Raw genomic sequence first — 144,179 nt, forward strand, 5'->3', positions numbered from 1 at the left:
CAGAATTACCATACAATTCCATAATCACCAAAATATCAAAATAATACTCAAACGTATATTGCACCCACAAACGCTATGCTGTCATGCTGTGTAAATGTGTCTCGTCTTCATGAAGGGCGTATGCTCTGGTGATCAGACAGGCTAAAGGACCTTCTATTTAAATCTGCAACACAAATCGTGTGTAGTTGTAACACACCTTTCTTTTGTGTTTTGTTATACATTTGCTGCTATAAATGAAGAGATCCTGTTTGCTAACCCCTCCCAGATGATCCTTCTGTTTAGCTCAATTTTTAAAGGGCAAAGTCATTGAAGCAAAATCTCATGCACTTTACAAAAAGACAAGATCAGCAGAGCATTAAACACTAATGAGTGCTGGACTTTTGGTGATAAAGTCTTGTCGAGGGTATATTCCTGACTAGTATAATGACACTAGAAATCTGATTTCACACACTGACAAAATGGATGACACTGTCAAGAACACTGCAAAGATAAATGAAAGCTTAAAATTACATTTAAAGAGGTTGCCTGGCAAAGTCACTTAGAATCCATGCGAGCATTTCACATCTGTGGGTTCTAAGGCTTCTTTGAATGGAAATGAGCATTGCACATCGCTAGTAGGAAATGCACATAGATCCACGGTTCATCCCCAAACCTTAGGTTAGTAGAGACTGTGATTAAAAAGGAGCAGAAGGGAAACAGAGAAAAATTCTAATAAAGATCATTTGAATGTACCATGTAGTCTATACCATTTTCTTGCAGCAACCAGTGTTCTTTTCTCTATAATACAGTGCGGGCTTCTCTTTAGCTAGAAAAAGATGAGTGCTTGTTTTAAATTGAGTCTTGAAACCGCCTGCTCACTCCCATGAGTTTCTGAATATGCCAGAACTTTGGAGTCTGAAATTATGTTCCAAACTAGAACTTCCCCCTGTTTCCAGACATCCAGATTTGGCCAGTTGAAAAAGATTTGGCCTGCAATTGCAAATCAGGGCTTTTGATTTGGGCCTGTCTCTGTTTTAGAATGCAGGAACAAAGGTTCGTGAACCAGAAAAACAATTGGGCACGTTCACAAAATCTTGTATCTCCTCAAGGTTAGTCTGTCCCTACTAAGAATCCATCAAGGTTTGTCCCAAGTTGAGCTCTTTCCCATTTTCATGCCAAATCAAAGATAAACATATCAGCTGCTCAGAATTACAAGGATATCTGGGTATATCTCACTTAATCATTTTCCTGTCTCGGGCACAGGTGCACCTCGGTCCCTCCCATTCTCTGCATGTGGCACATAATCATCTAGCCTTCTGTGGGCTGTAATATTTTGGTCTAATTTCAGCTATTGGGGTTAGTGTGTAGGTGCTGGCTGGTGTTGGTGGCCTGTAGTATACAGGAGATCAGACAAGAACACCTGGTGGTCCCATCTGGCCTTAAACTCTATGATGCTACAACAATATTCTCAGTGCTGCTGTAACCCACGAGAGAAAATCTAGGACAAGCACCTCAGGCAAGACTGATTTTCATGCCGGGCTTTTATTCTCTCTACCGATTGAAGAATGGATAATCAAGCCTGTTTTGGCAGGTTGGTATTTACCAGGAATATTAATGATGTTTAACATCTCAAGAATGATTTGGTGCAGCGTGGGTGTTTCAAACACACCTGAGTTAGGTTGATAAGTCCCACTGAAAGTCGACTGGACTTGTTCTAACTTCCCTAGGCACTTTTGAAACCCCACCCTTAAACTGTGCAGCTCCTGTTAGAGGTGCGGTTAAAACAATCCGGAGGCCACTCCCAGGATCAGAAATATGGGCTCTTGTCCACTAGGTCCAGAGTTCAGTCTATGAGGTTGTGACTCATCTTCCCTCTACTCAAAAAATGTAATAGGGAGGGCAGTTTTTAGATCTGCAGGCTGAGTTTGGTGAGATTCTTCAGGGAATATGGCCACAGCCAGCGTGCACATTACTTGCTGCCATTCAGGTTATTTTTGCAGCGCTCTTAATCAGCTGGAAGCAGCTTCTAACGATGCTGGCATGGCTGCGACACATCCTGCTACTGTATTATCTCTGCCTATCCCTGGGGTAAGGCCCAGCTGCAGGCCTGGTGACATTCTGTCTACCAACACTGTTTGTTAACATCAATGGGAGTTCCATGGTAGCTAAATTTCCATGTTCTGTGCTGATTGCTGAAATTACAGAATTATTTTTGTCTGTATTCATTTTTTTCCTAGGCATTCGAGGCGAAAAGACTGATCAACTACAGGAATAGAATTCTCGTCCATGAAATGATATAGACAGACAAACAGCAGGTATCCTGCTTGGATCCTGACCTGCAACTTCTGCAGTCTGGACTTAAACAGGTCTCTTTTATGAGAGCAAATAATATCTTACTGTCAGTTATTTCTGGGTGCAATTTAGCTCCTTTAGACATTAAATTACCTGCTTTGGTAGCATAAATTATTTAAATTGTTCATGCAGCCAGAATTATTTGCAACTCGAAGGCCCAGTTAGGCTGAAAATTTGGTTCATTAGGCTCATTTCTGATCTAAACCAGACAGGTATCCATTACTGTGTGACTTGAAAATAATGATTTAAATGCAAACTTCTTTGAAGCTATATGTATTACAGACCTCACGGAAAAGCTATGAAGATTAATTATTCAGGGTTTTCAAAAGCACCTTCCAGAGTTCAGCACTCAGCTACCCATTGAAAGTCCTTATATTTCTATTGGCTAATGGGGATTTGCTTTTCTTTTCTTTTTTTGAATTGGGCCTGATCTCTCTTAGCTGCTTTTAAAAATCTCTCCCCTAATGTTTGTACATCATTTTGAAACTATAAAGCATTGTTATAGAAAGTTTCTTCAAGTCTTCCAATACTTTTTTTTAAACTTTCATAAAATATTTTCTTACCTATAATGGTCACACTTTATATTAAGGTTACCTTTATAAATAGTTAATAACGGGTTAATGAACGATGAATGGATATTTCAATAAATGACTGATCAATTGTTAAATACTGTTACATAATCCAACAGGGCAATAGCTTGCTTATCACTTTGGCTTATAACCATCCATAACATTTTCTACTGATGTCTAACACATATTGCTCATGTTTGTAACACGCTTATAATATCTGTTGATTATTCATAAACCATTTATAAATGAAACCTTCATGTAAAGTGAAACCACCCTACCTTTTGGTTTTTCTAGGTAAATTTAATAAGTAGTGCTCCTAACTAGATGGAAGCCCACTGTATGTACAATAAAGATGCTCATTTAGAAGTAATTTTTGCACGGCTTCTGGGATTAGCATGGGAATCGAATAAAAAAAGAACGCAAAACAGAGCAGCGCTCACATTTTGGCAAAGTCAAATGAAACTAAACCCAGAAAAATTTCCATTCTAAACTTAGAACCCTTGATTTTCAAGTGGATTTGTATAGCTATAATTTAATAGCCTTTTGATAGCTATGACTTGAAGCTGTGCACGCATTAACTCTGTCACCTAAAGCATATGGGACCTAATCCACAGGACACTAGTTCTGTACTAGAAAAATTCAGTGGTGGTCAGACTGACCTTTATCAATCCGGTGGGAAGTTTAATTGGGAAAGGGAGACTAATTTTCAGGAAACCTTTTGGTTCTGTAAAGTTAAAATGGTAAGCCTCTTTCATGTAACAATTAATATTGCAATCAACTGGCTAGTATATCTATGGGTGTACCTCTGCCATTTACTCAGTGGAGTCAGGGCTGTTCAGCTGTGTCTCATAGCCCCTACACTGCTATGAGCTATTGGAGATTCTATTTTATTTCACAGGATAGGGGATTCTGCTTTTGAAGCAGAGGGACATAAGTTCTGTCCTCACTGCCACAGGAAATTCTGAGTGGCCATGGTGTGCCAGCATAGCAGCACCTGTTACCACCAAGAAATAATAGTTTCTAAGTGACACTGGACTAGTTCAAGAATTAACTTTGCTTGGAATACCAGACAGTCAGCCTCTCTTTTTCTAATATGATGTGACCCTCTCGTTTTTAAGAACAAATCTGCAATTTACTTCCTTCTTATAGCCCATTCAACCCAACACAATTAATCTAAGCATCACTTAATGACGATCAAAACTTTAGCAAATTGCACTGATTTTCCTAAGATTTAACTTTGTCTGACTGGAATTATTGGTCTGCTTGTCAGGTTTCTGATATAACCATTTGCCCAGGAGACATGATAGCCACACGTGGCAATGTAAGTGAATTTGGCTATGTGCAGGTGGGCCTGGACAGTATTGTGTTAACTTGTGCATAGGTATATACTAGAATATGATGTGGCTGATCACAAGAGCTTGCCACAAGTTGCCCAAACCCTTGTGCTTGTTCCATTTCACTCAGCTCACCCGTCTAATAGCAGAGTTACTCCTTTAGCTTATTACGTGGGGCCTGTGTTTTTGGTGTATTTTGTTGCATTAGATGGTTTGCTGGTAGAGATGGGAGCATTAATTCAAACCCTAAAGCTACACAGCCCGTTCGGATAAAAGGTTCACAAATCCGAATCTAGGGTTAGATCTGATCCAAGTCCCACTTTTCCTCTGACCATAGCTTTGGTTTGCTGCCTGCATGCAGCCATGCTTGAATACATATTACCCCTCAACAGCTGGGCTGAATGCCTGTATTAAGCATTCATTTAACAAAGAGGATTTATGCCACAAATTGGTTTGTATGTACACACCTCCTGTCAGAACATGACTGACTAACAGAGCCAGTCACCTCCTGAGCACTTCTTTGTGGCCAGAGGTCACTCTCTGATGTCTGGCTACCAACTTCTCCCCTATTCAGGCCCGTTAATAACTCACCATCGACAGGTAATTACAGCATTCCCCTTCTGGGGTCCCATTTATTGAGTTCTTACATATTGGACCTTCTGGTCCCAACATTAATTCAGTCACACTCTGCTAGTCAGGGTCTCTAGTAGGAACTAAGCCTCATACTCCCAGGCTTTACCTGACTGAACCTCAGCCCTCTGGTTCTGGCTTCCAGGTCCAAACCCTTCTCTCAATCAGGATCCCTATTAGGAGCCTCCGGATTACTGCTTCTCCTCTCTGTCACAGCTCTCTTAGATTCAGAATCTTCCTTGCAGAAACCTTTCACTCACTGCCATTCCCTCCACTCCTACTCCTCTTTCTACTTCATTTTGCCCTCTTGCTGCTCTTTATAGGGCAGTCACCCTAATCTCTGCCAGGAGTGGCTCATTCTGTAATCAGTGTTGGCTAGCTCCAGCCCTTAAGAGGCAAACCATCCTATTACACTGGCCTATTCAGACCCAACCATTCTCTCTGCTGCCCTCTAGTCTGGTTTTGGAACTGGGAATCCTGAATTTAAATAATCTTGTTTTCTGTTAATTCTTCAGTTGTGTTATCTGCGGCTAGAGATTGGTAAAGACACCAGTTAAAAAATGACAGGAAATACAGATCATTCAGTCACAGAATAAGCAAATTGCACTAGAGTCTTTTGTGGCCCTTGTACCTTGGACTTGAGCTTGCCCTTTGGGATATCAGCAACCTCTCTAATAAAACAGCTGCAAATTGAGGAAAAACTGGAATAACAGTGGCTAAGAAATCAATCAATTATCTGTGGCCTGCAGAATTCATGCAGGTTGCTCTATGCCTCTCCTTCATCCATTAGCAGCCCTCACTCATCATGGTCCAGGCATTTGCTCACCTCTTGATATGGCTCAACTAACTTTTTACCTTTTTTCAGTGGTAAAAATGGGATTTGGCTATGAAGCTAAATGTAAGATTGCCCTCTTATTTGTTTTTAACAATAAGATTTGCCTCGATTTTAGCATTCTAGCCTTTGTCATTATTATTATTATTATTATTTATTATTTTACGTATTTGTGTGATGACCTTGCTGAAAGGACTCAATAGGTATCGAGGCCCCATTGTGCTGGGCATTATACACACACCTAACAAAAAGATGATCCTTGTCCCTTGCTGTAGCTCACGAAAGCTTATGCTCAAATAAATTGGTTAGTCTCTAAGGTGCCACAAGTACTCCTTTTCTTTTTGCGAATACAGACTAACACGGCTGTTACTCTGAAACATGTCCCCTAAGAGCACTGAACAGTGTTTTCCAAGGTGCCATCCTAATCTAGGTAAGGCATTATCGTTATTTTGTTATTTAATATAGGGACACCAAATTGGGTCTCCTGGACACCCTGGTCTAATTAATCAGAATTCAGAATGAGTTCTATAAATAGCCACCTTGCTCCCTGAGTGCTATATTCCCTATTGATTCCATTATTTTCATTCCTCTTTCTTTTATCACCTCTTGGATTACTACTCCCCCCTCAAAAAATATCCCTTTTCACTCAAAACTGCCTTGCTCCTCATTAACGTCTCAGCTCAGTGCCACCAAGAGAAACGATGTTGAGCTCTTCAACTTTAGCATGGCATCTCTGCATGGAGAAAAGGACGAAGCACAATATGAGTTGCCTAAGCTTGACATTTATAGGCTGAAGAAGTGCTGTGGCTTCCCAGGTTACACTGCATCTGAATCTATGCCGTACCGAAGTTACAAAAATGCGTAGACATTATTCACAAGAGGCAAGGCTGATGCTTTAAAATAACCCCAAAGTTACTGGCAGAATGAAGCCTATTTGTTCCAACAAAAATGAGACTGCTAAACACATTTGTGTTATGGTGAATTTAGAGACCATGCGTTAAGGTCGCAGAGGTCTCTCTCATGTCCTAAATCCATGCTGAAACACATTCTCCCTTCCTTTGACTTCATTCGGGTCTCAGTATGTTGTTTCCCTAGTGACTTGGCTGGAAAACGTATGGTTGCTAGAAATGCTGTTGGACTTCCTGGTGAAGCTGGGTCTCTTTTTCTTCTTCCTCCATGGCAGGCACAGGAATATGAGCGTGGAGAGGAAGATCTGGCGGAAGTTTGCAGACACCAGGTTGTAGAGGATGGGATTGATGGCAGAACTGACGTAGAAGAGGACATTTGTCAACATGTAGAAATAGTGGTAGAAGTTATAAAGGAACCTGATGGAACAGAACAAGAAGAGAGGAAATTTGAGTGCGGGAGGAGAGTATGAATAACTTACAATTGCAGGGTTAGAGAAAATGGAAGCCAGATTTTCAGCGGATGGGGATTACCATACTGGATATCACCTGTGGGCCATCTAGTCCAACCGTGGCCAGCACCAAATACTTCAGAGGAACATTAAAATCCATCAAAAATCCTAACAGTAGATAGATGTGGGATAATCACCCCCTCACAAACATCTCAACCTAATCCCCTAATACTTAGAAATTGTTTTAAACCTTGAAGCATGTGATTTTTATATCCCACCACGATTTGCCTTGTCTATAGACACACCTGAAATTAAAAAGGCTAGACTGAAACGTTGCCCTACATGATGCACAAATATATGCATGTTTACCACAAAGGCTGCTTAAGTGGGGTTGTCTACACTGCAGTATCTATGGCAGAGCTAAGACATCATAATATATGCTGTCACCTCCTCTCTCAAGCCAGTGAGAACTGCATCGATGCATTGAATCAGTCTCTGTGGTAGAACGAATATATATTTTGAGGAGATACCCATTTTATGGTTGACAATAACAGGATTTTTCAGTGAATTCTGGACATGAAAGATACAAAATAGAGTTTGAGGGTTACAAAATAGAGCTGGTTGAAATTTTTCAGTCCCAAGTGTTTTTTCAATGAAAAATGGCCTTTTTTGGAAACAAACATTTTTGTGTGTCATTAGAAGATTTCCAGATTTTCAGTGAAAGGCTCCAAATCTTTCAGCTTTCAAAACTGAAGAAATGTTTGCTTTTTGCTTGTTTTCAGTTTTCAACTACTGGAAAATATTCAGTTTTTGATTGTTTTCAGATTTTGAAAACCAGAACATTTTTAGTTTTTCCACTGAAAAGCTAGAAAATTTCCATGAGTGTTTTTTTGGGGGTGGGACGGGAGGAGGAGGGGAGAGTTTTGTTTCTTTCAAAAAATGTTTGCGGAAAATATTTAGTGTTTTCTGTCCACCTCTGTTAAAACAAAGTTCTACATAAGGGGCCTGATTCAAAGCCCATTGACGTCAACAGAATTATTCCTATTGACTTCAATGGACTTTGGATGTGGTTCTTGGGAACAACTTTGCTATCTGATGAGGAGCTTGTATCACTGTGATAACATATCTAGTGTTGGTCAATATTTTTTGCACAATTTGTTCATTTTTTTTAATGGCCTTTTTCTGAAAATGAAACTTTTTGCTGAAAAATTGACATAGAATTTTTTTTTAATTTTTCCTCAGCATTTCTCATCAATATCCTCACAGACTTTTTTTAACAAATTATTTTCAAAATCATTCTTGAAAAATTTCATTGACCAAACCCCCACTTTTCAGTCCCAGAGTAGGAAAGACAAGGTAATATCTTTTGAGGGAGTAACTTCTGTTGGTGGAAGAGACAAGCTTTCCAGCTGCACAGACCTGAAGATGAGCTCTGTGCAGCTTGAAAGCTTGTCACTTTCACCAACAGACGGTATGTTAAAAGAGATTACCTCAGCAAACTTCTTAGTGAAATTGTCGACCTGTTTTTCAACCAGGTCTAACTATAACCCATACAGGAGTTCCATCCTGTTCCCATTTTAGTCAACTGCAAAACTTCCATTGCTTATAGGTATGTAGGAACCAGACTATGGCCAGGAACTCATCAGCTTGATAATAAACAGGTGGTTTTAGTGTGATGTGCAAACACTGCAAGGGTAGAAGGCACGGGAATGTCTACAGACTGAAGAACTGTGTATAAGATACTGCACTGCCTTCTCTAATTACTTATGAGAGTTGTCATAGGTATATGCCAAACTTTGTAAAGTCAGGACAGTTATTTTTAGTGGCCTGAGAGGTTGTGCACCATTCTAAGGCTGTCAACATGATAGCATGAATCCTGATTATAGGGTTTTGCTCTGTGCAAAAGGTTTTTAAGGGTTACGACACACAGACCTCCAGAGAAAACCACAGTCTATTGCAGAACCCACATCAGTGTCTCTGATTTAATGGCTACAAAGTGCTAGGATATGGTGGCAGCTGAAGGCAGCCAGAGGTGCACTTGTTTGGGAACGTGCACATCTTCCAGACTGAAAGAGCTTGTCACTTAGTTCCTGATGGTGTTAATAATTATAAAGAAAATGTGAAATTTGAGTAGCTTGCAGTGCTGGTGCCCTTTGTTCTGGCCAAAGGAAGTACTGTGAAAGTAAGTATCCTTTCAAGCAGTTCCTTTCTAAAGATCAACAAATGTTAACTTTGGTCTATTCAGTCCTCTTAACACACTTTAATAGTTTCTTTACTGTGGTTTATCCCTACAGAAATATACAAGATTTCTGACTCATACACACAGAAAATCTTCACAGGTTCCTCTTCACTAAGGCCACAATTTTCAAGTGACTAGCGATTTTAGGTGCCTTAATTTTTGACTGCCCAACCTGAGACATCGTAAAGGGACTGTCTCAAGGCAGGTACCCACAACCAAGTCTCTTCTGGAAAAATCTTGGTCTCTAAAATCATGAATGCTGTCCAGGATCATACTTCATATTGATTCCCTTTATAAAGAGATTAATAAATGATGAATAGATGTTTTAACAAATGGATAATCAATGGTTATAGATTGCCATAGAGTCCAGCAGGACAATACGTTGCTTATAACCCTCTATAACAAATACTACTCATGTCTATAATTTGCTTATCATTTATTAACCAGTTATAAACAGCAATTTAATATGAAGTGAGAGTCTCTGCTTTGTTTTTGTTTCCGTAAACATTAACTGAAAAAGGACCCTGGTTCATCTCAGACTAGGTTCCTCTTTAGAGCTGGTTTCAGGCTGCTATGGGAAAAAGGATGGATGTATTTAGACAAGCACCATTCGATCATTCCCACAATAAACTGAATAGCAAGATCATCTGAATTAAAGGCACAATCATCGTGCTGGGAGGATGCCGCCAGGGTGCAAGCCAGGTTAGAAGAATGCTGGGTGGTGTGTTCTGACAGGGTGGAGTGATTCTTGTGGAGCAGGGGAATAAGCTGATGAGAGACAGCATTTTCAGTAGGAAGGGTCCAGCCACTGGACTAAAATCCCTGGATTACTAGGTGTGAGCAGGTAGAATTCATAGGCATAAATGGCTACGTCACACTACGAGCGAGGGGGGTGAGCCCCTTGCTCATGTACACGTTTGCACAAGCTCAGTGAGATCTAGGGTGGGTGTAAATAGCTGCGTAGCTCAGCAGAGCGAGCACATACCTCCCAGGTTCAGAAGGGTTTGTACTCAGCACAGCTCCCTCGCGCCTCTGCTGTCACAACCAGGGCCACCGCAGCTACGCTGCTATTTATACTCACGCTAGCTCTCAGCGAGGTAGCATGAGCAGGGGAACCAAACCCCTAGCTCATAGTGTAGGTGTAGTCTAGGTAGTAGGGTACTCATTTGCAGAGGTACAGAGAGCTCCACTGATCTTAATGGGCAGTACAGATGCTCAGCATGCTTGAAAATCAGACCTTGTGCTCTTCTGCCTGATCACAGATAGACCTGTGATGTTTTAGCAACCCCAAAACACAGACCTTAAACCCTGTGTGGTAAGAATTGGTGGCCCATTCCAATCATTACAAATACATCGTTGGTCTGTAGCTATGAGGTATTAATTCAAAAGAACAAGATTTCTCTTGTTCAGACATGGGCATATTTGTGAATGAACTGATGTCAAACCACCATAAGCAATTAATTAATCAGCAATATTGGTAGCTCACCATTCATAATATATCTGTAATTGCAGGACTTCCTTAAAATTAATCATCTCTTTTAAAAAATGTTAAACTGCAAATGGAACACATCAATCTATGTTAACTGCAGACAAAGTTGTCTATTCCTTTTGCTCAGAGCAAATGTTATTGTTACATAACTGCTTGCTGCTTTAAGTGCTTTTCTTATAGTAAAGTAAACAAGAAATAACAGTTTGCTCCAATGCATGCCTACGAGTCTATTTTCTCTGTTAAATCTAAAATCCGGTTGTTACCATGGTAGGATATACAATTTGTTTTGGTGGACTGCTCTACTGGAAATCACTGTTTCTTGTGCTTGGAATTTATGATATTTTAATAATATCTTAGTTTAGCTGCATTTTAGCATTGTAGAAATATCCTCCGCTCCCCTCCTCTCCTATTCACTGCGGGAAACAGAACTCTTTTCAGAGAAGGAGGATGTAATATTGTAAAAGAACTATCTGAGTAATGGTTAGATCCTTCGCTGAACACATCTCCTGTCATCTTCACCTCAAGGAATCTGGGGCTAGATTTTCAAAAACTTTAGGTGCACAATTGCATGTGCAAAACGTATGCTCTATTATGTACCTGTTCTGCACATGCAGTTGCCATGACTATGGAAAAAATTGGATAATTGCATGAGCATATAGCTAATAGGATGTATTTGCATGTGCTATTGTCATCTTTTATGTGAGCAACATCAATACATGTGCATATAAACTAGGTGTGCAATTACAAGCATAACTGCCCACCTAAACTGTCTGAAAATCAGGCCACTGGCCCCTGCAAATGGATGATGATTCCTATATGTTAATTCTGGTCTTTCACTGCTAAACTTAGCAATTAACCTACTCCACTCTTCTCATAGACTTTAAGGCTAGCGGGGACCATCTGGATCATCTAGTCTGACCTCCTGCACACTGCAGGCCACAGAACCTCACCCACCCACTCCTGGAGTAGGCCTATAACCTTTCGCTAAGTTACCAAAGTCCTCAAATAATGATTTAAAGACTTCAAGTTACAGAGAATCCACCGCTTACACTCATTAAAACCAGCAAATGATTCGTGCCCCACGCTGCAGAGGAAGGTGAAACACCCCTATGATTTCTTCCAATCTGACCTAGGGGAAATTACCTTCCCAACACCAAATATGGCAATCAGTTAGACCCTGAGCATGTGGGCAAGACCCAGCAGCTGAACACCTGGGAAATAATTCTCTATAGTAACTTAGAACCCTCCCCTCTAGTGTCCCATCTCCAGCTATTTGCTAATATTTGCTAATAGCAGTCACAGATTGCCTATAATGGCCTGTGACCCATCTCATCAAAACATTTCCTCCATAAACTTATCAAGCTTAGTCTTAAAACAAGTAATGTTTTTTGCGTCCTTTACTTCTCTTGGAAGGCTGTTACAGAATTATGCTCCTCTGATGGTTAGAAGCCTTTGTCTAATGTCAAGCCTAAATTTATTGATGGCTAATTATATCCATTTGTTCTTGTGCCAACATTGGCCCTTAAATAACTATTCTCCCTTCTGGGTGTTTATCCCTCTGAGGTATTTATAGAGAGCTATCCTGTCTTCCCATAGCCTTCATTTTGTTAGGCCTAACAAGCCAAGCTCATTGAGTCTCCTCTCATAAGGTACGTTTTCTATTCCTCTAATCATCTTTAGTAGTCCTTCTCTGCACCTATTGCAGTTTCAGTTCATCTTTCTTAAACATGGGAAACCAGAATTGCACGAAGTATTCCAGATGAGGTTTCTCCTTGTATAATGGTAATAACGCTTCCTTATCTCTATAGGAACTACCTTACGTGATGCATCCTAAAATAGCATTAGCCTTTTTCACAGCTGCATTGCACTGTCAGCTCATAGTTATGCTGTGATTGACCAATACACTCAGGTCTTTCCTCTTCTCTGTGGCTTCCAAATTCTTGTTGTTAGTCCCTAAGTACATGACCTTGAATTTTGCACTGTTAAATTTCAGCCCATTTCTATTACTTCCGTTTCCAAGGTCATCCAAATTTACTTGTATGATATTCCAGTCCTCCTCCGTATTGCAATACGTTGCAATTTTGTGTTATCTGCAAATTTTATTCGCATACTCCCACTTTTTTGCACCAACTTCATAAATGGAAATGTTAAATAAGATTGGTCCCAAGACCATTCCTTGAGGAATTCCACCAGTAACCTCCCTCCAGCCCAACATTTTACCTTTCAGCATGACCCATTGTAGTCTCCCCTTTAACCAGTTCCTTACTCACCTTTCAATTGTCATATTAATCCCCATCTTCTCCAATTTAACTAATAATTTCCATGTGGAACTGTGTCATGCTTTACTGAAATCCAGGTAGATTAGATCTACTGCATTTCCTTTATTTAGAAAATTGGTTATCTTCTCAAAGAAAGAGATCAGGTTGGTACCTTTTCTAAAACCAAGATGCATTTGTATGTTGAAATGATGCAGCTATTTTTCTGTCTGTGGATTCTCTCCTATCACCTGGAAAATGTAGCTTTTTGGAACTAAATTGTGTTATGACATGAGATGCTCCACCTTACACCTAATGTCTCTGGGTCTTAGATGCATACCAACAATCCACTTAGGATGGATAAAAAATGATCCAACCAAGGATTTTTTAGGGACTGGCAGAGGTGAAAACTGGTCACTGTACTAGTAACAGGTGGTAATTTTGTGATTGCCAACATGAGATAATCGGATGCTGTTTGAATGCAAGCTAATGTTTCCCAGCACATACATCTTTGGGATCCAGCTGTTAAAACCTGTAATAAAAAAATCAAGCTGAAGACAATTTTGAGACCTTCTTAAGTTCTTATTTTCCCTGTAAAACTTCAGGGCCAGATTCTGATCTCCTTATTAAATATCACCATACCCACTACTGACCCCAAAGGTGCTAGTAATTGAATAACACGGTACTCAGGTGAAGTAAGGGGAGCACAGTCTGGCCCCTAGACCTCTGCAGTGACATGGTACAATAGCATTCTACTTCAAAATAATGACTCACTCTGTCCAGTGATCTGCTGGAACATAGCAAAACATGAGACGCCGAACATGATAAGGAAGCCAGCAGACCACGAAGGCAATCACAACAGCACCTGCAAGGTACAAACATTTCCATTATTTTTTTATTGGAAATAAAAAAGCGATCAGTTTTTGTGCACATTTAACACTGTTTTCGTTTAAAAGCACCAGAATGGTCCTATGTGCCATTGTGCTATTAACAGCCCCAGAGGGATAACCGTGGCTTTTATCTTTTATGATGGAACAAGGGTAATGGAAATAATGGAAATTGGTTACAACCCATGGGGGAGTAGCAGGGTATAAATAGAAGAAAAGAGGTCTAATGCATGAGAAGGCAGTAAAGGAAGCCTCACATTGTCTAGTTCAGACTCTACATCAAGCAAAATCTGTCTCCACGTTGACTGTATTTATATTTTATCTAACAGAAATAACCCATAGCACTTTTTTCATCCAGCGGCACATAGAATAAGGAATACCACAACCTCAGTAGTGCATAGCACATACCTGTGTCCCATGTGTATAAAGCCATTGAATTATCAGGAGTCCCATTGTGTTACTGATCATCAAATGATTTCTAAGGATGATTTAGCTCTTTGGGGCAGGACCCATCTTTTTGTTCTGGTTGGACAGCACCTAGGGGTCCTGGTGCATGACCACAATCCAAATAATACATAATAATACTACTGATAAAATCAATAATCAGGTGTATCTCTCAATGGTAATGTTTTATTCCTGAGGGACACCTTTTCAGCAGGAGTTTGCAATACACCAGTCACCACACACTCCATTAGATTTGTCAAAGTAGAAACGGTGACAGTTCTGCTGGAAACCTTGTGACATGAATGCAGTGGCATAGGTGGAGTCTCTTTCTGATGAGCACAAAAGTCCATTTTAAGATGTGATCTTTCAATATGTTATTGTAGCAGGAATAAAATTTTTATTCCAGATCCACTGATTGACTGAGGGAGTTCTATGGGTGTAACCCTAACAGCATCCTAATGCAAGAGGCTCATTGGTATCTGGTAGGGAGTTTCAGCTGGCCTGACCAGTTCAGTGTACCTCAATTAATTAATGTCAAACTGTATCTGGTGTGTCATATAAATGACCATTGGAAAACTAATCACACCAATCACTAATATGTACGTAAATGCCCAAGGGACCATACAAAGGAAGGAAGGAAATGTGGAACTAAAACATGTTTATTAGACAAGTCTGGGGAGTGGGGAAACAGGTTTCTCCCAGACAAAGGACAAGCCTATGCCTCCAGCCAGGTGTCATCAGAGTCAATTAACAATCACATGGCAAGTGGCCATTTATTTGCATCTATAGGGCAGGAACAGATCAATTTACATTTTAGCAAACACCAGCATGGAAAGAAACCAGCACAGAACTTCCTTCCCCACCAGACTCCATGTCTCCTTCCTCATAGCTGGAATGACGTTTATTTTGGGTGGGAACCTTCAGAAGAATTTATTTCAAAGGTTCACTGAACTATACAAGAGAGAGAGACAAAGAACCCCAAGTTATCCTTCACCTTGGAAGACAAGGGGAACCAGCACCCTGTACTTCTGTGGAAGGTCCTAATTGAGACACTGTCAGCCAGGCTGGACAAAGAGTGATTGGTGAGAGAAACCATCGTAAATAAAGGCTAGATTGCTAGATTAAGTTTTAGATTTTGATGCATGTTCTTCACTTTTATTTGCTTGTAACCACCTCAACCTTTATTTCTTTTACTTGGCATCACTTAACCTATGTCCTGTTGTTAATAAACTTGCTTTGTTTTAATTGAAACTAATCCAGTGCTGTATTTGAATTGAAGTGATTATTAATCCAGTTAATGAGGCAAGCTGCTGGGTACTGACTCTTTAAAAAGCAAACAAATTATTATTCCTTTGAATGGCTCAAGAATGGGCTGGACATTGCAGAGCACACAGTTTGGGGGAACTCTGGGTTTGGGGTTTTATTGGAGTCACTTGGCTAGTAGTAACCATTGCTGGTAGATACCAGAGTGGGGCTGGGGTGTAACAAGCAGGCTGCAGGAATAAGAGCACTGAGTCAGAGCTGCTAAACACACAAACACTCAGTGCTCACTTATTTTCTGGCTGTCAGCATCCAGGCTGTGAGCCACAGCAGCAGAACATTTAAGGCACCCAGAGTCACGGGGCAGGCAGTGACACAACTTCTCACTGGTCTGGATCGCACCCAAAATGCGACAACAGTATATTACATTTGTCTGATATTCAAGAAAATGCCTCTAGCTAAAAGGGAAATCCTAACATGGAGTTTAGAACCTCTCTAGCAACATCTCTACTGATGAGAATGAAAGTATGTGTGAAAAGCCGGGGGCTCTCTACAATCAGAATGCATTTCATTATACGGTGATCTAGGGACAATTTCCAGACAAACCAAAAAAATTTTCATCAAGAGACACAATTAAGGCTACAAAGTACTTTAAAAACAAGTTTAATAGCATTTTAGGGCCTAGGTCTCCCCTCACTTTAACTGAATTACTCCTGATTTACACTGGTAAGTGGGACTAGAATCATGTCCTTGGAAGTTTTCCAAAATAAAGCAATCAGACCTTCCTGAAATTCATGAAAATTGCAATTCAGATTCCACCAGTAGCCCTGACTGTGTTCCCCAAGTCAGTTAAAAATGCTTCCATTTAGACCTGATCCAAATCCCACTGAAATCAATGGGAGTCTTTTAATTGACTTTGATGGGGTTTGGATCAAGCCCTTTATCACATGTCTGAAATTATTTCTTGACATCAGCCCAGGACCTTGGTAACTTGGTATTTTGTTTTATGAGGCACAGAGTTATGGCTGTTAGTCAGTCAGTCCGTGTTGACTGCACAAGTGCTGAAAATGACACATTTCCTATCAGTCCCCAAAAACGTTCTTTCTTCCTACAACTTGTTTCAAGCATATGACAGGAAAAATAAACGGAGAAACTCCTTCATGCCAGGAGGATGCAGCAGTGACTAATTCCTTTGGTCTAGCACAGTTAGTTCTCCTGCTGCTTTGAAGAGTCTTCCAAAGTGGAGTTGGCCTGTCTGCAAGATGCTAATAAAGTTCTAAGGTTAACCGGCTCAGTTTTGATTCATTTGGTTGTAGTCAGAGAACCATGATCATTCTAGTGAGTCTAACCTATAAACCAGGGTAACATAAGTGTAGCTTGTGACACCCAAAAGCTTATGCCTAAATAAATTTTTTAGTCTCTAAGGTGCCACAAGTACTCCTCAGGTTTTTTTGCTGATACAGACTAACATGGCTACCACTCTGATAAGTGTAGCTGTTAACTGAGCAACTTTTATATACTGAACAATAGGCTCTCACAGAGTGAATAGATAGAGCTGCAGGAGGGACCAGGAAACCAAAGTGGCTGGGACTGCTGGAATTCTTGAGGGTATTTCCTCCTTGAACCAACATTCTCTCTTCTAGGAGCTGAGACGGCTCCAATGGAAGCCAATGGGGAAACCCATTGACTCATCCAGAGTAGCATCAGGCCCACAAGAGCTATGGCTCAGATGTCGTTGCAGTTGTATCTGGGCTATCTACAGTTCTGTCAGAAATACAGCTTATGTCTGAGGTTTTTTTCGAAGATACCTTATGGATTTAAATGCTCAACTCTCATTCATTTTAATCTCAGGCTAAATGTCAATCGTTAGGCTCTACAGTCATGACATGGCGGTGAGGGAGGCACCTACCTTTAAATGTTCTGAGCAATTGATTCAACACAATTTAACCACTTCCAAACATCACCCTCTCCAGGCATTGAGACTTCCACAGTAGCTTCTCCTCCCCTCCCTGGTGCCAGCAATTCTCTCCAGTACTCCTCCCAGCCTCAAATCCTCAGACAGCTTTGGAGTGGAATAAGAATCACATTGCATTCCACACCTAGGAGATAACCTCTGTAATGACCAATGATAATCTTTCCCCACCAACTGCTGAGGGATAATTCAGAGGGCCTGATCCTGTCACGTGATGGGTGCCCTCCATACACCTTTTTGAGGAACCTCATCAGATGAGACACAAAAGTCAGAGGCGGAAGCTGGTAGAGCAGATGCAGAAGCAGCTGTAGCAGGGACTGATGGATGCTGATGATTGACTGGAAATTGTCTCCCCTCTGCTGTGTGCTCCAACCCCCCTCCTTCCCAGTCTCCTCACCTCCGCCTCATTCCACACCTGCCTCTCTTATCCTCTTTCTTCCTGCCTTGGCCCTGCCACCTCCCTCTCTTCAATGCTTCCATCCCTTCCTTTGTCTTTCCATCTACTAATCCCCAGCCCCCCGAATCATGGTACATGACATCTCTCAGTTCACTCTGCTTGTGTGTTCTTCCCCCTCTCCCCTTAATGTCTGTCCTGCCTATTTAGATTGTAAGCTCTTCAGGGCAGGGATTGATTCCTACTCTGTGTTGGGGCAGTGCCTGTCACAATGGGACCCCAATGTTGGTTATGCTCTAGTCACTAGCATAATAAACATGATTAATAATTTTAAAAAGTGAGCAGGGAAAGAGCTTTTTTTCCTTTTGAGGTTTTAGCTAAGACACAATGGAAAATAACATGCAACATTAACGAATCATGGACGATAAAGCCCAGTTGGTGGGTGGCTTTGTTAATCTAGATTATTTTAAAATCAGGGAATCAAGGGAAAGATTCTTTTCTTACAATGCATATTTCCAGCGCTGTAAGAAATGATAGGTGTCTGGCAGAATCCCAGCAGGAAACCTCAGTCAAAACAGCATAAAATAACAGCCATGGAGAAAAATCAGAGCTAAATATAGCCATCATATTGCTTTTCATCCCAAATGTGCTTTACAGATGGTAAGGGCCAAATTGTTCCTGGCCTTTATGTGGGCTCCTATGGGGATGGTAGACAGGAAAGATCCCTTTGAGGCCTATATAACAGCCAACTGCAGTCTGCAGCCTCTGTATTCAGGGAGGCACCCCTTTTCCCTGGGTGTGAACAGTGCCCCCAAAGAGTGGGGACTTGTCCCCAACCCTTTCCTCTTCACCAACAGGGCTGGTGCACAGAGGGGAATATGATGTGCCTTATGAGGGGGCATAGCAGCAGCGATGTTCCTCCTAGAGCAGTGGTTCCCAAAGTAGGGGCGCTGCTTGCTCAGGGAAAGCCCCTGGCGGGCCGGGCCGGTTTGCTTACCTGCTGTGTCCACAGGTTTGGCCGATCGCAGCTCCCAGTGGTCGTGGTTCACCGTTCTAGGCCAATGGGGGCTGCGGGAAGCGGCGTGGGCTGAGCCCTGGAGCACCCATGGAGTCGGTGCCTATGGCTTGAGCTGGGGATAAGTTGGCCCTCAAGTATCTTCTCAGTGTATGCGCAACGGGCCTCAGGTGGCACATGACCAGGATTCATCACCGAATTTGGATCATTCGCTTCCCCAGCCCAGGACAGGTACTGACGGGGAAAACGACGTGAACGCCGATCCCCTCCCCCCCCCACTCCCACTCTTGACTATGAGCTGGCATCAAGGCTCAGAGGAGATGATGTGCGTTGGTTGCAGGCATGTGATTTTCTTAATTAAAAGTACAGCTACACGATGCACTGAGGCTGGAAGAGGGGTACATTTGCAGAGGCTAGCTGTATTCCCCTGGGGCATTTGAAGCCCTTTCACGGATGCTGCAAAAGCCATTAATTTTGATAAGGTTTTTGGGAAAGGTAGGGTGTATGTTCCTGAGAGAAAGCTAGAGGATCTGTTATTGCTCTTTTGGCTGAATGAATTCATTATTTTGATGTGATTATTTTTTGGCTGCTGTGTGGTCACTGTTTGCAATTGTAGCTCTAATGAACTTTTATGGCACCTAGAGCTTTGTGACTTAAATCTAAAGAAATAACAAAATTAATAAATCCAATAAGGGCCTGATCCTGCCTTACTGGATCCTGACCATAGGAGCTTTGCCATTTACTTTGGTTGCTGCAGGCACAGACCTCAAATGAGACAAGGTGAGGGAGAAATGGGGCACTCTAGCATCTTTTTAAAACCATCTTCAAAGTCTTGAAGAGGGTGTGAAGTCATTTCTTCACAGTGGGAGGCAACAGGTGTCAGTTCCTCTCAGCCATCCTGCAGCACACACAAGAAAAGGATGTTTGAATAGTTGCAAAGTTCGGAGTGACATTGATAACTCCCAGGGAATTCATAGGCGGACTGAGACCCCATCTTCAATTCCTGCTGTGGTAAGAGTTAAAAAAAAATCCAGTAAACACAGATATTTCTGGTTTCAGAGTAGCAGCCGTGTTAGTCTCTAAGGTGCCACAAGTCCTCCTTTTCTTTTTGCGAAAACAGACTAACATATTTATTTGAGCATAAGCTTTTGTGAGCTACAGCTCACTTCATTGGATGTAGCTCACGAAAGCTTATGCTCAAATAAATTTGTTAGTCGCTAAGGTGCCACAAGTCCTCCTTTTCTTTTTGCAGATATTTCTGTGAGTGAAAAGCAACACACATCAGCCAGACCTGCTTTCTCCTGTAGAGCTGGGGCTATTTCCCTCAGCTGTGCCTTTTCCTTTACTTAGCAAAATTCACTAAAGCATGAATCACAGTTACTGCTATGCTCCTTCAAGTTTCCCAGTCATTCTGGATGGTAGCATTCAGCCAGCAGCAGCTGTCCAGGACCAGCTGTATTGTGGACTGCCATTCACAGAGCAGAGAGAGAATTAGACAACAGGTGTCCTCAAGGCTCATAACAAGAAGGACCGAAATTCTGTAGCAAAGTGTCTGGATTCCACAACACTCTAGTGTAGCAGACTGGACGTTTTGTGACAGCTCCTCTGAATTAAAAAAATGGAGCATTTTTACTGCATTTGAAAATAAATGATTTGCTCATTTATGTATCGTCTGTGCGATTCATTTTGATATTAAATCTAATGTATTTATGCTGCCCCCATGTATACTAACACTATATATAACACCATTGTAGAAGCTGCCAGGAAGAAAACAGAAGTTTTGTAAAGGGCCTCCAAAAGGTGTTACTTGTATGTATGCATGTTTTTACATACACACACAGTTTTCAGGTGCTAACACAGGGGTGGGCAAACTATGGCCCGCAGGCTGCATCTGGCCTGCGGGACCGTCCTGCCCGGCCCCTGAGCTCCTGGCCCAGGAGGCTCACCCCCAGCTCCTCCCTTGCTGTCCCCCCTCCCCTGTAGCTATGCCGCCGCGCGGACAGCGGGGCTGCGAGCTCCTGCCGCTCTGAGAGGCATGGTAAGGGGGTGGTGGCAGTGAACAAGTTGGGTAGGTGGTCCCGGGGGGCAGTCAGGGGACAGGGAGCGGTTGGATGGGGCTTGGGAGTCCCGGGGGGCCTATCTGGGGGTGGGGGAGGGATGGATAGGAGGCGGGGCAGTCAGATGACAGGGAGCAGGGGGGGTTTGGATGGGTGGGAGGTTCTGAGGGGTCAGTCAGGGGGTGGGAAGTGGGCGGGGGCCAGGCTGTTTGGGGAGGCACAGTCTTCCCTACCTGACCCTCCATACAGTTTCGCACCCCGATGTGGCTCTTGGGCCAAAATGTTTGCCCACCCCTGTGCTAACAAGTGCTTTAAAAATGGTCCCCAATAGATGCTTTTGGAGCAAGGTTTAACACTTGTGCACACACTGGTTTTATCCTTATTAAGATATTCTTATGGTTTGATTTTAAATACCAGATATGCAGCATCTCAAAAAAAAATGTTTTTCTACTGTGCTATTTATGATGTGTGGCATTGTGCATCTCAGCTGAGAAGGCCCTGCCCTGTATTTGTCACCCTTAATACTTATGTTTCAACTTTATTATCAACTGGATCAAGAATACATAGGGTGGCAAGCCAGCCCATCTCCAGCCACTCCCTGGGGTCCAATTCCAAACAGGGGCACATGTCAATTTTCATCTAAAAAACATTGAGTAAAAAACCTCCCCTTTTATCCCCTTCTCTTTCAGAAACCTAATGCCCCTTCTCTTTTCTCACACCTTGTTGAGCTAGGTGCTTACCAGGGAAAAGAGATGGGTTGTAAAAGGAATGCTGGATAAAGTAGATATTTAAACAATTTCTGTTGGATCAAAGACAATCATTTTGGTTCATTCAGGGATTTCTTCTAGAGGAGGCAGAGACTGTTGATTACATGTCACAGTTCAGCTTGGGTGAGCCCCCACCGTGCTGTGTTCTCAAAGAGAAATAGATGCGGTTGAGAGAGTTCATTTAATATCACAGCAGAGTAACAAGTGCTAAAGCAGAGCACACAGGATGACAGTGCCCTGGGGACTGACTCAACAGGAAACATTATCTTCTGCACCATGGTGCTGATCTGAAGCCCATTAAAGTTATTGGGCACCCTTCCACCAACTTCTGTGGGCTTTGGATCGGACCCCCTGGGTGCCTGCATAGGGTACACTCAGGAATAAAAGGTGGGCAGGTTTCACAGTCTTGTGGGGAAGGTGGATTACAACAACATTGAATCAGCCTGTGGGTGACCCGCAGGAATGGTGTTCACGGGCCTGGAAATGGATTTTCTCTCTCTGTCATTTTTATGTTTTTAAAGACGGTCTGTCCTTTATTCCCCAAATTGCTATTTCCTTATTGAAAGAGACCGGGCCCATTATCTCTGCCCCTGAAGCAAAGGTGCTCCCAGCTGAGTCACACCGACACAGCGAATGCCCATTTATCACATCAAAACAAGCACCAGTCTTGTTCCTAGTGAACTCAAGGGCTGCTTTTAAATTGAGTTTGATAGGGACAGGATCGGGCCCATAAATGCAGCTATTTCCACATATGAAGACAATATGCTTCAACATCTGTAAGCAGAGCCACGGTGAACCAGAGCGGGGAGAAGCCAGACACAATCCCCTCGGAACTGAGAACGCCTGGCTTTGGCTTTTTATTTTCTTTCTACCCCATTTCTACATCTAACTTATTATTGAAAATCAGTTCAGTCCTTAAATGATTGCATCCGGGGTTTTCTGTTCTTTCTTAAACTAATTACAGCTTTATTTTTCCATCTGTTTAAAATGAATTACAAGAGTTCAGTGCTACGGCTGCTGCAATATTAGCTTTTAGCCATATTTTGCCTCTAATACTTTGGCTGATTTTTTAAAATTAAATCTGCAATTTTGAAAGTGACCTCAGGGGGATTTAGATGGCCAATTCCTATTAACATTAATTACACCCCAATCCCTTAGGCAGTTTTAAAAATCACAGTCTAGAAGTTTATTAAACCCTTTAAGCAAACTATGAGATGAACACATAAAGCATCCATACAAATCTGCATTTGACAGTCAGACTGAAGGTCTAGTAGAGTATTGTCTGATAAATATTCAGTGAATGAATGTATACAGAATGTAGCAAACCTTTGTTCTGCGTTGTGAAATCTAAACTGTTTTGAGACACAGTTATACATTCTATTCTTCATTAGAATTTTAACTTTGTAGTAGGGATGCCCAACAAAATAAAAGGCAAATATATACAGTACTAACTCACGTATCAGTTATTCTATTGAAACATATCCTACTAGGCAGTGGAAAGACAAAATAAATGTTTAGAGGAAGAAAGCGGCAGACAAACAAAAGAAAGCATAGGTTGTTTAGTGTGCAGGAAGCCCTGCAGAGGAAGCTATGAATTTTGATGGATTTTTTTTTTATTTTGTAAAAGAAGATTTAAAAGATGCCAGTCTTGATTTTCTCAATAACATGCTAAACTAGAAATGAGGTTAATTTAGGGAGATAATTGTATTCGCTTACACACAGTATTTTATCTTAGCCTGTTTATCCTGCAGTGACAGGGAGATGGTCTAATGACCTAGCAGGGTTTTTCCATGTCTAACTTCTATGGGTACTCACAGTGTGTTAGTATAAACCTGGGAAAATGAATGGTCTCTAGAAAGGCACTGACCGACATGCAATGGCCTCCATTCTCAGTCCGTGTGCTGAGGGCAGGAATTATAGGAGGCACTTTAAACCACCTTTGTGCTCCACGTATTCTGGGGACATTTGGGAGCTTGTGTGGCTCCCAGCACTTGTTAAAGCAGTCTTGGGGGTGCACTAACTGATGCTCTGAACCTAAAAGGTTCACTATTGGCCCTGGGAAGCAGAGAGTTGTTGGAGAGGAGTGTGTTTGGCTGGAGTTCCTCCATAACTCACCCTGCCACTCTCAGCTCAATTTGCCCCCAAACTTTCTGCATTGGGGGCCACAACTCTACAACCTGCTTGTGCCAGGGCTTGTTTCTGTGCTTTGACTGGCCCTTTGTGCCACCACCGCGGTATAGAGAGGCCTTAATGGACTAGAGATCCTGCCCCTAGAATTTTGTTTATTACTCTCCATTGCTGCTAATGCCTTTGCAGGAGCTCAATGCTAGTTTTCTTTACTGATTCTGTTCAGCTGATGTTGGCAAACCCTGAGTATTTTCTCCCGATCTTTTTGAGCAGAGCGCTGAAATGAATGTGGCTGGGGGACAGTTGAGCAAAGGCAGAAGCACTTTGGCTACACAGCCATTTTTCCCAGCCTTATCTGAACTAAACATCTCAGCCTCTGGAGGGTTAGCCCGTCCGTAGCCATCCATCTCCAACACCTCTCAAGGAACGTGTACTCTGCTAGGCAATGACATCTCAGGGGCTTACATTAGGGATTTGCTTCAATGCTGATTTCTGGAGAGGCGGCTTTTATGTATACCCGTTTTATATGCTCATTTAGCTGATGCCTATGGAAAGTGTGTGTTACAGGTCCCCCACTGTGCCGGGGCTCGTTAACTCAAGCTGTAGCAATGCATGCTTTTAGTTCTGGAGGTCCCCAGTGTGTCAGCCAAGACGGTGGCCACCATGCCATGACAAGAGAAGATGTCACACAAAGAACAACAAACGGTACCATGTTATTTGAGATAAAAGACAGTTGTAAGGATTAGTGCCAGCAGTGGCTAGGAGGTCACTGAATACCCCAATAATTCTTGTAGAAGAGGTCGCGCTAACTTTGTGCAGTACATTACAGGCTTTGTGTAATATTTACACAATTATATTAATGTCTGTATGGGCATGATGCCAGGAGGAGCTGAGACTAGCAGCAGGTGTCAAGAGCTCTCAGCTCCCTTTGAAGTCAGTTGGAATTGAAGACCCATGGCATTTTACAAGAGACAACCTTCTGAAGCTGCTATAGAGGATGGCTCACTGGAGTCAGCATGAGGTTTGAAACCTCTAAGTACTCTGGAGCTGCTGATTTCAATTCCAGCAGGGTTGGCTCATTCCTTCACCCTTCCAAAGTAGATAAACTGAGATAATTGTTTTGGTGTCTTTTAGAGAAGACCTTAGAATCCAAGGGCCCAAACCTCCTCAACCAAGGAGTGCCACTGATTTCACTGGGACTGCTGGGATGGGTAAGCTTTTGCTGGAATTGGGCTCCAAGTTGCCGTGTGGGATTATGTCACACCAAAGGACCACCTGTTCTCCCTAGCATCCTTAAATTCAGTGTCTCATCTCTTCACTGTTGTGCACTATGGGCCTGATCCAAACCCTGATGAAGTCAATAGAAAGACTCCTTCTGACATCAGTGGGCTTGGCATCAGGCCCTGTATCAATGATCTGTGTGGCTGTGGCCCATCACCGCAGAGGTAGCTGCACTTCAGTGGGGGAAATGATCCCTATACATATGCAGCTTACAAAAGAAATAATAAGTAATAATAATAATAATTAATAACCACCACTCATTGTGACACAGAGGCCCATTGGTGGTTCACTACTCTGTGTCAGCAACTTTTGTCAGACCTAACATACTCAGTACACCTAACACTCTGTTGTCATCATATATACCCAAAAGGTGGCATGTAATATATCACTGGAATACTAATAACTCACTGATCATTAATATTCTTGTGTGATGTATATACAAGGTTTGTGCAAAGAATTGTGGATAGGTGCTAGAATTATATCCTTATAATGTGTTTGGCAAGCAAAGCATAAGCACAGTTTGTCTTAGAAAAAGGAGTGTGTATTTGCTTGTCTGACCAGCCTGGTCATCAGGCAGAGACAATTAACGTACATTTATATAAAAGGTAAACAAAGTCATTGAACTAGCAGTATGGGAGAATAGCCCTATCTTCATAGATAGGGGACTGAACCTAATGATAAGCAATTGAATCAACTGCTTGTATACAATATTACAAAGTGTATCAGGTAAGGTCCTTTATGAAAGCCTGTGAAACACTGGTGATTAAAATCATTGTGAAATATCTGCTTTAACTCTATATGAGGAATTATGGCTTCTCATTGACATTATGCTTTAACATCGGTGACCAAACACAGGGAAAAACAGGGGGAAAGGCAGCTAACTACCTGTCTCCAGTGTAAATGAAGCAGAGTGGAATCAAAACAGAGGACACTCTATTTACATACAAATCAGCAAGGGGACGGAGACTGCATTCCGAGGAAGCCTTCCTGCCTTTTGAAGCAGGGTCAATGAATTTTGGGAAGACAGCATGGTGTCTACACCCCAGCAGCTCTTTACTTCGGCTCTGAACAGGAACCAGGTTGTGACCCTCAGGGTCGCCGTCTGGATTCTGCCCTGCTCCTGGAGCAATATAACTGCATGCTGCCCCTTAGCATGCTGGATACTAAGGTTACCCTTCCAAGCCCACTCTGACTATGAATTCTACACCCTGGACACTGGGCTGTGTGTTTGCCCTTTTGTGGCATGCTGGTGAGTAATTACCTGATCGTGCCATTTTACCACTGACTTCACTGCGTGAAGGATCAAGCCCTAAAGGCTCAAACAAACTCTCTCCAGGGGCACTTCATCCCACGTTTGAAAATATTTTCTCATTTGTAACCATCCACTCTGAGACTTGGAATTGAAATATGATAATTTTTTATTGTGTCACGTCCACCTGCTACCTGGTTATTGTGGCATTGATAACGTTAGGAGGTCTGACAGTGTCCCTGGTTTGTTTTAAAGGGACAGGAGCATTTGCTTCATTTCTCATCCAGCCCTAATTTGGCTGCCCCCAACCTGCATGTCTAGTATCCAACGTAGGGCAAGATTTTATCTGTGTTCACTGGCATGTTTTAAATATTAGGTATTAAAATACCAGTTGTTCTTGTTTTTTAAAGCATATATTACTGTGTGCATCAGTCGGTATGTAAGTACTTTTCAAATATTGAAAACATTTTAAAATACTTATGAATGAATTAAAAAAGCAGGTACTGAATGGTGAAATGTGAGAATTATTTGGCTTATTGCCTGACTAAATTGGCTAAATGTATTTGAAAACAATTGATGTTAATTTTTCTTTAAATGCTTGCACCCAAAGGAAACCTGCACAATACCTTCAAAAGACAAGCCTGCGAACTTAAACTCATAACGCTACTGGACACCAAAACTCATGGACTCAACAGTGACACTGGTTTCATGGCTCATTCTAACAATTTGTAACAACACCTGCCTGCTAACCCCTAATAACCCACTTCAAACTCCTTTTGTGTCACTGTCCAACCTTTATTGCCTACTCCATTTCAAGTGGCCTCTACAACTTGTGTTACCCCTTATGCTTAACAATCTGCATTTCAAGTGGCCTCTACAACTTGTGTTACCCCTTATGCTTAACAATCTGTCCCAACTTGTCTGTAGCTCAGCCACTCTGATTTCCTTCCCAAGCCCTGAAGAAGAGCTCTGTGTAGCTTGAAATCTTGTACCCAGAGGTGAAAGTGAGCCGGTGCGCCCCGGTATGGGGTACTGGCAAGAGCCGGTGCACCGTACCGGGGTGGATCGGCTTCCCCAGGCACAATTTAAAGGGCCTGTGGCTCCCAGCAGCAGCTGGAGCCCCCAGCCCTTTAAATTGCTGCCAGAGCCCTGGGGTAGTGGTGGCGGGGCTGGGGCGGTGATTTAAAGGGCTGGGGCGGTAGCCGCGGACGAGCCCTGGGCCCTTTAAATCGTTCCCATAGCCCCGCCGCCGCTTCCCCAGGGCTCCGGCAGGCTCCAGGGATGATTTAAAGGGCCCAGGGTGGTAGTGGCGGCTGGAGCCCTGTCCCTGGAGCCATCGGGAAGTGGTGGTGGGACTCCAGGGACGATTTAAAGGGCCCAGGGCTCCGCCCGCTGCTACCGCCCAGGGCCCTTTAAACCACTGCCAGAGCCCCCAGCTGCCGCTGTTACCCTGGGGAAGGGGAAGGAGGCACTTGCCAGTACTGGGTGGGCCAGGACTGGCTCTGATCTTCCCCAGCCCCACCCCTTCCGGGGGCCAGAGCCGATCTCAGCCCAGCCCCATACCGGTCAGTCCCTAGACGTACTTTCACCCCAGCTTGTACCTTTCACCAAGAGAAGTTGGTCCAATAAAGATATTCCCTCACCTATATTGTCTTTTTTAATGGTTTCTGTATGAGAAGAGCAAATAATCAGCAGATAACAGATGGCAAGTTTTTACACACTGCAGGCTATATATTAGGAGATGTTATGTACATATATGCATAAAAGACTCAAGTCTTAGAAGACCGTAAGCCCTGGATTCATGAACCACTTTACTGTTGGCAGATAGTGGATTTGTTTAGGCAAAAGGTTTCTTACTACAGAACAAAGTCAAATGAGCAGAACACCAGGAACCACAGCTGCACAGAAGTTTCACACTTCTTGGGACATCATTCAGTAGTAAAGAGGTTAAGCTCAGCACTATTTAATAATTAACATTAATCATAATTAATAATCAGAGAACTGGAAGGAAAATTTGGGGCAGGGAAAGGCAAAACTGTATGCATTCTATTCATGGAGATTCAGAGTGAACATGCTGACACACAGAGGCAATTACCCAGAACTGTCCTCATAAGATACTGGCAAGAAGCCAGCTCTTTGAGCTCTTTGAATTTTGATTCTCACACCCACACTGACATCTGGGTAGGACTAAGATCAGAAACCCACAAATTTAATGAATTGCCAGTCTGGTCTACATAGCAGCCCAACTCATACCTTCTTTGGCTCTGAACTTCCTCATTATTTAGGACACAACTAAAAGTAAATGTAGCCAAGAAAGGATGTAAATGCTAGCAAATAATGTGTTAATTCATGAGCTATTGATTCTGAGTGCCATTAGCCTCTTTTGGTAACATACTGCTCTAATTTATTGTGCTGAGTGAATTCAGAGCTGCCAAGTCTAGCCTATGATATTCCAATGGTTGGATGAAAACATACTTTCTGAGAGCGGTTAGGAATCTTAAAGCAGTGAAATTAGAACATAAGAATGGTCATACTAGGTCAGATCAATGGTCCATCTAGCCTAGTACCCTGTCTTCCGACAATGGCCAGTGCCAGATGCATCAGAGGGAGTGAACAGAACAGGGCAATTATCAAGTGATCCATCCCCTGTTGTCCAGTCCCAGGTTCTGGCAGTCAGAGGTTTAGGGACACCTAGCGTATGGGGTTGCGTCCCTTGACAAGCTTGGGTAATTACATGATATGGAGTTACTGTACCAATGAGGAATGGATGCTGCACACTCCTATGGGTGGTGGAGCAGGTATTTATATGAACTCTTGTGCACACTGCCCCCTGGTGTTGCTGCCGAAGCAATGCTGAAACGCTTTGCTTCACGGCCACACTCTGATCACGGCCACACTCTGATCCTGACTTGGGGAGTCTAAACCAACGTAATTTGTACTGAAGCCCTAATCATAGAATCATAGAATATCGGGTTGGAAGGGACCTCAGGAGGTCATCTAGTCCAACCCCCTGCTCAAAGCAGGACCAATCCCCAACTAAATCATCCCAGCCAGGGCTTTGTCAAGCCTGACCTTAAAAACCTCTAAGGAAGGAGATTCCACCAACTCCCTAGGTAACACATTCCAGTGCTTCACCACCCTCCTAGTGAAAAAGTTTTTCCTAATATCCAACCTAACCCTCCCCCACTGCAACTTGAGACCATTACTCCTTGTTCTGGCAAATGTCTAATGTGCAACAGCTTTCCTGAGCATTGGCACTAAATCTTCAAGGTGAAAATTTGCCTGGAAAAAATAATAATATAATAATTAACAAAAGCTTCTTTACTTGGAGAAAAGACCCATGTCTTACAGTGTCTTAAAGAGACACCTATTTGTGAATAAATTCTTTTATAAGGGAGTCACTCTTGGGGAATGAGAGGTATAAATTTAGTTTTTTGCATTGTTATTCATGAAGAAATCTATCTTCCTTCATCTAAAGGATACAACTCAGTGTCAGGACAAAGGTGTTGGGGCTGAGCGAGAAAAGACTGATACTTGATAAATAGAAATAGGCAGAAGTATTAAAAATAGAATAAAATATTAATCCATTGAGGTGCTGATATGGCTTCCACCCTTGTAATATCTAAATGCCTCCCAAGCATTAATACATTTATCTTCATACTAGCCCTGTGAGGTATTATTATCCCCATTTTTGAGATGGTTAAGGAAGGCATAGAGAGATTACATGACTTACCCGTGGTCAGACAAGAAGACTGCAATGAAGCTGGGAACGGAACAATGCCTCCTGGGTCCCCAGTGAGTTGCTTAGCCACAGGATCATCCTTTCTCTCACTAAGTGCTAGACAAGATAGTGTTCAGAATGCCTCAGCCTCGTCTATCACAGCCTCCATCAGAGCTGTGGTGCTGCACTCATTGGGAATAATGGACCTGAAAAATCCTAGGGTGACATCCTGGCGCCATGGACGTCAATAGGAGTTTTGCCATCAATAGGGCTAAGATTTCACTCCTGGGTAGACCAGGTCGAACAGACATCATAGCAGGGAAAGCATTTCAGCTTCAACCAAGGTAATGATGACAGTGGCTGTATGGAAAACCACCAGAAAAACTGTCACACTGTACTTTATACCTGCGACTGTCACCATATAAAACAGAAGAGAAGCGTCTTTTATTAGAATGTTTTCTGTGCCTTTTTTTAACTGATTCTGTTCTATCACCTCCCAGTTTATTCTCCAGATTCCTTTGCTTTTCCCTTGTCCCATTAAGTTAAGACATCAAGTTTGCCATAGGTCAGCTCTATTTCCAGGTTCGAGATCTTTGATTTGACCTGTGTCTGAACCACAGCTCTGCACAGAAATAAAGGGAACAAAGCAATCTCTGCATTGCCTCAAATGTTATTGACTAAAACATTTTTGATTAAAATTCTGTCAGCAGTTTTGCTCTTGGCTTCATTTATAAACTCTACCACCAAGAGTGTGTACATATGAGCATATGTGCTGAATAGATTTATGGACTCTGTGTATAGAAAGCAAGAAGATAAATCGTGTTACCCACAACAATGGGCAACCAGAAACTCTCAGTGTCACTTCAATAGGCACCCACAATAGCCCAATTTCTCCAGGTAATTATCCTGAACGCCCATGCAAATGGTTGGTTAGACAACATATGCATTCTGTGACGGGGCAAGGCCAGATGGCTATAGAAAAGTAGTGGGAGATAGATATATTAGCTCCAGGCTAAACAAATCCCTGGTACCAGGTTAAGTGAAATGGAAGCTGCTCCAGGTCAATTAAGACACCTGGGGCCAATTAAGAACTTTCCAGAAGGCAGGGAGAATGCTAGGTTGATTGGGACACCTGAAGCCAATCAGGGGCTGGCTGAAACTAGTTAAAAGCCTCCCAATCAGTCAGGTGGGTGTGCATGTCAGAAGCTGTGGGAGGAAGTTGTGCTGTTGGAGAGGCTGAGTAGTACACACCATATCAGGCACAAGGAAGGAGGCCCTGAGGTAAGGGTGAAGTGGAGCTTGAGGAAGTGAGGGCTGCTGTGGGGGAAGTAGCCCAGGGAATTGTACATGTCATGTTTCTAAAAGGTCAGCTACCATAGCTGATACTATTAAAGTCCCTGGGCTGGAGCCTGGAGTAGAAGGTGGGGCCGGGCTCCCCCCTCCCCCTTTGCCCCCTGATTAATCACTGAGACTGGGAGACAACAGAGACTGTGCAAGGAAGGATAACTTCTCCTCACCTCCCTCGCTGGCTTATGATGAAAATGGCTCAGTAGACTGTGACCCTTGTCTCTAGAGAGAGCAGGGTTACGTGGAAGGTCACAGTGAGCCTCTGAGGCTAGTGAAATCCACCAGGAAACGCAGGACCCACAGAGGCAAGGACAGAGCTTTGTCACAACTCCTAGTTATGGCAATGGTCTGTGCAACCGCAATAACTGTGTGTGCAAATGTGAATCCATTATTTGCCTGGGCATGTTTGCAAAAGCTGGGCCTGGATGTCTCTCTGAACCATATTTAAATTATTCAGAAGTTTGGGTTGGCTGTAGTTCACTGAAGCCCACAGTTTATTCCTGTGAATGGGTGCACAATGTGGGCTGGGGGAAAGATGCAAAATGCAGCCTCTGTGCAGCCACAAATGCAATCTTCATGCTTGCCTGAGCACATGGAGTGCTTGCTGCTCCAAAGGAATGGAAGAGGATGGGTAGGAGGTGTGGTCCATTACACTGAAAAGGTAAATTCCACATGTATCCGGGGCAGTTCTGGAAGATGTACTAAGCTGGGTGCCCTCTTGGACAGCACGACTCAGGAAAACCTTCAGTGCAGGACTGTACTGATATGGCACAACTGAACCCTGAGTGGCGTTAGTGTAAATGTGCAGATGGAACCATTCCTGCTGCTCCACAATGCAGTTCCTCCTTCTCCTTGCTGACATCGAGTGAATGCTGGAACTCGGTCCAGCCACAGAACCCATTAACATGGCCTCCGGAGCAAAACCTCAGCAGCTCTTCACCACTGCCAGTGAGCAGTAAACGGAAAAGAAAATAACCCTGTCCCTCAGAGAGAAATGATAACACTGTCCAAACCCTCCCAGGTAATGAAAAACACAAACAAACTGTCCTCAGGGACTTAAACTGTCTCCTTTGAAACCTCAAGTCATAAAAGTAGAAACCAGTGAAAAAATGGGCTACGTGTGTTCTTGGTGAAATCAGTGGAGCTGGTTGTGACATTTTAACGTTATTGTTTCAAATGTGCTGTGAAAATGTCAATTTTTGCAGGGGGAAAATATTTCATCAGAAGTTTGAAGGGATGGAAATTCATGATTTTTTGTCTGAAGTTTAGGATTCTGCCATTGTCACCAACAGAAATGGTGAAATGGCAAAGTTGAACCCTGGATCAAAGCTGTGAATATCTGTCAAAGACAAAGCAGGTGAGGTGATATCTTTTGATTCTCACCATCAGAAGTTGGTCCAATAAAAGATATCACGTCACCCACCTTGTCTCTATAGTATCCTCGGACCAACACGGCTGCAACAACACTACATACAATATCTGCCAAAGTCTCTTTTCACACACAGATACATTTTAAGTGAAAAAACGAGTCTTCTGCACAGCTCCAATAAAGTAAAGAATATTTTCACAGCAGCTATTGACTTTACTGTGTGGTAAGGAAAATAAATTGGACTAGAAAATACCAAGGGATGGATTTTGAGAAGAGTCTCCATGCAAAAACTGAAGTGCATTTGCATGCATAATTACTGTGACTGCATACACAAACAGCGTTAATTGCACATGCAGCTGAGATCATTGTGCACATGTTTTCTATTCACTGTTGTGTGCATAAGGTGGTCAAAGTACAGATCCAAATCTTTGACTATACAAGTTATCCGTAGCATCTTGCTGCTTAGCTCTTGAGCTGCTGGTAAAACCACAAGTTATAATTAAAATGGCTTCAGTATTTGGGCCCTGACTCAAGAAAGCTCACCTATTTGGGATGGCACTTTAGCACATGCTTAATTTTAAGCACATACTTCAGTGTTTTTCTAAATAAGGATGGACTTCAAGATGGACTTAAGTGCTCCCACAAATTATCTTGCAACTGTAAAACCTTAAATTTGTCATCCATTCACTAGTGATGAGACACAAGACCAGTAACATGTTCGGTTAGAGTCAGTTAAAAATGGAAAAAAACAATTCTTCAGGAAATTCAGAAGTTGTTTCCACTTTAAAGTTTGAATAATTTTTTGATTATAATAATAAGTATAATAATTATTGATTACTATAATAATAATTTTGATTTCCCCCCGAGGACAATAAAATAAGTGATATCCAGGAGGTTGGGTTTACTTATGTTATTCCAATTTTTCCAAACTACTCTAACTTTTGAATAGCTTCTGAGTAGCAGTCAGAGAATTTCATTTTTCTGTTTGTCACTCTTCGACTTTTCCAAGGCTGAGGATTTGGAAAAGTTAGAGTGTGGCAAATGGAAAATGAAAAAAAGAAAAAGAATGAAAAACTCCCCAAACCCTAGATAGCATTTATTTTACTGCATTCCTTGGCAAACATGGGGAAAAAAGGGGAAAGGAAAAAAGAAAAAGGGAGAAAAACAAAACAAAAAAATGAAAATTTGGGGGTCTGAGGAAAAACTGGAAAATTTTGTAAACCAAAAACTTTCTTGTGGAAGTTTTGGCCTTCAAAAGAGGCCATTTTTCATTGGGAAAAAAAGATTTGGAGAAAAACTGCAACCAGATCTACTGCTGGTGTCTGTAATTCTACCAGGTATGTCCCAGAACATGTTGCTAACTCATTCAATGTTTAACATCACAGGTACATACGCAGGACTCTCACTCCGTGCTTCAGAGCTTGCACACGGCTGGGCTCCATGGACATGCTGAGCATCGTCTGCTGCCCTCCAATAATGCAGACCTGGTTTTCTTGTGCTGCTTGCTTGAACATGATGATGAGCTGGTTGGCGATGATACTATTCAGAACAGAAATGACGACCATTGGAAACACAAAGGAGATGAACGTGTTGACCTGCAGGAGATACAAATGGCAAACCCACATAGGATTTCAATCAGAAGATCATATTTTATTTCACATGATATCAGATAAATAGCATGCAACGGAGACCTACAGGCTACACCTTTAGCTTTTGGAATGCAGGACTTATTGCACAGAGGGGAAACTTAAACAAAGGTGAAATAAGTTCACTCAGGTGGCAGAAAATTGGATGCAAGTGGCTAAATCAATTTTTCTTCAGTTATAGTGCCTTGTCCCTATATCAATGCAATATGTTGATTGAAATAAACCATTGATGTTTTTATCCACATGACCAGCAGGATACTTCTCAGCTTTCATAGTATACGGTAGCTCTTATCAATGTTTTCTGAATAATAGTTTCTTATTGTATTCTTTTCTTACCATGGGCAATTCTTGGGCTTAGTTTTCTTCTGTTGCATTCAGAATACTGGCCTTTCCTTGTAGATTTAATGATAGTTTTTTGTTAGCTGGTGATCAAATTATCCAATAACCATTGTACTCTAAGAATGAAAATTGATCGGAATAAAAAGTGGAAGTTGTATTGTTTTTAATAGAAATTATTTGGTTCCTGGGGTTTTGATAAAATTAAATGGAAGATCAAATTACCCAGTGATTGCCTCAAGTGGAAGACATTGTTAACATCAAACAGAAACATTTGTGCATTCTCACTGTAGTATCTACAAACTCAGCCAGGAAGTGAGTTTAACAAGCAATTGCTTCAAGAAAATTAGAGGCATCTACATCTTGAGGATGCACTTTTAATCCATGCCAAGACTCAGTGTGATAAGGTCGCAGCCACTTTATATTGCCACTCCAGTGTCATAAAACTCTGGTTCATCTGCACAGCACAGTGAGAGAGAGAGCAAGAGAGAGTTAGGAGAGAGAATGTACACTGGCATGAAACTCTGAGCTGAAACCTGACGAGCACATATCAGACTAACAAGCCTCTTCCTCCTATACATTTGAATTGGAAAGCTTATTATGTATTTCCCACCATGATTATTATGGCCTGATTCAAAACCCATTGAGGTCAATGGGCGTCTTTATACTCCTAGACTCTGGCGACTGTACAATTGTAAAAAGAATGAGGAGTACTTGTGGCACCTTAGAGACTAACAAATTTATTTGAGCATAAGCTTTCGTGAGCTGCAGCTAACTTCATTGGAATGCATGCAGTGGAAAATACAGTAGGAATATGTGTGTGTGTGTGTATATATATACACACACCCATATATATATATATATACACACACACACACCCATATATATATATACACACACACACACACACACACATACACATACATATTATAGATATATATACACACATACAAAGAACATGAGAAAATGAGTGTTGCCATACTAACTATAATGAGAGTAATCAGTTAACGTGGGTGTTTCTCCTGCTGATAACAGCCCACCTTAACTGATCACTCTCATTAGAGTTGGTATGGCAACACCCATTTTTTCATGTTCTCTGTGTATATATATCTTCCTACTGTATTTTCCACGGCATGCATCCGATGAAGTGAGCTGTAGCTCACGAAAGCTTATGCTCAAATAAATTGGTTAGTCTCTAAGGTGCCACAAGTCCTCCTCGTTCTTTTTGCTGATACAGACTAACACGGCTACCACTCTGAAACCTGTACATTTGTAGGAACTGAAAGTATTATAGGTCTAGCTGTAGGTAGTTAGCATTTATATTTAACCCAACAGCACTGGCAGTATTGCAAGAGAAATGTGTAGTTAAGTGTCTATCACTCTTTTGAAACCTTTGTCCAGAAAGCTCAAATTTCTAGAGTGGAAAATGAGCTACAGTGATGGCAAGGAAATCATTTAACTAGCGGGTTCTGTGGACATCATAAACTACAAGAGCAGTGTCTGAGTAGTTTATGATATCCACATGGAATTGTTTCCATCTTAGTCGTCCATGAAGCACCACAAGCCATAAGCCTTAAAAAAAATTAATGGATGCAACAGTTTTAAAATTTCAAAACATTTACAATATTTAAACCATTTACTACAAGTGTTTGAAACCATTAAAACAATTTTGTTAAGACTAAAAATTATAGGGATTTTTGCCAGAGTCAAAATTAGCATTTTAACAGAGATCATTCTAACTTCATTTCCCAAAATGGCCAGGTCTCCATCACATCTGAATGGTCTAAAACAATAAATCAAAATCCATCGTTTGAAAGTCAAATAAACAGATGATAACTTATTAAAAGAATGGTTTCGTATGCTGTTATTTCCACCAGCTGTGTCTCAATCTAATTCAGACATGGTGACTATCCACTTGGATGATGAGTGCATTATAAATGTCATGAAGGAATGGATAGATAGATACACACCAATTAGTTTTATGAATTATTTATACCAGGAGTAATGCAAAAAATAAGTACTACACAAACATGTGGATAACAGGCACCCTGCAGTTACAAGTATTTACCTTTTTGGTTCATAAATCTAAGAAAGATGCAAGTCTAGTTTTGGAGAAGAGAGAAAGAATTGTTGTTACCCACTTTTCTTTAGCTAGACCAAAAATTAGTATGTAATGCATAGCAGTTTGCTCCAGAGCCTGATGTACTTTAACAAAATAACCAGCTGTGTTCCATCCCTCGCAATCCATATGATGAATAGGTCTTTTTTGGCTACTGCTAGCAATAATAATGGAAAAAAGAAAAGGAGGACTTGTGGCACCTTAGAGACTAACCAATTTATTTGAGCATAAGCTCTCGTGAGCTACAGCTCACTTCATCGGATGCATAAATAATAATGGAGTTCTTCTATGGTCAATTTCTTGAGGAAACTCCTGGATACACTTCATTAAGACTATCTGCTAATCGCTTTTGTTCTGAACATTTTCTAAGCAAGACTCCTGTATGTTCTACAAAAAAGACATCTTACCTTGTTGGTACATTATACGCTGCTGGGCCTTAAAAATGCCTCATCTTTTGAAATCCACCCCAAAACCTCAAAGTGCTCTGTAAATATTAAGGGTCAGATTCTCATCTGGTCCAAACTGACACAGTTCCATGGAAATACATGGAGCTGTGCAGATTAACACCCACTGAGCATCTGGATCTACCTAGATAAGCTTCACAATACACCTCTGAGGTAGGGATAAACTTGTGACATAGAAAGGTAAAATGACTTGCCCAAATTCACACAGCAAGCCAATGGCAGAGCTAAGAGAAGAACCCAGGGGTCCTGACTCCCATTTCTGTTTCTCTAACTGCTGGATACACTTCTTCCTTACCTGATGCATAACTACGGCACTCAATAAAGGGAAATGTTAAATGCTTTACCTGCTTCCCTGTGTTTCAGCGTTAACTAACTTTCAGCTAGAAACTTTTGCCCCACCCGTAAATTGGCCACACGCCCAGCAGTCACACAGGAATCATGCAGTATCCTTATTGAGCTCTTTAAAGCCCTGTTTCTTTGCTTACACCTCATTGCTATTATACACTCTTCAGAAATCCTGAGAGACTACCTGGAAACTTATTGACTTTCCCTTTCAAGAATGTATAGTGACAAAACATGAAAAGCAGATCATGGCGGAAGGCAGTTACCTTGAAAGACTTTTTTTTTTCCTTTCTCAATTTATACCCAGGCTCTGATGATAAAAAAAATTATAGACAGAATCAATGCTTCTCCCAGAGGCAGAAGGTTTTCATTGCTGTCCAAAATTATATACAAGCACATCCCCCTGAAAGCAATGAATGCTGCTAAAAGCCCATCTCCTTTCTCCTAGCCCCAAGTATTCTGTGGTTTTATTCCAATCGGGTTTCTTTTTAATCAAATTCTGTGAGCTCAGCCCCAAAACTGAGCTGAGTGGTGGCCCAGCGCCACCTGATTTTCAGGAGAAAGAATGATGGTGCTCATAATGCCCGATACAACTCTCATTGAAGACAATGGGAAACCTGCCATTGTCAGAGATGCAAATCTGTATGTATCTGGCTAGCTCGTGTGCATGCATGTTGGGGTCTATGCATCCAAATCATGCTTTGGGCATGCATGTTGGTGCTGACACACAAGGAAAGAACCCTTTGAACATTTGGCTATAAGTGATTTAAATATTTCTCCAAGCAGACATCATCTTTAGGGGCATGATGCAAACTGCAAAGTTCTCATTGACTCCGACAGAGGTAGGATCAGCCCCAATCCATGATACCGATGAACGCATGCACAGCTCAGACTAACTCTCAGATGCATCAGCAGCATTTGTACCACCATTCCTCCAAGCTCTGTAAACATACCAGCAATTGAACTTCCATACTTCCCCACCTCTGCAAGTTGGTCTGCTAAACATAAGCACCCTTTTATCTGAGCTCGCGCAAAAGTCTCTCATCAGAACAGGAGCAAATAAAACAAGCCTGGCCTACCAAGTTTGGATCTAAATTGAATCTTGATTCAAATTTACTCCCAGCTTCAGTCTTAGCCTTGTTTTGGCTCCTGATGGAAATGTATGGTCCTCAATCTGAACTCCCTCAACATTCAGGTTTGTTTGGGTCTAGAGTTTAGGTTCACGGGCTATGCCTACCATTACCAGCAGTGTTCTGATCAGATCCTGCTCTTGCTTACATTGGTGTAAATCAGGAATAACTCTACTGAAACCAATGGATTTGTACCCATGTGAGATCAGAATCATATCCAATGTCCCTACTCAGTACCACTCTCCTAGTGACATCTTGGCTAGAAAGTTTTCCACAAGCACAAAGCAGGTTCGGCTGATCGCAAAGCGGTGCGGGCTGAGGGATGTGCTGGCTGCCCTTCCTGAAGCCCCATTGGCCTGGAGCAGTGAACCACAGCCAGTGGGAGCCGTGATCAGCCAAACGTGTGGATGCGGCAGGTAAACCAACCGTCCCGGCCTGCCAGGGACTTTCCCTGAACAAGCGGTGGACTGGCTTTAAGAACCACTGATCTAGGGTACAACAAATTATTCTATTGAATTGTTTTCCCTCCCAAAGTTGCATTTATGGCCTATGATTTCAATGGGAATTAGGCACTTAACCTGTTTAGGAGCTTTTAAAAATCCCAGGTGCCAATTTGTATTTTTAGGCACCTAAATATCTTTGAAAATCTGGCCCTTTTTCTTCCTGTTTGTACAGAGCCTAACACATGGTGCCCCAATCTGACTGGGCCTTACTGCGGTTCAAATGGCAATGAAGTGATTTGTTTAGTCAACCCTTTGCTCCCTGACCTTAGGTGCACTTGAAATTGACTTTTTTGATAGCTGATTTCCTTTTAACTCCCTGTTGCCAAGCAAGTTCTTAACTTCCACATAAACATCAACACATTTAACACCTACCAGCGGATTGACACAGAAGATGGATGGACTGGGTTGGGGCTTCATATGCTTAGGAGAAATAAAACAGATGGAAATGTATAAAAATTAAATTAAAAATAATTCATCAGCCCCGCACAATCACCTCAATAAAATCAGGCTTCTCTGAAGTTTCTCTGAAGTCTGTCCATGCAGCTGTGACTGTGGGTTTCATAGAAGTCACGCAGTAATGCTAACAAGAGACTCGCAAAACCACAGAAAAACTAAATCAGAGCCACATCCATCTTGAGGGGATTTTTCCTGTGATTGTTAGTGTAACTCTCACTCTTCTGTATTCAAAACAGAAGCTCCACCAGTCCCTGCTGAGGTTTATTCTGAAGCATTGTGCCTTTGCATAGTCTTCCCCTGAACTGTTCTGCTCATGTGGTCTCCCTGGGATACCACTGAGGCGGACTTGAATTTATTTGCAACATCAAGATAGACATATCACTTCACTTAGCAACTCTGGGGAGCGCTGAAATGAATTTTGTAAATTAGAAGCCCTGAAAGGTTTATTATGTGACACCCCCCCCCCCCCAGTCCCAGGAGCAACACACTGTAATAGCAGGGCCACCTTGGAAGGATTCTTCATTTACTTTGGTGAGCTCCTCACACAAACTCTGTGTTGGGCTTTTCTATTTTTGAAGGAGGGGCTAAAGAAATCCCTTCGCTTGGACATATTTTGCATGCATACACATGACGGAGGGTGCGGTGGGTTGCATTTCTACATCAAGGTAAAAAGCGGATGGGAACCTGATCCTGCGTTAGTGGAAACGCTTTGGTGTGGTTACCATGAATTACATACTCCTATCTGGAGGCAGGACTAAAACCTACAAGGGGAGTGTGCAGCTGAGCATCTGTCCTTAGTCATCTGCCCAGGCCCCACCCCTTTTTTTAGGAGTAAGAGAGAAGCACACAGAGGGTTTGAGAGTTTCAACTGTTCAATCCAAATACTACTCCTAGTGCATAGCCTGACTCACAGCCACATTTAACTTACACTGGAATGGAACAACCTTGCAAAAGAACTTGCAAGACCATTGTCTCTAAACCAGCCACATGGGTGACAGCTCATTCACAAGTTGTTTGGCTGACTGCCCTAAGCAGCACTGGAACCAAGCAATGATGCGCTCCCAAGTGCGCTCTGAATAACCCTACCAGGACAAGCTGTGACACAGAATGTTTATTCCTCATGACAACACTTAATCATTGGCCTCACAGGTGACTTCTCCTCTTGACACATGTATGTGCCAAAGGAAGAGAATGCCTCTGCATGAGGGAAAAGTCAAGGAGGGTAATTTTCAGGCTATAGTGGTTGCAGCCAAAAGAGACACATTACTGTCAGCATTGAGGATTAGTCAAAACCACGGAAGAGGTCGGAATGGAAGACGGTAATTCACATAGTCACTTGTCAAGGCAATCGGTAAAGGCACCAATGGATTATGCGGTGGATTTGTTTTGCAAGATATTGTGTGTTCCTTCCTATGTGCTCAGAATCTGGTCCTAAAGAATCATATCTCCAGATAAACCTGTCCAGCTATCATATATTTTCAACCGCACTTCATTTTCCCTTTTAACAGCCTGCAGCCACAAAGTCTCTGAACTGACAATCCTGAACATTAAGCACTTTTTCCACTGATGCATCAAATGGAAGTTCAAAGCTGATATTCAAAGTGAGAGGCATTAGCAGTCAGTGGAGTTCTTGGCTTTCACCTTAAGCCATCCTCCTCTTTATTTTTGTGATGTTTGGAGACTGTTGTTGTTATTTTTAAAGAACCTCATTGTCCTGCAGCTGTTTCACGATATGTAGAAGACCTGGAAGAAAGATTGTGATCTAATTGAGATAAGTCATCTTCTCGTTATGTTTCAGAGTAACAGCCGTGTTAGTCAGTATTCGCAAAAAGAAAAGGAGTACTTGTGGCACCTTAGAGACTAACCAATTTATTTGAGCATAAGCTTTCATGAGCTCTAAGGTGCCACAAGTACTCCTTTTCTTCTCGTTATGGAAACTTCATACCAATGTGACAACCCAAGTCGCTTGAATTGCATTTAAGTGACACATTCCAGAATCTCTTAGTAGCGATATACAGTCTTCAGCAGTTCCATTGGTTTTGATTTACAATTTCCTTCCTCACAAAATGGATCTCATAAGTCAACAGACCACATAAAACCAATCGTATTTTTAAACAAAACCTTCAGAACGGATCTGCAGTTCTTTGCAAATACTGTTTGCCCGAGGACCCTGCTTATTTACAGTTCAAACCATTCTGGTGTCATTTGGATATGGAAAGCTGAGGCATTCGAAGTATGGGTGAGAAAAACCAAGAACCATGAGCATAAAAGCAAGTTGGCTTGAGCAGAAGCATAACTGAGGGATAGTTGAAAATAAACAATTGTCAAAATGGACCAAGATAGATGGCTAATTGGAGCCTCAAGTTATGATAACTTTATTCTGGCAGAGACAGAGGCTCCTATCAAGTCACAGTACAAAGTTCAAGTGTGACTCAAAAGAAAGATTTCCCTCCCCCTCCGACCCCTTGTTACATGATGAAACATGGAGGTCACAGCAGAGGCAAATATTTCATTTTTCAGAGATGCCAAAGCTATGCCTTCTAAGACAAGGACACAGCTGCTTGCCATGTCAACTGGCTGAAAATAAAAGAGGGACTAGAAGTGGGAAGTGGCCAAAATGAGGGATAATTTACAGCAGTGAGTTCTGGGACCGGGAGAAAGCCAATTTTCTTTCTTCCCTCTCTGGATGTGGGAAGTCTGATGATTGAAATCCAGAATATGCTGCAGAGGAATGTGGAAAACAGTGAGCTGCTAGGAACTGACCTGGACAGACGGCTTTTTCTATGCTCATATTTCCTCACATCAACTATCCCTTCAGAAAACCTTCAGCTTTGAGCTGAAGCACACGTCTTGAGGTGTGAGAGCGACACTGGCTTTGAAGCTCTTGATTTTCTGCTGGTGAGAAAGTTTTAGCACAGAGATTCTCTACCAATACATCAGGGAGGATGGTACAGTGGTTAGGGCACAGGGCTGTGGGAGACCGGGGTTCAGTTCCTGCTCCAATCTGGTGTGACTCTGGACAAATCTCTTATGGCCTCTCCTGTACCTCAGTTTGGGGATAATAAGTACTTCCCTACCTCACAAGGGTGTTGTGAGGGTAAATGCATTAAAGATTGCGAGATGCTCTGATACTACGGAGATGGGGCCATATAAATATCTAAGATAGATAGGCCCTCTTGAATTCCAAGAGCACCACTTGAGAAATGGTCATTAGAGACTCTGTGTTTAGGGACTTCCTGGAATGTGATGCTAGAAACTTCCAATAATCCAAACAATCATTCATATTTTGTTTCTTAGCAAACCAATTAAACCCTATATCTGAGATCTAACAATCTACCACATTCTGGCTCACCTAATTTCCAGTGGAAATTAGAAGTAAATTATTCTCCTTCTGATAGTGGAGACATTTATTGTTAGTATATGTCAATCAGAAGAGCACATTCTGCTAGATCTGCTAAATTTGACTGCTAAGAATCTTGATAATTTAACTAAATGAATTTTACAAAATTTCCAGTTCTCACTCATTGGTCATAATTATCTTTTTTTTTGAACTGGTGGTGATTATTTTTAGCCGTTAATAATTAAAACACCCCTAGCAAATTGCAATATTTCATGCTCTGACAATCAGAGTATGACAAGCTTCAGAAAAAGGAAAATTACACAGGAATTACAAAGGAAAATTCATTTGAGAGTGTAGTGATTGTCTCATCTCACCCACATAGTTGTTAGTGGGGCATTTATTGCACTGGATGAGGTACACCACATATTGTGATAGGCATGTGTAGGACCCATTCATCTTGAAAGGTGTGTTGTGGGGCATACTGATCATCAAAGGAATTCACACAGAAAAATGATAAAAAGACAAAAACACCCTATCGCCGATGGGTGAACATTTTTCAGAAAGTGATTACTCCTTATCTGATCTCTCAGTCCTCATCCTCAAAGGAAACCTGAACAACACCTTCAAACAACAAGCCTGGGAGCTTAAATTCATAAATCTGCTAGCCTGGGCAGCGCATTGCATAGGCTGTGGAAAGCTGTGCCCCCCTAAACAGCGTGGCATGGCCCTGCCCATGCTTCTCCCCGAAGCCCTGCTTGCCCTTCCCCCTTGGCCCCAGCCCAGCAGGCTGCTCCTCTTCAGGAAAGCAGTGTGCTGGGGCTAGGGCGGCCGAGACTTAGGGTGGCTGGGGCTGCCCTCTGTTAGGGGGCACTAGGTGCTGGGGCCGCGCTGCTGTGGGGAGAGGTGGGGGTCTGGAGGCACTGGGGCTACCTACCCTGTGCTTGGGGGGCCTGGGGCCATGCACTGCCTGCCTGCCCTGTGCTTGGGGGCTGTGGGGGCCTGTGCTCTGCCCACTTGCCTTGTGGTCGGGGGCTGGGGGAAGGCTCCAGTGAGGGAAGGGAGGCTGGGCCAGCCGGGGGCTAGCCTCCTCCAACTGGCGGTTCACCCGCCGCCCATGTCTGCTAGATACTAAAAATCATGGACTTAATAAAGACATTGGATGTATGGGTTTTTACAATAATCTATAACCCACTCTCCCTCCACCCTTTTTTTTGTGCTCTGATTGTGTAGGTGTTAATTGGCCATTTCTATGATTCTATCCTCCCTTTTGGAACAGGCACATAATTCTGCCGTTATTTTGTTGTGTGATCTAAGAAAAAACATCCAACAGCTTTGTGCCTCAGTTTCCCTACGTGTAAACCAGTGGCAATAATACTTTCCCATCTTTCTAAAGCAGTTAGAGGTATAGCTGCAAAATATTATTGTTAATACAATCCGATAGGTACTAAGATGCTATAACTAAAAAAACCACATCAGTAGTGTGCATATTTTGCATCCTCCACAAGACTCTTCGGAGAGCTTGAAGTTCTCTAGAGGGATCTCACATAGTCCAAAAGCTCTACTCTAAGGCCTGGTCTACACTGGGGGGGGATCGATCTAAAATATGCAACTTCAGCTACGAGAATAGCAGAGCTGAAGTCGACGTATCTTAGATCGACTTAGAATCACTTACTTCGTGTCCTCATGGCACGGGATCGATGGCCGCCGCTCCCCCGTCGACTCCGCTTCTGCCTCTCGCCCTGGTGGAGTTCCGGAGTCGACAGCAGAGCGATCGGGGATCTTTTTATCGTGTCTACACTAGATGCGATAAATCGATCCCTGATAGATCGATCACTACCCACCGATCCAGCGGGTAGTGTAGACGTGGCCTAACTGTTTTGCTCTGGGAATGATATGCATAGACCAAGAGGGTTCAGGAGCAACTTAATTCCACCCAAGCAAAACCTTTTCAACAGAGTGTTAAATATCATCTGGAGACATTTAAAATAAAGGTTATAATGATGTGAAACACTGTTTACATGCACAGCTATCTGATGTCAAAATGTTACGGTCTGCTATGAATTACAGATGTAACCTTTGAAGTTAGCACATGACACAGCAGTGACCATAGGGGATATATGATAGCATCAGGCTACATATCTGAAAGAGGCAGGAAGGGGAAATCAGCACTAGTTTTGTTTTTTCTTATTTTATCAGTAGGAATTAGTTAAGGAACCTTCACATAATTATGCAGCAAACTTCAGAAAATGTTAAACTAAGGGCCTTATTCTCTTATCACTTACACCAATGTAAATCAGGAGTAATTAATTCCCTTGAAGTCAGTGAAATTACAGTAGTGTAAAACTGATTTAAGTGAGAAGAGAATCAGGCCTCAGATGTCTACACCTCAAACAAAGGAAACCAAGCAAAAAATATGAGTGTTCCCTTTCCCTAGGTAGATGCATCCTCAAAACTGTAGGGGTGGGGAAGCTCAGAAAGAACTGCACATTCGTGTGCTGATTCAGATCCACCTCTATTTGAACAACTCCATAGGCTTCACTGATTTAAACTGGTGTAAATTAAAGGAGCACCAGGATGAGTATGAATAGTTGTACATCTCATATTTCAACAGTGGTTCCATCTTATTTCAAATGGACATTTACAGGCCGTTAGCTAGGATTTTAACACTAGACATACTTCCTTATACTCCTACGAGGAGAGTTTGTCTTGACACAGCAATCGATATTGACAGTCACATCCCAGCCACTTCTATAGAATAACTAAACAAAGTCACCGCTGGTTGAAAGAAAGTTTTTAGTAAGATGCAACACGTGTTGCACTTCAGCACACCCTCGTGACCAGTTTGGGAATGGCATCACAGGCTCATTAGAGGCTTCTGGACAGTCTCAGCCATGGAGGAAGCAAACTGATTGTAATTTGTATTTGCACAGGGGAGGGGCAGCACAGTGGCTTAGATGAAGGAGTGGACAAAAGCCTGAAGACAACCTGCAATCTGAAGTCACTGAGTCACATCCTAGTCCCAGGGATTTTAATGGAATGACTCTCACTGATATCAAAGAGCCCAGGATTTGTTCCATTGTCATGCAAATATAAGTGAAGCTTCACCATAGGTAACTCCATTTGCCAAGCTCATTCTGCTCACAAAGAGCCAGTACTTCAGTGATGATGCAGGCACTGATGGATTGTTAACATTTTTTCCAACTGAATTTACATGGTTTCGTCCGATGAAGTGAGCTGTAGCTCATGAAAGCTTATGCTCAAATAAATTGGTTAGTCTCTTTAAGGTGCCACAAGTCCTCCTTTTCTTTTTGCGAATACAGCTGCTACCTGTATATTCACTCTGGCTGGTTGCTTATATTAAGATATTTTAGTCTTTTCTTGTTGGTTGATGTTTAAGTTTTATTTAGGTTTTATTTACATAAAAAAATCGATGTGTCTGTGGAGTTTAATGGTGTCATGCAATAATTCCAAACCTCACCTACATGCTTTAAGACCTATAGCAACTACCACTTAGAAGACAGGACATGCTGCACAGTAGGCCCTGTTCTATATGGTTGGACATGCAGGGGAACCCTGGACTAGGGTGACCAGATGTCCCATTTTTATAGGGACAGTCCCGTTTTTGGGGACTTTTTCTTATAAGGGGGCCTATTACCTCCCACCCCCTGTCCCATTTTTTCACAATTGTTATCTAGTCACCATACCCTGGATGGTTAAAGACTCCCTAATCTGCCATTCAGATATCTACTCTATTGTCTTCCAATTGCTGACCCTAGGCAACAGCTCTGCCTATGGTTCCCACATAGGTCAGCTCTGTAAGTGTTTGGCCAGAGTATCCAAATATTAAAGGGTTAGGGGAGAACAACAGGGTCCAGTGGATAGAGCACAGGATTGGGTGTAGGGTGAACTGGATTCCCTCCCTAGGGGTGCTTCTGAGCATCTGCAGTCTGTGACCTTGAAAGAGGCACTTTACCTCTCTGAGCTTTCTATAAAATGGGGATAAAGGCTATCGAGCTGGCTTTGTAAAGCGCGGTGAGGTAAAAACCGCGATATAAGGGCTACTTACTGTTAAATGCTACAGACACTGCTACTGTGCACATGCGTGGAGTCTGCTGTACACTCTATCTCATGGGCACAACAGCTCTCCTGAGAAGCATTTTTCATGACAGAAATGGAAGACACCATAACAGCATTAGGGCCCAGTCCTGCTCCCATGGAAGCTGCAATTCAATTCACAGCATCAGAAACTGAATGCTGGCTACAAAGAGTTTGCAAACAACCCATTTGGTGTCTGTTTTCCACCTGTTTGCTCCACACATATTAATTGCTTTGGGGTCTGCGTCTGATCCACTGGTGAGATCTGATGGGTCCATGTAAACTGCATTTGCATCAGTATGGCTTCTTTGTTGCAATATAGTGTTGCTTTATTGGTTACTGTAGCTTATCACTTTATACCCATGAGCCACCAAAGACGGAGTGACTGGTTGGTTCCAGATGGGATACTGTTTACGAATACACAATGTGGAGCATTTTCAAGCCCATATGCATCCTACTTGATGAGAATGCAAAACAGTTAACGATCTGGAGGTGGAAAATTAATCACCCACACATCAGGAGTTAATCATATACAGAGCAGATAGAAATGAACTGCTCTCCCACAAAGGATCCAACATGTGTCGATGATGAACACATTCTGCCAGCCTTCCCAATTGTAAGTCTCCCTTCACAGAGAAATCACTTGCCCAGATGAAACAGCAGCTGGCGCAAAACAACTTCAATGTACCTCGTGCTAAGCAAGAGATTTGCAAAGCCATCACGGCGCTGAAAGGTGGTAGCATTCCTGGGCTTGACTGCATACCTGCTGACATCATTTCCTTGCATAGCTAAGATCTTGAGGTCTGAAGTATTTCCACGCTAATCACAGGTAGTGGCAATATTATGCTAATTATTATTATTAATCATAAATGATGGTAATATCTGAGCTACATGGGTGATTAATTAAATTGACCCTATTTTGCTTGCAAATAGGAGCGAAAACTATAGGACATTTCCAATCCGTTCATTAGCCCTGACTTTGCTTCTCAAGGTCTTGTTGTTGATTTCCTTCCATTTGTTGCATCATTTTTGGCTGAACTGAAACTTACTTGAACATTTCCCCTTGGACAATGAAACCCTTTGTTGCTACAGCTTTTGCTTTTTTTTTTTTTTTTAACAAACAGCCACACTCTAGTCTGTGGTGGGGAGGAGGAGGGAAATAAACATGACTTCAAACTTCAAATGACAAGTTGAAATTATGTTTTAAATAATATATCAGTGCAGTTGGCTTTCACTTTTCAAAATCTGCTGGGATTATGGTCTGCGCTCGCTGTTGTAAAGGGGCTGTTACTCATCACCCGTCACAATTCATTTAATTTTCTATCCTAACGCTGCTCTTTGCTTGCCATCTATATGTTTTAATAAACGTTCCTCCTGTAATGGCCAATGCTCATGGCATTTAAATAATCTAGTCTTACTCCAGCTCCCTATGGGCGGTGGAGTCATAGGGCTATTTTACATCTTTCTTTTCTTCTTTCTTCCCTTTGAAATAGATGGAGAAAACCCGTGGCATATCAGATGGTGGCCACTTGTCAAAGAAGGAGCTAGCCTGGTTATCATGCTCCACACTGTTCTGACTGATTCTGCTTTGCAGATAGAAACTAGTGATGCCCTTGTCAAAACTGAGAAGAAAATCATCACACTTCCTAAGCCGTTAGACATGACTGTAAGCTTTCAGTGCAGCTGACACACGTTTTTCTAGTGTGGACTTTGTAAACTGAGATTGGTTAAGAAAGTGCAGCCATTCTCGTCTTAATGAGAACAGTGCAGACTTGTTACATGTTTTAATGGTGTGCAATTGTGTAAATAAATCATAGCAGATGTTTCCTGAGGCCAAAGCAGGGATCTCTGCTTCTTTAACTTCTGCTTGGTATTCCATGGTTCTTCGATTCATGCTCAGTATATTCATTGTAGTGAATATCTACTATGAATCTATTATGCTTGAATATTTTCTCACAGAGCAAGTCTGAATGACCAGGATGCAATGACAGTCAATTATCCTTATTTTTTCTCTCTCATCATCTGGGAACATCAAATCCCTTCAAGTCCTGGTGATTGCAGCCCTGGCACTTGTATGCATGCGTGTTAGAATATTTAAAGGGCCCACACATGTGCTACAATTATAAGTCAATGTTTGTGCTGCGAAGCGAAGGAACGGAGTTTGTGCGTTCAAGCAGATGCTGTGTAGATCCCTGAACGTTAAGAGCCAGGGAACCGTTAAACTGGAGGTGATGGTAGATTTCTTTCAGAGTAGCAGCCGTGTTAGTCTGTATTCGCAAAAAGAAAAGGAGGACTTGTGGCACCTTAGAAACTAACAAATTTATTTGAGCATAAGCTTTTGTGAGCTACAGCTCACTTCATCGGATGCATTCAGTGGATTTCTGTCACTTCCCTCACTTTTTTAGAGATCTATGATAGATGCACTGTATAAAAGGCAAAAATAAATATGGACTGCACTGTGGCCATGTGGAAACATTAGGAGGAGTAAGACCTGAGTCCTGGCATTTAGGAGCAAATTGGCGCTATATACCTGCTACTCCTCACAAGGAGGAGAGCAGGTCAGGGAGTGGGGGAAGCTTTGGCTTTGCCCTTCACATGCCAGCTCTGCGGCTGAACTGGTTCGAGGTCAGGGGATGGTGGGTAGTAATCTGCTGTTGAAATAGATCATTTCCTTGGGCATACAGTAAAACCACAAGTAATTAGTAAGTAGTAATTTGCTGCTGCTGTGGGTTATTTCCTTACACTAGTTGTACAGTAAAACCACAATCTAGCCCTAACCACATAAACTTAATTATTGGTTTCACTCCCTTGTCATCCTCAGGGCCAGAATAAGGTATTATAAGACCAAGCCTAGACCCTCAGTTTGGGGAGTCACTTGATGAGATCAGAATTTCTGGATTCATTAAAAAAAATGTTTCTAGCTCTAAGAGCAGCAAAGAAAAGCTTGAAAACATGAACTGAAGGGTAGCCAGTGCCTGCCTGAGTGTGCACGTGACATGAAACAATCGTTTCAAGAGGTATGCACTGCCCCATTTGTCCTAACTCTGAAACTTGCTACTTCCCCAAAGGGTGAAGTGTCCTGTGTGTGTGTGTGTGTTGTGGTGGAGTGCATGAGATATGTGCCTAGAGCCCTTGATTGCTTTAATTTGGCTCTGGTCAGTCTGCACTGGTATAGTAAATCAAGCTTGTGCCTAAATCCTTCTGCATGAAGCTGGATGCAGAGATGCTAAAAAGAAATCCAATCAAAGGGAGGTCCTGGTGGAGAGTTAATAAAGAACAGGAAACATAAAAATTGACATTGGGCCCGATTCTGATCTCCCAGACCCTGCTGCAATGAAGAGGTTACTCCAGTGCGATCAGTGGAGTTGCACCAGAGTCAAACAGGTATAAATGAGATAGGAAAATAAGAAAAAGGGGAGATCAACACCAACAATACCAGGGACGATTTATCTGTTGGTTTGCCTCCAGGATGAAGCATTTTGAAGCTACTTGAAATGGTTCACAGATAATTAAAAGTTACATTAATACAGCTGGTAAAATACCATCACATTAGCTTAAAATAATTAGCAGTTGACAAATAGTTTGAATTTTGAAACCACCAGGGTCTTTGGTTAACACTAATAAAGTTTGATTAAAAGCTCAGCCTCTGTGGGGCTATGCACTTTGCAACAGATATTTAGAGTTTTGCTCGACTGACCTCAGAAGTTCCACCAGTTCTTGACTGGTTTGTGTTGCCAGGCCCTGCCACAGCCAAACTGAACCTCTTTGTTTTTTTACAAGAAAATTGCTCCTGGCTTGGACAACTGGTTTTTAGATGGTGCAAAGCCATGGGCCAAGATAGGTGCGTGTTCTACTCTGAGGCCAGGCCTACACTGGAATCTTTTGTGGTACAGTCATGTAAAGGAGGGTGATTTTTTAAATATTTCTATACTGGCAAAACTCCTACTGTAGATGCAGTTATACCAGCATAAAAGTGCTTTTGCCAGTGTAGCTTATGTCATTCGGAGAACTGGTATAAGCTATACTGACAATAGCAGTCTTTTGTGGGTATAAGCTGTGTCTACATGAAGCAGGTTTGCTGGTATAGCTATATGTATAAACCTTTTCTAATGTAGAGTAGGTCTCACGACTGTGTTGAGAGCCCAGTGCAAAACTCAGCTTCCCATAGAAGCCTGCCCATAAGAAATCTGTACGTGATTATCTAAGCCCTAGAATGGAAGAGCAGAGTCGATTTCAAATAATTTTATTCTTATCTCAATATAACTCTCAGTGCCTAGATACTGTGGTGATTGGCCCCCTATAAATACCTAAGGCAGACAGATTTTGCTACAGTATTTGGTGATTAGTTATAGCCTGGACTATGGTACTAATCACTATGCCAGGGAAATCTGTGTGTAACTTTAGGATAAGTTAGCATTTTAAAACTCTCTTAAGTCAATGTTTCCATGATAGTCCTTCCCAGGAGGATATTCACGTAACTTTTCTTGTCGGGTCTCAGCACTATTTAAGAGAGACCTGTCTCTTCTTAGAGCTGTTCCGTAGCTTTGAAAATGTAACCGGCCTCTCGAAAACAAATAAGTGCAAGTAGCATTCACTGATTGTATCCCACCTGAATTACTTTCCCACAGCTCTGCAAGTCCTGACTATGCATCTCATAACTGCAGTGATTGGATGAGCTACCAGGAAGAAATCTTTCAGATTATTGCTTGAGAAAGAGGCAGAAATTGACCTGCCTCTGTTATACTTGAACAGTGTTGTCAAAGACAAATCAAGAGGTGCTTTTTTGCTTATGGGCCTGAGACAGCTTGGTTTGCTTAATTGATTTATGAGCATGGAACTATCCCTCAACAAGGGGTCTCTGGGGCTTGTTATGCTCTTATGGAACGTAAGAACACTGCACCTGCTTCTGCAGAGTGATATTTTTGAAGGAGGAGAGTCCAGTGGGGTACTTAAATGAGTGCCTCTCCTATTCAGACCAAATCCTGCATGCCTTAGCCATACAAGAAATACTGCTGCAGTCAAGGAGTGAGTGTGGGGAGTAACACAAAACAGGGTGTGACCCTTCTGGTATATTGTGTGCTAATTGCTAACTGTATGTCTTCAGTTAATTACATTCCCTCCATCACGCTTATAAAGAGGAAAGCCAGAAGGACAAGCATAGGAATGGCATGAATTGTGAAACAGTTTGTTCTTTACTGGTCCCAGCTAGCGGATTGTTATTGGCAAGTGCATTGCTGCATTGTTCTGTTACAGTACACTACATGTTTTCATGCCTGTTCCTGTTCCTGCTGACTTTAGGGGCAACTGGATTGGGCCCTTCTTGATCCAACACATTTCTAATAGCAGCTATTTAATAAACAGAACAGCAGGGAAGTTCTTAGGGGCACATCCTAGTTCCTGTGCTTAGTCATGGGATTGTTCACATGTGGAAACCATTGAGGTCAAAAACAATCGTCCCCCCTTCACAGACCTTGCAATAATATCAGAGATGCTCTGCAGCTGATCCTGCATCCTCAGGACTGCAGCAGTCCCCATATCTCTTGCACTACACCCTGCTATGCATGGATGAGCAAGTTGGCCAGACTCCATAACTGCAGCATAGTTTTAGCTGATCTTTTCTCTCTGGAGCAACATTTAATTGTTTTGCATTATTTTAGATGCTTTGTCACCCGAGCTTGCACTTTGACAAACAGACTTCGTTCAGGTTTCTCTGCAACTTAAGAGAATCAAGTTTACATTGTAACTTCCAGTATTCCAGATAGTGCAATAGTGCATTCAATGCAAAGAATGTTCTGTTAGTACAGAACATACCACTGGGGCCTGTCCAGCTGAGAAGAGTCAGCCTCCGGCAAATAGTTATTGTGATACCTGCGCCTACAAATTTACCCTAATTGTGAGCGCAATTGGAAAAAGTGAGTAAAAATTCCTAAAATGTCACAGTAACCTATAATAACAAATGCTGATGGGAAAAGGTGCAAAAAAGAGGCAGAGAGGCTGAATTAGTCCAAACAAAATGGCCTAGTGATCTGTCTCAAGGACTGTGTTATGAGTGTGCCTGGTAAACAAAAGAAGTGTGGGATCAGAAACCAGTGAGCCAAAACTGGTGTGTTGGAAATTAGGCCTACTTAGTACGCAAACTAACGATGGGATGGGTTATTCCATCCATCACTCCCTTCTGGGGTCCTCAAAAAAGAAACTTTGGGTAAAAAGCTAACGGACCGTGACGCTCACTGGCTGATTCAAAGAAGAGTAAGGAGTGAGCTTCACCATGATGTCTGCCACCCCTCTGTCCCCTAGGACTGCAGACCTTCTTTATCTTAATCCTGGGAAATGTCCTGACCAGACTGTGCCAGAGAGAGGGACCCAAATGACATCACCACCTCCACCATCTCCAGCTAAATCCCAACCACCACCTGGTAGATAAGGCTTTGCCCCCTCCATCCATGTGTCCTTTTCCTTCCCTACCTTATTTCTTCTCTTTCCTATCCTTTTGCCTTCTCTCTAATTAGAGTCTGCCTTAGACAGCCAAGACTGCATATTTTGAAACACGGCTGTAAGCCTGCGACCAGAGAGGCAGCTAAACGGTATGCCCTAATCAGCCTGATGCTTGAACAACTTTGCCAAGTCTCTGAATGGCTGATAAGACTGTTACTGGCCCTGTGTTTTTCCCAGCAGTGAGGCTGCAAGGGAAAGTCAACATGTGAGACTGATGCTGCATTTTCTATCTTTGATGCTGTTTTCTCTCCCTTTTTGAGAGTGTTTGTCCTGCTTTGTCTTCTAGGAAATGGGACTGCACTTTAACAAAAACAGCGATGACAGCTCCAGCTCATCTCTACTAACTTCTCCTTTTCTCCAAAAGGACAGTTATGACCATCTCTAATACCATCTAAGAGACTATCAAACAAAGGGCTATTTCCTTCTAACGACTCGCTACAGCAAAAGGAAAAGGGAACAAGGGATGTTATTGAAATGAAAGCCTTATTTAATACTTTACATTTTAAATACTTTAAACTGTTTCACCTTCTGTTCTTTAATAAAAGGTTATCAGGATTTTAATAGTTGATGTGTTTAATGGTGTGCCATGGTAAAAGCAGACTGGGGTCTCTGTATGCCAAACCCCTAACTTCGTTTAAAACTATTTAATGTTGGACAGTAACTGGATTATGGTACACCTTTGGCTCATATATTCCATCTAAATTAATGCAACATAGAATACAGCACGTACAATATACATCTGATGCTGGATATATTGAGAAATGGATGAGTGAGGAACTGAATATATCTTGGATATTAGAGACTGGGGATGTAATTTAAATGTTATTGTTGCTAGTGATGCACAAAGGCGCAGAATGTGCAACCACAATCTTACCAATGGATGTGGTAGGCTCTCCATCACTTGAAGTCTTTCTCAAAGATCGTTCTAGTTTAGCCACAGGTTACGGGGCTCAATGCAGAAATTACAGGGTGAAATTCAATGGCCTGTGTGATGCAGGAGGTCAGGCTAGACTGATCATTTCTGGTAGAAATGGGTGAATTACAGATTTTTTTTTTTTTTGGTTCCCTGGCAATTCCACAAAATAAAAGAATAAATCTTGTTTTGGGTTGAAAAGAAACTGAAATTTTTCAAAATCTTCGGTGAATCAAAAATTTTTTAAAAAGAATTAGTTTTGTGTTGCATGAAACATTTTGTTTGACCTGAAACAAAACATTTCATTTGTAATTCAAGCATTTATTACTGTTTTAAATTAAAAATTAAATTAAAGTAAATTATGAAATGGAAAACCATTTTGAGTAAAAAAAATCACATTTTGTTTCAAAAATTTTGAAATGAATTCTTTTTTTTTTTAGTTTTATTTCCAACTAAAACAATTTGGCAAAATCAACACAATTTTGTGAAATGTTTCAGCGTTGTTGAATCTGCATTCTTCTCCCATTTTATCTCCCGTGTTATAGGATTAAAGTGCAAATGGCTCTGACAAAAAGCAGGAAGGAAAGGGTGAATGCACAAGTGTTGGTGAATGCACAAGGTCCAGGTACAATTGTGCACTTATAGTTAAGTGAGTGATTACTGTGATTGAGGGTGTAAAACAGGTGGCTGCACATGCAAATAGACACTTAAGTGTCTATGTATCGTTTGCATGTGAAATAGCCCGATCTGCATATGCAACTGAGATAATTACTCATGCAAATGTGCACAGACCTTAGGCCTGCTCTTTTGAAAATGTGCCCCGTTGGTATTTTATAGTAATGTCAATGTACTCTCCACAGCTGCTCCTGCAGAACCCCAGAAGATGTCAGCCAATGGCAGGAAAACTCCTGAAGAAGCTGTGCTGCCCTAGAGATGTTTCAGAGTAACAGCCGTGTTAGTCTGTATTCACAAAAAGAAAAGGAGGACTTGTGGCACCTTAGAGACTAACCAATTTATTTGAGCATAAGCTTTCGTGAGCTACAGCTCGCTTCATCGGATGCATCCGATGCTCAAATAAATTGGTTAGTCTCTAAGGTGCCACAAGTACTCCTTTTCTTTTTGCCCTAGAGATGGGAGACAGGTTGGTTGTGTAGAGGCTTAGGATCTCCGTAGATCTTGGATTACCTACTGAATTCAGGGCCCTGAGCCCTTTCCTCATTCCGGAGCCTGTCCTCTTATTGAAATAATGAACAAGAAATTCCACAAGTCACCCTGCAGGAAAGCCCACAAATGATACAGAATAACATGGCCCTATGATTGGAAGAACTTGCTGACTGAACTGGGGGAGCAATCGGAGTGTACACATGCGTGCGTGTGTGTTTCAGACTCAGCAGTCTTAAACTTGGCCCAAACTGAGAAGAATATAAACTAGACAGCCAACCCAGGGCACTGGGAAATATTTCTGCTTCTCATGATGATGATGATGAGGCAGTGTTAACTGGTTAAAAACCTCCTGCACTGAACAGATCCGTTCCAGTGGGAGTCAGAGCTACAGATATGATGGCTTAACAGGTAGGTAGAAAGAGTGGGAGAGGGAAACAACAACACTGGAATCCTTCTGAGGTCTGAAGGAGATTCATCATGCTTTAAGTTAGGAAAATAAATCCAATGCAAAACATACACCAGTAGCTGTACAAGGTATCATCAATTAACTGCAAATAATAATAATAAATATAAAATAATAGTAAACAATAATAAAATAGGTTTTATTCTGCAGTCATGATCCTGCTCTCATTTTCCAAAAGGAAGTGCTTTTTAAAAAAAACCATAATGCATAATTAACCCAGGGAACTCATTGCCACAAGATATCATGGAGGCTGACCGGTAGGATTTAAAAAAAGATCAGACATTTGTATCCACATTATAGGATAAAACATTTATATGAGATATAAGCCCTCTTGCTGAAGGGCATAATCCAGCTATTAACTCCCTGGCATTAGGAAGAAACTTCTCCTATAGGCAGGTTAATTTTTCACTACAGAATTTGCATCTTACTCTGAAGACTTTTTGCACCTTACTCTAATCATAGCCATTGTTTGAGATGGGGTACTAGACTGGATAGACCACCGTCTGATACAATCTGGCACTTCCTATGGTCCAATACTCCACTGAATTCAATGACAAAAGCTCAACAGACTTCAATGGTGTAGAAATGGGCTCTTGTGAGAGAAAAGGTAACTTGTTTTTCCTAAATTAATTTTAATTTTTAATCTGTTTAAACTAGAGATGGAGCAGAACTCATCCTCTGATGCCAAACACGCCACAATTTAGGCAACTTTAGAATCAGAAGCCAAACACTGCAGCTCATGCTTGTGTGGAATAGCTATCAGTGCTGTGTAAGGGCCTGGGAAGCAGCTGTAGAGAACATAAATCATCCTCTATTTCGCAAAGTGAGGTGTGACACTACACTACATATTCTTCATAGAAATATTGTTATGAAATTAATATGGCATAACTAAAATATATTTTGTGCAAGATGGGTCATATAAGGTATCATTGGAAAGGTTATGATTTATTGAATATGATTATCCTATTTGCATACATGTATCTTTTCTGTAACTGAAGTTAGGAATATTGATTATGTAACAATTACAAGTGGGTGTGTACTTGGTGGAACACCCACCAGACAGTAAGCAATCAGCCTGAATGGGGCATTTAAGAAGGACAATAGAACTTTGAAGATACTAATCTCCCACCTTCCTGAGAAGCTTCCTGGGATGTTGCTTTGACACTGCAGGGTCATGTGATGATGTCAACCTGGTACGGAGTACCACCTTGGACACTGCTGGTATTTTTCCACTGGAAACAAAGGATTCCCGCCTTATGTAAGTCCTAATTAAGGCTGGGAAATGAGTCAAACATGGCTCTTCTCCATTGCCTCCCCGCCCAAGAAGGAAGACTGCTGAAAGCACCTGAAGAGACAAAGGAACTAAGCTGGGGAATGGCAAGGGCTGAGTCCAGGCTGAGACAGGGGTCTAGCCTGCGAAGAGAAATAACTGGAACTCTAAGCTGCAGAAACTCTGCAACCTGACTAAAACAACATTCAGGGTGAGAAATTACTATTTGTAACCTTTGGTTTCAGAGTAGCAGCCATGTTCGTCTGTATTTGCAAAAAGAAAAGGAGGACTTGTGGCACCTTAGAGACTAACAAATTTATTTGAGCATAAGCTTCGTGAGCTATAGCTCACTTCACTGGATGCATTCAGTGGAAAATATAGTGAGGAGATTTATATACACACAGAACATGAAAAAATGGGTGTTATCATACACACTGTAAGGAGAGTGTGTATGATTTGTAACCTGTTTCTTTACTGAATTAAGCTTAGGTTGCATGTTTTGTTTTATTTGCTCAGTAATCTGCTTTGTTCTGTTTGCTATCCCTTATAACCACTTAAAATTTACCTTTTGTAGTTAATAACCCTATTTTTTGTTTATTTCAAAACCCAGTTTGTGCAATTCATATCTGTGAAGCGGGGCAAAGCGCTGTGCATATCTCCCTCCACAATGAGGGGGGGGGGAGATTTTTATGAGCTTGTGATGTGCAGATCTCTCTCTACAGCACAATACAATATTATTTTTGGGTTTACACCCCCCAAAGGAGGTGAGCACGTGAGTGCTGGGCAATCCCCCAGCTAAATCCTCCCACAGGGAGCTGATCGCAGGCTCTGTGTGATTCTACAGCTGGGTATGTCTCTGTGTGTGCGCGCTGGAAAGGGGCTTGAGAGCTTGTCACAGCAACACAGAGTAAGGGAAACTCAGGCTTCTGGGACTTGTGCGTTCAGGAGGACCCCAGCACATTCAGCGGCACCCCAAAAGGGGGGTCCAAGTCGTTACATGGGATTCTGCACAGACTGCAGATGGCTGCAGTTTACAGAAGGCCCTTGTTGCTGTGTTATATAATATATAAATAAAAATAACATACTTTTTAAATACAAGCTTTAATACAAGGGCTCATCTCTAACTAAAACAATGGCTTCCCCAAAACAGGAAAATTTTGGAGACAGAACCCTTGTGGAGAAGAGGTGACCTAGCACTATTAAGTATGCAGCCAGGCTTTCCCAGCTAATTACTTAGCTAATCAATAAGCAACCAGTTTATTTTTTTAATTAAAACTAATTGTCATCTTCTTAAAATATGTGGCTTAAAGGGTGATAAGAAAAAAGTGTTATTGTTCTGGGGAACTTTCTGAAGACCAAAGATGTTAATTTCCCAGTTTTATGATGGGTAATCAAGAATCATTTCTCTGATTTATCTTCTAAAGGAAGACTTTACACTATTTATGACATTTAAATTACTTCAGATTTGCAAGTCCAATATTGTCATAAATATTCATAGCCCAAAATTGTCTATTTAGGCTTTTTTTTTAATTAATTTATTTTCTCCAACTAACAGCTAGTTTCAGGGCATGCAAATACAAAATGGAAATGTCTTTGTTTGTTGTCTTTGTTGCCCCACAACAACTAGCTCACAAACGATATTTATGGTTTTTGTTATTATGTATCAGACTGCATGCCAAACAATTGATGGTGACCATTTCCCTGATCCCCCTTCATTAAGACCATTTGTAAAAAGCTTGTCCTATTTGGATGTTTCTGGATGGCTTCACTGTAATTTTAGTGTTTGTCAGATCCATTACTGAGGGAAATGAGAGACATTCAGTGCCAATTTCTGCAAACTGCAGATGCAAATCAACACAGAGCTGATAACAGCCAATGAAAGAACCACAGCCGCAGGCTATACTGTGGATTGCCCATTCTATTTTTTACTATTGGCCAGTGACAGCATGTTAGCTTCCTCATTTACATAAAGAGGAGGGTTTGGATTTGACAGCACAGCCTCCGTGGGCACCAAATGCAGCTTGGCAAAGATGACCAACAATATTTTGTAAAATTAGGCATTGTGCCGTAGCTACGGTTACAAAAGAACTTGCAAAAATGTCCTTAAAACCTTTGTCAGCGTAGGCTTGATGCTGAATGGTGATGAACCTTTGCATCTCCCATTAAAGTCGATGAAGATGCTGTTGCAAAGCACTGCCTGAGATCAGGACTTCTCCTCATCTTCCAAAGCGCTTTACAGACTATGCGCCCAAACCTGAACTTCTCCGGCAAAACTCCGCTTGACATCAGCAGGACTATTGCCTAGATAGGGATTGCAGGATTAGCCCATTACTGACATGGTACCCCTGAAATACAGCCATCTCTGGAGAGGGTCTGCATTCTCCACATGCCCTAGTCTAGTTCTGTGAAACACGGCTTGGCTGGGCGGCTGGAGAAGGAGTGGGAGTGTGGCAATAGGATCTGCTGCTATCCGGCTCCTCAGGTTCTTCAGGTGTACTGGAGTGTCACTCAAGAGAGTTTCAGAGGGTATAGCTGCAGGTGCCATACTTGGACGTCGGGGCCTCAGTGAGTGGTGGGTTTGGGCTGTTTGTCTTCAGGAGGACTGGTTGGCTGGGGTTTTGGACCCCTGAACAGGCCAGGTGAGAGAGGACTGTTTGTTCATGTCTCCACATGGCTAGGATACTTGGGTTTCAGATCAGACCCAACGTTTGAAGTCCCCGAGTGGTGAATACCTCCCTGTCAGTGAGAGGGTGGAGCTAAACAGTGAGACTAAGTAAATAAACCAGTTGTCAGGTGAACCCTTTAAGAGGGGAACAGAAGCACCAAATGGAGGGTGTTTCCAAGAAGGGGTGTGATTCCTTCCATTTAGGTATGGCTGCACACCAGGCAGCAGATACGGACAATGAGAGAAAACTTGCTGTGAACTATCATGGATGTGCCAAGTTTTCCTTTCTGCTGGAAGACAGAAGAGACTTCTGGTGTATGAAATGCAAGCTGGTGGCCATATTGGAGAGAGTACGGGGCATGGAAACCCAAATTTCATCACTGTGTAGCATCTGAGAAAATGAAGAGGTCTTGGACAACCAGATTCAGAAACTGTTGCCACAGATGCCACAAGAGGAAGGATCAGTGATACAGGAACTAGAGAGAGTAGAAACTGAACAGCAGAAGGGTGATTTGTGACCAAGAGGGGAAAGAGAGCCAGGAGGCATTAAACCCAAATCATTTAATCAAATCATTAGCAAGTCAACTACAACTGGTTTTGGAGGAATGGAACTGAAAGCTACAGGGTGTCATTATGGCGCAAAGCAAGTAGCTACCAAAAGAGGTTCTTCAACTATCTTAGAAGGCAAGCAATCACTCTACACCAAGAAGAATGGACAGACAATTTAGTAAGGGATACAAAGAGGTGCTGTCTTTCTGGAACAAAAATAAAAGATAATAGTAAGGTTGGGTGGGACTGTGAAGTCATCTGACAAGTCTCTACTGGAGATGATACACATTAGAACCAATTAATGGCATCATGTGGAACTACACAGACTACAGAAGACATCAGGGATCTTGGAAGGGAGCTGAAGAAGAGGAAAGTCCAAATGGGTCTTCTTCCCCTTCTAGTTCCATGAGGAAGAGAAGGCAGAAAATACTGGAGGTGAACCATTGCCTGCACAACTGATGTGAAGCTGAAAGGATCAGTTTTGTGGAACAAGGACCCATATTCCAATGGAAGATGGGGCTTATGAATGGGACTGTTTACATCTCACAAGGGGAGGGGCACTAATCTTCTCAATTGGAGACTAGCTAGAGAAGCCAGAAGGGCATTAAACTAACAACGCAAGGGGAGGACCCTCAAGAGGCAAATGCAGTACAACCTTCAATCCAGTCACAAACAAATTGAACCAATGTGGAAAAGAATGTGAAGAGAAGAAAGTTTCCATTTGCTTCTATTCCAATGCTAGCAGACTGTGCAACTAGCAAGATGAATTTGAAATTGTCATTGATGAGAAGAAATTTGATATAACTGGCATTACAGAATGACTGGAATGTTAAAATACCAAGTTATAACCTATATAGAAAGACAGGGTGAATAAAAGTGGTGGGGAGGAGGGCATTTTACATTAAAGACACCTTTACCTGCTTTAGTTATTGATAACTCAGAACCATGAGATCTTTAATGCATATGAATCAATGAGCTAGTTAACAAAGCCCAGGATAGTGTACTGGGAGAGATCTGTTACAGACCACCAAATCAAAACCAAAACCAGGAAGATTTACTCCCTAAGCACCTGTCTGTAGAATGTGGAAAGAAAAATTATGTTATGGGGATCTCCATTTGAACAACATAGGCTGGAGGCCCCAGGCAGCCAGTAGTAAAAAGTCATTAGTTTCTAAAAATTATAGATGATGATTTTCTAACACAAAAGGTATTAAACAAAAATGAGGTAATTCTATTTTGGACGTCACTATGACATAAAGCTTAATTAATCACTGTACTAGAAGTTGGTGGTTGCCTAGGGAATCGTGATCATGACCTGATTAAATACGAAGTAACACGGGACAGTCCTAACTTGTAATACATATACTTGGTGCATCACAAGGACTAATTTCCCAAACCTTGATAATATCTTGATGTCTTCAAATCAAGACTGGATAACTTTCTGGAAGATATATGTTAGCCAAAAACAAGTTGTTGGACTTAATACAGAGGTAACTGGGTGAAATCTAATGGCCTGTGACACACTGGAGTGAGACTAGATGATGTAAAGATCTCTTCTGGCTTTAAACTCCATGAATCTATGAATTCATCCCCCATGACATGAGGGCACAGGAATGCCACGAGATACTACACATCCACTGAATGGTACTAGTGTCTATGCATGCAGGGACTTTAATGCCACTCCTGCGTACTCCAGGCAGGAGCGTGTTTGCAGCGTGGAGCTGGCGTGGTCAGCTGGGCAGTTGCTCAGTGAGCTCTCTACACTGAGAAAACAGGATATGGAATTTAAAAGGGGATGGGCGTGTAGTTGTGTACCTGGCCACTGGGCAGCGGAATTCAAAACCGTGACCAGAGCAGTCACAGTAGGGCATTGTGGGACATCTCCTGGAGGCCTCTAAAGTCGACATAAGTAACTTAGCATCTGCACTGACACAAAGTGCTACATTTCTCGTGGAGGTGGAGTAATTAAGACTGCATAGTGGGTGAGTTATATCAGTGGGAGCCACATTTTAGTGGAGATGCTAACAGAGTTAGGATGACATTAGCTGCCTTGTGTTGACCTAACTCTGTAGTGTAGACCAGGCCTAAGTAACTAAATAGCAACTGCTGTAATCCCATGAATAATTCAGAGCTGCATTTCTGTATCTGTACTTTGACTATCTCATGCGTCTGGTATCTTCTGCACTATTTCAATGACCAGAAATGAGTGACATTTCTTATCAGAGCATTTTTAAGAAGAGTTCATTGTACGCTGGGTTATTAGAGAACTGGAGTCACTTTTCTGAACATGAAGAGGCAAAGAATTCAGACTGAACAGCTGAGATTAGTGAGATATCTGTTTAAACTCTATCAAAGGCAATCCAAGTGAACCGGCCAGGCAAATACCTTTGTACACATCTGTCTCAATAAAGTGCAAATTGGTTTTCCAGTCAACCTTTCTTCTTCTCATTTTCCTGCCTGATCATTTCATCAAACTTCATTCTCTCTGTAAAAATATCAAAATGTAATTAATTTCACTGTTTTTCTTCCCAAGAACAAGACCGGAATGAAAAACTGACTGTTTTCTTTTTCATTTATCTAAAATGTACCTCTTTTTAAAAAGGCTAATAAATTGCAAAAAGAAACAACACTCAGAGTGGCCCCTTCTGCCCTTAAACTGAGCAATGATTTCTAAGCCTAAGAAGATATTGATGCTACTAGGAACTGTCAGTGCTTTAACTAACACAAGAGACATGTAATCTAATGCCAATGTATCATAAAAACACTGCAGACTCACCATTTACCCCTCCTGTCACAAGAGGGGAAATCAGTAATGAACCACAACACTAGTGATAGACACCAGCCATCCAAATTGGATCCAGGTTTGGCTTTGGATACCGAAACTTCCAAACTTCTGGGCATCTACTGACCTGGACTTTTGGGTTCAGCCCTCCCTCTACCCAAAACCAGGACAAATTCACCTGGGGGTGAAATCTTGGGCCCACTGAGGTCAATGGAAAAGCTCTCATTGATTTCAATGGAGCCAAAATTTCACCCTGGAAGAGGCTGGCTGGCTGATGTCTGAGAACCTTTTATGAATCAGGGAAGAGTTTCAGGTGACTTTCTGATTTTGGGTGAAAAACAGACAACATTTGGTGATTTAATCAGAATTTCACATTGAGCATTTGGAGTCATTTGAACCTCAAGCTCAAAGCAAGATACAGAAAGTGAGAGTGCCACACTCTTCAAAACAAAAAATAAAGGATGTCAACTGAGCTCTGCTGATTTACACAAGCTGAGGATCTGGCCCAGTATATACACACACAAAACAATGTAGTAGAAATAGAAAAGGTCCTGAGAAGGGCAACAAAAGCAATTAGAGGCTTAGACAAAAAAATTCTGTATGAGCAGAGATTTAAAATGTTAGGAATAGAGCAGATGAATACAGGAGAAATCTGTTCACAGCTAGTCATTGAAAAGCTATGAGAATGGTTAGAGGATTGGAAAATATGCTTAATAATAGGTTCTTCAATCTAACAGACAAAGGACAAAAATCTAACAGCTGGAAGTTGAAGCTAGAGCAGAGGTGGGCAAACTATGGCCTGTGGGGCACATCTGGCCCGTGGGACCGTCCTGCCCGGCCCCTGAGCTCCCGGTTGGGGAGGCTAGCCCCCGGCCCCTCCCCCCGTCCGTCCCCCCCGTCCTCCCTCCCCCTCAGCCACGCTGTCGTGTGGGCAGCGCTCTGGCCCGCCACTCCTGTCGGGCAGCGCAGCGGGGTGGCTGGCTCCAACATGGTAAGGGGGTGGGGAGTAGGGGGATTGAATAAGGGGCAGTCAGGGGACAGGGAGCAGGTGGTGGTTGGATGGGGCGGAGGTTCTGCAGGGGGGGGCAGTCAGGGGACGGGGAGCAGGGGGAGTTGGATGGGGGTGGGGTCCTGGGTGGCGGTGGGTGGTGGTAAGTGGCGGGAGGTCCTGGAAGGGGGCGGTCAGGGGTCAAGGAGCAGGGGTGGTTGGATGGGTCAGGAGTTCTAAGGGGGGTGGGAAGTGGGAGGGGGTGGGGGCCAGATTCTTTGGGGAGGCACAGCCCTCGGGCCAAAAAAGTTTGCCCACCTCTGAGCTAGACAAATTCAGACTGGAAATAAATTGTAGATTTTGAACAGTAAAGGTATTAACCACTGGAACAATTTACGAGAGTCCTGGTGGATTCTCCATCATTGGCTATTTTTAAAATCAAGATTGGATTTTTCCTTTTTTAGAGATATGATCTAGTTAAAAAATAATTACTTTGGGGAACTTCTATGGCCGGTGTTATACAGGAGGTCAGGCTAGATGATCACAATGGTCCCTTCTGGCTTTGACATCTATGAATCAAGGCATGCACTTAAGGACTTTGCTGGATCAGGGTTTTTATATGCCAAAGCAGACTTACAGTGATCAAATTAATTTGACAACTGTGGTTCAGGATGCTTTTGATTATCTTTTAACCGCAGAACTTAATGCTCCTCTATGATTTGAGGAACCATAGTGAAATGTTGACCTTTCAGATACCATGACAAGAATTGGTTTGCATGGATTGTGTCTGAACCCCAAGTTTTACTTGGAATAATAAAGACGCTAATTCAGAACGTTCAGGTTTTGATTCCACCTGTTTTTCTAGTCAACTTGTCCTATGGGTATGGAAGGAAAACAGACCCCGGATCCAATTCTGCTAGCAGAACATCACAAGACCCTTTAATTTCTGAATCAGTAAAACATATTGAGAGCCTTTCAAGTGACAAGTTCTCATAAATAATTCCACCTAATGGAAGATATTTTGGTAATTGCAGCATTTTAATTTCAACCTTCAAGTGTGGAGAATTCTCATTAGCTCATGTATTCAGAGACTAATGAATTTGCATGGAGGATATGTAGAGAATGGAGATACAGACTGAATTTATTCAGCACCTTTTGGACCTGGATTTCCAACCATTCATTAAGCAAGCTTCACCACTTCCTGGGAATGAGATAAATGTTATTATCCCCCGAGGTACAGAGAAGCTAACTGAGCTAACAGAACAGAACTCGATCTGGTCAAAAACATTTTTGTGCAAAAGATTTCACAAATATTTGATCCAGTTTTTGTCAAAATTTCATTTGAAAGAACATGTTCAAAATGGTTTTAAATAGAGGAGCCCTGAGTTCCAGTGTCGTGCTCTAATATCTAGATAACACAGTACTCCTAAGAGCAAAGATAAAGCTAACAGTGTAGAAAAAATATAACACAGGCAAGCTGGACATACAGATAACAAAAGTTGATAATGCAGATTAGCCACAAATCCGTATAAGATGCAGATGAGTATATGTAGAAGGTAAGTACCATTTCTTAAGGGGTGGCTAGAATCTGGCCCAGTCTCAATTTACATGTTTTTTAAATGAATAAGCAATAGCTCAGATTTCAGAGTAGCAGCCGTGTTAGTCTGTATCCGCAAAAAGAAAAGGAGGACTTGTGGCATCTTAGAGACTAACAAATTTATTTGAGCATAAGCTTTCGTGAGCTACAGCTCACTTCATTGGATGCATACAGAGATGTGTGAATAGCTCAGAGATGTGTGAATAAGTTCTGTTATTCTCAACATGATGTTAATTATGAAGCCTAATGATGGGAATTTAAATATCAGCATTATAAATTATTTCACTGTTATTGTGTTCAAGTGTAACCCTTCTGCCCATCAGAGTTGGCAGCAACAAGGGCCGGGTTCAATATCTAGGGGATCCATTCCAATAACACAATGCAAAACTGGCTCGAGCCCCCACCCAGTGACCTGGGACAAACATATACCACCCCCCCTGGGCGCCTCCAAGAGGCAATACTTCCCCTCTCGCAAGCACATAGTCTGAGTGTAGCAAAGAGCCTTTTAATAACAGAGAGAAACAATGTGGCATTATGTTGGGGAAACACCACCAACAGGATTCATAACACAACCCATGAGCAAAAAACCCCACCCCAGGCAAATTGGGGCATGCCCCTTTCCCTTTGGTTCTTGAGTCCAGCAACGCCAAATCACCCAAAGTCCCAAAAGTCCAATGCCCCAAAAGTCTCTGTCCCTGGTCAGGGCAGCCCCAGAGCTCGAAAGTTTATCTGCGGAGCTTTACCTCCCAACCTCGGTGGAGATGGGACGGGGGTAAGAGGCACCTTACATGATCTGAAGCTGACCGCCCCACAGCTCCATAGGCCTTCGCTTCGCTCCGCCAGCCGCCCCACAAACTCCTTCGCTCAGCTCCGCGGCCTACAAGCAGCTCCCACCGTTCCACGAACTGCTCCACCAGCCGGTCCACAAACTGCTCCGCGTCTCACCAGCAGCTCCCGCCGTCCTACGAACTGCTCCACCAGCCTGTCCACAAAGCACTCCAGCCTTCCTGCAAACTGCTCCACAATATATCTTCAGGCTCCCCCACTACTTAACACAACGCTCAGTGATTTCAGCTCTTAGTCAGTTCAGCTCTTTGGTGAATTCAGCTTGTAGCAGGGGAGCCTCAGTGCTGGTGCACCATTAGCCGAAAGTGAGCTCAGCAGCCTGTAACTAGACGCCTAATGGAATCAAAATTAGCTTTGATATTCCACAGTGGAGAGAGGAGGAAGTGCAATTAGCATGTAAGGCCCTCACCAAGGGGCCCATGCCACCAAGTATTAATACTTGTCCCCAGCCTCTCTCAATTCACAGAGTTTTAAAACCCATGACCCTTGCCTAGCGAGTGCTCCTTAGTTGATGGTGAGTCCCTCCATCATAACAAAAGGCCAAGTACAGTTCCAAGCACAGTTCCCATAATCAGGGTAATAACAATTTATTCTTCCTGCCCCAATAACAGAGACACTGGGGATCCCACAGCAGCCAAAGTGACCATTTGGGCAGCTATGGCCTCATTCTAGGCAGGGTGGGTGTGCCTATGCAAATGAGATCGGCCCCTGAAGTTCTTTTCCACAACTTGCCACACCTCACCACCAGATGTCAGGGTGGAGCTCATCCTGACACTGCTTACACAAGAAAGAAGAGGGCCGCTGATCAGCTGATATCACTGTATGCACAGGGCGTAAGGAAGAAGAGGGAAATTTGTATTGTGAAGACTTGTACCATCTACTGTAAGTAGCAGTGGTTTGACATCTCAAGATGGCAGGGCTGGGTTTGTGGGTGTGGCTTGTTTTCTGGGGCAGAGCGTGGGAGAGCAGCACTCCATTCTCCCCCCCACAATTCCACCCTTTCATTTAATATCATTTTGAAGGTGTTTGCCAGATCAAAAACGGAGGTAAATAAGCATGGAATTGCTTGTCCCATAGATGCGCCTACACGGGACTGGTGTGTGTCTAAGGTAAGACTAGGGGGAATGGCAAGTATTGACATGAGTCATTCCCTCTATTTAACTTCTATGGAATTACAGGCTCAGGGAGCCATGACTTTATTTTGTTTGAGACAGGAATTAAATGTTTTTGAGACTCAGCTCCCTGCTGGCCCCTTTGTTGCTAATCAGCCTGTGAGTGATATTGTCAGAGAAGAGGAAAGACACCAAAGCAAAGACAAATTTGTGCCAACCCATGGGAATTTTCCGTGCATCAGTTTTACTGCTTCTGACAGCCTATGTCTTTTAGGTGCTTTTCTAGTCATTCTACTGTCTCCCTGCTTACACATACAAAGAAGTGCAGCAGAATCACCCCACTCCAGACAACGTCACTTCAAGAGCCACTTCAGACATGTCCTCTTTCTCTCTAACCGCTTTCCTCCACGTCCTTGATGGTCTCATGGACTTTGTCTCCACTTCCCTTTCTCCTTATCCACCTCCAGCCTCATCACTGTCCCTTTACACTGCTGAGGCAAGATCCTGCTCCTCTGCAGCAAAACTGCCACCCCAAAAAGCCTCCTTGTACCTCACCATGTCCATTGAATCCAATCTCATTTGAAAACTTCTCTCTTCACCCTGGCCTATAGCTCTGATGTGCTTTCCCCCATGCAAGGCATTGTTTAACTCTAGAACAGCATATAGGACACTGGAGCTATGTCCATTTACACCAGCTGAGGATCTGGTCCACACTTTGTATGAAAGATGTGTTGTATTTTCTTATATTGAAAGATGCATGTTCGTGGCTAGTGTCACAATAACCCCTTTCCCTGCATGCCTTCTACAATTCATGCAAATGCCTGCTCATTGGTACCCACCGGAAGCAAAGGCAGCAGGCTCTGCGGTAGCCTTTCGTATGTGATCTGAAAACTCATACTCAGAGCTTTTCTCCTCCTGCATGAAGAAATGCCTTTTTATTTAGTGTTTGCACATGCACATAATGCAAGCCATCGCCGTGATCCTGAAGTTGGAATTAAAAGCTAAATCAAAATGCATTGAAACCTTTCAAAGGCAGGAGACCTATTTTTGGCCCATCAAAAAGACATTCACAAGTCCTGCCCTACACCTCACCACTATCTGGAAACCAGGGAACATACAGGAAAAAAAGGGGAATGATGACTAATGTAACAATAGAGGTGGCTTTATCCCCCGACAATTTAAGAATAAAAATAAGGGCCTGATCCAAAACCCACTGAGGTAAACGGAAGGACTCCCACTGATTTCAGTGGGCTATGGATCAAGCTGCTTCTACTGCTGTGTACCTGGATTATAACACTTGTGCGGTGGTTTGTTTGAGGGTGTGGGGTTTGTTTGGTTTTTTTTTGCTATGAAAAATGGGCTTTCTGCAAGGAAGAACCGGAGAACTGTTCATACTAATAAATCTCTCTAGCTTATGTATATAGTGGAGACAAGCGAAAGTGTTTGGTTGTCAGCAGTGGAGAAATATGAGCAGAGAGAGCGACACACTAAGACTGGTATTTTAAACAAAAATTAAATGACAGCAAATGCAAAGTAGATTGCCGCTAACTTTTAAAGTACATTTTGTACCTGTTGCCACTTAGTTACTCTTTTGGCAAAAATACATTGTTAAAAAAAGAACTTGACTCCCTTCCATCTTATGTTGATCTTAATGATGCAGTCCTCACCTGAGCTCTGTGATCCAGCAAGAGATGGGTGTGAAATAGACCTGCCCAAGTCTTTAGACCTATCTGTATTAGGAAATTTGTAAGGAGAAAATTACATCCTGTCCTACTGTAATATGAAGTACAAATGGGTTTGTTTATATACTGCACTGCAGGCATAAAAATACAAGACCTGACATACATCCATATATTATAAGAAATGGAGTGACCCTAACTGGCATGATTAATCGGAAGAGGAAATCTTGTGTCACCTAGATCCTGAATTGTATTGACATACTTGTTATGCCTTGTAACCCACCGGTCATACTATGGCCAGAGAGGATGAGAGTTTGTTCCAGGCACCAGCTCTGGAGGTCCCTGGTTCAATCCCTGGTGTGTAAGCCAAGATGACAGCCATCAACAACAGGATCTACTAATGGTTACTTGATAGACTGAAAACTCAGTATTCTGCCCACCTCTAGGTACATGGAAATTCTTTGGGAAGAGGTGAGAAAATGCTGACTTAGCATTAAATAGGTGTGCTGGAGTGTTAGGAACACAATGATTTTCATGGACACATAATGGCATTTCATAACCAAGCCTTTTTGCAGATTTTCCTATTGCAGTCTTGTTTTCAGGATCTCGTCCTTCATTATCTTTTGGTAGGTGACTGTTGTAAGAAGGGCTTAGATTTGGGAAGACTTACAGTTCTCTTTACTTTTAGAATTACCCTTTAAATGGCAAAAGGTCTAAGCCAGATATTGATTTTGGCTCTTAGGCTGTCTAGACTCCTGGAGAAATATAGAGTAAACAGACACCGCTGCTCCTCTCTACTGTGAGTACCACTAGGAAGGTACTAAAACAAAAGCCAGGATGAATTTATTTGAATACAAGGGCCAGGAAAGAGAACATTGGCAACTAGCAACAAAGTATACTAAAAGTTCAGAAGAGGGGAAGGATTCTGTGCCCCAGTTTCTGCTCTACTCTATAACAGAAATACAATGGTCTGAATTAAAATTAAGCAGACACCTCTATAGAAGCATAATGCAGGCAGATGACAGCTGACTCCCGAGTAATGATAGCCTTACAGACAATCCCGACAACCAATTGTTTAATAAAAAAGAAGTGGCACATTTCATTCGATGAATTTTACTGATGAAGCATTAGGTCAATTTAAAGGTATAACTTCCACACCTAGACCCTTCTAGAGGCAAACCTCCAGGGTCTCAGTCATAAGCCCTGGTTGATGGCAACCCCAACTGCACCTCTCACAAAGTAGCACTGACTTACGCTAAAATATTCATGTCACGTTTGTTTTGTTTGATTTAATTTAAACCCTATGATATATATATATATGGCATAAACGGGTGATCTATCAGTTTAGTTCCTAACAGAAACAGCACGCAAATCAAAATAATCATAATTCAAACGCCCACAGTCCAAGTCATAAAACCCACCTTCACGATTCACAGTGTCATCTGGTGTTGCAGGTGAGAGACTAAGATTTCATGGATCTGTGCATTCAACTACCTCTGCAGCTTTAGAGGTATTCTTTCGAGGAGGCACAGGGATCGGAAGCCAACAATTTACATTGATCTTTATCTGCGGTCTATCAATGTGGCACTTTTCACAGCTGCTAAAACCAATTAAAAATGAAGGGCCAAGATTTTTTGAAAATTACTGGAGAATTTAGGTGCCTCAATTTTTGGGTGCCTATGTTGAGACACGTTAAGGAGACTTGATTTTCAGTGGTAAATCAATAGTGATTTCTGAACATTTTGGCCATAAAGAGGAATTAATGAAAAATAATGTTAGAAGAAAGAAATTGTGTCTGAAGTAAATGAGAAGAGAAAGAAATTTGACTTGTCCGTGTGAGGGGTTCTGAGAAGGCAGGTCCATTTGAAACTTTGTAGTTTATAGACATTATAGGGCTCAGAGTAACAGCCGTGTTAGTCTGTATTCGCAAAAAGAAAACGAGTACTTGTGGCACCTTAGAGACTAACCAATTTATTTGAGCATAAGTTTTCGTGAGCTACAGCTCACTTCATCGGATGCATACTGTGGAAACTGCAGAAGACATTATATACACAGAGACCATGAAACAATACCTCCTCCCACCCCACTCTCCTACTGGTAATAGCTTATCTAAAGTGATCACTCTCCTTACAATGTGTATGATAATCAAGTTGGGCCATTTCTAGCACAAATCCAGGTTTTCTCACCCTCCGCCCCCCCCGCCCCCCCAAACTCACTCTCCTGCTGGTAATAACCCATCCAAAGTGACCACTCTCTTTACAATGTGTATGATAATCAAGGTGGGCCATTTCCAGCACAAATCCAGGTTTTCTCACCCACCCACCCCCACCTTTTTTTTTTTCCAAAAACCACACACACAAACTCACTCTCCTGCTGGTAATAGCTTATCCAAAGTGACCATTCTCCTTACAATGTGTATGAAAATCAAGGTGGGCCATTTCCAGCACAAATCCAGGTTTTCTCACCCCCCACCCCCCATATACACACAAACTCACTCTCCTGCTGGTAATAGCTCATCCAAACTGACCACTCTCCTTACAATGTGTATGATAATCAAGGTGGGCCGTTTCCAGCATAAATCCAAGTTTAACCAGAACGTCTGGGGGGGGGGGTAGGAAAAAACAAGGGGAAATAAGCTACCTTGCATAATGACTGAGCCACTCCCAGTCTCTATTTAAGCCTAAATTAATAGTATCCAATTTGCAAATGAATTCCAATTCAGCAGTTTCTCGCTGGAGTCTGGATTTGAAGTTTTTTTGTTTTAAGATAGCGATCTTCATGTCTGTAATTGCGTGACCAGAGAGATTGAAGTGTTCTCCGACTGGTTTATGAATGTTATAATTCTTGACATCTGATTTGTGTCCATTTATTCTTTTACGTAGAGACTGTCCAGTTTGACCAATGTACATGGCAGAGGGGCATTGCTGGCACATGCTGGCATACATCACATTGGTGGATGTGCAGGTGAACGAGCCTCTGACAGTGTGGCTGATGTTATTAGGCCCTGTGATGGTGTCCCCTGAATAGATATGTGGGCACAGTTGGCAACGGGCTTTGTTGCAAGGATAGGTTCCTGGGTTAGTGGTTCTGTTGTGTGGTATGTGGTTGTTGGTGAGTATTTGCTTCATGACACTGAGAAGGATTCTAAGCACTGTCTAAAGCCAGGGATACTTACTTTTCCATGTGATCTGCCTGCTATTCTGAGAGCAATTATATTATGTTACTATAGCATCTGTGCAGCTCCTGACATTTGTGACAACTCCTCTTACCAACTATATAAAAGCCCCTTTATAATTTTATAACTTATCTGGGGAACTTAATCAAATTTGACTGAGTTTAGTACTCATGAAAATGAGAGGCTGATTGCATGGCAACTACCGCATCTGATATAAGCTCCTTAGCTTCACCTTCACCTCTCATGACAATTTAGCTACAGCCTCTCTGTTCTTATCTTGTTTCCTTTTGCTCCATCGTTAGTCCCCATGGCTCCACCCCAGCCACTGAATTACTAACCCCTTCTATAGCCTTGTCCTATTTTCATCTCCATGCAGACTCCAATCCCTTTCCCTGAGCCTATAGCTCCTCCCTCTCCTTCATGTCCATCCTTAAAGGCTAAGAAGGAGGGAAAGGGTTCTCTTTCCCCAGGGAACAGCACTGTTCTTCTAGGTGGCTTATAAACCTGGTCCTCCACTCCTAGAAGTGTTCACAGAAATTTAAATAATGATTATACAACAATCATAGCCCTATATGGTTGTGAAAGAACACTTGAGCCTTTGTCCACACTCAGCCTCCTGCACAGCTCCCTTGGTAGAGATGCCCATAATTTCCCAGCACAGATGCAAGCAAAGCCCACCTAGCAAATTTCTGCTGCTGTATAATTAACCACGGACAAGCAATAATAGCAGCATTGGAAGGAACCATGTAAACTCTGCCAGTGCACAGGGATGAAAATCCTGGCCCTATGAAATCAATGACAAAGCTTTTGCTGACTTCAGAACCTGGGGGAAAGCCTAACCCCACCTATTTACAACCCTCAAGCAGCCCCACTCCCCCAGTTCATAGCCTCTCCTGATCTGAGACCATCCACCGTGCCAAATGATCAAATGGTTTTTTTTAAAGCTTACACTGACAGATATCCAGTGGAGATAGGTTGAAACCCTCTATCTGTGAAATAATACAGATTGCATGACTGAGTAAGCTAACTCAAAGCTCACAACTTCCATAAAGCTGGTTGCAACTTTGTTTTGTCTGTGCATTCCCAGTGCATTGTCTCTTCCCACTCTTTGCCTAGTACCAAATTAAAAATAATCATTTTAAAATATTAGTTAAAAATGGCAAAAACTTCCTGCTGGTCTCTGCAAACTTAGTCAATCACTGAACGATTCAAGCTGAGAAATCCAGCATCTTTTTAAAAAAGTGGGGAAACTGGCTGTAAAATAAAGGACATGGGTATCTAACTGGAGACCCAATAAGCTAATCAAACAGCAAGGAATTTTCGTCTCATCTTCATGTCAATCAGCAGCCAGGCAGATCTTCATTTAAGCATTTGTTCATTGCTGAGTTACTGCAACAAACCAAAAATGACAAAGGGGGGCTGGAAGACTGGTCTGGAAATGGGTTTTATTCACTGCAGGCTGATGGGAAAAGAGAAAGCACTGATTATTTCTGGCATGTGACAGTCCTGATGTTGGCTCCCCAAGGACAGGAAATAGCCTGTATTATCAAAAAGTAATTACACAATGAAGGGCTCCAAATGAAACCAGAACCTATTGCAGAGAATAAGAGAACGTCATTATGGTCCCTTAGTCAGAGAATGAAGGAAAGAGGCAGCACGGTCTTATAAACCAAGCCAAGTTCTGGTATTGAGGAACTACCAAGTCCTGCCACTGACTCCCTGTGTGGCCTTGGGCAAGTCACTCAACCTCTCTGTGCCACAGGTTCCCTGCTTATAAAATGGGGATGGATAGGATTGAAATGTCTCTGAGGGGCGCTGTGAGGATTCAACAGACACAGTGCTTGTAAATCTCAACATGAGGGGCCAAATCCTCAACTGACGTAAACTGGTGACATTTATGGAAATGTTAGAGGACTCCCACAGAGCCATGCCAATTTACACGAGCTGAAGACGTGGCCCATAGAGCGTTGTATATATGCTAAATATTGCAATCTCAGCAGTAGAGGCAGCCAGAACCCTCACACAGCAGCACCTGCCTTGGAGCTGGTGACAGACAACACCACCCACCAAAAGAATCCAGTTCCCTTCCCCCCAGCCACTCTCTCACATCACACCCATGCCAACAGGGGCGGGGTAGCTCATTACAATATTATTGGGGCTCTTAGAAACAGACTTGCAGCAAAGAAAGGTCTTCTCCTTACTCCAGCCCTTGGCTTACGGCCTACATGTTCAGACAGTGACATGAACATCTGACTGCATAGGTTGCTCCTGCATTTACCATGACTATACGCACAGCTGAAGTAATTGCATATAAAAATGACTGTTTATTGATTAGCTTTTCTATAGTGCTCATCGCCATATTGTGGTGCACCTCCCCTAAGGAACTTTGAATGTCCCAGTCTTCTCTCCTCATTTGGGCTGATTGAAGATAAGTTTTGCTGAAGAAGCATCACAATGACATGATGATAAAGCACACCAGGATGATGATATCGCCTGCTTAGTTCAACCCATTGCTTAATAGAAGAAAAGACCCAGCTTTTGGTAGATACAGCAAAGCAAGTTTGTTTGTTCATCAACACAGGGAAGACAAAATATATGGCTGTCAATGTCCCAGAAGTAACTGTTGAAGAAGTAAGTCATTTTAACTACGTAGGGAGTAAGATGTTCTGTGATGGTGACACCGTGCTAGATGCCAAGTAACAAATATCAAAAGCAGCAAACAACTTTCATAAACTTGAAACTATTTGGAAAAGTAGCATGATTGGCAGTGACTCCGAAATTTAAATTTTTAACGCCCCCATAGTATCGGTTATTCTTTATGGAGTAGAGACATGGGACTCTACTATAGACATTTATAAGAAGATCAACTCATTCCAAAATAAATGCTTGTGTAAGACCTTCAGAGTCCATTGGAAAAAGTTTCTTGCAAAACCAGAAATACTAAGTAGAACAAACCAATTTAAAGCATCAGATATGGTAAGATGATGATGATGGATATATTGAGGACATGCTTTTAGGATGCCACCAACACAATTTCCACAGGAAGTGATAATAAGGACACCACCTGGAAAGAGGAAAAAGAAGGCCACCTAGAGAAACATGACACAGAAGAACAAAGGAAAAAGCCAAATCCATGAACCTGGCACTCAGAAACCTGAACAGAGCAACACAAGACTGGAATAAATGGAGGAAACTGGTGGATGCTCTGTGCACCTGAGGGTGCGGAAGGATAAAGAAAGAAGAAAGAAACATAGCACTGATTTGTGTCACCCAAGAGCAGCCTCCTCTGGCTGATTAATGAGCGAAGATGATAGGTTTTGAAGCAGAGTCGTCTCCTTTCCTTTAGCAGAAAAATGAAGATCAAAACTCGTTAGACTTCAAGGACTGCAGGTGGGAAATATGAGGATCTTTGGGGCTCCAAGGCCAGGGTGAATCCGCAATAAGGAAAAAGCTCCTTCCAATCATAAGAGGGCCCAGTGGGGAGGATTTAAGGGATGAATTTTCAGCCAAATGGAGACTCCTTATCTAATCTCTGCTTGTGAGAGTGCAATTCAAGACCATGCATGAACTGCTGGTTCGGTTGCAAAGATCTGAGCCTGCCATTCATCTGCAATGCACAGTCAGTGTGCAAACCAAAAGCAGATCTGGCCACCCAAAGTTTGCCCCCCTCCAGTTCTCTATCTATCTCTCTAGGTTCTTTAGCCCGCAACAGTGTAGTTTCTACATTTCAGACCCATATCCTTCAAAAGTATGCAGAACTACACTCAAATTCAGGCACTGAAATAGGCATCCGGAGGGAATAACATTAGGACTCAGATGGCCCCCCACAGCAGCAGAGGATACAGAAAGAGGCAGATTAGGAAAGCATCCCATCATGTAATAGGAGGGCAGGACAGGACTCTGCACTCCATCACTGGCTATCTATGCAGTGGTCTATGCCAAAAGAAGCAGGCTTAAAAGAGACATGTACACAGACTGCCCTTGCTGATGGGCTCCATTGCCCTTTCCATCTCCCAGAGTGCCATGCAAAGCAGCCTGAGGTGACACAGGAGAGCCGGCTGAGCACCAGCGTGGAGGTGGTGAATAAAGAACCAGTCACCTAAAATGACAACAGAGACAGTTGAATAAGGTGCAGTGTGACCGCTGCCATTCTTGAGGTGGGTAGCTAGTATCAGCTCATTTGAATTTCTCCTTGCTGCTCTTCCAGGTGTTCCTGTAGCCCTGAAGCAGGTGTGCTTTTTATAGGGTATTTTTAGCAAGCTTAAGTTTACAGACGGTGAAAGGGAAGCAAAGCATCAGCATCTGGAAGAAGTCATTCCACTTCCAGTGTAGCAGGAATAACGTATTGACTTATTCATGAGCAAAGCCAACTTCCTTCTTTTTGTGTCTGTCACCCTCTCTTTTAACACTTGCCGGATGTAGTGAAATAATTGGCGTTGTCGCCAATAATTAAAACTCAGAAACTAAGGCTCTGGGAGACAAGAATCATTCTCAGACCATTCCCCTTCCCCCCCCCCCACTGCTTTCAGAGTCAGCCTATTGCATTATTTAAGCCAATGCACATCAGTCACTTATCATGCCAAAAGGACAGAAAGGAAGTCATTTAAAATGGCATTAAGATCATCAGTCCGACCACAAAGCCTCCGGGATTCATAGTTGAGGACTGGTCCGCCACAACCAGGGCACACATTTGAATGTCAGTGCCACACTAATGTTTCCAGCCAACCTTCACCTCTCGTTCTAAGGAGGAATAAAGTTTGTGGAGGTGGGGGGGGGGGAAGGAAATCTCACAGAAGCCTGGCAGTTGACAGTTAATATTCTTTCCTGCAAACAGAGTCAACTTCAAGGAGCCGAGGAGGTTGAGTGCACAGACAACGTCAAGCAATTTTAATAAATCTCACAAGACAACATCCTAATATTTTGTGCCCAGCAGAAGCTTAATCCATTAGCTGGAAGCTGCTAGTGTCGAGAATGGCAAATCTCACCACAGATGATACCTCGAAGGTGAACATATTTGAGGCACCCTGCAGTGGGTATCCATTAAAAATGGTGGCAGTTGCTTAGCAAGCTTGAAGGATGCAGTCTGTTACCATGTGTATTGCTAGCTTACATCACCTCTGAACAGTCAATACCATCAGGAAAAAACTGCAAGAAGAAATGCTGAGAATTCCCTGTGCCACGCTGCATATAGACAAGTGGCAGGCTCTCTCTGAAATGCACTGTTGGGGAGGAGGGGTTTTGGCGTGTGTCACTCTCTGATTTGCCAAGGACCCAAGATTGCCGACCGCCCATCCTTATTTATGGATCTTACTCTTTTTTGTTTTTTATATGGATGTTTGAAAACAGTCCTGCTATCGCCTTTTTTCTATGGACAGAATTTACTGGCCCTCGGCAATGAAAACAGAGAAATAATGAAAAGAAAAAGTTAATTGATGTTATTCTCGCACCTTTGAAATGAAAACGAACCCAACAAAACTCAGTTCACTTTGGATTTGTTTTGACGATTAGATTCCTCTCTTCCTAAAAACAGCTTGAGTGCAGCTAGCAAGTGCTTCAGCAACAAGCAAGGTTGTTCTGCCTTTTTTCCAGCAGAAATGAACAAAATGAATGATTAAAATGTGACCAAGACCCAGCTCTCTTTCTCCCCCTTATTTTGCAATTTAATATCCAAGATGCGTCAAGCTAAAGAAAACACAGCACTGATGTGACAGTCTGATTATTGTTTATTCTCGATTGATACTGTAAATTACCGATCTGATGCTATTCTTAGTCCTCAAAGAAACTAAGGACTTCAACTTCTCTCTCTTGCTTTAAAATCCCAACTAAAATGTATTCAATAATAATCTTTTAATTAAATGGAAATGAAAGGTCTACTCAAGAGTGATGATGTTTAGCTGCAGTTGGAGGTTATCCAGGCCCATGTAATTACATTGATAGATAATGCACAAAGGGAATGGTCAAGCATCACTGCTTCCCCAACACCATTTTGTCTCCTCCACTCACGCACATTGATGTGAAGCAGGAGTGTCTAACTTTTGAAGCAAACAGCATGCCACCACTGTTAAACCGGCCTACTTGAGCTCAGAATCAGCCCCTGGCCCCATCTTTATTGTATTGTTTGGGGCTATCTGTCCATGTTCAAAAAGCATAGCAAGTTCCAGCTGTGTTATAAAATTAGTGTTGGCAGAACCCGGCACAAACCCCGGGTGCAGAAACACCTCCTAGATACTTCCTGACTGGATGAAAATTAGAGCTGAACCAAATTCACAAAAGTGGATCCCCTTCGCTGGATATGCGGGGAAATTGGGTCAAGGTCCAAATCTGAACTTCATAGTCAGCCTCTTTCTTTATAATGGACTGAACCAACACCCTGGATCTAGTTTGACACACTGGGTGTCCATCTAATGGCTAGTCCACTTAGAAGATAAAAGCCAACAAGCGTCAGCTAAGAGTGACTCCTTTAGCTACAGGGCAGATGTTTGTGGGTTTTGATGCACAGGGTCCAGGGTTCAATCTCTGCTGACTATTCATGGCAGGGGTCATTACGCAAACACTGCAGAATTGTAAAGAAGCTCATATCTGGATATATACAGTATCCAGACTTGGTAGGTAGGACCCATTGCCACTGCATTTAATGTAAAAATATGAAAACCTACTCTGAATCTTGGTAAAAATCACAAATGTTCTGCTCACAAAAGAGAAGTTCATTGACTTTCTCTCTTCAGCCAAAAGGGGAAAAAAAGGTCACATCATTAGTTTGAATATTAAGCATTTCAAGTATGTCTAAACAGCACTAATAACACACAGCCTGATGTGATCTCTGTTTATTTTATCAGTGAGTTTTCACTCTGGAATTGATAATATGTCTCCAGACAATCTTGTTTTATTCACCTTGAAACAGTATAAATGTGTAGCTTTAAATAACTGGCAGCTGCGTGAGACCGGAAAGCTGGAATGAACTGCTTCCATAACTTCTTATTTGTATCGTGGTTTGGCAGAGTCTCAGTGCAGTAATCACGTACAAAGTGGCAACGTATCAATTTCTAACTGTGAGTTGCCACAGGTATATCCTGCTCTAAGTGCAGAGGGAAAGCTGTGATCACAGTGAGGATAATTCCTGGCAAATGCTCACTTTTTAAATGGCAATCAATGTACTTTGTAATATTTCCCAAGCTGTATTTTTATTTTTGCAGCCCAATCAACTCCACTACAGCCAGATTTTTGACAAGTCACAGTTAGAATTATGAATGCAAGGCAAAAGCGATTCTCATTTTCAACCATATCTCTGGTCTCAGGATAATAGCTATGCTTTTTCCCAGAAGCCCCTGAAATGCATTCTTTGTGATTCAATACATAAAAAGCAGCTTTCATTGAGATTACTTATCTTCATGTAACCTTCACAGAATAACAAACAGTTGTATGAAAACACAATAAAAAATAAGCACTATCTCTGTGTGGAAATTAATTTTGAAAAGCTTATTCACTGGTATTTGTCAATACTAATGACAAATTACAATACTAATACTAAAACTCCGAGTTTTCTCTCCAGCTGCATCCCTGAGCATCAATGATTGCATTGCAGTACAAAGTAAAGACAATTCAGATTAATCTTCTAGTTGTCTGTATTACAGCTACCTTTACAATAATGCAGAACTTATTACTTTGGCAAGCCTGCGAGGAGATGAAGTGTCCACAAGAGGATGGATATTTTATGATTGCTACAAACTACTAGTATTTTAACAACATAAAGCTGTTTGGATCATGGACTGTCTCAAGATCTCCTAATCCATCCCCTCATGCTATGGCAGAATTTAGTGTAGTATAAATAATAAGGCAGAATTTAGTACAGTTCATCCCTGAGAGGTGTTTTTTTAACCTGTTCTTCAAAATCTCCAATGACAGGGGTTCCACAACCTTCTTAGGTAACCCGTTCCAGTGCTTAACTATCCTAATAGTTAGAAAGTTTTTCCTAATATCTCACCAGAATATTCATAAAATGTACAGACACTGGAGGAAAAATGATCTGTTACACATGGTATTCCAAAGCCTCCTTCTTAGTATGGAAGCAAGTTTTAACTCTTGGCAAGACACGCTGTGTTACTGTCAGTTTTGCATTAGGCAAAATTATATAGAGAGGCCGCATCAAAAGAGAGGGAGCTGTGTTAGAGTTCACACTCTCCTTTGAGCTCTGGTTAGAGTCAGTTCTTGAGACAGAGTTGCTCCCTGGGAACTGGGCATTGGTACTGGGCTGAGATTCCTGGAAGAAGGGATTGCCCTGCATGCTGTTTGACCACCTAATTTCAGGACTGGTGTATAGGTGTAAATAAAGCAAGTTACTTCCAGAACATACCCATATTCCATATCACTGATTTCTTCTCCACTGGGAAGCCGACATGCAAGGCCCCAGACATCTCCTACTTCCTGACACAGGGGCGAGGCTGATGTCAGAATGGGACACTGGTGTCAGACGGGCAATAATATGAATATATATAGAGGATGACTGAATAATAACTGACAGTCATGAGTACAGGCTTGGTCCAAAGCTCACTGAAGTTAATGGGTGTCTTCCCATGGATTCCATTGTAGTTGAGCAGACTCTAATCTTGGAGTGAGCTTTGTGACTGGATCCCTGGCCCTATGAATAGTTCATTGCAGGATCAATATCTTAGAGTGGTGGCTAAGGGTCACAACCTACAAATAAACACCAAGAGGAACTGTTGTAGGGAAAAATTAAGAAAGGGAAATTTTACACTAAATATCAGGGTCAGTTGCCTGCTAATGAGACGTACTGGGCTGTGGAATAATCTCCCAAGGAAAGTGGCAGAAAACCCACTGCAAAAATAACGTTGAGACCGAGGAAATGTTCTAGTCTGAAAACTGCTAAGAGGTATGTGCGTCTCAAATCCTGTAACAATTTCATGGACAACACATGAATCAATGAAAAATCCAAGCCAGATCAAAATATGTCTTGCTAGAAGAGAGCAACTCTCTAAGACCATGATGATTGTACACTGGAAGTGAGAGAGAGAAATTTTAACCATTGGTTGGCAGGAGCCTCAGCAAGGCCTTGGAGGGGGTGTATGGGGGTGGTGAGGTGTCTTCTACAGGATAAAAGGCTAAATCTAGAGGTCATGACCTTTGGGCCATGTGAAGTCTCAAATGAAAGCCAGTGTCCCTGTGATCATCAATGTCACTGTGAAATGTATGTACAGATACCATGTAAGGAGATTATATATACGTACACACTGAAAATATGTACTTACAGTCTGTGGCTGGGGGGGAGGGAGGGGTTGGTCACTAGCAAAGGTGAAAAACAGGTTTCCTGTCAGACAAGAGATGTATATGCCTGTTTACCTATAAGTTCAGTATTGTCTTGTTCACAATAGGTCTCCCATCACCAGTCTGAGCTGAATGCAAATGAAGGATTATGGGGATTTCAGAAAGAATCTAACTGAAAAAAAAAAAAAAACAGCAGTGAAGGAGGGAAGCCTGTACTTGCTGGACTATATCTGGGGGCAGAGAAGACTCCCGGGCAGCCTTCACTGAGGAAGGTAAAGGACAGAGGCATTGCTTCATGAAATAGAGGTCTCAGCCTCCGACATAAACTTTTGGTGAGATCAACTTCTTTAGACAGGAGGTTAATCTGTGAGTTAAGTTTAGTCCCTAGAAAGCGTGTTATGATTTTGTTTTATATGTAACCGTTTATTCTCAATATTCTGACTCATTATCACTTGAATCTCTCTGTTTGTTGATAATAAGCATATTCTTCTTCTCATTATGAATGTGTGTAAGCGTTAAGCCCAGTGCTGACCCTGAGCTGAATCTTACGAGCTGGTGTACCCTGTTCCTTTGGAACAGCAGGCCTGGTATTTCTGAGAGTGTTCAGGGGCTGAACACTGCAGGGAACACTTGGAGGATCTGGGGTTGGCGTGTGCCTTTTGCTACCTGCAGAGCGAGAACAAGGCCTGAGAGGCCCTGGAAGGCAATGCTTAGGCAGCCAGAGGTTGGTGGTTTCAGGGAGCAGATCCACAGCAGTTTCAGACAAGAGAGCTTTACACTCAGGGCAGGTAGTAGTAAAGTGTCTGTCTCGTAAGCCTGTGTACCTCGCGGGAGCATAACACTCAGTTTCATTCCATTGCTCCTAATGACACCCTCTCCCCGGAATGATTTCTCTGCCTCCTGGGTGTCAACACCTTCATGTACTGGCAGATCATTATCATTGTAGCAATCTGTATGCAGCTTGGAGGGAGGAGCACAGGCTGCAGGAGGGAAGAATCAGGAGGAGGCACCAGGAACTCAGTCTGTGAGCACATGGCTTGAATGCTAAACTGCAGCTGATTTAATAAAGAGACCATTTAGTTTCACAAGCATGGAGTCCTCATGTTATTACCCAGCATGTGGCCATGAAATTATCATTTCCTCCACACCTTAGTCCTTATTTACCTGCTTCTCCTTTTAACAAATTATTAATTTTTTAAATCTTTTTTCCTTAATTTCAATTTGCAGTGTACTTTGCTGACTCATCACTTTCCCCCGCCCTAAGTAGTCCAGAGAGTGTAACAGAAAGTTTCCGATTACTGCATAGGGAAAGCCCTGAGGCTCAGGAATCACAGAATGGTAGCTGAGATAGCCTCTAGGACAAGAACAATGAAATATGAACTACATTAAGTAAGGGTCAAGCAACTGCTTCCCAGTCAGTAATTAATATATGGCATTTGCTACAACAGAAGGTGATGCTAGATTGAACACGAATTAGCAAGACTCTGAAGTCTGCCTTGATTAAAAATCAAAATCTTCTGAATTAACATAATCTAGATACAGATGGGCTTTCTCTTCCTATTGTAACCACATCTTCAGTGCACAAGTAGTAGCTGAAAAAGCCCCTATTTTTAAGCACATGTAATGGTGGAAAAAATCATTCACTGGGCTGAAATTTCTCATGCTTATTCTCACTGTGAGAGGGACCTTCTCCAGGGAGTGTGCATGGAGTGGTGGGCTTGCACCTCTCTACTGCATTATGGAGAAGCTGAGAAGGGGCCACTCGTGGAATGAGAGGGAGGCAAGGTCATTTGCCAAGCCTACCTCTAGCTGGAATTTAAGAATGCAGCTGAACTCTCTACCCCTTCAATAAATATCTCTATTCCCTGAATAATGTTTCTAGCACGTCCTTTTCCATTTCTTTTCTTGAGGGCTTCCTGGCCACTTTTCTCTTGGAAGGGATTAATGTCACCAGATTAGAGAGTGAACCAAAAACTTGTTCCATTTCCCTATACAAATGAATAATCTCCTCTGTGAACACTTCTCTACAAGCATGTTTAAAAGCACTATTAATGTATATCATTTTATATATTGTTTGTGAGAGAGGATGGGGTGTTAGCACAGTAACTTCAGGCTTACTTGAAAAGTCTATTCACAGGAACTCCTGTAACAGACACTTCCTTCCTGTTAAGAGGAGCTGCCTCCCCCCCTTCGAGAGGCTTCATTTAAAGAGTGCACTTCTAACTGATTGGGGTAGGCTGAAGGAAAGAGGAAAGAGGCACTAGGATTCAGAAAATTCTGGGAAAGCAGCTCTCTATAAAAAAAAAGGGTTTTCACACCTGTTTTCAGTCTTGCTCTGACTGCTGGAGGGATTAGACAGCGCTAAAGCTAGGGGATGACTATCTAAATATAGCTATTCTGGTAACAAAGTTGCTTTATGTGTTTCAGTTGAAACAGCTGTCTTAAAATAGTTTGTTTGTGTTTGAATTTTTCACACTGGGCTTAAGTGGTAAGTTCCTCTGTTAAACTTGGAGACACTAAGCTTGTAATATTATACGAGTTAAAAACATTTGTGTGCTTTGTACTGCACCCAACAAGGACTTGTTAGGTGATGACCTAAGTTCCATAATGCTAGGATAATGGCCCCTAGAGTTGTCTAATGCTTTTTTATTGCCTTGTAAGAAAGTATCTATTGGTCATGCTGTTAAGATAACATAGGAAGAGAGTTCTCCTTTGTTGCAAGACGACCTCAAACAGCATCTAGTAGACCAGGAAGCTTTTCTGATACTTGCCAACTGTTACACAGGTAACTTCAATTCCACAGCACAGTGCAATCTAGGACACCAAGTCCACTTTGAGTGTCTGATTGGGACAGAGATCTCAGTGATTGTCAGAGCTCTACCTTTCTATCTTAGAGTGGAAGGGGAGGGGTTTCTAACAGCCTAATACCCCACTCAAGCTCTGAAGCAGTCAAGGCCCTTGAAAAGAGCCAGCAGTGGCCTGCCTTCCACCCTGAGGAGAAGGGGAGGCTACTGGTGGCCATACCCATCTGCAGTAACCCTCTGGGGAGGCTGTAGATAGCCCTGTCCTATCCAGAATAGAAGGAAACTTTTGCAGCGTGAATTTGGCTGTATTTCTCACTGGGACCCAGCTCTAATCCATAGGCTGATACTCAGTGGAAGCTTCTGTAGCGAAGACAGCTCTGACATCGACTCTGTTACCTAGGCCAACTCATTTATCTTTGCTGAGCTTCAGGTTCCCCATGGAAATAATGTTTGACCATCTTTGTGAAGCATGTTTAGATCTATGGTTGAGAAGCACTGTAAGAATGCTCGGCATCAATGACAGAAATGGTATCTGCATATCTTAGGGAATGAGTGGAGTTGCTGTTCTGATTATTTTGACTGTAAGTTCTTTGGAAAAAGAACTGTCTTTGTTCTGTGTTTGGACAGCACTTTGCATGATGGGGCCCTGGTCCATGACTGGGGTTTCTAAGTGTTGCTGCAACACAAATAATGGTTTTATAGAGTAATATGTGTTTTGGTTAAAGAAACTGGTTACGTTTAAACTACTGACACTGTGTGTTGGGCTGCGTGGCTCTTTATTTCAGGGCTGTATTTTGATGGGCAAAGATCAGTGACTGATGCTGAGGCAAGTATCCAAGTAAGTACTGATGCCAACATCCTAAAAAGCCCCTTTCTCTCATTCAGCCCAGTAGGGGCCCAAGGCAGACTCTGTGGGCTGGGCTGGAGAACAGTACAGCACAGGGAAGAGAGAAGCATATGGTAAGGCCATGTAAAAACTCCTTCTGTGGACTAGTAATGGATTTAGATGTGTTCCTCCCACATAACCCATTACTGTGACCAGCTTCAGCAGGGCTAATTTGCAGCAGTCATGGCACTGAGGAATAAAAAGGATTAACTGGTCAAATGGGGAAGCCTACATTGTTTGCAATGCTTAGTAAAGCTTCGTCTTGCATAGCACAGTCCAGCAATTGCATTTCAAACTGTTCCAGAAATGCTGTGCTTGCTGAGGGTGATAATATAACAGTACAAGAGAAGCAGGCTGTGTAGCAGGTGACTGAAAGCAAAGGCAGGAGGGAGGGTGAATGCAAGCACCTGTAAAGAGGACCTGATACTGTAAGGTACTGAGAACCCTCTGCTCAGTCAGTGGCAATTGAGATAACCCAGAACCTCACAGGATTGGGCCCAGGCTGGGAAGCTTCTGCATCCATCTCCCTTGCTATAGTGGCATGCTGTTTATCACGGAGTACTCACGAAGCATGATATAGCCCAGCATGGTGTCCTGGCTTTCTTTAGTTGAAAGCCACACAACAGGTACTGACAGCCCCATAAAGTAACTACCCACATACAGTCTGGCTGTTAATATGCCCCCCATAACTTAATGCCTCCATGTTGTATGGCTGTCTAGTTCCTTTTGTAAACTACTTACTAATATTGCCCAAGCTCTATAAAGCTTGACTTTGAAGGGCAAAATGCTGGCACATCCAACTAAATGAGTTAGGAGAAGTGTGAGCATGGACCCTCCCCAGCTGGGACAGAAATTTTAAAGGAGGAAGTACAGCTTTAATTACAAGCATTCATGGGGACTATTAAGAGACCTATATTGTGACTTATGCCCACAGAAAGTGGGTGTAAAATACCACATCAGACTTCTAGTGCTTTGCGCTGGTGTAAATGACAGGCAGTGGTGAATCAGACCCTCCAGGCTTACTTGGAAGAAGGAATTACTTGTATACCACAAAGCCCTGATGTGCAGATTTAGCTAGGGGGGAGCAGATAGGAGGTCAAATGCAAAAGCTGTTAATGAAACTAGAATGAGGTGCTGAGAACCCCTAGCGTTCTACCTGACAAACTCATCACATGTATGCGCCAAAGAGTAAAATCGCTCCAGATAATTGCAGGGCACAAGAATTTGTTTAGCATCATCTCAGATTAATTTTCCTGACAGCTTGTATAAAATGAAAATGGGCTATATACTTAGAGATAAAACCTACAGCGACGGCATACTCAGTGATCAGCATATTTTACTTTGTTTCCCATTTAAATCTCCCGTGGGGAAGGGCAAGGGGAGAAATTCAAGTACTTCAATTTACTGGCTAGCTTTGCTAGGTCATAGCTGGCTGACTCTATATGAGACACTGCAAGAACACTAGCTCTTTAAAACATCTCATGCAGGCCTGGCTGAGCTGCACTAAGGCACTTTTCTGCTTATCCGGTGCTGGTGCTAACCACTTATGTGCTACTCTGAATTCCAGTGTGACCAGAACCTTCCATTAAGGAGCACTCCACTGGGTGGGGATCACCAGATACACTGTGCTCTAGCCAGATCCCCAGCCAAACAGGGAGATGCACCCTATGGCTGGGAGGGGTGAGGGAAGAGTGGGTCATGCTAGCCTTGCACTCTTAGAAGAATCCTCACCTGCCCTGTTAGGGCAACTCTTCACAGTGTTGGAGTCCCAGTAAATCTCATGGAAGCTGCAGTTGGCCCTTTCATTTAGATGCCTCAGTGGGGAATTAGGAGCATGATTTCCAGCACCTACATTTGGAAAACATTGGTCTAAGATCTAGGATTCTTCAAGGTGGGAATCAGTTTTTGTATCTGTCTAAAGCAGGGATTCTCACAAGACATTTTGGGGCCTTAGAGTGTGGCCGCTCTGACCATTTTTCCTAAAATACTTATTTGTTTTTCCTAAAGTTAACTAAATACACATATCCATGTCCAAATGATTGTAATTTATTTATGTAGAGTGGTTGGTTGATTGGTTTTTTGTTTTGGTTTTTTTTGTTTGCAAACTTGATGATAAAAATAACCTACAGTTGTCTCTTCTTTACTGGACTTAACAGAATAGAAACACAACTAAGGTGCTTTGCACATTCTTATCTATTTGTTTCCTTTGCTTTTTTGGCTTTTTTTTTTTTAAACTTGCTAACTGTTAAAAACTGATATGTATATTTGTATGTATCACTTTTCACACAGACTTACTTGCTAGCTGGGAGGCAGTGAAAAGTGATAAATATATAAATATTGCTGTTCAGAGCAGACTTAGGCAGCCCTGGCAAGCCATGGATGGAGAGGTGGGTAGGGAGGCAGTGGGGGGCCAGGGGCGATGGGGGGCAAGCCCAGGGCTGGAGCCTGAAGCCCCCTGGCTGTGAGGGTGGGAGGGGGTATGAAGCCTGAAGCCCTGTGGCTGGCACCTGCCGTCCCAGGGCTGAAGCTGGAAGCCTGAGCCCCACCACCCCTGGGAAGGTGGGGAACTCACACCAGCTGCCTGCTCCTCTGGCATTTGTGGGCCAGCTCCTGCTGGCAGCCCTGGGGGAGGGGCCCCTGCTTCTCTCTCCTCCCCCCAATCTCTGCCCAGGAAGCTGCAGCCACAAGAAAAGCCTCTGGTAGCTCCATGTGGCCACAATGGCCGCATTTGAGAAACACTAATCTAAAGCAGCATGCATATAAATGGCACTAACAGCAAGGCTACAAGTCTTATTTTTATAATCTCTGTAAAGTATTTTTCAGCAGTGACTTTTCACCTGCATGTTCACATTAAATGATAACAGAGATGGATGTGCAGGTTTATTAATAAACTATGAACCACAGTTTTAAAACCTCTGATTTTGTTCCTGCTTTGATTGCAGGGCTCTCATGTGAACACTAGTAATGTGGGATGTAAACAGCAGGGCTTAGTTGTTTACCCCAATTGCTGGGGAGTTGGGTCATCAGATGCATAAGTCCCATCACTTCTGCATACATGCAATTGATTGTAAATTAGAAGCTGCTGTAATATGTATGTTCCTCTGAATTCCAGACACAGCTGTTGATGTATTGTAAACAGCAGGAAAAAACTTGTGTTTTACATATTAAATCTAAATATCTATTTATACAGAGCTGTACCGAGTCATTCCATGTTGCTAAGAGCAATCCATTGATGCAGTTTAAAAAACAAACAAACTGCATTCATATGAATTTATTGGCTATGTTAGGTAAGTAAGGGAAAATGCTTTTGTCCCCTGAGTATATGAAGCAACAAATAGCTTTGGTGAGTGGTTAAAGGTCAAATAAAAGCTGAGGCATTGATTAATGTTGGGGTGGGGAAAAAAGGCTGGGTATTTCTGCACCAGGAAGCTGATCTTCCTAGAACAAGACACAAAAAATCCTTTAGAGATGGGGTGGTTGCAGGGGGACTGAGCCTTCCTCAGGCTTTCTGGTGCCCTCTTGGAGGTTGAGGTTTAGATGAAGAACTACCTGGAGGAGTGGCTTTTGCTGGAACAAGAGCTGTGACTGGATTCATTCAGGGCCAAATACTACTCCCTTACGCTTCCACTTAACCCCTCGGAAATCAATGAGGTTGCACTAGAATAAGCAAGAGAGGAATTCGGCCTGTAGTCTCCATTTTGGGACTCAATCCTGAGGTGCTGAGCCCCCCTCCCCAATTCCTATCAAAGGCAGGGGAACGTGGTGCTTGAGAGGGGGTAGGAAAGCTACCCCCCCCCCCAATATTAATCCTTTCATCTAATCTACATTGTCATGGTTTAGGGCCCTGATATCTGGTGAATTAGCATGATGGGATGATTGCTATATCTCCGTGAAAAGGAGTGTCCATGCTCTCCAGTGGAATAAGGCCTCTGGTTTTTAGCCCTAATGGTTCTTGAGATATCAGTCCTTCAATCTTTCACTAGTCCAGGATAAGTAGTAGCTTATCTGGGATGTCAGACTAGTAAAAGTTTGGGGTGGGGGTGAAAAGTGGGAGAGCAGAGGAGGGATTTCACATTTGGGTGAATAAAGGAAACCATTTGTGTCAGGCTGATTTGAAAAAAACAGCAGCAGTGAGAGCCATGGGATCTTACAGGTAGCCCCGGAAATACTGGACTAGGGGTCAGAGTAGAGATGTGCTCACTCTGTCTCCCCACTCATGCCAGTATGTCAGCACAAGCCTTTGGCTGAAGGTGGGTGATCACTGGGGGTTTTCTCCCATAATAATGCATGTCAGTGCCCTACTGACCATCTCACTGTGCTCAGTCCATTAATCCACCTCTAAATCCCTGAGCAGCTTTCAGAAGCTGCTGGTTTGTTTTGACCCAGCCTGTCAGGGGAAAAAGCTTCCTTTTTTTATCCCCACTATGTGGAATTTCCCCACTCTCTCAGGTATATCAGTCAAGTTGCATGGCTTCTGTCTTTGTCAATAAAATAAACTCCAAGAGGATAAACAGTGCAAAAAACAAACCACCTTTGAAAGGGGTCAGTCTTTATTAACTACCCTATTTACACACACTAGTCCTATTGGGGGTTGGACTAGATGATCTCCTGAGGTCCCTTCCAACCTTGATATTCTATGATCTATTAGTGTGGGTGGCTCTCTCTTCTTTTTCCCTGATTCTCTTCCCTCTCATTTGCCTGAGACAGCGGGGGGCCTGTTTTTCCCTCAGCATAATTCAGAGCAGTCTCAGCACTGTTTGCTACTAGAAGATTGCTTATGAGTAAGGTTACAATTTAGTCACAGAGGTCATAGATTCCCATACTTTACCAGACCTCTGTGACTTCTAGGGCTTCAGGAGGTGGAGGCAGGACTATGTGCCCTTGCTCTGCAACTGGGCCTGGCTGGAACCAGGACCCTGCAGGCCGAGCCCTGCGGCTTCTACTCCCCAGCTCCCTGGCATGCCAGGCTTGGCGTGGGCTGCAGCTGGGGCCACGCACTAGTGGCTGCAGTGGGGGCTGTATGCCTGCCTTATGGCTTCCCAGGGCCGAGTGCCCCAGCTGTGGCCAGGACTTGGCAGCAGCTTCAGCCAGGGCCGCATACCCCTCGCCCACAGCTGTGCCCCGCTCCAGATTAGGGACTGTGTGCCCCCCGCTGCAGCTGTGCCCCTTGCCATGATGGGAGGGAGGGCTTAGCCTGTCAGTCCCCTGCCCCATGGGACTCCATTCTCCCCATACCTAGCCCTGCCCCTATTATTTTTAGTAAAGTCACGGACAAGTCAAGGGCTCTGTGAATTTTTGGTTATTGCCCGTGACCTGTCTGTGACTTTACTAAAAATAACCGTGATAAAATCTTTGCCTTGCTTCTAAGCATCACGTACCTGTCGTGCATGTGTCTTCTCTCCTACACCCCACCACAGGAAGTGGTGGTGTAGAGCAAGCTATTGTACCTCCATGCTAGCCAGGAATTCTCCATGCTGGGAAAACCTTATCTGTTCTAGTGAAGGCAGCTTCACAGCCCTGCTGTGGTGCAAAAAGGTGGATGCACGTGCCAGAATTTCACTCTACCGTCATCTGTTACTTGCAGACTATACATGCAATGTATGCATTACACACCACCCATTCCTTCCACCTTGAGACAGCTGAGCTTTATTTCTCTTTCTAAGGATAGAGAGGGCCTTATCTTATTCCATGCACATCACAAAAGATCAATGCCAGGTCTCAAAGGGTAACTCAGTTTCAGAATTTTCAGTGTCAGGACAAACATCTGTGATAAATGGTATCACAGGAACAGGATGGAGTGGCTATAAAATGAAACCCGGGGTGAGACTTTTCCAATCAGCTTTTCTCCTCAGAATGAAATGAGTAAATGATAATGGTCAAACTATCTTTGGACGGTGAAATGATACCTCCAGGAAGAATCATTAAAGGAACATTAGCACTAAATTATGCTCTTTCAGAGTCAACATGAGTTGCATTTCATAAAACAGTTTCCCAAAACTCTTAAAGCAGCAGACAAAACAAAATCCTATTAGTATTGTTGGCATCACACACTCATATTAATGTAGTTATAGACTGATTAAATTCATACTTAGCATGGGCAGGATATTTTCCCTGAAAGGATATATCTGATATGAGATGAGACTTCATTTAGTTATTTATTCAGCATCATACGTCTGTATTCTTCTTTATATTATAGTAGCACCTTGGAATCCCAATCAAGGACCAAGTCCCATTGTGCTAAGTAGACACTAAAGTCCTGTTATGCTGGGAGAGGTTAACGGCTGCCATCAAGCAGGTCTTTGACCTATAGATCAATCATAGACCTGTTTAAAGCAGTTAAGCAGGCAAAGTACCTTTCTTTCAGCCTAAATGGTATGAGCAATTAAGCCTCTTTAGGGAGTGAGATAGCTGGAAATGGTAGAAGCCCCTGCCCAAGTCAATGGGCCACCATACATGGCCTGATCAGAAGCTGAGCCATGTGGGCTGATATGTTCCCCAATTGCAAATGTTGGGGCCAAGGAAGAAAAGTGAGCAAACAGCAAGAGAAGCAACTGTGAATGAGGACCTCAGAGAGAACTGAGACCTCCATGGGGGACAGACTTGGAAGCTGAGAGCAAAGAAACTGCCTCCTTCTATTTGACTCATACTATGTTCAGGGAAACAAGACTTTTTATACATTCTCTGTAAATAAATAGCATTGTATCAAAGACTATACCTGACTCATATCATCCACGTCTCTTCATAATGGAAACAATCTTGCAAGGCCAAAATATTGGCTGCTTGTGCCAAAGGGGTGATAGCACTTATATGGCCCACATAACCATAGTGTCTGACCGCATCACAGTGTTTAATGTATGTAACCTGACAACACAAATGTGGAGGGGATAATCTCTCTTCCCTTCATTTTATACGTGGGGAAATGAGGCACATAGAGGTTAAGTGACTTTACCAAGGTCACACAAGAAGTCTATGGCAGAGCAGATACTTGAACCCAGCTCTCCCAAGTCCTAAATGACTGTCCTAACCACTAGACCAATGATATTCAGACCACACTGATTCAGGAACAAAATTAGTGATCAACATTACCCAAAAGAGAGACAGTCGTGTGAATTAATTGTTTCATTTACTATAGTACCAGTACTGTTTTTATGTCATGTGCTGCAAAGAGCTGCAGAAGACACAGTAAAGAGCCACTCGCGGCTCGAGAGCCTGAGTCTGAATATTGCTGCACTAGACCATCCTTCCTGCCCCACAGATCAGTCACATCAGTCAGGACGCAACTGATGTCATAACCAGGCATATGGCTTGAGAAGATGAAGTCATAAAACACACTGCAGCAGAAAAGCAGAATTCCCGGCTCTCCAACTGTCTAAGCAACGCATCCAGTGGATGGCTCTTCCTAAAGAATAGACAGAGAATTTGAAAACATAACTTGCCTAGAGAAAATGACTGAAATGGCAACCTTCTAACCTTGCACAATATTCTCAAAAATGCAAAAGAGTGAAATTCTATCTTGGAATAGGAATTGCCCGACTGGGATAGACTAGTGGTGTATTCAGTCCTCTAACCCCTCTCTGGCACAGGTGCTGTCAGAAAGGTGCAAGATATCCCAGAGTGGACAATCCTGGAGTAACTTGCTCATAAGGGAAGCTTCTTCCTGATCTCAGTCAAAGATTCATTGGTTTATGCCCTCAATCATGTATATTTATTATCCAACCTAATTACTCTTATCCCATCTAATTAACTGACTGATTAGCCTGAAATTGCCAATCTTCTTTTTTTTTTAACCTTCCTGGTCTCTATTACACCTTGTGGCAGAAAATGTGGATTATGTTGCATAGAAAAGCATTTCCTTTTATGACTTTTGAATGGGTTGCCTTTCAGTGTCATTGAATGGTGTAAATGACTACACAAGGTGCAAGGCTTGGGAAGAATTGAGTCCACATATGTCCAGAATCCATGCCAGAGAAAGCCCCCACAAATTGCTTTGAAGGTTTAGTGAGTTGTGATCAGCATACAGTAAGCCACAGCATTCATTTCAAAGTGATAGTTAGACTCAAAGGGCGGCCTGTAGGAGGAGAAAAATCTTCTAAAGCAAGGTAGAATCATTTCCCACTAGATTATGTGCTGGCCCGAACAGCAGTGGCCCTAGATTCAGCCTGTGTTATCCAAGGGGAGTAATCGTAAGTGGAGTGCACAGGAGGGTATTGTAGAGAGAGGACAGAAAACGCTGCAGATCCCTCCCAGTCTGGTCTAGGATGCCCGTTCTTCGATTTTGTATACTTATAGAAATGGACTTGGCAATGTGACAGCTGGAAGCTCTTTATGAAAGAAATTTACTGCAGAAGATGCAGTCGCGGAGAAATGTAAATCCACTGGCTGAAAGTGGGGAGAATGCAGGCAATGATGCTTCCAGTGGAAATGGTTTTTCTCTTATAACAATTATTCAACAGCATAGGGCCTGTGTCTCTTGTCAGCTACAACCATGTAAATTATGAGGAACATCACTGAAGTCAATGAGACAAATCCTCCCTGTAGCCCTACAAGCGCCACGGAGCTTTGATTTACACCCGCTGAGCATGTGTCCCACTGGTTTTATGTTCAACACTATGTTTTACACCAAGATCGGCTTGAAACATTTCCATCCAAACACTTGACAGAAAATAGCCTGGCTAGGAAATGAGAAATCTCGTGAAAATTTCCAGAGTTTTCCCTGGAAAACCCCAAACCTGACATTTTTCAATGAAACAAAAAAGCTTCAGGTTCAGAAAACTGGAAACAAAAATTCAAAGAAACTTGACAATCGTTAAATCAAATCTTTTTTTTTTCCCCAGGGGAAACTTTTCCTCCCCAACCAGCTTTGCTCACTTTATCAGCACTGAAATTAATGGAATTACACTGGTGAACTATCAGCAAGAGAAAAGAAGCAGGCCTAGAGTATTTATGCAACTTGCAGAGGATTATTGTATGATCAATTCAATCTTAGTACGCTCCACCACCAAATGTCTCCCTTTCAGAGTGATACAAGATAGAGCAGTAATCCCTAGCTTTTATACCCGTCACATCACTATATATCCCAAAGAATCATCTTTCTAACTTTCCCAACCCTTTAGGATGGCTCCATGCACAGTGGTGAGGGCAGAAACTGGTTAAGAATGAAGTGTAAAAAGGATGAGTATCTAACTGAAGAATATTTTGGTTGGAAGGAAGCAGAGGATTTTGGGCAGCAGATGTCACACCACCCACCATGGAGGTGGAAAATGTTTGAGGATAGCACCTTGTTAAAATTCTGGCAACACAAAATTTACCAAATGCATCTGTTATATATGGAGACTATTACTTTAACGATCAAATATGAACTGCCTTCACCATCACTGTGATTTTCATGCTACTCTTAAAGCTACATGAATAAATGTTTTGGAGCGCTGTTGGATTTGTTGAGCTGCAGAGAGCTTTCAGCTAACTGCAAGCCAGAACCTTACTTCTGGATCTGTCAAACAATGAAGGCAATGGAAAAGTGTCTATTTCAGACTCTGAGAAAAGTGGATGGCAAGCATGGTAAAGGAGAGCTGCAGCTAGGAACCAGCCAGCACAGAACACAAGAGATTAGCTTCTTGAAGTAGGACATGGAGTATTCCCGGAGTAAAGAGAAAGTGGCATGTAATTCACTTACCTCACTAAGTCGCCATCAGCTGTGAAAAAATAAACTTGTGTTGACTTGTGCTCCATTGAATGAATGAAAATCAATGGACTTTATTTGCAAGACTCTATGTACTGAACACAATGCCGCAGAAGTGGCTTAAGACAGTGTAGGGAAGTGAACTGTTAACTCTTTCCTCCCTGCAAGGTAAGCCTGGATTTAGTTTCTACATATGCCTTCAAAAATATTAACACAATCGATTGGAAATTGTGTGTTGAAATAAAGGGGCTATGGGGGAGCTCCTTTTGCCTCTGTCCAATTTTATGAGGTTCAGCAGAGCACGTGTGAGGAGTTCTAATAAATCCACCTTTTTATGTGCCTGTCTCCCTCCATTAGTTTTAAGGTGGTGAGGGTGGTATGGGAACCTGAAGAAAAGAGAGCCACACACAGAAAAAATGGATCTAGAAGGGTTCCTTTTCAGTCTGTATGAAGTTCTAAGATAAATGATAATTCACACCTGGGCTGGATTTTTCACATGGTCATGTAAAACTGCATGTGTAATTGCACATGTAAATGACCAGTTACATGCCTAACTGGCTATTTGAATATGTAAATTATGCATGTGCAGCTTCACAAACAGGGATGGATTCTCCACTGCCTTGCACTTTGTGTTGCCATTTACAAAGTGGACAGAAAAATCGTACCAGATCAGACCGAGTTTTACACTCACTTTGGAGGGCATAAGTGGTGATACAAAGAGCAGGGCAGAGAAGAATCAAGCCCAGAGGCTCTCAGAAATCTGACCCATTGGTTATTTTTATTTTTAAAACCCTGATATTATTTGACTTTTTAAAAAAAAATCATTGTGTTTGAATCGATGAAAACCTTACAATCCGGATTCAATGGTCAACGTATCCTCTGAAAACGCAGCTGTAAAATGTGCACTTCCCATGCAATAAACCTGCAACTGTGCATGCAAACAGGCCATAAGAAGAAGTTTTATGCACACAAAGGGATGCCACATGCAGATGTGGCCACACGAAAGGGCGGGGGGGGGGGCTTTGGAAAAATGTCTCCCTTACACTATCCATATTCTCATACTATTATTTAAAGTCTAGAAAATGGTAACTTTTTGGGCTACTAGTGCAGACCAAGCCTAATCCCACACTGTAGACACTGACTTCAGCAAGTTGCCTGATGGGTCTCAAAGGGTACTAGGATACAAATGTAAAAATTACATTCCACACAAGAAAAATATCAAAGACACCCAAAAGCATACAGAATCTTTGATGTTTAATGTCCTAGAATGTAGTGTTAAATTTTGCCCCCAGATGAACATCTTTCCAGATGCCTAAGTACAAGGAAAACTCAATGAGAGTTTGGCCAGAGCAAGAAGTGAAAGCTCCTTGGGGCAGGGACTGTGTCTTCTTTTGTATTTGAATGGGGCCTAGCACATTGTGAGCACTAGCAGACCACTAGGAAGCTATGAGAAACATCAATGAAAACAGAGGCATGGGGAGCCATCATCTGGTCCGCCTCCTGCTGAAATCAATGGAAAGACTCCCATGGAGTTCAATGGGAGGTGGATTATGCCCTTGGCAAGGGGGAAGCGTCAAAGGACACACAGACGACAGCACGTTATTGTGAAGTCATCATACTGGATGGATAGCAGTAAGCTGCCAGGCAGCAGCATTCCTTTAGAGGGCAGGGAAGGGGATTAAGTGTGACACCTACTCATGCAACACTGGGCATTCAAGACACTCGGGAAGGTTGCTTAACAAAATGCTTCCAGATGCAGAAACTGTAGCCCATCACCAATATCATCTGAATAATCACCGCCCCCGGGTACCCCTGCCGTGACTGACTCCATGGCTTCACTAAGGCAGTAAAATTATATGAAAACTGCCACAAACACTTGAGGTTCAAAAGGCCCCTTTCTCATCCACTGCAGAGCCCAAGACGTCTATGTTCTCTGCTGGGATAGACCCTGCTGTGTGGAGAAACGGATGAAAGTTAGAAGCCTCTCGAGCTGAACATGGAGAATGGGCAGCCCCTTCTTCCTGACCCAGAAAAGAAACAGAACATGAAAGATTTCAATATGCTGTTCAAAGCAATGCTAGAGTGATGTTTAACAGGAAGAAGTGGAAAGATGGCAGTACTGGGATGCAAATGTAAAATGTAAAAATTAAAGGGCAATTAAATATCAAAGATCCCAAAAAGCTTTTCCCTGCCAGACATAACACCAGCGTTCTCCATCATCGTGACTGCCGGATGGAAGTGAATCCAGCACCATATCATATCTGTACAGATCAAACCTGGTGCATGTCAGGAATGTTACCCCTTTGATAGGCATCAGAACATGCCCAGGGCAGAGGAAACAGAGAAATATTTCTAAATGTCAGTAAGTGAAAGTGCCATCTGTTTGGCTCAAGCAGATGCTGTATAGAGACCATAGTAAAATCCTTTCAGGGAGGGGTGGGGGAAAGACAATTAAATAGCTGTTTTAAATTATCCAGAAGAAGATTAAAGCCAACTACAGGGTTTTCTTTCCTCTGTGCAGAGGAGCCAGTAGATTAATTTAGGTTTTCCCCTTACCGACCATTTGCAAAAAAGTGGAAAAGATTAAGAACTAAATTGATCTCCCACAACATTTCCTTGTTCTTTTATTCCCTACAGCCGACATCTCAGAAAAGAGAAATCAAATGCATTAAAATCAGTATAAAAATATTGTGGAAGAACTGCCACAACACAGCAAACCAAGTGGTTATGTAATGCAACGAAAGCATGAGCTTATTTAATTTAGATCCAGCTATAAGGACGGCTGCAGCGCAGAGGGGCTAGGATTAGTCATTCTTGGCTAATGCAGCACATGGCAACCAAGATCAGCTGCCTTTGTTGATGCGGTTGCTTTGAGGAGCTGACATCTCGCATGTTTAATTCTCCGCTTAACAAAAGTTTCATTATCAAAAGGAAGAATTCAAATCACTGAGCCTGATTCTCACTGTCCTGCATCTTGCAGAATGGCTTACACCTGCAAGAGAGAGTGCAAAATGCTAACATATCAGAATTCTCTCTTTGTTTGTATCAGTGATAGCATTTTACCCCCATTCTGCACTCGCTGCATACAGGTGGAATGCCCCAGTTCAGGGCTCCATCCCTATTCAGCACAGCAATTGAGCATTTACATAAGTCTCACTGAATTCAATGAGACTTAAGCATGTGCTTAAAGTTAAACAGGTGCTTAATCGCTGTGCTGGAGTCTACATGACCACATAAGATGCAAGACAGTAGAGAATCAAGCTCCCTGGTTTGCATACACAAAGAAGTTGTACCACTTCACCTGCAGCAGACTAGTCCAAGTGTGCAACCCCTTTAGTTTGGACATGTTATATATATAATGGTGCTTTATATAGCTCTTCCCATATGGGAAACTATACCAGTATAAAGATAGCTTTATACCAGTATAACTGCATCCACTCTAGGAATAGAAAACTTTTCTAAAACAGGTTTAGTTTCCCAGTGCTGCATGTAAGAGTGGTAAGTAATTTACCTTTAATAGCACTAAAGTTTTAAAACTAAAAGTTATGCTAATCCAAGGACAAGACAGTGGGTGCATTCACCTCAGTTACACTGGTGTAAATCCAGAATGCCTGTACTGAAGTTATAGAGTCACTCTGGTTTGACATAGGTATAAACACAAGTAGAAACTGACCATTTTGTTTTAGTGGTCTGCAGAGAGCTTCCGTCACCAATTGATTGTTATTTATACAGTGCCATAGATTTACCTGTCCCTTTGCCAACAAACAGAAGAAAATGGCCAGGAACCTGCCCTCTGTGAGGGGAGCTTCTTGCTGTTCCACCAGAGTGAACCTGCCTCACCCAGCCTCTAAAGGATTCCTCTTCTAGAAGAGCTATTCAGGTGGTGTAGAGTGGAGCTCATTGGGAATTTAACAACAAGGTTTTTTGATGGAAAATGCCATTCGTGAAAAATGAAACTTTTCATGGGAATTTACTGGTTGTGATGAAACTTTGACAGAGGAGGTTTCTCGGGTCCAGGATGAATTGTCAGGGAGCAGTGGCAGGAAGGAGATAGGAGAAATACACCCCTGCCTGATTCTTACCAGGGGCTTGAACCTGGGTCTCCCATATCTAGGAGAGTGTACAAGCCACATGCTATTGGCTATTTTGGGGAGAGTGTCTCTTTGCCTCTCCAGTTTTTCACTGAAAAATTTCCAAAGGTCTCAGCTTTATCCTGATGCAGAATAAGATTTGTTTAGTTATTTAAATTGCAGTAATTCTTATGGGATGGGGAAAAAGTGACCGCAGCTGGTCTTCAAGACACTCTCTTCTGTGGGACATGACAAGGGAAAAAGGAGGAATGATTGGGACTCCCTTGCACCCCGGTGAGTTCTGGCTGCTGGAATGGCCCCTCTGGGCTGAGGGCAGTGGGCGTCAATTGCCAAAATCACCACTTTTGCATGCACACACTCATGATCTCTGCTGAACATTCCTGTGTCAGCTCAAGATCTTGGCCAGTACCCTTCCCTAGGAAAGAATACAACGTAAGGGCTGCACTGAGGTCAACTGCAGTGCTCGTAATATGGGAGGACTGAGGTTTATTTGTAGACCTCACAGAAGAAATACATTTATAAAAGTGAGACTTGAAGGATGAAAGCGCGGTAGCATTTGGGCTAGGCAGTAGGCTCCAGGAAGCAGTGAGTTTCATTAGCAATAAGGGATGCAGCAGGTGGGCAGAGCTGCAGACGTCATAACTTTGATGAAAACACTGAGAGTCCACTGGCCCAGTCTTGTATTCCTGATTCTCTAGTCTTTCACCCATCTAGATGTAGAGAAACTGGAAAGGATCCAGAGGCGAGCGACAAAGATGATCAAAGGGATGGAATGCCAGCCATGTGAGCAAAGGCTAGAGGAACTGGGTAGGTTTAGTTTGGAAAAGAGGAGATTAAGGGAGGATATGATAGCGGTCTTCAGATCCTTGAAAGGCTGCCATAAAAAAAGATGGAGAAAAGTTGTTCTCTTTTGCCACAGAGGGCAGGAGAAGAGGCAGTGCGTCCAAACTACAGCAGAGCAGATTTAGATTAAATCACAGGAATAACTTCCTAGCTGTAAGAACAGTAGGACAATGGAACAGACGCCTCGGGAGGTTGTGGAATCTTCTTCACAGGAGGTTTTCAAAAGGCAGCTGGGTAGCCATCTGTCTTGGATGGTTTAGACACAACAAATCCTGCATCTTGGCAGGGGGTTAGTCCCTCGCGGTCCCTTCTAACCCTATGATTCCAGCATGAAACCTAACTCACTTTTTCCAGTTCCATGCGTTAAGTTCTCCTGAGGGCACTCTGGAACGGGCCTGACGTTGAGAGCAGGTGGAAATAAAACAGAATGGTTAGTTATGAAGCCTGTTCTTTCATACGAAGGATTATGTACTGTACCAAGTACCTTAACAATCTGCAGACACTGTGACACATAATAAACAAGGGATTTGGAGAGATAGGAAAACAACTTCCATACAAGGATCGTGGGACTAAGAACGGCATTACTATAACTGCCCGCCAAAACCTTTGAGGAGTCACAGAACAGCTCCCTGTATTAGAAACAGGTGGTAAGAAACACGCGTGCATTCTGAGAAGTAGAGTCCCACCGCTTCTGTCTCAGAGCAGACGAGCATTTCGAAATTCAGCTTTTTGCCCCCCGTTGCACAGAGCTCTGCACTTGGAACATAGCCACTTTGCCTGACACCTTCTCACACGTGCTGAGCCCTTTCGACCCTACAAGAGGGATGTGGCAAAACTGGAAAGAGTCCAGTGGAGGGCCACAGAAATTATTAGGGGTCTGGAGCACATGACTTATGAAGAGAGGCTGAGGGAACTGGGATTGTTTAGTCTGCAGAAGAGGAGAATGAGGGGGGATTTGATAGCTGCTTTCAACTACCTGAAAGGGGGTTCCAAAGAGGATGGATCTAGACTGTTCTCAGTGGTGGCAGATGACAGAACAAGGAGTAATGGTCTCAAGTTGCAGTGGGGGAGGTTTAGGTTGGATATGAGGAAAAACTTTGTCACTAGGAGGGTGGTGAAGCACTGGAATGGGTTACTTAGGGAGGTGGTGGAATCTTCCTTCCTTAGAGGTTTTTAAGATCAGGCTTATCAAAGCCCTGGCTGGGATGATTTAGTTGGGGATTGGTCCTGCTTTGAGCAGGGGGTTGGACTAGATGACCTCCTGAGGTCCCTTACGACCCTGATATTCTATGATTCTATGACACTGCCAAGCATAGGCCAGATCCTTAAAGTCGATGGAGCGACACCATTTTACTGCAGCCATGTATTTTAACAAGGGGACTTGTGCCAGCTGCTCTGCAAATAAATGGCATATCCGCATGCATCAGGTACTATATATACCTGCCCACAGTGAATTACAGTCATCCCGAAAGGAAGAAGCAGGCTGAAGTCAGTACCGAGGCTGAGAAGAGGTTCCCATCACTCAGGACCTGCAATGCTACATTTGCCCTAAAAACCCATTGATTTCTCCTGCATTGGAACAATTTGGGGATTTTTTTTTAATCAAAGCGATTATAACTTCGGTTATACCATGAGAGCAGCTCTACGTGCTGCTGTCCCCGAAGTGTGCATTCATTGACCAAGATATATATGAGGGAAGCAGAGAGAGAGAAAGAGAGCCATCTGTCCTCTCTCTACCACATGTGCCCCACCCATCTCCCTGGTCAGCTAGGAAGGAGCAGGACTCTGGGGCAGTGCTGTGGGTTTAGAGATTGCACTGCTGATTTTACCATTGCGATAGGTGTTGCAGCCTCATGTCCTCCTTTGGCCAAAGATTTTTCAATTTAGTTTTTAGGGGTCTCCCCCTTGTTGTGTATAGGAATAGGGTAGTATCCCTTGACATTGTTTCTGAGCCCTATAGCAATGCCCTCCATGTTCTATGTTTTAGAATCAGCTAGAAATCATCCCGAGCAGCAGGATATATTATACAGAGCCAGGCTTGGTATATTTGTGTACAGTGAGTAAACACAGTTATTTGGAATTCAGCTGTGCCCGTGTGGTTTCTTCATATTCCTGTTGCTGTGCAAACAGCATAATACCGCTGCCCACCTAAATGTGAAGAACTGAAAGTGGGGGGTATTTTCCTGACAATAACTGGGGAGATGGAAGGGAGGGAACAGCCCAGGTCCAAGATGAGAGATGATCCCGGGCAGCACGTACCTATGTGATGGAGGCCTGGGGAGGGCAGGGGAAGGGTCTGCTGCTAGCTGAAATAACGGCTCTCACAGCCAGCTCAATAAGCGTGCACAGTATCATGGGAGAGCTGTCCTATTGTGAGGAGAAATGGAGCCTTCTTTTATAAAAACTGAAGGCAAAGTGGTTTTGAAACTATTGCAGCACAGGTAAATACAAGGCCTGATTACTAGTTAGATGCACAACTGCATGTGTAAAAAATGTTTGTGTCACTGTGTCTAATTTGCACTTGGAGTTAATGATTAATGCATGATTTATACAATTGCTCATCGAGTGTGACTACAAGTTTGCATGCAGTCACACCGGCCATGCCTGCATTTGGCACACAGTTTCACTTTTTCCCTATGCAATTACATGTCTCCCTTTTTTGACAGTCAGACCCACAGACAATAGCAGTGCCATGAAACAGCCAAAAGCACACTGGGTATTAACATGCAAAAAGAGCAGAACAAACATCCCACTCAAAAACTCTTCTGCCTGTTACGACCACGGTGAGTAACTTTAAAAACCTACTCCAGCTGACGTGGCATCCAAACATTAATTTGCCTGTGTGGAAATGGCTTTGAGAGGTGCTTTAGTTTATGTGAACAATTGGCTGCAGTTTCAGTTAGAGGATGACTTTCAGTTAAAGTATTAAACAGAGTTAAATAACGTAGCTCCAATGTACTTAATGCCTGTTGCCAAATTCAAGACTGAGGCCAAAATACAAGCCAGATGCATTGGATTGACAACTAGACTGAAGGCTGGTCAATGAAGATAAAAGATATGCTTATAAGCATAAGCAGATGCAAAGATGGTGATATACAAAACCGGGAAACATCACTATTCTGTAAAATTAAACATCAAAGGCTGTCCAGAGTTTACCCCTTCAAGGCATGATGCAGTAATGAGTTTAAAGTCCTGCATTACTGCTAATTCAACCCCCCTGCCCACAGTTATACCAAACAGTTTATCTAAGGTATTGTTTCTACTGCATTTACTATTCCTTAGAACTTAAAGAGAATTTTTGAATTACTATTAAAAGATTAATTAATTAACCTTCAGTAAAGCCTTCTTAATTAAGAAGCATTAAAGCACAGGGCATATGCTAGAGACCTGCCATGAATATTGGTTCAATTTATAGACTCATACTTTAAGGTCTGAAGAGACCTCCGTGATCATCTAGTGTGATCTCCTGCACCTTGCAAACCATAGAACATCCCCCACTCACTCCTGTAATAGACACCTAACCTCTGGCCGCGTTACTGAAGTCCTCAAATCATGGTTTAAAAACTTCAAGTTACATAGAATTCACCATTTACACCAGTTTAAACCTGCAAATGACCCATACTCCATGCTGCAGAGGAAGACGAAAAAAGGCCCAGGGTCTCTGCCAATCTGAGGTCGGGGGAAATTCCTTCCCAACCCCAAATATGGCGATCAGTAAGACTCTGAGCGTGTGAGCAAGACCCACCAGGCAGATACATGGGAAAGAATTCTCTGCAGTAACTCAGAGCCCTAGTGTCCCGTCTCCAGCCGTTTCATTATGTTCATTAATATGAATATTTAATTGTGGGAATGTTTGCCAAAAACTGCAAATTTTAAGCAAATATTGACAAATATTTGCAGACAGCAGATTTTAAATACATACCAATATTCACTCCAGAAATTGATTCTAGGAGGTATGTTCATCCAATCGGGGAACAGAAGCAATACCGTGTACCTAGGTGTCCAATCAAAGATATTCAACACAGCTTAAACTGGTTTCTGACTCTGGAATAGTTTCAATTAACTACTTGCAAACCAGATGCAGAACAAAAAACTATTTACAACTAATATTTGATAATTAATTGAATCATGAACAAATTCAAGAAAATCATAACCTGCTTGCAGACAAGCAAAGGAAAAGTGATTTATTTAAAAGTATTTACCCAGCTCTGATAAATGCAATATCATTATTTCCATTGCATGTGTGGAAAACTGATTCACAGACAGGTTAATTGACTTGCCCAAGGCCACAGACTTGTATGCTGTGAGAGAATTCGTTGTCACATTCTGTGCCACTCAACTTGATTAAGGCACTGCAAGTCAGGCTTGAAGTGATCTCTACTTGTTCAGTCCTGGGTTGTTGTTTTTTTCTGTACTAGCTTCATATAGTGAAGAACTGCTGCTGCTTTATCGTGTGTTTAAAAGGAACTAAACAGCCATTAAACCAGCTTGTCGCATGAGCAAATCAGCATTTAAGTCGAGGTCTCCAGTTAGGGAAAGCCGCTGTGTTACATAAATGAATACCAAACCTGCTGCTGTTTTACATTACAAGTTACCATTATGTCCTCTGAGTTTTTTCAATTAGTGCACAAGTGAAATTAGAAAACCACGAGACAAAATATACGTTTTTCTACACTGGTCAGTCAGAGCACACAAGGTGATGCATTTCCTATTGTGTAATAAATTAATGCCCCTGCACTTTCATGTTTGGAATAATACAACACTGATATTCCACAGCACTGAGATATATGATGCTTAGAAATTGGCGTCATCTGTAATCTCTGAAGATGCATATTAGGAGATAAACCCACCTCTTCAGCCCCACAGCCAGCCACTGGATGTCATTTTAATCCTAAACAGAAGATGATTTGAAATACAAGATACCTGGACCTCAATTGCACTGGTCTCCCATTAGGGATAGCTTGCATCTCCTCAGAGATGAGAAAAGTTTGGATAAATAACTGGGCAGTAACTGACGTCAGAATTTCACAAGATTCCTAACCAAAAAAAGGGGGGGGGGCTGCTTGATCTGAAGTTGAAAGTTAGGTAATATACTCCATCTTCTTCTCAGCGTACATATCTCAGCCCTCTTCATCGGAAAAAAGGGTGATGATTTGCTTCCATTTAACTGTATAGAATTCCCTCTCTACAAACTACTCTGAGGAGTATTTAAGAAGAAAAGATTTCATGTTCACCCTGTTATATACTCTTTTAAACTCTAATTGGCTAGAGATTAACTCCCACCCCTCTGAAAACTCATGTCGAGAAGACAAGACCCCAAAAAGTTCTCAGATCTGAGACTGGCATCAACAGGAAAAACTACATAGGCTGACTTCTCCCTTCTTCCAGTTCATGTCCGGTTCTCTTACATTTTCAAGCCTATTGCTCCAGTACATAAATATCCTTGAAAAGTTAAAAATTCCATCAAAAAGTAAAAGTAAAATGTGCATAAGAAAACAGAACACTGACTAAATGGTGTTATCCTGCATTCCATTCCACCCGCTGTATAGTGTTAGAGCTTCAGTTTGTGTAGTTGAAGGAGCTACTCTGATTTATTCCAAGCAACGATTCATGCTTAAATAGCAGCTCTTTGCCTTGCAAGTTCGTTCATTTTTATTTGTATTGTGACATGAGCCATAACTTTGTGAAATTACATTCTGTTGCCATAGGAAGGAAATACAATATCATCAGCAGAGAGGTGTAATTTGAAGATTGGAAGAAAGGAAATCTATGTTTCTTTGATACCATGACAAGTTGAGAGCAGGTGCAAGACAAATATATAGAACACAGAAAAGTCAGAGTAAAAGAGTGGGATTGTATTTATTCCAGTGGTTAACTGCTCCTGTAAAGTGAAAACAGTAACATACAGGACACAAGAGTCCAAGTCCTCATCCAATGGAGTTTTGCCAGTTTACACCAGCTGAGGGTCTGGCCCCAACTAAAATGACAGCATTGAGCACTGGAGACATTATTAAAATGGGGAACTGGCCTTGTTTCCCCCTGAATTTACAGAGAGCAAAGTCACCAGTGTCTACTTTAGAAACCGTTTCTGCTACTTGCTGAAGTTCAGTGGAGAGATGCTCGTTTGGCTGAAACAGATGTTGGACTTTATTCCGATCTCACAAACACCTGGATTTGCCTGGGTGTAATTCCATCAGCTTCAGTGGAGTTACTCCTCATTTACACCAGTGCAAGATCAGAATCAAGCCCCATGACAGGTCAGAAAAGACCTTTGCTTCTTTTACGCACAAAAATTGCACAGGATGGATGGATGTGTTTGTTCCCAGAAGTAATCTGACTTATAAATAAATTACATTGTTGAAGCTGGAAAGGGATCAGTATGTTAATCCTTTTCCTCCTCCCACTCTGCCCCCCTCTTTGGCCAGGTGGCAGCCTGCAATAAAAGTAAGCACATGTTCACCTGGAACACCACCACCTTCTGCTCTCCAGAGACCATTTCACGGGACTTACCCTTGGTCATACGAGTGCAAAGGATGACTAATGCTCAGGCTTGCACAGAGCACATCTACGAAGTTTTTCTGGCTTATTATGTCAGCTAGAACAGTGGTTCTCAGCCCAGGGTATGTGTACCCCTGGGGGTATGCAGAGATCTTCCAGGGGGTACTCAACTCATCTAGATCAGTGTTTCTCAACCTGGGGGTTGCAACCCCCGGAGGGGTCACGGGATAGGTTTAGGGGGATCACAAGTGCAGGGCCAGCATTACGGAGTGTCAAGCCTGGCAAATGCCTGGGGTCCCACACAAGGGGCCCTGCGAAGCTAAGTTACATGCGTCCGACAAGATTCACAAGTGAAAAAACAGGCTCAAGTACAATATTTATATTCCAATCCATTTATTTTATAATTATATGGTAAAAATGAGAAAGTCAGCAATTGTTCAGTACTAGTGTGTCCTGACACTTTTGTATTTTTAGGTCTGATTTTGTAAGCAAGTAGCTTTTAAGTGAGGTGAAACTTGCGGGGAGGTGAGACAAATCAGACTCCTGAAAGGGGTACAGTATTCTGGAGAGTCTGAGAACCACTGAGCTAGATTGAGCACTGGCTTGCAACACAGCCAGGTCTGCAGGAGATCAGTGAGTGACAGCGGTCAGCTGTTGTTCTCTATGAAAGCTAGCAGCTGCTAGGTTAAAAAAAAAGTCAATCAACCAACTAATTAATCAATCAAAGCACCTTACTGATCACTGATCTCTAGTTTCAGAGTAGCAGCCGTGTTCGTCTGTATTCGCAAAAAGAAAAGGAGGACTTGTGGCACCTTAGAGACTAACAAATGTATTTGAGCATCAGCTTTCCTGAGCTACAGCTCACTTCATCGGATCTCTAGCGTGGCTACATGCAGTCAGCTCTTAGCATGAATACAAAGGAACGCAGGGGAAACTCACCTGAATGACAGTCTTAAGCGTGGAGGCTTCCACAATGGTGGTACAGATCAGAGAGTCGGGCTGCTGGTCCCTGCCGTAGATCTCGCCCATGGTGAAGATCATGGGGATGGCCAGCAGGAAAGAGGCAACCCAGATGCAGCTGATGAACTTCTTGGTCCTGCTCCTGGACATGATGCTCTTGGCTTTGAAGGGGTGGCAGATGGCCATGTACCTCTCCACGCTGAGGCTGGCGATGTTGAGGGCGGTGGCGTAGGTGCAGGCGTCTCTCAGGAAGTAGTAGCCCTTGCAGACGGCGTCCCCGAAGGCCCAGGGGTGGTGCACCCAGATGAAGTTGTACAGCTCGATGGGCATGCACAGGAGGAAGATGAGCAGGTCGGAGAAAGCCAGGCTGGCCAGGTGGTAGTGCACGGTGCTCTGCAGGTTCTGCAGGGACTTCTTGCGCACCAGCGTGTAGGCGGTGATGGAGTTGCCGACGGTGCCCACCAGGAAGAGCCCCAGGTAGATGACCGTGACCATGACTTTGGAGTAGATGTCGGTGTTCACATCCAGATCTTCCTCGCCCGGCCCTTGGGAGTACGGATCCGAGCTGTTGGAGACGTTCCCCGCCGCCCAGTCCGTGGGCTGCAGGCGCGACGGACCCGCGTGCTGTTGCCACGAAGACGTTGCGTTCAGCTGCATGCTCCGCGGCCCAGGGATGCTCGGCCCGAGCGGTACCCAGCGCTGCCCACGCTCCGCCCGGCTGCGAGGGTGGAACGCTGCCACTCCGGAGCGGCGTGGAAACTTGGCTCGTTTAAATGCGTCGGGGAAGGCGGCGCCCGGAGGGGGAGCGAGCGCCCGCCCAGCTCGATTCACAAAATCCGCGGGAGCAGCCTCCGGCGGCGCAGGGGCTGCGCCTGGCCCTGGCGAGCCGCTCTCTCTTCCCCCAGCCCGCGTCTGCTTCCCCAGAGGCGACCGGCACCAACGGGCTGGCAGCAGGGCGATGATCGCTCTCACACACGTGCCCCTCGAAGCTGGGGAGCTAGGGGTGGGTGATGTGAACGAGCTGGGGAAAGGTAAAAGCCGGATCGAGCTGGAGCCTGGCGGATCCTGCTCCTTTCCCCCCACCCCGGGCTCACCAACGGAGAGCCAGGCTAGGTACTCTTGCTGGACCACTATTAACCCAGCCCCCGATGTACCCCCCGCCCCCCTCGAGCACACGGGCCGCAAAAACCCCGGACCCAGCGCGTGGATTGCTCCTGGATCCAGCCACGTTTGGACCCCGAGCTACCAAATGCTAATTCCTAAACAGTCGGGTGCACCAGTGCCCGTAAAAACCTGGACCCGGCCCCAGGATCTAACTGCAATCTTTGGCCCCAAGCCCCACCTCCTACAATCTAAAGAGGAAATGTGTAGCCACAGTTAACTTTACTGTAAAAATCTGGACCCCCCCCCCGCATCCTGGCCCCGGTAGTTGGTACCCGGAGCCTGTCTATTTTTCATCTTAACCCAAAATTCTACTGTCTAAACAGAGGGGGGAATCTCGGCTCCTAGTGCAGCCAAAAACCCCAGCTCCTGTTGCAAACTGGAGCAGCACCACAAAAACATGAGTCCAGTGGGGTCTGCAGGATCTTACCTTTTAAAAACAATTATTTTGCTCCCAGATTCCAAAACTGGGCACTTGTTGGTGTTCCTACTTGGCCAGAAAAATCCAAACTCCAACACATCCTAGTGCAAGAGCTACACAAATACACCTATAGGGCACCTGGATCTTGCTGGATCTGGCACATTTTTGCCCAGAAGTCTGTTAATTCTACTGGGTAAAGAGATCAAGTGTTGCCACCCCTAGCCCTGCAATTTAAAAGGTAATTCATTAATTAAATATCAGCAGGACCCCGTCCATCCAGCTTTTACATTTCTCCAGATAAACTCGCCCACCTGTGAATAATCCAGCACGGAGAAAAGATGTGGGTTCAGTTCCTGCAGTCAGCCTTTTTCCCAAGGCATCCTGGCTTGGGACCTATTGCAAAGCCTAGCTGGCTAATTAACTGGAAGGAATTGTGGGGGCGGAGGGGGGGGGAAGGAATTGTGGGGGAGAAGGAATAGAAACTGTTGATGCTGTAGATCACCTTTGGAAACAGAGAAGCCTGGACTCTAGGGCCACAGCACACAGTGTGATGGACATTCAGCAACCAAAATCATTGTTACAATGGAAAAATTATTAACAGAACAACCAGGGCCAGGCAAAGGATCTTGTGGCCAGTGTGTCTGCCCACACTTTCCCGGCCACACAAGGCTGAACCATCTGCTGCTTGGTATTTAGTGGGAGAGGGAAAAAAAGGGAAGTTAGATACAGAATCAGTGGCTTTTGTCTTATTGGAATAAACACTGTAGCACGACTCACGTACCTGGGGTATGTGCAAACATCACTCAGAAAGAACGTAAATAACCAATCTGTCTGAGGCTGCCCACGCATTTGGCAAAACTACTCCATGAGGAGAGGGAGCCAAAAATATGGTCTAAAAATGGTTGCCTCTGTTGTGTACGGTTATGATGTATCAGTTCAGCACCAGTGCCATAGCATAACTAGCCTACACACACACACACACGCTCTCTCTCTCTCTCTCCCTCCCCATGTTTCTCCCTATTCTATATCCTCCAAGTTCCAGGATTTACAGTGTGAGTCTCCACCTCTCTCCAGCAGCTCCATTTCAGCTCCAGGCTTGTGGAGAAACTAGACTGAATAAGGTGCTAGAGGCAAAGTCTCCTCTCATGATCTGCTTCATGCAGCAAACATGGCTGTCGGCAACAGTTTGGGCTAGTATAGCGATTTTCAGCAGTAGGAAAGTCTAGCTCAGGGATTCTCAAACTGGGGAGTCATGACCCCCTGAGGTGGTTACATGAGGGTCAGGGGCTGATAGCTCCAAGCCTGGCCATGTGCGGGGGAGAGTGGGGATGTCAGTCCTGAGCCCCAGTTAAATGAAAATTAAATTATCCCACCCCCATTTTTAATTTAGAAGGGGGGGGTGTGCATTCAGGGGCTTGCTGTATGAAAGGAGTCACCAATACAAAACGTTTGGGGACCAATGGTCTAGTGGATAGCTCTGTAATGGGGTGACTTAGCTTTTCCACTCAGAAATTCCGGAGAAGGCCAAGGCCTTGCAAGTTGGGTATGATCCATGATAAAACTGATCTTTGTAAGAGCAGCGAGTCATTTTTTCAGCAAACTTTGCCTCAGCTTACAATTTTTTGGACTAATTTCAGGAAGTTATTATTGGAGAATGCTGCAGTACATCAGGAGGCCGCTCCTGGTTGCCCATATTAAATATTTGATTTGCAACTATTATCGGCTTGTCTCATAGGCCACATGGTAGCATTTCAGTTACCTGACTGGATCAGCATGGATAAATTCCCTCCATAAACTCCCAAGGAGCATTCCACAGATATTCTCCACCATTCACTATAAATTCAGTGTTTCCACCAGCTTTCCTCCCACTGAGGTCAATTGACAGAATAAAATAAAAGGAGGAACCAGCTGAATGTGTATAAAACATTCACGCAAACCGGTGGGAACTGTTTTGTAGCACTCAACTCTAGTGAAGCATATTGGCCAAAAGGGTAGACAATATCCCTTTAATTTTAACATTTTGGAGTCTTTTCTTATGAAATCTCCATGAAGAGGAAAATATCATCTTTTATTCCCTGGGGTTAGTCTGTCATGGGCTGGTGCATCCATCATCCACAACCACCACTCGCCACCCCCCCCCCCCGATCATTTTCTTCTGGCTTCCAAGGAGAAGTTTCCTGGGTGACTTCTCAAGCTGCATTTGGAATGTTTAAGAGGAACTAAGGAAGGCAGAACATGAAACAAATTATAATTTGTTTCATCAGTTGCAACCTTCCTCCACATCAAATAGTCATTCTAATCAGTCTGAGGCATTTAAAGACATAGAACAGACAGACAGCTCAGATGATCTAACAAGTGAACATTTCAACCAGTGTAATATTATAGGGCCTGATTCAAAGCCCACTAAAGTCAGTGAAAAGCGTTCCATGTCAAAAGAACAAAATCTTCCAATTAATCCACATTCGTTCAGATAAGCAGTAATCAGTTTGTGTTATGATCATCTCACAGTGGAGGATTTTTGTTCCTTTGCAGTCCTGTAATTTCATGTTAACCATGAAAAAGGGATGTGTCTCCCCCAACTGCAACTCACACATCCATTGGGCTACATATGGTTTGAAATTTATGAGAGTATCTGCATGCGTGTATAAAATTCTCGGTTTTGGAGTGTGTTTTAAGTTTCTATGCACAGCCAATCGCAAATATTTTGGATTACAACCAAAAGAATACCATCGATCACACACAACTGTCACTGGGAACTCAGCGCACCAGTTCCTGTGTTTTATCTCAACTCTGAATACCACCCGGCCTTGCAATGACAATTCTGAAAGAGATGGTTACAGAAACCAATTGCTCGTACTGAAATATCAGCCTAGCTGGTTCAGTTGCACCATCTCAACGGTACCCCTATTGCTGTTGATTTAAAATCAATAGTCTTACAGGCCGTTACAGTTCATTTTCATTTCTAGAGCTTTCAGTTCATAAAGGTATATCAGATGAATCGGTGTCTCTTAATTAACAGCTGGTGCACTCAGAACATTCTCTTTTAAAGTCAGCAAATGCCTCCATAGGATGTTTCTGAGTTAATTGATTTAATATATACTATTAAATACTGAGCAAGTCTGCTCCAGCCATAAATGGCTGAGGCATTTTTGTTAGTATAAACAGAAGCTCCCGCTTTACAACCAGACCCTTGCATCTCTTTTACAAGGCTGGGGCTATCCCAAATGCTGGGGTGAAATACAGCAACTCTCATCAATTTATTTTGGGGTTGGGGGGAGGGGGAAGAGTGGTCCTGAGGTTGTCTAGTAGGTCAGGAAATTTGAAATAACCTCAATGTCTTGAATGGAAGTGCACCGTTTCCTTTTGATTTCTTTGTAGGTGGCAACAGATCAGAACGAATATTTGATATGAAAGGAATCTGGAACTGACCTTGCTAGTTATAAGGAGTTATATTCTCCTGCCACCTCAGCACTTCAGGGCAGGGACTCTTTAATGCAATGTATTTGTACAGCAATGGGGCCTCGATTTAGCCTGTGCTAAGATACCAAAAATACCTGCCTTTTTAAAAAAAATGCTCCAAATGCAGCTCTGGAACAGACCCAGCCTTTAGCTTATGGCGTCCAAAGCAAGAGAGGAAGGATCCAGGATGAATGGATGCTCAAAGGATAGGCCCTTGACAGACTGACTTGGGGCGTTACTATTTATTTCCTTCTTTGCTGATATTTTATAACAGAACTTTATAACACATTTTGTAACCAGTGTTTATACAAAGACTTTAAAGGGACACTCTCGCTTCTGGAGGCATTCGTCCATACAAACTATGGCAGGAATGAATATTGAACATCAAAGTGGAGTTGAGACACCTTGATGGAGTACATAGTTCAACAGGCCTACTTGTAAAGATTGCACTGCCCGACAAGAAACCCCAACAAAGCTTCTCTGAGCCAAACTCAAGATATAAGACTTGGCCTGCTTCAGCCAAATGAAAATAAAGGTCTAAGGTGGACTCCCTTCATTTAAAAACAAGAGTTAAAGAAGGCCAGGAAGCCCTCACTATATAGAGAATGTGAGTGCTCATCCCAGAAATCCTGACCCTCACCACCAGCTTCCACTGCCTCTTATCACATCCCTCTTATAGCATCTTGAGTGAATTAATTAATTCCCTGCAGCTGGTGCAGACCTGAGACCCAGCAAATCCCTGCACTCAGTGCAAGCAGCTGTGGTCCTTTCTCTGGCCAGAGGGAGAGAAAGTTAACCCCTTCTCTGCAACACTCTGCATATCATCTATTGAAAACACCTTAAAAAGGCACCAGAGTTCTTTCATTGCTAGGAAGCCAAATGAAGAAGTTGGCATAGAAATGCACTGGGCAGGGCATTGATCAGGTTTCTTTCAGGTGAAGGGAGTCTGAAATGAAGGGGAAAAGGGCTCTTTCCTGTTCTTCTTTCCCCATGTCCTTTTAACCATGCAGTCTCCATGCAAAGGAAGCCAAGAGGATTTGAAATGAAATGTTCTCTCCTTGCACACCTAAACCTCGACCCTAAATCCCCACTGTTTGTTTCTGAACTAGGCGACCTTTCCGCTAAGCTCGCCTCGTTTTAGTATATTTTGTGTCTGTGTGTCTGGGGCTTAAAAGAAAAAGAATCATGAAACCAAGAGATGACCAACCTCAAATGTTACAGCAAGGCATTTACTTAAATCATTCAAGAAAATGTCACCCCAAAGACCTTGTCTAATCAATCTACCTGGGCGTTAAGCAGAGGTCCCACTGAGCCTGAGAGAAGAGCCCACAGATTGTCAAAAGAATCCTCCCAATTCCCTTTTATGTTGATCTAATGTGAAGCAATAACAAAAAATATATCAGAAACCATCAGGAACTTTTATTCTGATTAACCCTCCTGCAGTCTGATTTCCCCAGGAGTGTCCTCTAAGGAGTCTACAAGATGCAGAGGCAAAGCTGTTCAGGGAGTTGGCCCAAAGAGAACGAGGCTAGTATCATTTTCCATTAAAGTAGTAGCCTATAAGCCATAAACACATACCTGGCAGATTTCTGACTCATAAGGATGGACTGATTTACAGCTTTTAAATAAATTTGCAATGGGACATCTCTCCCTTCTCCAAATGTCCCTTCCTTGATTGCAGGAGCTTGTGAGCTAACTTGGATTGTGAATTCACGCAGGGTATGTTGCCGGAATACTAGATGTGTGGAGTGGGCAGTGAAAGAGGAAGGGGTGGGGGACACTGGCACATCGAAATGACTAATGCTAACGGTGTTATTGGATGTTTCATTATGTATGTGCTTGAAAATGCCCCTTCCTCCAGCATATTGAAAAATAAAATAAGATCTATCACTCTGGATGGGGAATAAAGATGTACAGTTGCGTTGTATCAAATTATTTACTAGATTAGACTGAAATGATTCACAGAGAGTATTTTAAAGGAAAACCACTGACAGGGGCAATATTTATGGGACTTGACTTTCATACCAGACAAACAGTGTGATTGGAATCCTTTTAGTTTCAAAACTTTGCTGAATAAAGAAGCAAAGAGGATTTGCCATCTCAAAACAGAACAGCTGTCCATTTTGTCCAGTATCCTGACTCCCAGGGTGACCAATGCTGAATGCTTCAAAGGAAAACACACCCTACCTGCCTACATCCCCCAGTACACACACACACACACACTCCCTCTGGAGAAATGCTTCTCTCCTCTCTGCTCATGATTAACTTAGGTCCTGATTTGCATGTGGCAACCACACATTCATGCTGCTGTTCAATGAAGGATAAGTAAGATGCATGGTGGAAGCTTGTAAATATTGCACTTGCTAGACCAGATTCATCTGTGGTACAACACTGTTGAAATCAGAGGCATTGCAGCAAGGATGAATTTGGCCCCTTCTGTCAAACTAGTTATGTGGTTGGCTGATTTAATGTTTCCAGGCGTTCGGTCAAACGACAGAAGATATGGACTTGATTCTAGACTGATGCCGATGCAGATTTTGATAAAAATAGGTAACGAGTCAAAGCAGAGAGAACTGAAACATACACAGTGATGCTGGCAGCAGTTACACTAGAACGCACGTGTCTTCCTTTTCAGTTGCTGTGGGCTTCAAGGCTCTCTCTGGACCAGCTTTATCTTCCACTTGAGACTGCGAGGGGACTCTAAGAGCAGCAGGAGATTTTTTTGGCTCACTCATGCTCCACGGGAGTTCCGGGCTGGAGGCAACCAACCCCTGCAGCTGTAAGGTGGGAGGACAGAAACAAAGAGAGGACCCTGCCAAGATCTGGGAGGAGGAGTATGAATTCCATTATTTTCATCTTAAAAAAACACCCCTATGTCTTCTGACATGCTGGGATTTTTGCACATGGGAGGGTGGGTGGGTCCGATGGTAACAGCTGAATAATTTTCAAGAAAAAAAATCTAAAGTGCTACCCGTTTAAACCCTGAGCCACACTGGGAGCAAACAGAGAGCAGGAATGTGCAGTGATGCTGCACAGACACAAAGGACCAGACCAGTGAACTCTCAATCAAAGCTTTCATTCCCTCAGGAGTGGTGAGGTTTCTTCCTCCCTCACATATTAAAGGATTTTTAAAAGCTTCCTCCTGAACCCTAATCAGCCATCCCGACCTCCCACGCCCTCACAGTACAAAGGACAGGATTTAACCCTTAATATGTAGTGATTACGCACATTGAAGGTCACACTACGGGCTGACACAGAGATCCTGGATTTCTTTCACAGTAAAATGCATGAGTGAACCTAAATTAGTCACTGCGACACCTGAAAGGGGGACTAGGTGCCTCAGGATAATTGCAGCTAGTCCTTATCCAATCCTCAACCAGGCAAATCTCCTCTGAAAATGAATGGAAGTACTGGTCAACTAGAGGCTGCAGTATTTGGCTCAAGATTTCCATGTGGCTACTGAAATGTGGATTTAGACACTTACAGGTAGGCACTCAAATTTGAAAGTTGAACACACCATCAGTTTCACCTGCCTTGGTTTTCATCGGAAACAGTGACTTCCAGGTCCCATAAATTGTTCAAGTAACAGGCAAGAGTCAGATTCCTTGTGGCAGCCAAAGCAGCTTGAGGGCACAATATAAATGGTTGTGCGTTGCGCGCACCCCCCTGCCCACCATTATGTCTGGCAAAATTGGAATAGTCAGTTTTACCATAGATACAAACGTAATGAAGAGGAGTGAAGAATTCCAACAGGACAGGGAGAGTTTCATTGCATTCAAATTGCATCCATGATTACAATCCTATAGGGTGCGTGCACTACTAGAGATTAAGATGGTAGTTTTGTGAGACTGCTAATGGTTGTGTTATTGCATGTTGCCATTCAGTGGAAATGTCCATAAGTGTTTCCTTCCTTTCCAAATTGTTTCCTTTTCTTTTCCGATTCTCAGTCTTGGACGATTACCTGTGAGATCCCTGCCTGCGTTTTTGTTGTAGACTGTCAATAGCACCACTTAGTGGCTTGTTCCACAAAACACATCATGGTCCATCTACTGAAAACATTCATATTTCGAAGGCACTGGGTTCCTCATGCGTGACTTTCTCTCATATAACCAGAATTTTCACCAGGGCTCAGCACCCACAACTGTGGCCTGATTTCCGAGAGCACTCAGCTCCCATTTAGGCACCAAAATAAGTGATTAGATTTCAGCACCCAATGTGCGGAGTTCTTTTGAGAAGCTGGCCATAAGTGTCACCGTGGGAGTGGCTGGGTGCTGAATACTCTTGAAATCTGGCCCCATATAACTTTCTAACGTGTATGAAGTACCGCAATTAGCATAGACTTCTGATAGCAGTAGTGGGGGCAAACAACCTAACTAGTTGTTCTTCACTTTGGGGAAGGATTGTAAAAGAATTTATATTAGGGTGGTGTGAGGTCTCCTATAGACCTCCTGCCCCTGGGGTCTGACTTGGATATGGACAGAGATCTCTCTAATATGATGAGGGAGATAAATACTTTGGAGAATTGTGTCATAGTGGGAGACTTTAACTTCCTGGATATATTGGAGAAGAAATGCTCTTAATAGTGGTAGGGCCCTGGGTGTGATAGATGACAGGTTTCTTCATCATCACCGAATTGCTGGGTGATGTTGTTGGCCTGTGATATACAGGAGGTCAGAGTAGATGATCTGGGGGTCCCTTCTGGCCTTAAACGCTATGACTCTAGTTTTAAGATGCCGCTTGATAAATTTATGAATGAAATTATATGACAGGGCTGCCTGAGATAGCAGGGGCATGGATTCAAAGACCCAGTAGATTCCTCTGTCCCTAAGTGAAATCATTATGAAATATTGTCCCGTTTTGAGGAAGTTTATACACCACGAGAGTTAACATGGTTTTCTTGTGTGAATTTACATCCTGTGCTGAAAAGATCATGGGCTAATAAAGCTTTTTTCCCCATGTGCCTCACCCTAATGGTACCACATGGTGTTCAGTGTCCTAATCCTAGACACTAATCCTGCAGAAACCTGCTCAGGCCCCCAGTTCTCCACTACGTCCAAGCTGTGTTCAGACATAGCGTGCAGTGACTGTGCCAATGAGACAGCTATGATCCTCGGACCCTCAGCCACTCAGCTCCAGGGGAAGTTAGAGTATAGGGGACCTGGAGATCAGGTATAGTGCAGCTCAGCTCCACAAGACCTCCTCCTGCCCGCAACATGCTCCCTCCCAGTTATGCCCGGGGGTGGGGAAGCTGGTGGCTATGCTTGCTGACTCTGCCAACTTAACATTGGGTGGACATCCCCCCCCGCCCCGATGCAGAAGGGATTTGAGGGAATTGTCATTCGGCTTCAATTCACTTTGTGCTGCTAATGCTAGAGTGAAGTTTGCAGAATGGAGAATTTGGTCTTTCACAGCACAGTCTGAACAGCCGTAAACTAGCCTTATTTATAGCATATGTCTCAGCTCATTCCTGGTATTCTTTCACTTAAGAGCCTACATCCTCCCACTTTGTCACCTCACAGTCACCTTGAATTTGCCTGAGTTCCAGTTCCACTCAACAGCAGTCACCAAAGAAAACCCTCACACTTGTAGAGCCAGATTTTCCAAAGGGATCTGCTCCCAGCAGCTCTTGTTGTCTCCCATTGGGTGACTAATGGAGTGGAGCTGAGTTCTTTTTGACAATCTGGCCTGTAGTGTTTACGCAGAGTATGTGTTTATTTAGATATCCTTAGGCAGGTTAATTATTAGAAACTCAGAATTTAATGGGCTACATTGTGCAACATTTTAGTCCTATTCAAGAGCACTTACTCCCAGGAGTAACACATTCATTTCAGTGAGTCTCTTGGATTAGTAAATGCTCACCACTGTGATTAAAGGGTTCACAGTCTGGTCCCACAGTTCACAGTACATCCCTGTAAGGGTTGCATCAGGGTCACTTCACTCATTATGAAAATGCATTATTTTTCCTACCCTTTTGTTTTAAGTTAATTTTTATTATTTCTGTAAAATTCCCAGAGAGTGATTTAAAAAAAAAATCTCGTCTTCCTCCAACCTGTGCAATCCAAGTTCTAATGTGGATAAATTACAGAACAGTGCCAGCCCGTGAGCCTCTGAAATCCAGAAAATCCAGGTGGGAGAACAAGTGGTGGTTCTATTGGCCAAAAGGTAAGTGGATGGGATTTCCAAAGATGCTTTATGGGTTTTGGTCACTAGGCAGCTTTGAAAATCCCACTCTAAATCTCAACCCAGTCTATATATCCCTTCATCCTTCCAATATGGACATGGAGTGGGATTTTCAAAAGCATCTTAGGGACTTAGGAGCACAAATCCCATTGACTTGACAGAGAGGTAAAGCTGATGTTGCTGTTGGCATGGAGAAAGCATGTGCTCAATATGTTGAAGACACTGGGGTAATTATGACGTAACTTTCCTATGGAAAGCATTGAAAGTTTGTTAAATTTGGTTCCAAATGGTGTCTTGAAGCAGCAAATACAATCAATAGTTTAATAGAGGATCTGATCAATAATAACGAGTGGAACGCCTGTCATATATAGTCTTGCAAAAGAACTTTTAAAGATAAGCCAGGTTTTCGTTGCTATAGCAGGAAGGGACAGAGAGAAGTCGACTTTTTGTCATTGTTTCTGTTTCATACATACACAGACAAAAGCCAACATTCTGTTGTAGCAAAAAAATGCTAAGAAGGAAACTAAACAGAATTCAAAGAGGAAAAGAGTTAGACTTTGATGGAAGGTGGTGTTCAGAAGCCAAGTGTAGTCATTGCCAACAATCATTCCACTGTACAGCCATCACCATTAGAGACAGAAAAACTAGAAAACAACCACAAACAACGGATATAAATGTGAAGGAGTTTCACACTGGGGGGTTGGGAGGAACCTTCCACGGTAAAGCACGGCAGGGCACTCAAGAAGCTAAACTGTGTCAGACTGGATCTAATCTATTCAATTAAGAAATGGCTTGTCTACACAACCTGGCAATGCGCACTACTGTTTGAAATAGCACTGCGTTAACACACCCTTGGAAACTTGTAATGCAGCCCAGCAGGGGCTACACAGGCCAGTTAGTGAGCTTTAGATCCCACCCTTCTGGTGCACATTGCTGCGCCATGAAGACAAGCCCTTTGGGAGACCACGGGGAATCCACGTTCACAGTGAGTCTCCGGCGCAGGGGACTGACACAGAAAATGTCAGTGCGTTGTAGCACCACTCGGATCGGTCTCTGGAGGAAGGAGGGGGGCTGATGAGAAGCGGGATTAAGATACATTATAAAGGGGCAGCCTCTGTTGGCTCCTAGAGGCTTTTTATTGTTCTGTTCTTGAAATGACTTCCGTTAATGATTGTTTCAGAGTAACAGCCGTGTTAGTCTGTCTTCGCAAAAAGAAAAGGAGGACTTGTGGCACCTTAGAGACTAACCAAAACTTCTGTAGCTCACGAAAGCTTATGCTCAAATAAATTGGTTAGTCTCTAAGGTGCCACAAGTCCTCCTTTTCTTTTTGTTAATGATTGTATTAGTCAGATACACAGAGGACACACCAAAGCAGGCTGGTGGTTAGCTAGCTACAATCACCAAGGAAAAAGGCATGCATTGTATTGTTATTGTTCCTTTTAATAATTCCTTAGCTTGCTACAGTGCTGCACATCCTGAAAGGACCCAAAGTAAAGGCCACATTGCTCCCCTCTGCTCTGGGAGAGGCAAATTTGGTCAGATAACACCTACGCAAGAGCCTTCTGTCTACATAATTGTGAGCCCAAAAGGAAATGGGAGAAGCAGAGCTGCTCTCCATGGTATCTATCATCCCTTGGAAACTCATGGGGCTAACGAAGTATGGCCATACATGGGTTGCCCAACTTCCTTTAAGAACCCCCATACTTGAGGTGAGCTACCAACATTCAGTCCATGGCAGCAACATACGTTGAGTTACCAGGGCAGGTGTGAGGGGGGGCTAGTGGAACCATACAGAAGAAACTCCACTAGTGAGTTCGATCAGAGTTTCCTATCCCCTGTGCAGCTTTCTCTAGCATAGGGGACAATCTAGTGAGCCCTATCAAAATGATAATCCTACCACTTGATACCACGAAGTGCAGCTACCTCTGTCTAATGAAGCCAGTTCTACAGATTCCATTGTTGGAGAAAAATTTTATCTCCAGAGAAATAGCATGAGCAGACTCCAATTCAGTGTTACAAACCTTCCAAGCAGAAGATTCAAATATAATCTGAGTGCAAAATCAACTCTGTGAAACTACTGGGCCAAATCTTGGCCCCAGACAAGCTGCTTTGTGTTGCTCCAGTGGTATAAAATAGCCCCAAATCATCTTAAGTAGATGGGAATTCCCAGGGTTAGGGGAATCCAAGGTGGATGCCGCCATCCTTCAGGTCACAGCATAGTGGGGATGTTGGGGGCATACCAAGGGGAAAGGGACATTGCAGGAGTGCTCCTACACTCCCGTGATTCCCAGCTGCAGAAAGGCCTCTTGAGAGCCAATGCGGGTAATTATAATTTAGAGCAGCCCTGACGCTGCTCTAAAGTATACTGGGGTAGGGCGGAAGGGCCAGGGATTGGGAGAGCAAATAGATGACTCTTTCCTTCCCCTACATACACCTGCTCAGCTCTGCTGAGCAGAGTTTTGGTGCAGCTCAGGCTCTGGTCCAGTATTTCAGAGAAATAGGTGAGGAATGTGCAGACTGGTTTATATGTATTCCATTTTAGTTTCCTAATTTAATTTACTTATTTATTTGCAAAAAGGTAAATGATAACACTCATGTCTGCCTGAATCAGAGAGAGATCTGGTCAAATCTCCTTTCATACTGTGACATCTAAATGCTATGGGCCAGGACTTTAGACAAGTGGGACCTGATTTACAAATGGGCTCAAGGCTCGAGTTCCAAGCGCTGAGCACCCAGAATTGTGTCCGGGTTCCCAAAAGAGCTGAGCACCCAACGTGCCTCCAATGTGCTGAATGCTTTTGAAAAATCTAGTGCTGACTGCTGAGCTGGTTTGGAGCTGCAGGGGTGCTGAATAACTCGGAAAATCAGGCTCTTAAACAAATCTTTGGTTAATTTGGTAGAAAGATCTTGTTTACTAAGGATGGGAATCTCAGAGAACAGTCTCTCCCTTTTAAACTTTTTCAAGCGAAAAAACAACAATAAACCCAGGGTGCTATCCTGACTATGAAGGACAAATAATTCCATCTGTTCCATTGCAAAGAAAATGATATCTTACATCTGTTCTCGTGCTGTAGAAAAGAGTGTCTTTTCTTTTAATACATTCTTCCATTTGTTTTCAGAGGAGGGTTTCTTTTCTGCCTCTAGTTTTATACAAAATTGTAAACATCCTGGCAGATTTAAACACAAAAGCAATGGCTTCTTCTATGATGCTGTTGGTAGAAATTTTAAATTTCTTATTGATTCCCAAGGCAGACAAGGAACTTACTGTGAGAAGAAGGAATGCTATGTCTCTGCCAAATGAAACCAACATATATTGGCACAGAATACAAAAGAAAATGGTGGCTCACGGGAAATGCAATGTTTTAGCTTTTCCAGTGCCCTGCAAATTATATTTTAGGCCCCCAAATAATTTTCTCTCTCTAACATTTTTCTATTCTTGGTTTTCTCACTTTATTTTGAAGAGAGTTTGGGGGCGGGTGAGGGATGGAACATAAATCTACCTTGCTTGTTAAAGTCACGATTCTTTTACTGGTTAAGAAAATATTTAAAATAACAATTGGTTTCCAGGTCGAAATGTTTGCAGGCTTTAAAATGTAAAGTCTATAAAAACATCCTTGTCTGATTCTGTATCCATTGGAAAGCTGAAATAGTTTATTAAGGCCTGTTAGTTTGACATCTGTAGTATGCAAGGTCTTGGAAAAAATTTTGAAGGAGAAAGTAGTTAAGGACATTGAAGTCAACGGTAAATGGGACAAAGTACAACATGGTTTTACAAAAGGTAGATCGTGCCAAACCAACATGATCTCCTTCTTTGAGAAAGTAACAGATTTTTTAGACAAAGGAAACACAGTGGATCTAATTTACCTAGATTTCAGTAAGGCGTTTGATAACGTGCCACATGGGGAATTATTAGTTAAATTGGAAAAGATGGGGGATCAATATGAAAATTGAAAGGTGGATAAGGAATTGGTTAAAGGGGAGACTACAATGGGTCCTACTGAAGGGTGAACTGTCAGGCTGGAGGGAGGTTACCAGTGCAGTTCCTCAAGGATCAGTTTTGGGACCAATCTTATTTAATCTTTTTATTACTGACCTCGGCACAAAAAGTGGGAGTGTGCTAATAAAGTTTGCGGATGATACAAAGCTGGGGGGTATTGCCAATTTAGAGAAGGACAGGGATATCATACAGGAGGATCTGGATGACCTTGTAAACTGGAGTAATAGTAATAGGATGAAATTTAATAAATAATGAGAAGTGTAAGGTCATGCATTTAGGGATTAATAACAAGAATTTTAGTTATAAGCTGGGGACACATCAATTAGAAGTAACGGAGGAGGAGAAGGACCTTGGAGTATTGGTTGATCATAGGAGGACTATGAGCTGCCAATGTGATATAGCCTTGAAAAAAGCTAATGCGGTCTTGGGATGCATCAGGAGAGGTATTTCCAGTAGGGATAAAGAGGTTTTAGTACCGCGTTATACAAGGCACTGGTGAGACCTCACCTGGAATACTGCGTGCAGTTCTGGTCTCCCATGTTTAAGAAGGATGAATTCAAACTGGAACAGGTACAGAGAAGGGCTACTAGGATGATCCAAGGAATGGAAAACTTGTCTTATGAAAGGAGACTCAAGGAGCTTGGCTTGTTTAGCCTAACAAAAAGAAGGTTGAGGGGAGATATGATTGCTCTCTATAAATATATCAGAGGGCATGGGGCACAGGATTGCTGGAGGATTCTCTGCTCCTTGAAGTCTTTAAACTACGATTTGAGGACTTCAATAGCACAGATATAGGTGTGAGGTGTTTTGCAGGAGCGGTGGGTGAAATTCTGTGGCCTGCGTTGTGCAGGAGGTCAGACTAGATGATCATAATGGTCCCTTCTGACCTAAATATCTATCTATGAATTATTTAAGTTCAGTACCAGTGTGGACATAAGAACAAATGGATATAAACTGGCCACCAGGAAGTTTAGACTTGAAATTAGATGAAGGTTTCTAACCATCAGAGGAGTGAAGTTTTGGAATAGCCTTCCAAGGGAAGCAGTGGGGGCAAAAGATCTATCTGGCTTTAAGATTAAACTCGATAAGTTTATGGAGGAGATGGTATGATGGGATAACATGGTTTTGTAATTAAATATTCATGGTAAATAGGCCTAATGGTCTGTGATGGGATATTAGATGGGGTGGGATCTGAGTTACCCAGGAAAGAATTTTCTGTAGTATCTGGCTGGTGAATCTTGCCCGTATGCTCAGGGTTTAGCTGATCGCCATATTTGGGGTCAGTAAGGAATTTTCCTCCAGGGAAGATTGGAAGAGGCCCTGGAGGTTTTTCGCCTTCCTCTGTAGCATGGGGCACGGGTCACTTGCTGGAGGATTCTCTGCTCCTTGAAGTCTTTAAACCACGATTTGAGGACTTCAATAGCTCAGACAGAGGCGAGAGGTTTTTCGCAGGAGTGGGTGGGTGAGATTCTGTGGCCTGCGTTGTGCAGGAGGTCAGACTAGATGATCATAATGGTCCCTTCTGACCTTAGTATCTATGAATCTATAAGATTTTCCTGTCATTGTAATGTCTCGCATAGGTTCCAATGGGTTACATTTAACTCATAATAGAGGCTTCTTTCTGGGAGTGGGGATGAGGAGGGAGAGGTGCATCCCAAGTGCTTTAACAAACTATTCTTACTTGACACAGTGACGATGAGTCACTGTGACACAAGTGACCAGTAAAATGCAAATGTGGGACTTCTGCTGACAGAGCTACCTCAGGACTCGGGAGCTGCTTTCAAAATAAGGATACGGAGGATCAAAGCACAATAGCGCTAATCTGCGTTTCTGTAGCACCTGCCACCTGAGAAGCTTACCGCACTTTTCAGCCAAGATGGAAGGAATTCACCCCCCCATTCAGAGAGCCAGTGTATGACCCATACACCATTTACATCCCTCCAAATAGGGGTTAAGTGGGACTTACATGGTGTACAGACCCTTGTGCTGGCCCTCTGCACAGGGGGGGATTTCAGCACAATACATGAACTGTGCCGCTGACTCTGGTGATTTCATCACAAGCTTGTGATAAAGGTTATTTTCTTAAAGCTCCCAACTGGTGGAATCATATTATTATTTGAGAATCTCAGCTTCTGTTTTTTAAAAAGAGTTTCTAGGCTTCATGGTTTCAGAGAAGAGCTGGAAAACATGAACCCCAAAGTCTCCAACAATCAAGCAATGAAAAGAACACTGCTTTTTTTTTTTTCCCAATTCTCAAAATTTAAACCAACGTCATGATTTTTGTGGGGAGGGGGGTGGCTCGTGATTCTTGAAAGCCTGGGGTTGGCAAAACTGCCTTTAGCCTCGCCACACCCCTGAGGTACATAAGTATTAGTATTCCAGTTTATAAACGGAGAAACTAACGCTGAAAGCAGTTAAATACCCAATCCATCTTCCACCAAATTCAGCTTTCTCATTGACTCCGGTGGAAGCAGGCACAGATCACAAGTGACGTTTCTAAATTCACACAAACATGTGGCAGAATTGAGAATTCAATTGTCCTGATGGCAGGTCCCTTACTTGAATCACTAGGTCATATTACTCCAATTTTTCCTGTTTACAACAGAGGAGAGACCTCCACTCGTCTTTATTTCAGTGCTTGAATTGGATGCTATTTTGAGGTTTTGGAAACATTTGGACACAGTTTTTTTCATTTCAAGATTCTGGCTCGAACCAGAACTGCTGTATAAAAGGTTGTCATTATGGTATTTCCAGCCACAATCCAAAGTAGAAGTCCTGGAAACTCTTTGATGCAGGGACAGTCTTTTTCTTCTGTGTCTGTACACCATCCTGCAGAGTGGGGTTCTGGTTCATGCCTGGGGATTCTGGGTGCTACCACAATACAGATAATAACGGAAACCTCAAAAGGAAGATTTCTACATGTGAAATTTCCTGCCTAGTTTTGCAAGCTCCAATAGTTCATATAAGCTTCAGAGAAGCGTCCAAACGTCTAGATGTTCATCTGAACTACACCCACACTCCAACCCTTTGAAGGTTCATCACTCACTAGTTTAGTAACAGAAGTGACCAGAAGGGAGAGTGGTAGAACAGTATGAAAATTTGGATGTGCAATTTTAGGGTAGAAAATGCATTTATAAAAACTGAAGCCTCCCCTCATGCCAAATCTATATGGTTTCTTGTTGGGCACTTGAAAGCTCTTAGAGGGTTATCCAATCCTCCCTTCATTTAGCTGTCTATATGGCCAAAAAATACAGTTGTATTGAGCAAATGCACTAATTTCTGGGTTTATGGTTGCCTGAAGCATGATTTCTTTCCTTTACCCGGCCTGTTAAATCAAATGGTGCCCATGTTATATCCTTTTATATGATTTTCAGTCTCTTTGTTAAGACATGATTCTTGGGCTATTGCTAAGTGACCTCCATGCTGGGCACTTCTAAAGAGTATTCGTCTCATAAACTATCAAATACCACAATCAGTGTTCAAATATTTAACAAGCCAGCCATATTGTGCTGAAAACAATTACTGTGATGGGAACGTGCACCAAGACATCTCCAGGGAAAGAGAAAAGGAAGGGGTACCCCAAGTGCTGTAAATAATATGATAGATTTTTAAAGATGGGCACACACAACTGCATGTATATATCCGAGCACATGCAAACCAGTTAGCTCATATGAGGCCATGTGCAAATAGAGGTGTGTGCTTACAAAGCTCATGTACTGGTGTGGAAAGCAAAATCCTTTTCCTTTAGTGAAGTAAATGACGTTACTGAAGTGCTCAGAATAGAAAATGCTGCCTACCACCCAAGCTTGAATGTTGGAGGAAAATGTCTAGAAACTGATTTGGTTAGATGGATGCATTCATATAAATAATTGCTGAATGTCAACTAAAGTTGACTAACGACAGGGGATGAAAAGTAGGCTAGAAAAACTAGATACAACCCCCCTTTCAAAATGATATCAACAGAGCAAGAAAGACATGTTTTACTGCCTGATAAATATAAAAGAATTAGTGAAGATAAATGGCACAAAGGTGTCGCTGGGGCCGGGGGGGAGGGCATGGATCCGCCGTTCATGTCATGCTCCCCACCAGTACCCGCTTGGGCCAGGGAAGCTAATGATCCAGCCAATGGACCAAATTTGGTGATGAATCCTGGTCACATGCCACCTGAATCACGCTGTGCATATACTAAGAAGACAACTCTGAGTCAACTGGCACAGGGCAAAATGGAATGCAATTAACTAAAAGATTTCTTTGAAATCTTTGATTCTCTGGGCATCTGCTTTGATTTTTTCAGGCAATTATCTAGCAACTTTTGCAGATCTCAGTCTGCTAGGCACAGTGTGTTGGGTAAGATGGGTAGTTCAGAAGTATCTCGTGAAAGTTATGGTCATCGTTTTTCCTGCTGTTACTCAGACAGACTTAAATGTCTGTATGACAGAATGTAACTGAGCCATCAAGGAACAAACACAACAGGAATTCAGACAAAGAAAACTCAACGTGAGGCTAAGCGGCAGAATGTGCTCCCAGATTAGCTTGTACAGGATTATTACTTTAAGTGCATGTAAACACATGCACGGGTGCCCAGGCACGTACATACACACCACCTCTTTTTCATCAAAGTGGTCTAATTTTTAAAATTATCCCCGGAGTCAGAATTGCTTCTCCAGTGTTCACATTGCCTTGTATTTGACTTTTGTGATCTTAAATTGTCACCGCTTAGGAACAGTTACTTATATATAATTTTATGAGTGCTTTATCTTGTGCCTAACGAGTGTTTATCAGGTGGTGTCTCATTCATGGCTAAAGTGCAGTGTCTTGGTGGAGTGATAGGCACTTTGATAGAGTATCACAATCAGAGCAGATAAAGGGTAGTTATTTTATTTAAGCATCAGTCAGATTTCTGTTGCCTTATACTGGATAGTAAATCTCAGTAATGCGTTATTATTGAAGATGGTTTGAATACAAATGAGAGCTTTGTCCTTTGCATCCCAGTGAGGAAGGCACAATACAGTGCCCTGTGACATCAGCATCTGTTGCTATGGGAATGACTACAATATCACAAACAGGATTCCGATCTCCACATACAGATGCTGTAATCTGAAGTCCCAGAAAAGACTGACAGCAAGAAACAAACAGGTATCTCCAGGAAGAAGCAGTGAAACTCTAGGAGGCCTTATTATGGTGGTTAGAGTGAAGGGCATAGATAGTGGTGGTTGGAGGAAACTCTTTGTGTGACCTCTGGGTAAGTCACATGAGCTTGTTGTGAATTTGTAAGTCAACTGGATCAAAGGAAGGAATAGAGAATGGATGCTGCCTGTGTGCTGACCTACTCTGGATAAAATGATGCCAGAATGAAAGAGCCAATCACAAGGAAAATCAATAACAATCTAAATGCTTAGAGCGAATTCTGAATAGGCAGCTCCCAATCTCTGAAATCAACAGGAGCAATGCACACGCTGAAAGGCTGATTTGGCCCGTACTTGTTGCTTTACGACCTTGACGTCACTGCATGTAATACTTTGTCCATGAGCATTACCCCATCCTCCAATTTTGGGGTGCAATTTTGCAGCTGCAAATAATTGTGCCTGCAATGAATTATGAACGCAGTTCACTGCCCATAGACTACCTGGGTGGTAAGTGCAATTGAGTAGTTAAATGCTAAAGAACTATGAATTGTGCCCATAGTTAATTGTGTCTGTAAAGTAAAGCATTGTAATTTTCAGGTGCAATTTTTCTCAAATCAGGCCCTTTACCTTTAAAGCTAAATGTAACTGGTTTCATGCATCAGTATGGCACTCAGAAACCCTGGCAATGAGCATGAGCTGGACGGCTAAATAGATGGATAAATCATAAACTTTTGAAATGTCTGCCTGTACGTTTGGTTTGCTGGAACATACAAGACAAGCACTAAGAACAAGTCACAAAATGGCAATTATCTGCTCTTATTTATCAGCTTAATATTCTTCCAAATCATGATTCAATGACTTGGCCTTTATGAACTGTGCATTTTGTATTCATTTTGGTTCCTTAGAAAGTTGAGTATAACTGGCATAATAGTAGATTAAACTCATAAAAGCTCATAAAAATGACTCCATGGGGACTTTTTTCATTCATTTTGAAAGTATATACTTTTCCCTCTTTGTATCTATAACTTAATGGAGCTCTTTGCTTTCTTACGAGTCCCTTAAGGGAACCTATAAAAATCTCGTATGGGGCTGTTGTTGACTATGATCCTAGAATCTTACAGAAATGTAAGAAGCAATGGATAATTTGCCATATACAAGAGATTTGAGAAGATTTTTGCAAAAGGACTACCCAAACGGGAACTAAATAGAAGTCCTTTTGCAAATATCGGCTACCTCCACCAGCCTTTTACTGGTATACAAAGGAATTTGCAGGTAGCGAATATTCTACATGAGAGATCCCATATTGTTCGCTGAGTGGAATAAAAAGAAACATTTGGGGCCACATTTATGATTTAAATGGAGTTCTGCCAGGAATGAGTTTGACACATACCAAGGAAAATCAGATTTAATTTGGCCCGAATTCTCAATGGTGAAATTTTAAAAAGCACCTAGGGGAGTTAGGGGCCCAAATCCCACTAATTCCTTAATCATTAAACAAAAGCCAAGGCACAAACACTTCCGTTTATGCTACTGCAGTTGTTCCTTTCTCTCGTCCAACGCCTACACGTTGCTTGTCTCAATTTAGAAAAGCAACAACACAGAGCTCTGCTACGTACACGCCAGTGAGCATCCCCACTGCTTCATTTTGGCTTCGTACAACCTCAAAGATTATTAAGAAAAAGAAAACAGACGCCAGTTCCATTCTGGGAGCCCAAGCAATAAGTCTGTGCGCTACCCTGGACCCTGCTTTACTCTGTCGCTTCTCGGGTATTCAGAGGGGATTTAGGGCTAAGTAGCGCTCCTGACTGGAGGAGATGGAGCACTGCATTGCTCACATATTCAAGGGTTGCACTCATTTAACGAGAAGTAAAACTTAAATAGAATGCAGGGAGGGAAAGATTTTCTATAAACTCAATTTTGGATGAACTGCTACATGGCATCTGGTATTACTGATCCAAGCCGGAAAAAGCAAGAAGCAAATTCCTTCACTCTTTACTTAACTCTTCTCAGCTATTAGATGGATTATTAGTTCCGATAGTTCTCCTGTGAAACAATTATCCGTTGAATCACTTTCCCTTGACAAGCTGCTGCACATCCTCCCACCAGTCTCAGCTGTAACGCTCTAATTTGATAATTCCCCTTAGGATGTGGAGCTGCAATACTTTATTCCTCTGATCTGGTAGCTGGTGCTAAAGAACAATCATAGGAGGGTCTGAGATTGCTTTGTTCCATTTCCCCCCAGCCATGAGAGATGACCGTGGTAAAGTCTCCCTCCCTCATATTAGCACTGCTGTATACAGCAGTACAACAGATATTATCCTCCGTATTGTATTTTCCTCACTCTCTTTCAGCTCAGCCACCAGACAGCAATGCATCTGGTGGGGCACGGATGAGAGGAAAAGCTGACAAGCTGAAGAAATGACAAATTTCAAACAGAAAAGCTTCCTATAATTTCTAAACACCTATCCCCAGATCCTCAAAGGTCTTTAGGCTTCTAACCTCCATTGATTTCCTAAATACCTTGAGGGTCTGGGGCTTGCTTCCCAGAACTTTCAGGTGAGACATCATCCATTAAAATCATCCAGTGATGGTTCTGTGGGCAGTACATATCCCACGATGCTTTTCACAAGCGCACATCTTGGCCAGGCTGTCTTCGTTGAAGTCTAATTTGGTTAAGTGTACATTCCACCTACCTGAACGCCTCCTGTAGTTTCAATTGGATAAAGCATTATTTTTGTCCACTTTCTATACTAGTCTATTGTGTTGTACCATTCTGTAATGTTAATTCCACCCGTGGCTGCGTTTCATTGGTGGGAGAAGAGATTTATATTCATATGCCATTTACAAAGTTCTGTAGGAGTGGTAAGAATTATTCTTAGCAGTGCTAAGGGCAGAGAGAATAGGAGTTATGCTTTTCTTGTAATGCGTTTCACAAAACAATAGAATGGTACAAGAAGGCTATGAGGATGAGGATATAAAGAAGAGACCTTGCTAACATGGAACATTTGGCTTTGCAAAGGTGATATGCTGTTTCTTTGCCTGCCTCGCACATTCATGGAAGGTCAAGTGTTGCAGAATTGCCTCCGTTCCAATGGGTGGAGGATGACAGCCCACAAGCAGGCTGCCCAGGAGAACTCCCCTCCCCTCGTGATCCTCACTTCTTGACAACCCGGAGGGTGATTTGTAGGTAGTAGATGTGTGACTGCATTGATCCACCTGCCTGAGCCTCCCATGGAAGAGTCAGGCAGGGGGCCCCTGGAGTATTACAGTGTGCGGGTTGTGAACTGTATTGCACCCTGGCCATTCCACCCCCCACCCTCTTATGGGATTCCCTCTAAAATAAGGTCTTTGCTGAGAAATGACACAGGTGGAAGAAGACACCTAGAAGCTAAGGTGCTCCATATCGGAGCAGGGCCTGCAATTGCAAAGGGAGCATTTGCATCTGCAGTCGTAAACCCCGAATGGATGAATGCTGAGCAGATGTTCCACTTCCAGGAAGAGACAGACAAAGCTGATCAGCCCAGAGTGGAAGCTTTGCTCTGGAAATGAATAGGCAAAGAGGATAAGCCCTATGAAGATGAGGCTAATGAATGCAGGAGAGAAATCTCCCATCAGCGAGGTACAGACACAGAAAGCCCAAAGCCAGGCTTTATGCTTCTGTATGAAGCCATTTGGAAAAATGAAATCCTGCAAACTCAAAGTCTCCCCGACCCCTCACACGTGCCCAAACAGCCACCTGTCAGTCATCATTATTTAATAGCTAGAATTAGGGGTGTTTGCAGGAATTTAAATTTTATTGCTTTTGAGGAGGAAGGCACATTAAACACACACATATTATATACACATTAAACCATATCAACACACGCACATACATCAGATGCAAAGAAATAAACAGCATTATATTCACCATTTCAATGAACTATACCTTTGAACCACCTTGAAAGTTTCTTAACTTTATGTGGGGGGGACGGACACGTGCAAACCAAGTAGGCTCATGTGCATCCATAACCTCACATTATGGGAATATGTGTATGACCTCACTGAGTTTGTGCACTGCATGTTAGGACGAAATACCATTGAAGAAAAGGGGGGGGGGGACAGAGAGCTCGTCCAGACCCAGGCGGTGGGGCCCAGAACTCCTCCCACCCTGGGGCTGTAGCTGGGAGAGCAAGGGGCGCAGAACTCCTCCTGCCCCTGGGCTGCGGCAGGGAGAGTGAGAGCACTCCTCTCCCCTGGGCTGTGGTGGGGAGAACAAATTCCTCCAGCTCCAGGGCTGCGGCAGGCAGAGCAGAACTCCTCTAGCCCCCTATCTAGCACTTTTCAGCTGTAGATTTCAAAGGGCTTTACAAGGGACAGTAAATATCACTGGCTCCATTTTGTAGATAGGGAAACTGAAACACAAAAAGGTTAAGTGACTTGTCCTAGGTTATGCAACAGGTCAGGGGCAGAGCTAGGACTAGAATCAGGACCCACATTGCCTGCCTGATCATTGACACCTATGTTTTAAAGGTCACCAGATATGGGGTTTGTGATATTTTCCCTACAGATAACAGTATTGTTGCTGTGGGGGCATTCCCTCTCTAAGTAATCAGCTAAACTGTTGGGTTAATAAACAAATACAAGCTTGTATTTTTTTCTGCTTTTCCAGTGACACTCTGTACATCAAAATTAGTGGAGCAATGGCCAAACTAAAATCCCAAAATGCAGGCAGACTTGAGAGCTCCAGACTACGTTGTCCATAAAGTTAATTACCCATGTACCATTCCCATTTTCATTCTGTGCATTCAACGGCATAGAAAATAACAGCTAATACTAACCCAGTATTGTTTTGGGTTTGAAGTTTTACATATTTAGCAAGCAACCCTGAAGTTCACCTCACTTACCATGACCTGCCTTCTACACCTTTTAGAAGTTACATAGAATTGAGTGGCACACAGATAAAGATAAAATATATAGATAAGAGGGCCTTAATGTTTTTAAACAGACTTTGCCATGAAACAGGCAGTAATATCTGCTTGGATTTAGAGTAACAGCCGTGTTAGTCTGTATTCGCAAAAAGAAAAGGAGGACTTGTGGCACCTTAGAGACTAACCAATTTATTTGAGCATAAGCTTTCGTGAGCTACACCTACATGCATCCGATGAAGTGAGCTGTAGCTCACGAAAGCTTATGCTCAAATAAATTGGTTAGTCTCTAAGGTGCCACAAGTCCTCCTTTTCTTTTTGCTTGGATTTAGTTGCCTTACCAAGAAAGGTAACTGAAGTAAGTTTTAGGAATGCAAATGCAGATCACTACACTTGTGAGGCACACAGCAAGGGAATGAACTAACAGTGCAAGTTTGTAACAGAAATGTATGTAACCTATTATTACTGTTCAAGGCCATTGTGATTAGAGTCAGGCTCAGCTTTATCAGTGCAGTAAAGAATATAATTAACTGTCTCTGGTCCTATTCTTCAGTTATAACCTTCCTAATTACGTCCGACTCCAAACCAAACACAGAACTTGCTGCGTGCATATTATTTTGTTATTTAAAAAGTGTATAGTGGAGACTTCTGGTATTTTAGCAGAGACTTGTCTGAGCAAATAGAAGACAAGGCATGCACAATATACGGAGGCAGGCATGTTGGAATTTGAGTCCCATCAGAAGATAACCCTCTTTTTCCCCTCTCCATTTGTGCCAATTGAAATATCCATTCTGCAGAAAAAGGATCTAAAACCTTCAGTCTAGACTGCAATTCTACAGTCTTCCCTGAGTAAGGGGCAGCGTGTAGCTGCCATGACCCACGAGCAGGGAGTGGATTGTCCAAGAATCACAATGTCTCCCCCTGTTCTCTCTCGCTCTGAGGTAGGGAGTAAAGCCCTGAGCCTTGAAGATATTTAGGAACCTATCTCCCATCAGAATCAATGGGAGTTAGGTACCTAATACCTGCAGGGAGATGGGCCTAGTTTCACAGCTTCTCAAGGCCAGAGGAGACTATCACAGTCATCTAATCTGACCCACATAACAGGCCATGGAACCTCACCCAATAGTTCCAGCATCATAAAATTGGAGCAAGCTAACTCCCTGCAAGGCAGCCAGCCATCTACTCAGACCAGTAAAGAGGGAGATGTTAAATTGTCTTCTTGTTCTATGTTTGTACAGTGCCTAGCACAATGTGAATGGGCCCTCAAGACATTAAAGCAATACAGAAAATAATAATTAATGAATAAGTGATGAATATGTTTCTATCCCAGGCTCAGCATGCAAATGAGGCTTAACGTCTGAAAACACGAGTTCCTAATAATACCAAAATATGATACCAGACATATTATTGGCACATGGTTTGTTCCTTTAAAAAAAAAAATCCAATAACTCAGCAATAAAAAAGAAAGGAATCTACACAATCCTATGTTGACTAGGGCTTATCAGCTTCCATGAGGATTTTTAAAAGTGATTTGGAAAGCAAGGAGACAGATTACAACCTCCTCCACTGATCTGGTGTATATTAGAGAGGAGGTGGGAGGCATGGGAAGTTGTTTTCCTTGAGGGGCCATCTTCCACCCCCCGGGGCTGAAGGCTTGAACACAGGAGAGACAGCACAAGGAAGCCAGACTGCAGAGACTGTACAGGACTCAAGAATTCTTAGGGTATGTCCACACAGCAAAAGCTATGCACAGGCTAACTTTCCTGGGCAAGCCTGAACCCAGCTAGCACGTGTAAAAATAGCCGTGGTCACAGTGCAGCATGGGCTAGTGAGCCAAGTACTTACCCAGAAGCCATGCCCACTTTGTGCTAGTCACACTGTCACCCATACGGCTGGGTCTTCAGTGCTATGGTTCCCTGCGCTCGCTGGATTCAACTAGCTTGCATAGCGGGTGGTTAGCCCATGCACAGCTCCCATTGACTCTCCCTGCAGAGCCAAAGGAGGGATTTGGGTGGGGTACATGGGTGCGGGAAGGAGGGGCACATGAATAGCCATAGGTCTATGAACTACATGGATCCAAAAGCCTTACAGGAGCTATAGTTACTACTACAGCCCAGGGACCCTTACCTTTTAAAGTCAGCCAGTCCCCTCACTGAGGGTGGTGCAGCCCTGTCTTGTCATTGGTCCATGAACTGCTCGTCCCAGGCAGAAGCCTTCCTATTGGCTCCAGAACAGTTTCTAGATCCTTCTATCCCCACCCGTGACTCAAAGCATGCTGGGAAATGGAGTCAGAGGACTCTGGCAGCCATCATAGTTGTAGTCCTTTTGGAAGGACCCCCTAGAAGCTCAGTCTGGTGCTGGAGCTGGCAAACGCCGAGCTGGGTTTACAAATAAAAAGTACTCCTGGGCTCACAAAATCTCCATGCTGCGCTGCTGTGTCTGAAGATTGATGCTTATTTGAAATATATAGGAAGCTTGGATAATCAGCTCTGAAAGTGAGAACCAAGCGAATGCAGCTTCTTTTGGACACACTTCTCCCTCCATTCTGGCTTTTATAGCTTTTCAGTTTCATCATAAATCCTTTTCCCTGTCCCCCACTCTTAGCTACTGCAGCAGCAATTCCTCCTCAGCCGGAAGTGGAAGGAAGAAAATATTCTACTCATGATGCAAATAATTACTCCTCTGGTAGTTAATGAGAATTACATGGGTGCATGTGGAAGAAACAATACCCTGATGAGGGTGTGATAAAGTAGTAAAAGGAGCGCTCCACCATTCCCAGCTTAAAAAGCCACTTTGTCACTGAACTGAGACAGTGAGCCACTGGAGAATTAGAGGGTTCAAATGGAAGTTGTTAATTGAGTAACAGTTGCAATTTGAAACTTTTCCATGCAGCAACCAGCATGGATATTACTGAAATTCAAGAGAGATCCAGTGCTGGGTTGGTATGGCTGCTGTGACTGCATACAGTGCTGTAATATTGTTATTGTTATACTGAAGGGTGCTGGTAGCTACTAGTAAGCGTGACTTGATTGATGGGCAATCACAGCCCCTGTTGAAACTGATTGGTGTGCTAGCCATCCTTTGTTCTGGCTAAATAATAAGTAATTAAACTCCTCTATGGAGCAAGATAGCTGAAACATTAGACACCACTACCCAAAGTTCTGGCCACATGGAAGGCTCTGTGCGAAAACTAACTCAGGAAGAATAAAAGGGTGCCTTAAAGCCCAGTCACCCCTGGCCTTTGTTTTCTGCACTGTGTCTCCCTGACTGATCTCTAACCTGAGAAGATCCCATGCAGGGTGAGCTGCACTGTTGTAGAGCTACATAGCTGTGACAAACATATATTATGATTTTTATTAGAAGCGAGGGCCAAATTCAGCTTTGATATAAATCAGATCATATCCTACTGACTTCAATGGGAATGCATTACTGCCTGGACTGGAACTTGACCCACAAGTTCCAGGGGCAGGAGGACATGATGGTGCTTTGGGTTTCATGACAACACTGACATTTTTGATGTTGTTAAATTTTGGGTTTCGCAAAAGATTTTCCCAGTTTGATGAAACTTTGTTTCCCAGATTTGACTCTAACGGCCGTGAGATTATTATAAAAGCCTCATAACACTTAGTCCCAAGGGGCATTAGAAAGGAAAGTGACATATGATGCAGCATATGGCAAATGTGTATTTAGAAGCACAGAAAACAGACAGGACTCATCTGGGGTCAAGAACTAATCAGACAAAGTATATTTTAGGCTCAGTGTTGATGCCACTGAGGAAGAACATTATATTGAAAACTATATTTATAAACACGATAAAATCCAACTGACTGCAAAAGGCTGGACAAAAAGGAAAAGAAGAGGGTGGGGAAAGAGTCTAGTTTGTGGCAAATCATCTCTTCTTTGGCCATCCAAAAGCAAAGTCAGAGGATTTCATATAAATTCTTTATGTAAAGGACTGTCTGTGGTTTATGTGTAGTCAAATTCATAATCAACATTTTCATGGAGGAAAAGAAAGTGCTTATTTTATGGTTTATTCTTCCCGATTCATGACCTTCAATATTTGGCACAGACTCACAAAATACCATTTTAGACACTGAATAAATCGCTTTATTGGAGAAGAATTGTTTTATTGGGCGTTAAGTAGCCAGATTACTTTTACGCATAATATTATAAAGTTCTTGTGGCCCATAAGGAATTGGTGGGCTCCATTGTTGATCATGCAGTGTTCCAGAAAAAGCAGGTAACCTTCAAAGAACACAAGATGAATAATATTGATAATATTGTCATGGCTTTGGGTTGTGGTATAAAAACAATGGAACCATGGGAAAACTGTTTCATCTTTATGATATTTCTCCAGTGTGTATACATTTTCTCAATCCCATTGTTCTACTTGGGTATCTGTAACTTTCTGTCATTCCAGGATGCAGAATATAGTAGACCTGACTGTGATCTCATATTCTCCAGTGTAAATCAGGATTAAGCCAAATGAAGTCAGTGAAGTTACACCAGTGTAAACCTGGGGGGAGTGAAATCACGGTCAACCCATAATCTTTCATTGAGTCTGGTAGCTAGATCCATATGGTGATTCTTCTTTGTCTTCTGATACATGCCACCTGAGAAACATGCCAGATGGTTCAATTTGTTGTTCAGAATTCCTTCTCTCCTTTCTGCACTACATGTTAATCTGTTTTCCAGCAAATTTTTAAAACACATTTTTATAGCCTCTAGCACATCATAGTACATTTTTAAGCTTCATTATCTCTCTTGTTTGACATCAGCTAGGATTTGATCAAATATTCATAAAATCTGCCCTCTAATTGAGTTGTGGTGGTGTACCCAGTTTGCATTAACTGGATGAAATGATTAAATTAGACATGGTGACATTTCTCCATTCTGTTCCGTGTTTTATGGACATTCATCACTTTTTCATTCAATAACAGATTGCCACAGATTTCTCAGTAGGGTGTGGACATTCTAAGCCCCTAGCCCAGGATAGTACATGTTTAATTGTAAGCACATCATTCATTTCACTGAAGGCTATTGGACTATGCACATGCTTAAATATAAGCAAGTGCTTGAGTGCTTTGCTGGATCAGGGACTAAGTGTAGAGTCCCAAATCCTGCCAAGATGCTAGAGCCTGCAGATGTGCAGCCCCAGTTCATATCAGCTCCTAGATTTAGGACATCTTCTGTCTTATTAATGGCTGGTAAAACAAGTGAGAATATTTGAGGCAATGATGAAAGTCCTTGGGCAGGCATCACCCCCATCTAAAGACTTTAGGAAAGAGAGTTTATGAACTTCATAAAGATCATGGCACAATGGGAGTTTCCTTGAGTAAGCACCTGAGGACCTGGCCAAATTATTTCTGAGCAGAGAGGTCATCATGAGCTCAGGAGTTGGGTACCTAATGGTTCCCCTATGTCAGAATGCCAAACTAAGTTGCATTCAGCCCAGGGTCTCCAAATTTCTGCATTTATCCTTGGGGAGGTCTATGCATGGAAAAGTTGCCGGTCACATTCCATCCCAAGTGGTAGAGTTCAAGACTTTGGGGTTTATTTCCTTTTTCCTAAAGACACTGGGTGCTTGGCAAAGAGGTGTTATCAGTTAATTAGCAGAAAATTGAGCAGAAGGCTGTCTGTGGATGATCACCAGTACAATGGGGCTTTCTGTTGAAGATAGCCAAGCTAATGAAGTCACAAGATGGGCTCCTACAAAGAGCTCTGTGTTGATGAATGAAGATGAGCCAAGTCAGTGAGAATATTCTGGCACCACTTCCAGACCGTCACAGAGACCTCGAACATTCCTCTGTGTATGGCTGATATGGGCATCGAAGGGCAAGATTTTTATCAGTCAGTGTCAGTGAACATTAAGGCTATGTACTTTGTATATTTTGAAACATGGTGTTGACAATGTGCTTTACAGGCTATAAAGTGCTGGCTGTTTGGATCTCAACATCTACTGCCATTAAATAATTATAGTCTGACCCTCCCATAATTTCCCACACCTGTGAAAATTTAAACTGATATAAATAAATAAATAAATAAATAGAAATAAACAGATATTACCCGTCAGAATTATTTACCCTCCTCCTCTGCACCCCAAATTCTGCCAATGCGAGTTATATAGGCAACTTGGGTCTTGGTTCATGGAGACAAATAAGACCCTCTTGGTTTGGCTCAGCCTGTATATTTTATGGCTTGCCAAGGTCTACTGTCTGCAGAATGGTGATTTAGTTACTAACTTTTATTCATTACCCATTAAGGAGCATGGCTCTGTTCTGAGTGTGTGAAATTCATTCCCATGCAAAGACTTATGCAAAGTTGGTGCCCTACATTAGCAGCTTAAGTGGTTCCTATGGCCTTGTGTGAATGCTTTCTGCTCTCAGTCTGAGACCAATCTCTCACAATTCCAACAGAATATGGAATTATATACTTATTACTGGGGTTGGGGGCACTAGTAGGTTAATGCATTAACATTTCATACCTCATACCCTGGTTTAAGCCACACGAGTGGAAGCAGTTTGCTGTCATGCTATTCTCTATCACAAAACTACCAGATGATCTCATGGAGCTGATAGGCTGTGTTCAGAATTGACGCTGCGTTTAAAGAGTGCACGGAGGCAGGGTTTCAATGTAAAACTTTGGAAAGGTGCTTTGGAAAGCTGGCTGGGTGGGGATAGCAGCATGCACATTACTCCCTACACCTTGCTCCAACCAGTGCTATCTAGCCCTGAATTCAAAGCGTAATTAGTGTATTGACTCGTTTAAAAGATACAAAAGAAATAGACTCATTTCTGGGGCTTCTGGTATGAGAAGCACAAATGGTAGAGATTATCAGGAGTTATTAAAATGCATTTGGCTTTACTGTCTGCCCAGGAGATCAGTCAAATTAAAAGAGAAAATCTCCAGTTTTAACTGAATGGAAGACTCAGTTAAAGAATCACGAAAACTGTAGCATATGGCATCTATGAGGTTAATAAACAGGCACAAGCTAATAAATGCATTCACCAATATATGCTTCTCTTGCGATTCACTGATGACTCAGACATTCCCAGTGAAATAGGCTACTGCTTTGATCCACATTAACTGTACAGGATGTTAGAAGACATTTTTAGGACTCAGTCTTTTACTCAGGTTAGCTCCATTTGAAGACATCAAAGGTTCTGAATACCTGCTGTGCATTCAATGGGAGATGAAAAGATGCTCAGGCTAACTCAGGATGTCTCATTTTTGTGGCAGTTGTAAACTACTCAGTTTCTGGCCCCGGTCTCTGTAGGTTCTGTGAGATCCCACAAAATTCTTTATCACTTTACTCTCTGTGCAATCAACCTTGTCAAGATCCCCTTTCTGCCAATCCTGTGCAAATTCTCTCTATAGGTCTGCAGTGAGCACCCTCTCCATCCACACTTTAATGTGGTCCCTTCCCTCTGTAGCTCCTGGCTGCAAGATCCTCTTTTGGTGTCTTGAGATTTACCTCTAATTTTGAATTAAAAAGGACACAACCAAATGACAAGCATGCAGAGCCCTATGCTCCACTTTACTATGCTCACAGAACAAATTATCCATGAACTTTAGACTGGGGAATTCAGCATCTGAGCTATGATAAGAAATCATCATTTCATTTTAAAACACTCTTTGCATTCACCCAGGCTCAGCTGCTATGGGTTGAAAGAAAAATTCAGGGAAATCAAAGGGCTGAATCTTAAGCACAATAATAATATTGCCCAGGCAAGGAAACCACATGGTTAAGAGGCTGAAAACTTGAGCAGACAACGCAGAAAAGCAAAACGCTATAAGGAGAAAGATGGGAAATCCAGACCTTCGTGAATATGTAATTCTCATGCAATGAATTCCCAGAGATCTCTTTAAAATAAAATAAAATAAAATAAAATACAGGATTAGCTGAGATTGTGACCCTCGCTGTTGGATGTGGACCTTGCCACTGTTATCTCAAGATGAGACTATTTCACTGCACTCTTCAGGGGTCTATAGCTTAAAATCATTCAGATATTGTAACTGGTGCAGAATGCCATAGCTTGCTTCCCGAATAGGGCAGCTTGCTGGGCGCATATGACACCAGTTCTCTGGGACCTGCACTGGCTACCCACTGGTGGAGTTAAAGGTGTTCGTTATGGCCTATCAAGCCCTAAATAGCCTCAGACTGCCTATCTGTGGGATCAGCTCTGTCCCCAGGTCATATTGCCACAGCTATGGCCAGCAGCATGCCTAAGATGGGGCCTTCTCATTAGAAAAGAGTGAGGGCACTGGCAGGATGTTCTGTGACAGCCCCAAGACTCTGGATCTTGCTCCCCCCCTTGGCGTGACGTAGCCCAGATTTGATGACTGTCCAGGGATGTTGGAAAAAATACCTGTTCAACAGATTTTTGGAGGGGGCTAAGGCTGTGCTTCCCAGAGCAATTAAGTGGTAGAAAGAAGTTTCTGTAGGAGATGAAGGACTAGCTGAATTTCTGCTTTAATGCTGCTGGGATTTTATTGTATTAACAATGTTCACGTGCCTGGAGTCTTGAAAAGGCATCTTTTAAAATTATTTCAAATCTAAATAAATCTAAATAAAGATGATTGTGCTAATGAAAGATGCTGGAGTGTCAGCCTAGAAACAGAGATCCCTCTTTTTATCCATAGAGCAGGCATGGGCAGAGCTAGCTTCCCCCAAACCCTGTGAAGAAAGAGACTCCAGGAGCGTACTTCAGACATTTGCTGGCATAGTAATATTGGTTAGGGATGTGATTTTTAACCTTTTTAGACTGGCAAAAGCCCTAGAAGTAGATGTCGTTGCACTGGCAAAGAAGTGCTTCTGTGGGGAGAGCTTATTTTGTTTAGAGAACTGGTATCAGCTGCATCTACAGTACTATAGCTTTACTGGCAAATCTTTTCAAGCGTTGAGGAGGCCTTAGTGTTTGTCCTCTTTGCTGAGGCTGTCAACACAGCTAACGATTGTAATGTATGAACTGTACTAAGAATATGAAATGGATTCAGCATTCAACAAACATGAGATGGTAGCCACTCTTGATTGCTAGTCACCAGAGGTAGATTTGAACCAGTGACCTGGAGGTGAAAGGCTTAGCATTGCGTTCACACTCCCTGAGCCATCCAGTCTCTCCAACTGCCATCCACTTTGAAACACATATGTTCATGTCACAATTTTTCTGCTAGCAGCAGGATCCATGAGAGAAGGGGGATGAAATGTTCTTCTTCCATGCCACTCTGTGTAACAATGTTTGCAGCCGCCATAGTTTCAGATAAATATACACAATATTGGCGGAAAATCTGTAAACACCAAGTGAGCTGGTTTGATATTGGAGCATGACCTGATGTGTTCAATAAGTTCTTCAGCCTCAGAACTGGATGTTCATTAAGGTCCCACATTTTACTCAGCTTGTAATCCTGGGTAGGGAAGTCTGGGACCATCCAATGATCAAAGAACATTTGAAAATGGCAGTCTGAGGACACGAAGGACAGCAGCACCTGTTGTGTCTGACTAGCTTGGAAAAAAAACCAGGCAGAATGAAGTGCAAAGAAGTGTGGCAAAGTATTAATAAAATCTTCTTAAAATCACAGGGATTAAATCAAGATGCACTTCACAAAGCCTCTGGTAATTTGTTGCAGGGGCATTCTTCATCAGGTGCTGTTAGGTTTTTTTTTCCCATTGCTATTTCACAATTACGACTCGTTACATTTTGCTGCTTCATACTGAGTCAAGTAATAATTAATTAGTTGTGAGAGGGTCTTCTAATTAAGAATATCCTCTCTATTGCTAGGACTTTCACAATACCATTAATTGGGGTGCGCACCAGCCTCACAAGTGGAGAGGGCTATTCTCCGTTCTTCTTTCCATTTTACATACATGTACTTACACCAATGACTCCAGACCAAGAGTCCTGCTCTCCGAAGCCCCTCTCCGAAGCCCCTAGCACCTGAAGAGAGTACAGCGCACATCTCCTTCCAGGCTTGGGCCCCATGTTAGTGCTATCAATGTCCCTGACTGATTCTGTTCAGGTGGCTTTTGAAGATTAGACTGTAAACTCTTTGAGGGAGGGACCATCTTTTTGTTATATATGAATGGCACCTAGCATTATGGGGCCCTGATCACTGACTGGGACCTCTGGGGACTAGAGTCCCAGTAGGCCTGCTTGTAATCTGGAAACACTCTAGTGGGCCTGATTCTGATGTCACACTGCTATAAATCATCACTCCATTGCCATCAATGGCATTACACTGGTGTAAAACCAGTGTATATGAGACCAGGATAAGACCCATTGCTATCAGCAGGACTGCTTGTCTGAGTATGGGTTACTCATAGATCATGATCATCTAGTCTGACCTCCTGTACATCACAGACCCAGAACCTCTCCTACCCACTCCTGTAATAGCCCACTAACCTCTGGCTGAGTTGCTGAAGTCTTTAAATCAAGACTTCAAGTTACAAAGAACCTGCTGTTTATTCTAGTTCAAACCAGCAAGTGACCCAGGCCCCATACTGCAGAAGAAGGGAATCTCCTTCCCAGGGTCTCATGTACATAAGGGCTGCAAAATACAGCCTGAAGGGGCTACTTCGGAGAGACTGGGCAGAGAATGCAGTGTGGACTAGCACAGACTTGCAGGGCTGAGGCAAGTGTAGGATGGAATCAGAGCAAAGATGCTGCCTAGCGAGTTCCAAACTTCCAGTCAGAAAGGGGATGCTAGGTACCCACAGAGTCAAAAAGCCAGCTCCTCAGCTGGTGTGACTGGCCATAGCTCTGCTAACTTCAGTGGAGCTATACCAGCTAATCATCTCTTCAGCCCATCAGTTTCACCCTTTCATAGCTCCCTTAAAAT

The 144,179-nt window shown here is 42.8% G+C and overlaps 1 protein-coding gene across 1 annotated transcript; it reads right to left on the minus strand.

Annotated features, from left to right (window-relative positions):
- Positions 1 to 5,265: 5,265 nt before the first annotated feature.
- NTSR1 (neurotensin receptor 1) lies at positions 5,266 to 109,021 on the minus strand. The gene is made up of 4 exons (XM_073309117.1): positions 108,075 to 109,021; positions 34,320 to 34,521; positions 13,811 to 13,901; positions 5,266 to 7,021 (listed from the first exon to the last, which is right to left on the minus strand). The coding sequence occupies exons 1-4, from the start codon at positions 108,750 to 108,752 to the stop codon at positions 6,772 to 6,774; spliced, it is 1,221 nt and encodes a 406-aa protein (XP_073165218.1). The 5' UTR covers positions 108,753 to 109,021; the 3' UTR covers positions 5,266 to 6,771.
- Between the last annotated feature and the right edge of the window lie 35,158 nt (positions 109,022 to 144,179).

This window comes from Lepidochelys kempii, chromosome 13, assembly GCF_965140285.1.
Source record: "Lepidochelys kempii isolate rLepKem1 chromosome 13, rLepKem1.hap1, whole genome shotgun sequence".
NCBI classification, from domain to species: Eukaryota; Metazoa; Chordata; order Testudines; family Cheloniidae; genus Lepidochelys; species Lepidochelys kempii.

What these genes read in the sequence shown, in the direction of transcription:
- NTSR1 (XM_073309117.1), bottom strand. Translation starts at nt 108,752, where the DNA reads ATGCAGCTGAACGCAACGTCTTCGTGGCAACAGCACGCGGGTCCGTCG. An exon ending in CGCTTAAGACTGTCATTCAG is followed by an intron (nt 34,522 to 108,074) that starts GTGAGTTTCCCC and finishes TATCTCCTGCAG; the next exon opens with GTCAACACGTTCATCTCCTT. An exon ending in GCACGGAGTGAGAGTCCTGC is followed by an intron (nt 13,902 to 34,319) that starts GTATGTACCTGT and finishes TGTACCTTGCAG; the next exon opens with GTGCTGTTGTGATTGCCTTC.